Source organism: Eulemur rufifrons, chromosome 8, assembly GCF_041146395.1.
Source record: "Eulemur rufifrons isolate Redbay chromosome 8, OSU_ERuf_1, whole genome shotgun sequence".
NCBI lineage: Eukaryota > Metazoa > Chordata > Mammalia > Primates > Lemuridae > Eulemur > Eulemur rufifrons.
In genome coordinates, this window is record NC_090990.1 from 123,551,757 (window position 1) to 123,684,365 (window position 132,609).

Here is a 132,609-nt window from a genome sequence, read left to right on the forward strand (position 1 = left end):
ACTGAGGCTCAGAGGCCGATCACACCAGGAATAAGAGGTGAAACTTGGATTTTCTAAAAAATAAATGTCTTTTATTGAGATACACTTACAGCAAAGATCACAAATCCTGAGAGTACAGCTTGATAAAATATCGGAAAGAAACACACACAGTAACCACCTCGCAGGTCAAGAAACAGAATCTGACCATCTGAAGCCCCTCTCGGCCCCCAATCCCTCCCCTTCCCTCCTTCCCAAAGTCAACGCCATTCTGACTTCTGACTCCACGGGTTAGTTTGGGCCCCTGGTCCGCGGGAGCCTGCGCCCAGGATTTCAGTGGACACGGAACTGGGAGACGGGCCTCCCCGACCTGACTGGCTCTGCACGGGGTCGCGGAACTGCTTCCCGACCACGTCCCGCGCTGTGCCGTTCTCCTGGCAGTCTCCTCGGTGGCCTGTGGGAGACAAGGGACAGCTCTAAAGAGAGTCTCTGGAAGTGGGAGCCACCGGTGTCCCCCTCCTGTGCTCAGTGACCTGGGTGTACACTAGGCTGCCGGCCAACGAGGCTTCCCATGTCCCCTCTGTAGGAGAATGTGACTTAATGACAAGGGTGTCCTTTTGGAGAGAGCAGATCAATAGCCCTGGGCAGTAACCTTGAATACGTTTAGCCACAGTCTCCAAGTGAAGGGTTTCAATCTGTGGAATGTGAAGGAAACTCTCTAGTCATTACAAAATAAAATAGAAAGATTTCAGTTTGGGGATCCACACCCCCCATGCCCTTGCCCCACCCTCCCACCCCCCGGCCTATGTTCTGATACAAAAACAGAAAATAAGCATCAAGGTTGCTGAGACGTGGTTAGCGTGGGCTCCTGCAAAGCCGTCAGTCACACAGGCCCCGCCCACCTGCTGCCACCTGCCCCCCCCGTGATATTGTGGCCACAGCTTCATGCGGAGCCCGAGGTCCGGCCTCTGCCGTCCACTCTGCTCTCACGAGCCCTGTTTTCCCTCCGTCCTCTCGCTCGGGACAAGAGCAGCCACTGACTGTCTCAGGTGTCCTCCACCCAGGTCCTGCTCCGCTCACCGGCCAGTGCTGACTAGATGCTGCGCTGCTGGGTGGGAACAGCCTAGTGGGCTGCCCCTCTGGGTCGCAGTGCCCTCCTCTCAAAAGCCACTGTGAGTTTAGGGGACTCAGGCCAAGCCACAGTGCCAGCTAAGAGGATGCTCCCACGGTGTGTAAGCCGGAAAAACGCCTTTGAAATGCAGAGATGGATGGTCGAGTCCCACAGGGGTGTCACAAGGGGACACGAGGCCCAAGCGAGGCCAAGGCGATCGTCTGCTGGTCAGGCCAGCAGTGACTTCCAGGGACAAGCTCTGCGGGGGCTGGGCACTCTGAAGGTGGGGGAGGGTGGAGCACAGAACTCAGTCTCTGGGATAAGGTGACACAGAAGAGGAAGCAGGCTGCAAGGGGATAGGGCTCAAGCTTTGCAGCCAGTAAAACGCGGGTTCAAATTCCAGCTTCTCCACATACCGCTGACTTGACGCAATGTACTTAACCCCTCCCAAACCTCAATTGCCTTTATGGCAAGAGGAGTGATACAATCAACCTCATAGGATTCAAATGAGGTTTAAAACCAAACAATGCGTTTCGGTGATGGGCATACAGTAGAAGCTAACTAGGTAAATGGCAGATGAATGACATGAGTGGGAGACGTCGCCATTGCGCCTCCTGGTGGGGTTTTGAAGCCTCGCACATTGAAGAATGAAAAGCATTTAAAGTCAGGAGATGCTGTGATTATTACAGGATGTGTCGTGGCCAACACACACACACACACACACACACACACACACACAGAGTCTACCTCTACCGCTGGTCTACAGCAAACAGAGGTAACCATGCATTAGGCCTTTCTCCCTGGGCTCACACACACACAAATGCAACCAAGAGAGGAAAGCTCTAGATCTGAGTGTGTCCAGAAGCCGTATCCAAGATCTCTGCTATAAAATGTCTGTTAGCAGACCAGATGGTGCTGTTGTTGACTGCATGAGCCTTGCAGGAGCAAATAAATCTCTAACATAAAACAGCAGTCAGAAAACAGATCAAAACCCTCTCAGAGAAAACATTCTTCTAAAATAGCCTTTCCTTTGGTGCCCGTTCCTACCTCAGCAACCCCCAGCACACACACACACACACACACACACACACACGTGCACACATAAACACTAAAGTGTCTATATGGAAATTTCACCTTAACTGACGTTTTAAAAACACTGGTTGTGATCAAATCAATAAACAGGTTGTTTTTGAAATAGAAACTGAAGAAGGGAGACCTGGGAATCCCACTGGGGTGTTCTTTGGTGCAGCAGGACGAGCGTGGTGACATTTCCAGTCTGTCCTCATCTCCCTCCCACGGACCACGGGTAGGCACTTTAAGTCTCCCATCAGCTGGAGAAGGGGCAGGTCTCCTTCCCTCAAGAGTGACAGGGGACGGCAAAGCCCTCCCCACCCTTTCAGCTCCTTTATCACACTGGTCCTAAAAAGTGACAGTAGCTTTCTCAGCTCTGAGGTTTGTCTGAACCAGCCTGGCATGCATCAGCCTGTTGTGGGTCCCTCCATTGTAATCAAGTCAATCAATGCCCATGGTGGACCCAACCTTCCCGGGCCACGAAGGAACTTTAGGGAAACTTCATGTTAACAATTATTTTAATGCCTCATAAATAGATGGCACTTAGGAATTTTCAAAGTGTTTGAATCTTCATTACCTCACTTAAATTTGGCACAACCATGTGAGGTAGTAAGGACTTGGCATTATCATCCCTAAATAAAGAGATTAAAAATTGAAGCGTGGGTAATCTAGGGTCATGCAACTAGTCGATTGCAAAGCTAGGCCTAGGGTCTCCAGTAAGCACTGATAAGACACGCCCATGAAATGGTTGCAGGAGGAGGGTGGCTGAGACCGAGGGGGCGGGTGACACAGGTCCTGTAGGTTTCTTTCTTAGAGACTGACCTGAGTTCGACAGGGAAGATACCAACAGTTTCACCTTCTTGAGACCCCCTAGATCTAGGAGTGGGAAATGTATGTCTTTCTACACATTCCATTCTGCCTTTTATGAGAATTGTGTTTAAATGTGGATGGCTGCTGGCCATTTATGAGGTCTCCGAGGGCAGGGAGGGCTTGGCACAGTGCCTGGCACGTGGTAGGTGTTCTCTAATGTTTTTGCATGGACTGTCCTCCAGCAGTTCTGAAGGTTAAAGCAGGATTGACTGTGCTGTGGCTCACTCTCCCCACCTAGTGGCCAGTTCTAAGAGTACACAGACCGCAGACGGAGCTGTGTTTCCCAAGCCAATCTGAAGGCATAGCCCCCGGTGGGCCAGACCCCACCCATTCTGGTCAGACCCAGATATCCATGAAACTCTTTAAAAACACATGTGCATCTCAGGACAGCACAGTATCTGGCTCTAAAACAAAAGTCAAATAAGGAAGTCAGCCAACTGTTTATCAAACATTGATTTTGTGTGGCCAGGTGCTGTGGCTCACCCCTGTAATCCTAGCACTCTAGGAGGCCGAGGCGGGTGGATCGTTTGAGCTCAGGAGTTCAAGACCAGCCTGAGCAAGAGCGAGACCCCGTCTCTACTAAAATAGAAAGAAATTATATGGACAACTAAAAATATATACAGAAAAAATTAGCCGGGCATGGTGGCGCATGCCTGTAGTCCCAGCTACTCGGGAGGCTGAGACAGGAGGATCGCTTGAGCCCAGGAGTTTGAGGTTGCTGTGAGCTAGGCTGACGCCTCGGCACTCTAGCCCGGGCAACAGAGTGAGACTCTGTCTCAAAAAGAAAAAGAAAAAAAAAAACCCACACACATTGATGGTGTGGACAAATACTTTGCAGGAACACATGCAGATATAGGAAAAGCACATTCCACAGTTCCTGACATTAAAAGTCTACAATTTAATTTGAAGTAACAACACTCCACAGCCCTGTCTTCCCAGTACACTTCACATAACTAGAGCAATGGAAGTTTTAGAATGCCAAGTATCGTCTGACCCTGTGGACAAAACAGAATTTCTCTAGAGAAAAAAATGTTTGAGAAAACCAATGAGACACTTTACTTTTCTTTTTTACTATCATAGCATAGATAACCAGAAAACCCTTCTGCTACAAAATACCTAGAAATTCTAGTTAAAATTTTTTTTTAAGTCTTGCTCAATGCATAGCTGAGGAATACATAAGAAAATTTAAAAATGATATGTGTGCCAAGAATAGAAATTGAAAATAGGCCGGGCGCGGTGGCTCACGCCTGTAATCCTAGCACTCTGGGAGGCCGAGGTGGGCGGATCGTTTGAGCTCAGGAGTTCGAGACCAGCCTGAGCAAGAGCGAGACCCCACCTCTACTAAAAATAGAAAGAAATTATATGGACAGCTAAAAATATATATAGAAAAAATTAGCCGGGCATGGTGGCGCATGCCTGTAGTCCCAGCTACTCGGGAGGCTGAGGCAGTAGGATCGCTTGAGCTCAGGAGTTTGAGGTTGCTGTGAGCTAGGCTAACGCCACGGCACTCACTCTAGCCTGGGCAACAGAGTGAGACTCTGTCTCAAAAAAAAAAAAAAAAAAAGAAAAAGAAAATATAAGACACTGTAGAAAATCAACAAGCACATCTGGAATACAATGAAATAGGGTTTTTTAAGCTGAGCATGTGGCCAATGAAATGAAACCCTCCATGGGTAAGTTTTAAACAGCAAACTAAACACGGCTGAAGAGACAGGAACTGAGTTGGAAATAGATCTCAGGAACTTAGCCACGTGTGTCTTGAGAGGTAAAAAGACGAAACGTGAAATGAGAGAGTAAGAGACTTCGAGAAAAGAACAAAAATTGCTATATACATGGAACCACAGACCTAGAGCTAAAGGGAAAGGATGGAGAGAAAGGTGAGATGGTACCGTTAGAAAAAAACAGCTATGAATTTTCCAGAATAAATGAAATACATAGATCTTGCCAATCAGGAAGCACAAGCCCTGAATAGGATAAGTAAAAATAAATCCACATCGCGACACGTGACAAATTGCAAAACATCAAAGACAGAGAAATCTTACAAAAAAAAAAAAAAGACAGAAGGCAGTAGCAATGTCTGTTCAAAATGTTGAGAGAAACAGCTAACTTTTCGTTCAAGAGTGAGGGTAAAATAAAGACATTTTCCAATAAAGAGTGTCCCTCTAATACCCTCCGTCAAAGAGTCACTTAAAAATATGCTTTAGGAGGAATCCAGAACTAAGATTGACAATGCAAAACGAAATAGTGAGCAAAGTCATCAGCAAAAATCTGGGTTAATCTAAATGCGCACTGACAGCATAAAACAATAATGGTAGCTGTGTAAGGAATACAAAAGCAAGGTGGAATTAACATCCATAGTATCACTGACATGTAGGGTGGACAGAGTGATCAGAGTTTAAGCTTTTTAAAGCTCTCATACTTGTTTGGGAGGAGGGTAGAGAAATTGATAAATTCAGATTTTATCAAGTATACATATTAATTTTAAAAGATAACCACTGAAGTAAGAAAAATATAACGTGTAAGTATCAAACCTGTAAAGAGGGTAAAAGGGAATACAGAAATCTCAAGAACTTCTGGTTAAACATAGTAGATTGAACCAGTGTTTTATTAATATCTCTGCTCCCCCTTGAAGCCCCTCTAAAAACAGTGAGTTTAGCAAGGCTGCAGGACAAAAGACCAATATACAAAAATCTATTGTATTTCTCTATGCTAGCAATGAGCAATGGCAAATTGAAATTTTAAAAGATACTATTTACAATAGCATCATAAAATATAAAACAAAAGATGAAAGATGTACAAGACCTGAACACTGAAAACAAAAAAAAACATTGCTGAGAGAAATTCTAAAAGAACAAAATAAATGGGCAGATATACCCTGTTTATAGGTCAAAAGATACAACACTGTTAAAATATCAATTCTCCCCAAATTGATCTACGGATTAAACACCATTCCAATTAAAGTCCCAGCACTTTCATGTAGAAATTGACAGACTGATTCTTTAAAGTTCACATAGAAATGCAAAGGACTTAGAACAGCCAAAACAATTCCGAAAAAGAATAAATTGGAGGGCTAACATTACCTGATTTCAAGACATTATAAAGCTACAGTAATCAAAACAGTCTGGTATTGACATCAAGGTAGACAAATCAATGGAACAGAGAGCCTAAAATCAGACCTACATATATGGCCAGATGATTTTTTCACAAAGGTGCAAAGGCAATTAAATGGAGAAAGGATAGTCTTTTCAACAATGGTGCTTAGAACATACAGATATCACATGCAAAATAATGAATGTCCATCCTCACACCATTAACAAAAATTAACTCAAAATAGAACATAGACCTAAATTTAAAACCTAAAAATATAAAACTTCTAGAAGACAACATAAGAGAAGATTTTTGTGACATTGTATTATGCAAAGATTTCTTAGATATGACACCAAAAATAGGTTGATAAAAGAAAAAATCGATAAATCAGACTTCATCAAAATTTTCAACATTAGCTCTTTGAAAGACACTGTCAGGAAAATGAAAACAAGTCAGAAAATAAGAGAAAATACTTGCAAAGCATAAATCTGAAAAAGACCTGTATCTAGACTATATAAGGAACTCTCGAACTCAGTAAGAAAACAACTCCTCCCCCCCAAAAAAAAGTCAGCAAAAATTTGATACACACAACATGGATGAATCTCAAAATTATGCTGAGTGCAAAAAAACAGAGAAAAAGAAGAGGAATATATACTGTATGGTTGCACTCACATGATAGTCTGGAAAACACAAAGTAGTCTGTAGTGAGAAGGCAGGTCACTGGTCACCTGGAGTAGGAGGGGAATTACAAAGAGGCGACAGGAAACTTCAGGAGATGAATAGATCATTGTCTTGATTGTGGCAGTGGTTTCACAGGTATACACATATGTCCAAAGTTACCAAGTCGTACACTGTAAGTATGAGTAGTTTATTGTATGTCAATTATGCCTCAATAATTTTTTTTTGAGCAGGGTCTCGCTCGGTCACCCAGGGTAGAGTGCAGTGGCGTCCGACTCCTGGGCTCAAGAGATCCTCCTGCCTCAGCCTCCCTAGTAGCTTGTGACTACAGTCACATGCCACCATGCCCAGCTAATTTTCTTTTTAAATTTTCTTTTTCAGAATTGTTTTGGCCATTCTAAGTCTTTTGCATTTTTATGTGAACTTTAAAGAATCAGCCTGTCAATTTCTACAAGAAAGTGCTGGGACTTTAATTGGAATGGTGTTTTTTTGTTTGTTTGTTTGTTTTGAGACAGAGTCTCACTCAGTCACCCAGTGGTGTCATCATTGCTCACAGCAACCTCAAACTCCTGGGCTCAAGAGATCCTCCTGCCTCAGCCTCCCGAGTAGCAGAGACTATAGGCGCACTACAACGCCTGGCTAATTTTTCTATTTTTAGTAGAGACAGAGTGTTGCTCTTGCTCAGGCTGGTCTTGCACTCCTGAGCTCAAGCGATCCTCCCGCCTCAGCCTCCCAAAGTACTAGTATTACAGGTATAAGAAACCGTGCTGGGCCCTCAATAATTTTTTTAAAAATAAAATTATATTAACAGCTATTATATATTGAGTGCTTGTCATGTTTGCTTTCACTTGTATTATCATTGCACATTTCTTATTTTATTCAGAGTAGGAATGCAGTCAGCTAAAATCCCCCGAGGAGGCGGATGTAGAACTAGACTCAGTTCTGGGCAATGAGAAGTAAGCAGAAGTGTCATGCGGTACTTCTTGAGAGTCTTCCTCAACAAGATTAAGGCATGCCTTTCTTCTCTTCCTCCTGTATGGAATGAAGATCTGTTGGCTGGAGCTCTGGCAGCCTTTTTAAACCATGAAGGAATTTTGCAAATATCAACAAAATGCTGATGATAGAAACATAGGAACCTGAGTCCCCGATGACATGATAAAACCACCCTATTAGCCCTGGGCTATCAAACCCTAGAATTTTTGTTTTGTTTTGTTTTTTGAGATAGGGGGTCTCACTCTGTTGCCTGGCCTAGAGTGCCGTGGCGTCATCATAGTTCATAGCAACCTCAAACTCCTGGGCTCAAGCGATCCTCCTGCCTCAGCCTCCTGAGTAGCTGGGACTACAGGCACATGCCACCACGCCCAGCTAATTTTCTTTTTAAATTTTTTGTCTCGCTATGTTTCTCAGGCTGGTCTCAAACTCCTGGCCTCAAACAATCTTTCTGCCTTGGCCTCCCGAAGTGCTGGGATTATAGGCGTGAGCCACTGCCCCTGGCCGAACTTTAGACTTTTTACGATCAAAACAAAGCTCTACCTTGCTTCAGTCAGTTGTTTCGGGCCTTTGTTTATCTACTCTATGCAGCTGAACCTAATCCTCACTGCATCCCTGGACGGTATCAGGCACGGTGGAACCACTTCTCAGACACTGGGGAGGTTAGATCTAGTGACAAGCTGACACTCTGACCAGAAGTAAAGAGATGAACCTTGTCTTCATGCTCCTTGCTGGCTCACAGACACCACCCCAGCCTGGCTGGCGCGGGCTTCGGTTCCTCGAACCCGCTTTGCCGTGCTCACCTGCCCCAATCTCCTTTCTAGCGTTGTGTGGACGTCTTATTTTCCTCACCCGTACCTCGGTCTGAGCTGAACTTCGTCAATTCTTAACACCCCTTTGGCCTAGCTTCACGTTGTACTGAAAATAAATAACACTTTATGTTTGCAGTATGGTTTTTAGTTTCTAATTCGTATCCATTATTTCAGATGAGCGTCCCCTGAACCACGCGGTTGAGGAGGGCAGGGATCACGCTTCGCTCTCAGATCAGGAGGTCGGACAAACGCGTGACCTGCCCACGGTCCAGGGAAGGGCTGGGAAGCTCAGGCCGGAAGGAGGAGGTTCCTGTGTGTTCAGTAGCATCCCAGAGACTTTGCCTTCCCTTTTCCTTATCAGCGGCTTTGTTTGCACTTCTCCCCGACCCTGGATTTCTCTGGAAAAGATCCACTTTGCCTTCACCCCTTCCTCAACCAGTCTTCACTCTTCCCGCTGGGAGGTGACCCCCGCGCCCCCCACGCTCCACGCCTTCCTCTCCTGAGCTGTTTGGCTATTCTCCCGCACCCCGGCTTTCAGAGAGGGCACCCCCAAAGTCTGGGCTTCTCCTGAGGGCTCAGGCCTTCCTTTGGCCTTACTTGGGGCTGGAAAAATGTAATGTTTATAGAAGGGCAGGGGGATGCCCTGTGCTCTGACCAGCTAGCCTTGACCTCGGGCAAGTCCCCTCTTCTCTGAGCCCAACTGTCCCCTTAAGGAAAAGGACAGCATTCAACCAGGGCCCTAGCACAGCCCTGACATGACACTTTCCAACTCTGCTGGCCTGTGCTGCCCAGTGGGGTGGCCACTAGCCATGTGGCCACCGAGTCCTAGAAACGTGGCTGGTCCAAGCTGAGTGAGACGTGCCGTGAGCACAAAATAGACACCAAAACCTTACACGAAAAGAGACGCAAAATATCTCATGAATAATATTTATATTGATTACATGTTGAAATAATAGTATTTTGGATATATTATATCGATAAAATGTTAAAATGAATTTCACCTGCTTTTTATTCTTTTCAGTGTGGTTCCAAGGACGTTTTAAACTACATTCGTGAAGTTCATTGTGTTTCTGTGAGCCGGAGTCTCACGGGAAGCCCAGCGCCGCGGACCGGACCGAGGCCCAGCTGGTTCAACACACACGGAGTGAAGGGGAAACCTCGGTCTGCCTCAGCCGCCGGGCGACCTGGAAGATGTGGCTCTAGACCAGAGGTTGTTAACCTGCGTATTAAGGGCAAAGCATTGAACAGGATTCAGGTGATCCATGAACTTGAAACATGACCTCTTTCTTTTCCACCAGCTCTGACTGAAATTAGGCATTTCCTTCCATTATGAAGGCGGTGTGTAGGCAACAGACCCTAGGAATACTGGCTGCACTTGTTTGTCACCAACAGAGATCAGTTATCTTCACAACCCACTGTTGCTGCCGATTTTCAAAGTATCCCTTAGGCTGATCTCTACCACACAGTTGTGGTAGTTGTTAGACTTGTCACTGGAGCTTGTGATTTGACGTGTTAATAAAGGCAACACATATTAGTATACACAGCTTTATTTTTATAGTTTGGATAACTACCCTTCCATGTAATTTATTTCCTTTGATGTTTTTTGGGTGTTATTTCATGTTATTTCATTTATGTAAACACATTCTGAGAAGACAAGGTCCTTCTGCAGATGCCCAAGAGTCTGTGGCACCAAAAAAACCCAGAAAAGGTAAAAACCCTCAATGAGAAAGATGCGGCATTTTCATCAGGCAGAGTACCAGCACATCCAAGAGATGGGGGACCCTGGCCCTGAAGGGGGGTCCAGGCATGATGTGGGCCGCCCCACTGAAGACACCAGTGCCCTTCAGCTTGTCTGACCTCCAGGCAGAGCCTTGGGCTGCAGAACCAGAGAACACTACATCTGATCCCTTCGTTTTGATGCCAGGACATGTTGACTATCATTATTGTGAGGTCCTAAAACACACACCGTTCAATTGTAAGATCTACTTTAAATTCCTACATAATTCGTGCAATATCCTTCCTGACTCCATCCACAAAGTCAACTTGCATCTCAGAGTGTCACCCCAGGGTGGGCATCAAGATTGGCAGAGGCTGAGAAATGGGGGCAGGCTAAGAGCTATAAGAGTGGGCTACACCCAGAAACCCACAGAGTATGTCTCTGCATCAACAGTCCTGGCTTTGTTTTGCTAAGCCCCCTCTGCAACAGCTGAGGTTAGCCTGGGGGCAGGGCTTCAGCAGTGGCTGCTGAGAACTCTGGTTGAGAGATTCTGCCCTAAGCCAGCCAGCGGCTCCCAGGTCCCCTAGCAATGCAGCCTCCCACAGCCCGATCACCAGGGACAAACGAGGAGCACAAAAACAGCCCCCACTCACTGGGCAGCTCGTACCCAGGCACAGTCCTGCTGCTCTGCCCACCCGGTAGCATTCGACGCTCTGGGCAAAGTGGGGGCCTGGCCCGAGGTTACAGAGGGAGACTCTGAAGCCAAACAGTCTGCCCAAAACCATACAGCTCCTAAGTGAGGGAGCCAAGTTTTTAATCTGGGTCTATCTAACCGTAGAGCTATTTCCCCAAACAAGCTGCCTCCCCGCTTAGCCGAGGCCAGCCAACACTGAAACTCTTGAGCAGAAGGTGGAATCCCTGTTACAGAACTCAGCTGACACCAACTAACCAAATGTAACGTTCAAAATGTGTTTGATTCTCTCCACGAAGCCCTAATCCAATCCACTGCAGACCTAGAGGCCAACAGTAAGATCTCTGCCCAGTCGCTTTGCCCCTGGGCCCATTTTCTCCTCTATGAAATGAGAAGCCTGGACTTACAGAGTTTCCAAGAGAGCCCTGAGAATTCTCAAGGGGGAGGCTGAGTGGAGGCTCATATCTGCTTCAGCCACGCAGCTTTACTTTTCTCTGATTTCTACCTTGAGACTCCAGGAAAGATTTCCTGAAGGTCTCCACAACTAAAACACGTTTGAAGTCAGCCAATGGACTAGCTGACTTCTAAAAGCTTGCCCAGCTCTGGAAGACATCCTAGGGAACTCTTCCCGGAAACCACAGCCCAGAGCATCCTGGGGTCTGCAGTGCTGGCCCTGAGTGGGCTTGAGGTCAGCCTCACAACCCTCTTTCCAGTCTCCCTGCAGGCAGCGGAGGGCCTTAAGCAACACACAGGACATTCCTAGGAGAAATGGGATCACCAATGAACACCACAGATGTTAATGGTCTACATGGTTAAACACACAGGGCTCCTGGTTTCTGACCCTGCCATTGCAACTGAGTCACCTGTACAGGCTGTTGTAGACCCTGGACCACCAGAATCAGAATTCACGGGAATGGATACCAGCAATGTTTTTAACAAGATCTCACTAACTACAATGACCAGCTGTGGAAGCACTACGATACCTTGTAGCAACAGAGAAACTAAGAGGGTCAGCTTCTATCAGTTCTATGAAGGCTTTAATAAACACTTTCCAGAAAAAAAAAGAGAAATCACATCAGCAGTTACTTCTAGGGGGCACCCTGACAGCTCTTAGAAACCATGGTAGCCACTTAAATAGCATCGCTCCAGCAACCCTCGGCAACGCTCCTGTTGCAATCCGAATCCCACCACTAGATGGCAGGCACGCGTCATCCCTGACTATACAGCTCGTCCCACTTCCTAGCAGTTATTTTGTGTTAAATCTGTTTCCTTGTCAGTAAAACTGGAGCGTGACCACATTCCTTACATACTTTGCAGAACTCTTTCAAGGATAGAATGAAGCAAAGTGAAAGTACCACGAAGGCTGGAAAAGTGGAATGTGAGTATTACAATGCAAGCTGGAAATTTCGAGAACAGAAGAGAAAGTATAGGGCACTGATAAAGGTGAGAACATGCACAACTGTAGTTATCTTGTGGGAGAGAATCCTGGGCTTTTCAGCATAAAATCTGGTCACGACCCCCTGAGCTATTTAGGCAGAGGCCACCTGGTTTCCCCGGGCCCAGGGCAGTCGGAACTCAATACTGCCTGGAACCTCGTGCCATTTTCATTCTGGGCAACAGGTCACGGGCACCACGGGTCTAGTCCAAACAGATGCTCAGGATAAAAAGGCAATGCCAAGCATTGATTCGACTGTACGAAAAATGTGTCTGTATACGGCACAATTTCATGTTCTCCTGCCCCTTGCCTCCATTCACTTAATCAAAAATAAATGTCTTGGGTTTAGTCCTAACTCAAATTGATTCACTTGGTCCTTTTTAGTTCATAGTTATTGAAAAAAATATATAAGCATAGTCTAAAAGTGGCTTTACTTCATTCTGGCTTTAGAAAATGATCTCATTACAACCTGCTTCAAAATAGAAATCTAGACGCCCCCAGCACGAAGTGATAGAAATCCATGTCTCCGGTTCCATCCTCTTGGAGCAGAGATCTTTCTCACATCCCGTCTCCTTCTCCACTTCTCTCACTTAAAATCTCTCAGCAGGTCCTAACAGGTTTCTTTTATTTATTTATTTATTTATTATTTATTTATTTAATTATTTTTTTGAGGCAGAGTCCTGCTCTGTCACCCTGGCTAGAGTGCCGTGGCATCAGCCTAGCTCACAGCAACCTCAAACTCCTGGGCTCAAGCGATCCTCCTGCCTCAGCCTCCTGAGTAGCTGGGACTACAGGCATGCGCCACCATGCCCGGCTAATATTTTCTATACATTTTTAGTTGTCCAGCTAACTTCTTTTCTATTTTTAGTAGAGACGGGGTGTCTCGCTCTTGTTCAGGCTGGTCTCGAACTCCTGGCCTCGAGGGATCCTCCCTCCTCGGCCTCCCAGAGTGCTAGGATTACAGGCGTGAGCCACCGCGACCGGCCAACAGGTTTCTTTTAATCTGCACCGATTAATGGTTTGATTAAAACAGCGCTAGTCAAACAGGTGTCCCCTCCTAAGTGTGGGGCAGGAGATTGGCTCAGAGGGGGCTGTGACTCCAGGTGGGAAGGCAAAGCAAATCCACTCCAGGGCTTCACCGGCCTGCACCTCCCCCACTCCAACAAGAAAGCAGCAAGAACCAAGTTGTGAGGACTGACCCCAGCAAAGCTTCCAAGTCCAGAGGTGGTCTTCGTGGGGTGGGGGAGATGGGCGAGCAGGGCACAAAGAGGGAAAATGGACCACAGCTAGGCACACCCGCTTGTACAACGACTACCTGTGTGACATCAGGCAAGTCACTCATTCTGTGACTCAGTGTCCCCAACTGCCAGAAGATGAGAGTAATGCTTGACAACATCAGCTCTTGTGGAGGTACCTAAGGGTTATTTAAAAACACAGGCCGGGTGCGGTGGCTCACGTCTGTAATCCTAGCACTCTGGGAGGCCGAGGAGGGAGGATCCCTCGAGGCCAGGAGTTCGAGACCAGCCTGAACAAGAGCAAGACTCCGTCTCTACTAAAAATAGAAAGAAATTATATGGACAACTAAAAATATATAGAAAAAATTAGCCGGGCATGGGTGGCGCACCCCTGTAGTCCCAGCTACTCGGGAGGCTGAGGCAGCAGGATCGCTTGAGCCCAGGAGTTTGAGGTTGCTGTGAGCTAGGCTGATGCCACGGCACTCTAGCCCGGGCAACAGAGTGAGACTCTGTCTCAAAAAAAAAATAAATAAATAAAAACACAGCAGCCTTCCAAGGGTGGATTCTGTTTACAAGATCTGCCAAATTCCCGATGGGGTTGCCCAGTGTCTGCCAAAGTGGAACATGCAGCTGGAAGGAAGGAGTAGAAGGCTCTGCTCACCACCGAGGGCCGCCCGGTGCCCCGCAGACAGTGGGTGAAGAGGAAAGGGAAGCTGAGGAGCAGCAGTGAGCTGGTAGGGGCTGGGGTGCGACCAAGAGCACAAAAGCCAATCACTTCTTAATCCCTGGTGGCGGGTGACCTAGGTCTTTGAAACCCAGGGATGGACATACACATACATTCATTCATTCTGAAGTACACACGTGCCCTTACGTATTCAAACTGAAACCACTGGCACGGTTACGACGTGAACCTTCCTCCATCCACCACCCACCCCCATCACAGGTTCACTTTAGAAGGTTTTGTTTGCGGGAGGAAGGGCTGGGAGACTGGCCTGGGAAGGCAGTAGGGGTGGGGACTGCATAAACTGGAGGACATCGGGGGGACACGGAGCCAGAACGTCCACGAACCACAGCCTCTCGGGCGCCTTGGCCTGGGCTTCCCGCTTGACAAGGAGAACCGCAGGTCCACTGGTCTTACCGGCATCCGAGCCCGAGCCCAGCTGAGGTCTGGGATCCGCCCTGCCCACTGCCCGGGACCGCGCCCACGCTCCACAGTCATGGCACTGCCCTCCCCCGTGCCCTCCCCCACCACTCCCCTCCGTTCCGGCACGGAGCGTCCTCGATCGCTCAGGGCCAAACACCACAGAGAAGGCGAGAGTTGGATCTTTTTTGTTCAGTCTTTATTTACAGCAAAATACATGATATGTGGTCATTTGGTAACTACTAACAATAAAGGTAGGGTGGTAAAAAGCAAAGGGGGGACGGCAAGCATCTGAACAGGACAAAAAAGCCTAAGTCTTTATTGAGCTGCTCGCTCTGCACCTGGGCAGTGCTGGGCAGGCACGCCCTGCCTCTGAGAGCCACAGAAAGCTGATGTGGACAGTCCCCTGGCACGGGGAGGGCTGAAGGACAGACACAAGATGAAGGGGGGCTCTGAGTTCCGGATGCACCCCAGGCGTGCCTTTCCCGGACTGCTCTTTTCCTTATTTTATCTGACACCGAGAATTTTATCCCCCACTCTGCCCTGAGAAAGGGCGGGGTGGCAGAGAGCTCCAGTCGGTCCCTCCCAGAAGCCCAGTCCTGTACCCAGAACCCACCCTGGCTTCTCCCACACCAGCCCAGTTCCTTGGCGCTGGAATTGTTAACAGGCACACAGGAGGCTCCAGGGCAGAGAAAGATACTTCCCTGCAGGAGGCTCCTTCCTTCCCACAGCCTTGGTGCTGGCGCCGGCTGAGGCTGCGGGACCAAGGGAGCCGCTGTACAAACCAACCGGGCTCAAGTCCTCCTGCCTCCCAACTGCTCTGGCTGTACGCAAGCCTCCAGCGCGACGGGAAACTGGCAGCCCACCCTGGGTGTGGCCACAAGCATCCGATTCAAAGCCCGGGTGAAGCAGGTGGCCAACGTCCCCAAGATCCCCAAGATCACTGCGTGGCCAAGAGCAGAGGCGGGGTGATTAGGTCAGTCCGAGGAAAGGTAGGCTGGAGACTCTTCCCCTGTCCCCTCCCCTGGCCTGTTCTGCAGCAATCCCGTGGTCTCACCCATGGTCTACCCCTCCACTCCAAATCGAAAGACATCTAAGGGCACAACACATGCATCCTTCTTAGACCCCCACGTCTCTGCTCACGGTGGCCTCAGGCTGCCTGAAGTGAGAACCCTGGGCCAGAAGTCCCGTCAGCCTGGAGGAGCGTGAGGCCGGGCCCTCCCACGACACGACGCTCCGGTGCCCTGCTTCCTGAACACCTGGTCCACAGACAGCACCCGAGCAGGGGGAGAGACGCAGGCACCGCTGGGCGGCTCTGAAGCCAAGAAACCCCGTCACACACGGCCACTCCGCTCATCTGTGCCTCCTCCCCGGACAATGAAGAGTGCCTAGATGACAAATGTCACAGTTCTGGTCTAATTCTACCCCTGACTCTCCATAGAATCAGAGACCCAGAGGCGTTTAAAAAAACGAAGACCACGATTTGCCCTATAGAAGGCTCACATTCAGATACAGGACTGGCTGGACACGGGGCTGGCACAGAGGGGTAGAGCCTCCTACCCCTTCCTTTCCCCAGACGCGGTGTGTCGCAGAGCCCGGCAAGCGCTGCTCCGGTGCCCCTGGACAAGCCACCAAGAATCGGTGATCATTTGACCGGGCGCATGTGACAAAGACTGACAAAGAGCATCAGAGCTGTTTCCAAGTTCGGAGTGGGCTACGCAGAGACCCTGGGGCTTGGTCCCAACACCACAGGTAGATGAGGACGCAGCTAAGTAAAGGCAGAGATGAGAGAGTCCATCTTCCAGGGCAGTGGGACAGACAGCCAAGGCACTAAATGGTTTGGCACCTGGGAGCTTCAAGTAGAGGTGAGCGTGCTACCCACGGAAGGGCCGAGGCTCTGCCAGACAGGGACGGCTTCGCCCGAGCACAGACGGGCCCCGTCGAGGCCGGGCCCTGCGTCCTCAGGCTGCTAACCCAGGCCTGCCATCCACCCTTCATCTCCGAACTGACCGAGGCCTGACTACGAAGGTGACGAAGACTCCAGAATGTGCAGGCCCGGATGAGTACCGGCCTCCAAAGTAGGCACCGCGGGGGCCTCCCTTGCTCCAGGGACAGGGCTGCTGTCCTCGGGGGTCCTTCAGAGCCCCCCGCAGACTCCTCAGTGCCTCGGGGTGGCAAAGCTCTGCTGCGGACTAGGTTGGAGCTTTTTGAAATAGCAACACAGATTTAGAGTCAAGTTGAGGCCACAGAAGGGGAATCAGGCTGGACGGTGCTGACCATGAGGGGAAATTTTGGCGTGACTAGATAGTAACGGAGACAGATCTACCTGAACGGCTCCAACAGGCTCCGAGAGTAACGGACGGAGAAGGTTCTCCAAGATGTTTCCGGCAGCGGCAGCCACAGTGGAACGGCGAAGGGTGTGGCCTGCCACGCACTGGGACGGTTAGCACTGCCACGGAAGCACCGGGCTCTTCCGCAGCGAGAAACTGAGGCTTGGACTCTACCATCACGCCTTCCCCCTGCAGCCTGGTCCGCCCACCCTCTCCACCCCCGCACCCAGCCTGCCCGCAATCTGTGCTTCCTCCAGGGACGTTTCCACCAAGAGGACGCTGTCAGGAAAGCCAGAAACCTCCGCTGCAAACGTCTGCAACCCAAGACTTCAACGTCGGTACCCATGACTCAAATACTCTACTTTTAAATACTTTCTCAGACACGACAGCAGGCACAGTTCCGCTCCCTCCTTCTATGCTCCTGTGTATCAGGAAGTGATCCCACCAAATCCCCGCCAGGGCAGGAGAGAGAGGCAGCTCTGGCTCCGCGGAGAGGCTGAGAAGAGACAGGGCAAGGAAGGCGCACTGCGCCACCGAGGCAGCCAGGGGCGGGGGCAGGGCAGGAAGAAAATGCAGAAGACTTGTTCTCAGCGGGCCTTTTCCCTGAGTTTGGATTTTGAGTTGAGGTCTTACCTAATTGCAACTCAAAAAAAGATAAGAGTATCTCTCATGGACATACCATCAAGCGCCGGCTCCAAGAAGGTGGCGTCTGATACCGATCGAGGGTTTGGAACCCCATCCCCGCGGAGCTCCGTGGGCACTCAAGAGCAGTGGGGCACGAGCCACCCTCCTCCACCCGCCACATGCGCAGACGTCTGAGCCCCCCCCACCCGGAATGCAACAGGCACCTTCCCCGTGGTGACACGCCAGCTCCAGTCCCAAAACACTCAAGTCCAGGCCCTCCTGCAAATACTTACGGCAAACGGCTTTACAGTATTTGTACATTTACACAAAAATAGATCCTTTTTATATATATAGACATACATATGTATTTATAACTGGTTACACGTTGGATTCATAATTAGGCATCACCAGTAGCAGTTGGCACAGTTTCGTCATTTAAGCTCAGGGTCAAGTTCTGTTTCATTTTGCTGTTCCAAAGTACAAAAAGGAAAAAGAAAAAAATCAAAGAGCTGAGCGTGGTGGCTCACACCTGTAACCCCAGCACTTTGGGAGGCCTGAGGTGGGACAATCGCTTGAGCCCAGGAGTTTGAGGTTGCATTGAGCTATGATGATACCACTGCTCTCTAGCCTGGGCAACAGAGCGAGATCCTGTCTCAAAAGAAAAAACAAAAACAAAACAAACCAAAAAGAGAGGCCTTTCTCTTTTCTGAGGATACCAAGAAACAAAGAAAGAAAGAAAAGAAAAAAAAAAATCAAAGGCATTTTATCTTCATGGTGTGTTCTTAAATACAGCCATGTCGTAGGAAACGGTATGTACAGATGAATGCTGCCTCCTGACCTCTCCTCTGTGTCTCGGAGGCAGGGCTGGGGTCTGCGGGAGATGGGGTCAGTGAGGCCGGCTGCTCGACTCCGATGCCTGCCTCTTGCGTGAAGGGGTGTAGCCGTTGAGATAGCCGTTGGTCTGCCGTTTAGAGAGCCCTCCGTTTAGGATGTCCTGGATGTGCTGCACGATGAGGTTGATGGCCACTGCGGGGCAGAGACCAACAGCATTAGGGGTGAGGGCACAAACCGCAAGGCTCCATCACCATGACTTAGCCAGGAGACCCTTCTACCGGGGAACCTGCCAGCTTCCGTCCCGAGACAGAGCAATCCCACGGAAGGTCTCTCCTCTCGCCAAAATGAAAGTGGAGCTATCTTTTATTAACATTAGAAATAAATGACACACACCGACCAAGTGATCAATGTTAACATCACCAAAAATGGAATAAACATCAAGTGCTTTCTGATCTGATACATGACGAGTAATAGCACATGCCAACTCCCCTGTGGCATTATTTCTCCAGATTGTCTGAACTCAATCTATAATCGTGAGGAAGCAAAGGATGAACCCAAACTGAGGGCCATCCCACCCAACAGTGGGGCTGTACTTTTCAAAAATGTCAGGGTCGTGGCAAACAAAGGCAGGCTGAGGAACACCTCTAGGTTAAAGATGATATTAATAGTAAGTTTCCTAAATTTGATGACTGCACTATGGTGATGAATGAGAATGTCCTTGTTCTTAAAAATATACAGTGAAATATTTATTGCTGTGACTGACTCCCAGACAGCTCTTTTAAAGGGAGGGAAAATGACATAAATAATAAAGAGATCAAGAAGACAAGGTCCTGTCTTAGAGATCAACTCTGCCACACTATGCCTAGTCCAGAGATATTCATACTTCCCAGACAAGCAAACAAATAAATATAATACGGAGGCCAACAGCTCCCTTTAGGAAGGGCTACCATGATGGCAGGTGGTTCTAAATTAGATCAAGGAGGAAGTCTGCTTTGGCTAGAAGGTGACTTCAGGTGCACGCTGGGGAGGGGGTGTTCCTCACTCCTCAAGGACGTAGTCTGCAGCCCTCTACCTCTGCCCGAGAAGCCCAAGTTCACACGTGTCCACATACAGGTACGCACACATGCCCAAGGGCCTGTCCCCCAGGTCAGACGTGCAGGTGGAAATGCCTTTCTGGCTCACAGTCACAGAGGACTGGTGCAGCCAGGTCTACAGAGCCCAACTGGTCACCACATGCTGTCCCCCGTTATGAACGACAAAGGGCAGAAGTTACGCACCCCGCAGGATGACACCCCGCCAGGACTCACCTAGATTGTCCGCCCCTCTGGGGATTATCACATCAGCGTATTTCTTTGTCTGCAGAGAAAGATATTTACAGTGCGTTAACAGGAGTTCAGGGACAAGCTGGCCGGGCCCCTCTCCAAGGGAATGTGGGGAAAGGGAGAGCACGAAACTTCTAATGTAATGTTGTTTATAACTTCATAGTGAATGCACCTGGGGAAGCCTCAGACAGGGCCTTGCTTAGGTGAAAGGGGAATGAAAGAAGGGAAGCAGGGAAGGAGGAAGGAAGACTTTATGCGTCCGTGAAGGAAAGTGGACCAGGCTGAGTGGTTAATGCAAAACCAATTTATAATTCAACTACTAATGATCCACCATGGCTTTTTATCTACCTAATAATTTAACTTTTTCTTGAGTTCTGTTACATTGTTTCAGCTTAGGACCTACACAGAGAACATGATCTTTGAAACCAAACACTTAATTGCCTCTACACCATTAGGAAACATATGAATCAGAAAAACCCAAACTTAAATGGGGACTGGCTCACCCTGGACTGTCACACACAGTCTGAAAGGTGTTTATTCACTTCTAGCACAGGGCTAAAATTATGAAAAGTAACTTCACTGATGACCAGTTTCACTGGCTCTGTTATTATACTATTAAAAAAAAAAAAAACAAAGTAAAGCCAGAGACACATTCTTTTCTTCTTTTTTTTGTTTCAAATTTACGGAGCTGGGCACAGTGGCTCACACCTGTAATCCTAGCACTTTGGGAGGCCAAAGCGGGAGGATCACTTGGGGCCAGGAGTCCCAGACCAGCCTGGGCAACATAGTAAGACCCTGTCTCTACATAAAATTAGCCTGGCCTGGTGGTACAAGCCTGTAGTCCCAGCTACTCCGGAAGCAACAGAGCAATACCTTGTCTCTCAAAAAAAAGAAAAAAGAAAAAAAGAAACAAAAAACAAAAAAAATAAAAACTTTCCTGAGATTTTTGTGGACCATTCTACAAATAACTGCATCCTGTCATACAACCTACATTTAGCATAAGACCACAAAAACAATGCCTCGAGTGTGTGGGCACCCTTCCTCTGTGCTTCTTCTATGCTAGAACTGCTGAAATCTGACAGTGTCGGGCCCAAACCCAACCGGAACTAAGCAGGTCTGAGTTCCTGGCTTTCCAGGGGAATGAGCTGGCCTTCCCTGAGTAGAGTGGCCAGACAGTGGGGACAAGCAGAAACAGCCCCGAAGACATTTGTCCAGAATTCTGAGCTCCAGGCCGGGCGCGGTGGCTCACGCCTGTAATCCTAGCTCTCTGGGAGGCCGAGGTGGGCGGATCGTTTGAGCTCAGGAGTTCGAGACCAGCCTGAGCAAGAGCGAGACCCCATCTCTACTAAAAATAGAAAGAAATTATATGGACAGCTAAAAATATATATAGAAAAAATTAGCCGGGCATGGTGGTGCATGCCTGTAGTCCCAGCTACTCGGGAGGCTGAGACAGGAGGATCGCTTAAGCCCAGGAGTTTGAGGTTGCTGTGAGCTAGGCTGACGCCACGGCACTCACTCTAGCCTGGGCAACAGAGTGAGACTCTGTCTCAAAAAAAAAAAAAAAAAAAAAAAAGAATTCTGAGCTCCATTACAACTAGGTTAAACAGCAGAAAACTGGCAGTTTACTCTAATTGATATCCAATAATAAATGCACTTTCTGTTCTTATTATTAAGTTAAAAAGGGCAGGAGAGGTCTTCGGATAGATAATGGGATGGGAAGGATTTTACCGGCCTCTTCCCAGTAACCTAATCTTGTACCCCAGTCGTCTTCCAGGGTGATGATTCGGGCACCAGGGTTACTCAGCAGACTCAGAAAGCCCATCCGTCCCTGATCTGAAACTAAGTCCGGTTTGATGTAAAACCTACCAGCAGACTTAAAGAAACAAAGACAGTTTGGGATCCTATTTTTCCAGGAGAGGAAAAAGAAAGAAGTTACTTATTGGAATAGATGGAGCAAGTCCCATTCCCGGCCTTACTCTAAACCTGTTCTCAATGCCTTCAGATTGCAGCCTTCCCGAAAGACCTCACCCGAGACAGGTGAGACCCCCAGCGCCCCATCCCTCTCTCTCACAGCTTCATTATAAACAATTAAGGAGGCAGATGGTGGTTTCACCAAGCCGGGGAAGACACATACCCGAGGTGTAAGATTCTCCTGAGTTAAATACTTCTTCCGAAACTAGGTTCTCTCTCCCATCTTCCTCCACTGGGACCCCACCAAACCACTCCCCGGCTAGGGTGCCCTTCCCTGTCTTTCCCCAGGAAACAGAGGGCATTTCCCGGGCTGGGAGACGATTTGCTGAAAAGCTGATAATTCGCCCCTTTCCCTCCTTCCTTCTCTGAAAGTCACCTCTCTAGGAATTCCCAGCTGCCATTGGAAGGACTGGCAGGTCTGTGCCGCAGCAGAGGTAAGGAAGCTTATTCCAGCATGGCGCGACACTTCCCAACCGGGCCTTACACAGGGGCCAAAGACACGCTCAAAGCAGGGCTCACCTGTGGCGGTGGGCGGGGTTCAGAAGGGCCCAGGCCGGGGTGCAGCCCCCGGTGCACCAACACTCCAGCCATCTCGGACCTTGGAGGGACCCGAATGGCTGGGCGCGATCCTCAGACAGGAAACGCCCTCAGTACAGGGTCTCATGCCATGACCCCACCAAGCAGGAAGTGTGGAACTTGCTGGGAATTATTAAGGAACCAGCCTAAGGGCTGGCAGGACCCCACAGGACTTCCCCAAGAAAGGACAGCAGGACAGAGCTCCCCGAGAACTTAGCGGCAGGACAAAGGACCACAGGCTGCCCTCTCTTGGGACTTCAGGACCGAGGGTCACTCAGAGAGAGGAGTGAGAGTCAAGCTCCCCGTGACTCCATCAACTCACACACCTGCCTCTGTGTCATTAAACTGTGAGTTCTACGTTCAACAGAAACAAACCAAGAACACAACTCACTGGCAAGCAGAACTCCTCAAAGGCGGGCTTGACGAACGTAATGTACTGAGATAGAATCTGCTCCAGGTCCCTGCCTCTTTCGCTGATGTCCCTCAATACTGGAAGAGAAGGAAAAACAGGAATCAAGAAAACCGTGCAAGATTCTGCAAATATCCGGCCTCGTCATGCGGGGTCCTGGGACGCTGGACGGAGAGCAGATGGGCGGCAGCTTCGGGAAGAAGTGACACGTTGATGGCTTTCGATGGTCAGATTCTGCTGTGACAAATGGTCTCTGAAACAAAAGGCCACCCAGCCAAGGCCCACGGCCTTCTCGCTTCCACAGTATTTGACCCAATCGTAATTTCCGTGGGAACCATAAAAGGCAGGACCGCCTGGAGAGCCCATGACAGCGGGAGGCGGTCTGGGCTTCAGCTGCCCCTTGCCCTCACTTACCTGTGCTCAGGAGCAAGTCCGGGGACGACCACCCAGGCGCCGACCCTGCCCCCAGCTCCCCCACACCACCCACCAGGGGTGGGGGCCGCTCCCGTGCACCTCAAGCTCTGAGTTTGCAAACAAAAAAAATCACTTAGAGAAGCTGAGAAAGGCAATGGTGGGCTGGGGCTGGGGCAGTGACAAAGCCCAGGTTGACACAAACACCATCTTCTGTCTGCTACCTTCTTTCTCCTGCTCAGGGACTTTCAGATGCTTTTTTGTGTTGCTTTTTTCTCTATTTAATAGAATCTTTTGTCAAAAAATAGAAAGGAGACTGATCATCTTGGTCCTGCCTTGTACACTAACCTCCCTGAGCCTCGGTTTCCCCTTTAAGTAGTGAGTTTGCAAGGAGAGTCTCTCGATCAACAGGCCCTCCCTACAAGGTGTCATTTTAAATCCTATCGCCTGAGCTGCCAAAACCTTTCACCCCCACCCCAAAAGGTTATCATCTCCGTCGACAATAACCACAAAGACCCTTCAGCGGCTTCTCAACCATTTCCCAGTAAACAGGCTCAAGCGTGGGGTGAACGCACTGTAAACAGAGATGGGGAATATTTGTGAATGGGACAGCCGGGCCTGTACATAATTCTGTGTTTATACACATCTACACATGCATGTGTTTATACACACACACACACACACACACACACGGGCGGGGACAGGGAAGGAGGGAGGGTGTCTCTCTTATGATCCAGACTGACATGAAATGCAGAATATCAGGACGCTACACAGCTGTCAGGAAGAGCACATTCCAGAAAGCCAGGCACCAGCGCTGCCAATCATCTGACTTTTATACCAGCTCCCAGATTTACAAAGTGTTTTTTCCACAGGAGCCCTGGTAATGTTAATACAATGGCTGGTTTGTCCCTAATGTGTCAGGACTCGCCCGCCCGGCCGGGCAGCGGTGCCATCTCCAGCCAGGAAACGGTTTTCCTGGCACCCGCGCAGGGGCCCTGCTCCCGCGGCCGCCCCGGCAGACCTGCTGCGGGGACTCGGCCAAGGAGCAGCCCGGGGACCCGCCACGTGGCTGGCCCTCAGAAGTCCTCGGCGCTCTGGCACACGGAGCTAACGAGCTCAACACGGCCAAAACACGCAGCGGGTGCGGCCTCCGATTCTTCACACGTCTCCAGATAAAGCCCAAAGAAAAAAGGAAACCAGATCAAAAGAGTACCAGAGCTTGGAAAAAACACACACACACACACACACACCCCGAACTTGAGCAGCTTTTAATTAAAGCCCTACAAACACCGATGCCAGGTTTGTTTCGCAACATGGATTTCACACAACCGACAGCTTTAGCGCTGCAGGAAGCTTTGTCATTCTCCCAGCACACGAGCACACATGTACACACACGTGCACGCTCACACCGTCACCCAGCCCTCCTCCTGCCCCCAGCCGGGGCTCGGCCCCTCGTATCCGCAGACCTCCTGACTTCATCTGTTGTCGCTGGGGAGAGGAAACTGGCCCCGCAGAAAGCAGGTGGAGGAGGGGCGTCAGTGAATCTGCTCTGCAGCCCAAAGCCGCCTATCGGGTAACGCTCACCTGGACCTGAATCCTGACCCCAGTAGCTCCTACCTGTGACCTTGGACAAGCTATGTAACCTCTTGGAATCCCAGTTTCCTTAACTGTGAAATAGGACAATAATGGTATCTTCCTCCTAGATGTTATTTAGGAACACAGGCAGAGTGTGGAAAACTCCTGGGCACAGCAGCTGGCCGCTGGTACAGCACACTGGCGCGTGTTTCTACGATGACGGCAATGCCAGCAGGACCTAAGGAAGCTTCAGGAGCGTGGTGGCTCCCCGACAGGCGGCCCAGCGCGGCAGGAGGGCAGGAACCATGGCCTCGGGCCCAGCTGGCGGGGGCAGCCACGGGAGAGACTCTTGCAGGCAGCTGGAAAGGCAGGGCTGCCGTGCAGGAGCCGATGGCGGGACATAAACACAAGGACAGACATCGGGAAGGGGGAAGAGGGAGAAACGGGGAAGGCAGGGAGGAGTCATACTGCAGCTTCCTCTCTGGAGGAGGAAACAGGAAGCTGGTCAGAACACTGCCCAGGCCCTGGGAACACACAAAATCAAAAGGCACTGCCCACCTCTGCTCCCCAAGAGCCTTTGATAGAGCTAGCGCCCTGAGCAGTCTGGGACCCCTCCTTGAGCCAAGGACGACACGGGGCCAGCCAGGTCACCGCAGGGAAAGGCCCTGCTCCTCAGGCAGTCGGGAGACAGGGTCAGGCAGGCCAAGGATTGAGTCAGAACAAGGTCTTAGCACAGACTGGAAACCCCAGGGACTCAAAAGCAGCACCTACATCATCACCCTGACCCCGGCACATTTGCTGGGCCACGACAGGCCCTGTCAGAGGACGGGCTCAACGGCGGGAAGCCACAGGCCTACCACAGTCCCTGCTGGGCTCTCCACTTCAGCCTTTCCAAATCCAAATAACTCTGTCTGCTTAGCCGAAGCCAAGGACAAAATCTAGAAGGACCCCAAGTAAAAACGACGCCTTAACGGTGAAGTCCACTCACTTTAAAAATTAGATAATAAAGAACAGAATGAACTCGCCGAAGGCCCAGTGCAGCCCATTTCTACACACACAGGCACAGGGACTGGCACGTCAGGGAGACACGGCGTCAGCATCCCAAATCCCCCACCCGCTTCCTCCCTGCCCCGTGTTCAAGGGTGGGTCGGGGCAAAGGGCACAGAGGGCAGGGGAGGTGGGCGTTGCTGGAGACCAATGCCCAGAAGTGCAGGGGGCCGGCAGGAAGGAGGTACGTCTGTCTCTCCAGGGCTGCGTCTCTCACGGGCAGACCCCTCCCACACCAGGGTCAGCTTGGAATGTTGGGGTCCCGTGCCCAGGAGGTGGCGCTACTGTGCTGAGGGGTTTCCCACACTAAATAACGTTTAAGAGGAAGATACCGTTATTGTCCCTATTTCACAGTGACAGAAACTGAGATGCAAAGAAGGTGAGTAGCTTGTCCAAGGTCACAGGTAGGAGTTCCTGGGGTCAGGATTCAGGTCAACTTGGAATGCGGGGGGGGGGGGGGGGGGGGTCCCGTGCCCAGGAGGGTGGGTGTGACAACAGAGGAGTAAATAACAGAACTAACTCAAACCTCCGGGAATGTCCTCAAACCCAGCAACTGCTTCTGACTCACCCTCCCCACCCCACAGCGCCCCTACACTCCACGGTGCACACGCCAGGGATGTTTGTTATTCTACGTGGAGCGAGAGTGAATTTGTAAAAATAGCACATGGGAAAGTCCCAAGCATCCACCAGGAAAGTGACCTGTCCCTGGGTGACGTGTGAAGTCAGCAGACCTGAACGGGGCAAGCAGGTCCTTCCCCGGCAGCACCCACACAGGATCCCGGTACAAGAAAGAGACAGAGAACGCGCTGTCTAACCTACCCACGATGATCTGTTTTAATTGGACACTAAGATTCACTTACTCAAACCTCAGTTTGAATCTCCTGTGCGTCCTCTCATATCCTTTCCCGCGAGGCCCCCCGCAGCACCATGGCCCCCCGAGACTGCGTACCACCTTCTGGGCTAACGATGGCATCAGCCAGGTGTCACCAGCTCCTGAGGACAGGACCACACCTGATGCCCTCAGAGGTCCCGACAGAAAACCCAGAAAGACAGAACGGCACCGCCCACCTCAGCAGCAGATCTGTGACCCACCACAGTGACTCATCCACGAAGGCGCCACCAGGCATTTTCCCTGCATTACCGCTCATCTTCACAACCATCCCAGGAGCACTGATCATTAGACAGCGTTCCAATGGGAAAACGAGGTACAAACAGGTTAAAACACAATTTGCCAAGGTCACACACCAAGTGGAGAAAACCAGGATCTCAGCCTCCAGACTCCAAAATTTAGTCCCGCTGTAGCAAGCTGCCTCCCTAATTTGGCAAGCTGCTATGGACATTTGAGCAGGACAACCAAAGCAGGACCTGGGCGTGTGGATTAAGGTGACAAGCCAGGCCCTGGGACAGAAGCATGGGGAGCTGTCAGGCTCAGGTTCAGGCTTCAATCAGCTGTCCAAATAGACCATACAAGTCTTACTCTGACAGAGTCAGGACACTAAAAGCAGGCCTGTCTGCCCCATGTTACCCATAAAGAAGCTCAAGTCTACTAGAGTGTCACAAGAGTCCAGTCACAAAGCCAGCTGGGACCAAAACACAGGCGCCCTCCAGTCCCGTTGTTTTCCCATCGCACAGTGCTACCTGTCCCCCACCCCACGTGGGAGCGGAAGTGTGGCTCTCACTGACTTAATGGAGCGTGGATCCTGCTGCTACTTAGAAGAGCAAAACCCAGGACTTGTTCTCCATGCTCCACCGGTTCCCTTCACAGATCTTGCAATGACAACACTAAACTGGATAAACATTTGTTTCATGAACCAAGACGAGAAAATTGCCCAGACTTTGAGGTCAGAGGCTCTGGGCTAGAGCTTACAAAATTTTAATCGGCCAGTAATGTGTCCTGTGACTAGAGACTACCTCATCATTTCCTGTGTCCCCCTCCCTCTTTCACGCAAGGAAGCTCAAACCTGACTCATCCTCCACTCCTTTGTTCGGTGGCCCCCACTCACCGCCCCTGCTGGGTCCAGTCCATTCTCACTCCGCCAATACCTTCCTCTTCTCCCCCCACCTGAGGAGGACAGCTCCGCTCTGGTCCAGATCAGCGGCCCCAGCTGCGGCCTTCACTTGCATTTCCTCGTCAGAACCCTCGTCCAACATGGAGCACTGGCCACTTCACCTGTCTTGCTCCAAGCCCTGGGGTAGCTTTCCCTGCCTACCAGGAACCAGATTAGTCTCGGTCCTCACAACCCCAAGCTGCTTTCTAGCATCTCTTGATGCAACCCTCGGGACACTCCCGCCACCTGACACTCTCGGGACAAGCCGCCGTCTGTATCTGTGCCACACACCTTCATGGGTCGCCTACGTCCGTCACCCTGCCCTACCACAGAGACCTGGCCCCCTCCCCTTCCTCCATGAAGCTTCCAGATCTTTCTCTCTAGTAGAAGCAAGCTCTCTGCTCAGTGTCCTACAGGTTCAATTCACATGCTTGGCTCCCCAACCAGTGGCATTTCTGCGCCTTGTACGCAGGGAGCGCAGGGCCTTAGCGCAGGCAGGCGCACGCTCGGGGCCTGCAGAGGGAACCACCACGAGCGAACGAGCCGGCTGGAAGGAGTGACAAAGCCTCCAGAAAGCTTTCTGCAGATTTAGAGCTAGTAAAGCAGGGTAACAGGACGGGGGCCCCCGTGCTGCAGGAACAGGGGCGTCCTGTCCTCAGGCATCCTACAGTTAGTCCCCAAAATCAAGATCTGGATGCTTTATGTGAAAATCACAAGGAGCTTAGCATCTAACCAAACCTTTTCCCAGCAAAACCAGAACGTCAGCTTCTCATTTCATCTCCCTGACCGAAATACTATGTGACTAATCCCTTCTCAAATGTCAGCAAACGTCTGGGCGGCAGGCTGTGCCCTGTGACCACGCAGCCGCCTTGGGGCAGGAAGGCACAGGCGCCAGACTGGAGGGAGGGGCGCCCTGTCATAGGCTGCCAGCTCCCTGTCCCAGAGGCAGCCACCAACAGGATCGCCTGAGGCTTTTAGAACGCACCTCTGCGGGACAGTCGGGTGTCAGCATCCGTATCCACGAACAGCTTCATCTGGAACAGGTCTCGTACCTCCTGGGAGTAGAAGGCCAGGATCCCTTCAAAGAGCACCACGTCTGCGGGGTAGACAGTAACCGTCTCCTCCTTCCTGCAGAGCAAAGCACAGAGCAGGTGACGGGCTGCGCCAGGCGGGGGACAGCGTGGAACAGGTGACCAGGGCCGGAGCATCTGGCTGGGCTGAGTTCTGGGTTCCATCCCCCCTCCGACTTCAAAAGCTCAGCTAACTCAGCCTCCCAGAGCCCCCGGACCACCTCCGAAGAGTCAAAAAAGGGGCCACACAGCGGGGACAAAGGTCTCCTTTGACCGGTGCTTCTGAGCTTTCACCATAAAGCAGACACAGAGGACAGACATCCTTCTCCGAATACAAAAAAAAAAAAAATCCTGCTGTTGAATGAAGAATAAAGGCAGACAAAAGCAGATGTGATTTCTTTTTTTCTCTGAAGGCGTCTCCAAGAATGCTCTCATGCCTGGCATTTATGGAACCTAACACTCTGAACTTTAAAAACAGAAACTCACAGTTCTCTCTCAACCACACCACTCCCTCCTCCCCCAAGACCTGAGGCAACTGCAAGGATGGAGAAAAGGCAGGGGGATGGGGAGAGAAAGCAGGAGAAAAAAGACAAGTCTGGCAGAGCGGATGCAGGGAGCACTTCCGTGGAAGCACAGGATCCCGAGTCCTGTCTGGTCAGGCTCTCGCGGCACGGTGGCCACGCACTCCCTCGGGCCCCCTCCGTATCAGTGAGGCAGGGAGACATGGGACCCCATCCACCTGCCCCACACAGGCTCCCCTCCGTACCAGTAAGGCAGGGAGACACGGGACCCATCCACCTGCCCCACACAGGCTCCCCTCTGTACCAGTAAGGCAGGGAGACACGGGACCCATCCACCTGCCCCACACAGGCTCCCCTCTGTACCAGTAAGGCAGGGAGACATGGGACCCCATCCACCTGCCCCACACAGGCTCCCCTCCGTACCAGTAAGGGAGACACGGGACCCCATCCACCTGCCCCACACAGGCTCCCCTCCGTACCGGTAAGGCAGGGAGACACGGGACCCATCCACCTGCCCCACACAGCTGGGACTTTTCAAATGCCAGAGGGGTTGACGAGTGCTGGCCTCTCCCAGGTGGGCCCTCGGGATCCAGCTCTGCCGTGCCTCGCTTTCCCCGTGTTCTTATCCCCTGACTCTGTCCCGTAACCACCTTACACATGGTGGTTATACCGCCTCTTGCTCAGAATTCACTGACAGGGAAAACATGAGCATCACTGCAAGGTTTACGCTCACTCCAGCCGGCAGACTAGAAAACATTTGTGAATAAAACCCAATATAAAACAATTTTTTTAAAGGTCCTTAAAACAATGGTTCTATCCATGCAAGCACAGGGAGGCCAGCTGCAGCCTCCAACTAAAGAGGAGGCCGTTGGAACGTCCCTCCCATAAACGCTCTCTGGTGCCCTATTCGCTGGGACCCTCAGGTTGGTGGCTGAGTTGTCGGGGTAACTGCCAAGTGGCAGAATGTGGGGCGTGGACAATAGTAGGAAAAGACCACGCACGTTAGGAAGATTAGGAGATTCTCTAGAACCATGCTGTAGTTGGAATGCTTCTCAGAATCATCTGGGGAACTTTTAAAAATATTTATACGTGTACCCTATGCCCCAGAGGCTCTGATTTTCTTGTCTGGGGCGGAGCTAGAGCTTCCTTTTTGTTAGAAGCTCCCCAGGCCAGGGTGCAGAAGCACCAGTCCAGAGGGATGTCGGCTGCCGGATAACAGGGTGCACCCACTGCACATGAGAAAGCAACCCGGGGAGCGTTCAGACGGGGAGAGAAAACAGGACTCATGGGTTAGTGACATGAGGAGCCACTCTAGACAACGGTCTTACACCAAACAAACGGGGAGAGGCCCTGTTGGGGAACAAAGAAAACGTACTTACGGGACTCCTGGGGTTCCATCTGAAAACACACTAACAGAGAAGACCATGACTGTGCTGGGTTCCCCAACACGGGGCCAGCATCCCTCACCCCAAATGCTTGGGACCAGCGTGTTTCAGATGTGTTCGATTCTGAAATACTTGCATTATACTTAGCTTGAGCGTCCCCTACTGCAGACATCTGAAATCTGAAACGATCCAATGAGCATTTCCTTTGATTGTCATGGTAGTGCTCACAAAGTTTCGAGTTCTGGAGCTTTTCAGATTAGGGACACTCACCCTGTACTGACGCTACAAAAAGTGTGTATCAGGATGCCTGATAAATACTAAAAAGGAATAGGTGCTTTTCCAGGAAGGAGAAAATAACTACCTGCTTTGTTGCTGGTGTCCTAAAAAGTTGGAATCAATCATTTCCCAAGTCCAAATGTAGGTTGGGGAGGAGAAACTTTCAAAGCAGCTCAGAGCTTTTAAAAATAAATAATAAAAATTATTGAGCAATAAATGTGCAAGGAGCCAGTTAGGACCCTGCCTGGGAAGTCCCCCAAAGCAGCTAAGACTATTAGATCATTTGAGATAACCTAGTCCAACCACCTCATTTGGCTTAGGAAGAAAAGAAAGACCACAGAAGGGTATTTGCAGAGAATAGGTGTCTTCTTGGTCTTAGTCCGACAAAATGTCCCCCTGTCACCAAATGCCCACAGGCGAGTGGGATCAGGTGACCCTAAACAGCTGGATGCCTGACAAGTAGGCCTTGAGATCTGGGGAGCGGGTAGAGCAGTGGCTGTGGCATAGGGTGGTCAGGGAAGGTTTCTCAGGAGAGATGGGCTCTGGGCCTCTAAAGAATAAGGTTTTAAAGAATATGGTACGAGACAAACCAGGAGGAAAAGAGAAACCTGTCTGTATCGGGAAGTCTGCTAGGATTTTCTTTTGTTCATACATGAACTTGGCGGAACTTCCTGGGAAGCACAAGGCATTCAGCTTCCCGTCCTCTATCCCTGGGCCCTGCACTGGTCGGGCCCCGACTCCGGCCAACCACCCTCACTGCCCCTGCCCTCTCCGTTTCTCACCCGGCTGCTCCAAAGGCTTCTTCAAAAACGGCACTGTGGATCCTCTCTCTTCCTGCCGGCAGAATGATCTTTCTGCTCCGACATTAGAGCCGTGAGGCCCCCTAATGCCAGCACACTTGTGCTCCTGGCCCTGCCCTCTACAGCCCTTCATAATCCGAGCCCCGCTTGCCTCCCCACTGCTCGAATGCCATTTCCTGCCAAGCTTGTCCGAGCCTATCCCTGAAATGCTTCCCCATTCATCACCTCGGAAATCCCTTTCCCCAGCAGCTTCCCATCCTTCCCAATGTCAGGCCTGCCCATCACCTCCTCTGTGCAGCCCGCTCTCAACACTCCAGCTCTCCCCTCCTGTATGCTCCTCTGCAGGCCCTTGCCTGCATCTTAACTTTAGCAGGTGCCTACCCTGAACTTGGGAAGTGGCAGGCTGGACTGTCTCTTGTCAACTTGACATCACCACCACTCCTTCCCAACGGGGAACTACGATTCCCTGAATCCCTCTCCCCTTGTGCTTCCAGGTTATTTTGCCAACGAGAGACTTAGAAAGCGAAAGTGAAGCAAAATCCATAATGTTCAGGAGACTGTGAGAGTGAGACAGGGACACTTCGCAAATACACCACAAGCTCCCACGCTGAGCCTGGGGCCCAAGCACGGCGGTTTCTTAGACTTTTCCACGGGCCCCAGCTCCGGGGCCTCAGGCTGGAGTCACTGGGGGACTTTTCTCTGATTTCTCTACAGCATTTCAGGTCTTCGCTCTGCCAGGCCAATGTTTGCGTGAGCTCCAATTCCTACACTAAACCCCTTCATTCCTGCATGATCCGTAGTGGTTTGGTAGGAAAACAGGGAGGGTGACGCATGGTATCTTCATCTCTGAATCTCCTGCACAGCGGAATCTGGCCCAGAGTAGAGAGTGGGGGAGACAGGTGGGGGTGAAGAGGCCCACTCTGCATCCCAACGCATGCTCTCTCTCATCGCCCAGCTCCAGCCAAATCTTCACCACACTCTCAAGTTCTGGCTCGTGAGAAAGACACGGGATGTGTGTGCTGCATTAAAGGCCGGCAGAGTAGCTCTGCACAGCTCTGAAGGGGCGTGGGGGTCTGGCCAGCAGGAGGACCAGCCTCCGGGGGCCCGATCCCACCACTCAGAGGGAAGGAGGAGGGGACGGAAGCGTGGCCACTCCTCTATTCCTAACCAGGATCATTCAAATCAAGGCTCCAATCGAAGTGACTGGTTTGACTTGCTTGAGAAACTTTCTGGAGGGTCTGGCTGATTCTGAGATCAGCATCTAGTGACTTCAAAACCTCACCCCTCTGCACATGGTCTAATCCCAAGTGAACCAGGAGAGCAGGAAGAACAACAGTTTTCTTTGTTGTTCTTCCTGCCCTTCCTCTAGCCACCCCCTTACGTCTTGTTCCAAGCACAACAGCTCAGGGACGCAGATCAGAACACGCGTGCAGCCCTCGCCCAGGCTCAGTCATGAACCCTCCGAGGTAATGAAGCATGACCGGACTGTCCCGGGAATGTCAGATGAACTGTTGGATGAACTGCCCAAGCCGTGTGCCCGACGGCCTGGGCCGCCACCACTGCTGGCTGCAGGTGGGAAGTGCTGGGGGTGGTGTCGCGGCGCAGACCAGGGAGCCACAGCAACCCCAGCCCAGCACAGCTCACTTACCGGGAATGGGAGACAAAGTCGTACACGGGGATCTGGACTGTTTTCCCCTCGGTGATTTCTTTGAGTGTTTGGAAGATGAGTTCATTGTCAAAGGCATCTGAGGGAAACCAAACCGTTAAAGTGTTTCTTAATTGTAGAATAGCATCTCCTATAATCACGCACATGGCATCCTCACGGTATGCGGGTACGTCACACTCCCTAACGCAGCACGCCACCCTCCCAGACTGGATTTCTGCCCAAAGCAGAACGGAAGTTCCCGGTGGGTCGAAATGGATGCGTGAATGAGTTCTGACAGACTGATTTCTTTTCTTCTTGACATTCCATCCCTGGCTTCGGAAAGCTCTCTCCCCTCTCCCAGTTCAGCTGTCATCCCGGGATCGGCCCATGTTTACCTGGAAACCGTACCCATGACGGGGGGAGTACAACAGGCACCAAGCCAGGAAAGTGTGATTCCAACAACTGTAAGAAACCCACACCAGCTAAAGCAGCAGGGTGCCGATCTGGGGCTACGAGGCAAAAATCGTCCCGGCAGCCGCCCCAACCCCTCCGTCTCTTTTTCTGCCCCTAGTGAGTGAGCTTTGGCCCGTGTGCCCTGCGTGGGGACGAGGAGGGTGTGACACAGACCAGGAGCGGAAGGACCAGCTGTGTACCCTGTCACCTAGGTCTGGCCCACCTCACGTCACAGGCTCATATGGAGTCGCCCCTGTCCAGGTACAGACTCAATCAGTGCTAATATTTAATGAGCCAGGTGTGACACGAAGTGTTTCAAAATTCCTTCTTTTGCGTAAGCCCCACGATAACCCTGCGGGGTGGTTATCAGTCCCCTGTTCTAGAGATGGAAACAAGGCTCAGACAGGTTAAACGGCTTGCTCACAAGTGGAAGAAAAACTCCCCCAACCACGGCACACACACCCCCTCCGACGCCCCGACTCACCCGGGTGATCGAAGTTGAACTGGCCCTTCAGGGCCTTGGCCTTCTGCTCGGAGGTGAGGACGCGGTAGAAGCTGTCCTGGCTCACGATGACCACCTTCTTCTGGCGATAGTCCACCTCATTCTGCCCCAGGAGCTGCACGATCTTGGCGCAGACGGACGACTGCAGGGAGAGAGGGAACAGCGAGGCGTGAGAGGAGGGTCAGCGAGCCGAGGCCCGCTCTCCAGGAAAGGGCTTTGGAGGGAAGAGGCCAGAGGCTGCCGTCGGCTCGATGAATTAAAAGGCTAAGAGGGAAGGATCCGCCTGCTGCAAGGGAGTCCGGGGTCCCTCCTCCCTTCCCAGTATCCGCAGCGATGGCAGGGAAGGAGGGCAGGGAGCTCTCTCTCTTCTTCCACAAAAGCCCTTCCCAGAGTCACTGATCAGAGGTAATGCTGCTTTATTCTGCCTGCTTGTGCTCTGGTACAAACAACTAAGGCAGCAGAAAGTGGAACAAGGGCCTTGGCATCGTGAAGTGACTGGGCTCAGCGGGACATGCCTCCGCCCTGCTCATCTCTTTCTATCAACAGAATCAAAAAACACAGCCAGGGAGCTCAGCTAGTTAGCAGTAGGGCCAAGCTCGTGGCCTTAATCCTGCTTCTGTCGGCTGCTTTTGCTCTGGTCCACAGCCACGGGCTTCTCAGACTTCTTTGCCCTTAGAGTAAACCGGGCAGCGTTTTCACAAACGCGCGCCACAGCTTACATAAGCACAACGAGGGACACAAACATCACCAACACCTAAACAGCTTCCAGGTATCCGAACTAAGAGTGGGGAAGCCAGTTCCAAACACACTCAAACCCACATGCCTTGTGCTGTGTTGTGTTGTTAGCAATAATACATACATATCTCCCCCCTTTTTCTCCCCAATAACATATACTCTTTGTGAAAGGAATATTATAAAAACAAGCGAGTTCAAAAGAATGAGGTAGCAAAGGATTGTGTTTATCAAACAACTGATTTCATTTTTTTGTTTGATACAAAGATTAATTTAAAAATAAGAATGTCTATGGTATAAAAGACATAACCTAACCCTCCTTATGGAACTGGTTAATCTAATTATGAGATTTAAAAAATAGCATATTTAGAGGTTTGGGGGCCCAACCTTAGAAGCCTTACTATTGAACTTATTTTACCAAATGATTTTAACAAAGAAAAACCATGAAATCTTTTAAAAGTCACAATTCTTACAAAGTTGTGTATTTGATTTGTCTGAGCATGAGGAAAACTGGCCATTCCAGTTGTAGTAGTCAATATAAATTAAACCGTGTTACACAATATGTCCTGTTGTGCAAGTTGTGACACACAACCAAATAAGGATCTTTGGAGGAACAATATTTTTACTCTGATGTTAATTATTTGAAAACAATTTCTTTTATTCTCATGACAATTTTGCATACTAACACAGAAAAGCATTTAAAGGTTCTCTGGAGTTTTGGGCTACAAATTCCTCCCCACCTCCCACCTAAAAAAGCCACAGGAAGGTAAAACTTGCACATGACAAACCACATTCAAAAATGAAAATGAAATCAAATTTCAAAAATGAAAATCAAAGCCTATATACAATAATAAACTATAAGTTTTTAAACAACTTGTAGACCCACAATTTCCTCTTCCTAACTGACATCTGTTTCTTACATCCTAAGGTTGCAGAGAGGTAAAGTTTATAACTGTAGCCTTTACTTGTAGACAAAATTTCCTTTTACAAGTCCGAAGAACAAAATGAAAAGAGGGATTCATGGAACCAGATGTATATCCTCTACCTGGTTATTCAAATTATGTTATTATTTTATTTATAGTTAAAACCCATTAAATATTTTTAACATGAATGGTAATCCTATCACCACCAAAAAATATGTGTGTGTATTAAAAAGTTACACGATCTCATTTTGCTGATGAACAATCATTTCCTTTAACCAGGGCATAACCTAGGACAGAATCTGCACAATGGCCAACAAAACTGAGTCAATGAACATAGACTTGGTTCAGTTCTACAAAGTTAGCACTCATCACAATTCTCGATCAACAATAAAGTATGGCTGGGCATGGTGGCTCACACCTCTAATCCCGGCACTTTGGGAGGCTGAGGAAGGAGGATGGCATGAGCCCAGGAGTTGAGGCTGCAGTGAACTAGGCTGAGGCCACTGCACTCTAGCCCAGGTAACAGAGCAAGACCACGTCTCAAAAAAGAAAACAAGTACGGCCTTTATTTATTTATTTATTTTTTTTTGAGACAGAGTCTCACTTTGTTGCCCAGGCTAGAGTGAGTGCCGTGGCGTCAGCCTAGCTCACAGCAACCTCAAACTCCTGGGCTCAAGCGATCCTACTGCCTCAGCCTCCCGAGTAGCTGGGACTACAGGCATGCGCCACCATGCCCGGCTAATTTTTTCTATATATATTTTAGTTGGCCAGATAATTTCTTTCTATTTTTAGTAGAGACGGGGTCTCACTCTTGCTCAGGCTGGTCTCGAACTCCTGACCTTGAGCGATCCACCCACCTCGGCCTCCCAGAGTGCTAGGATTACAGGCGTGAGCCACCTCGCACGGCCCGGCCTTTATTTTTGACCCACAGCTGCATATCTGTCCCGTGTTTTCAAGAAGGACCCGGCTGGTGATCCTTCCCTTCCACAAACACACCACCACCAACTGCTGACGCTGTAACCAATGACTTACTAGGTGGCAGGCCCTGCGTCAAACACTCCCTTCCAACCTCCCTTAGAAGTCACATGTGCTCTCCTTCACGGATGAGGAAACAGAGCTAAACGACTTGCCCACAATCATACATTCCTGGCTCTTTACCTCAGCCTAGAGGTAGTAAGATGCCCCAAGGCAGAAGAAACCCTTTATCACTTAGGAGATAAATGATAAATACTACTGCATGAACAAGCAAATGCCTGCCTCTGGGTTAATCTAGATTTTTCAGGTATTTTCTTCCTCCTGGACTATGTCAGAAATGAGCCCTAAAAAAATCTAGATAACTGTTAGATCTGGGTGAAACGTACATAGAGGTTGGTGATACCATTCTCTGTACTTTTGCATAGGTCTGAATTTTCACACGGTAGAGAGGAAGGAGGAACCCTACAGGGGCTCCACTCTGCCCCAGTGGATGATGGTCTTTTCCTTACTTAATGCCCACCTCTTGGCATCTCTCCACTTTAATTTCAGTGTTCCCCTTTTCCCCAACTCCGGTCCCCTCTTCAAAAAGATGAAATGGAGTTTTGAGGTGTCATCTTCTTCCCTTAAAGAAAGGAAACAATTCCCTAATGACTGGGGTTTGAGAAGGCAGGCAATCATGAGCCAACAGAAACCTAAAAATGGTTCCCAAGAGGTAGAAACGATAAATACTCCAGGTGATGGGCACCCCAAATACCCCGACTTGATCATTACACATTCTATGCATGTAGCAAGGTTATCACAAGCACCCCATCAGTATGTACAAATATTGTGTCAATAAAAGTAACTTTTAAGAAGAAACTTCAGGCCGGGCGTGGTGGCTCACGCCTGTAATCCTAGCACTCTGGGAGGCCGAGGTGGGTGGATCGCTCGAGGTCAGGAGTTCGAGACCAGCCTGAGCAAGAGCGAGACCCCGTCTCTACTAAAAATAGAAAGAAATTATATGGACAACTAAAATATATATATACAAAAAATTAGCCGGGCATGGTGGTGCATGCCTGTAGTCCCACCTACTCGGGGGGCTGAGACAGGAGGATCGCTTGAGCCCAGGAGTTTGAGGTTGCTGTGAGCTAGGCTGACGCCACGGCACTCACTCTAGCCCGGGCAACAGAGTGAGACTCTGTCTCAAAAAAAAAAAAAAAAAAAAAAAAAAAGAAGAAGAAACTTCAAATGCGAGAGGTTGCGATTATTAGGGTGGGTTAAGACTTAAAATAAGTACAGTCACAAAAACAAATATCGTACAATTCCACTTATAGGATGTATGTAGAGTAGTGAAATTCACAGAAAGTTAAATGGTAGCTGCCAAGGGCTGCGGGGAGGGGGAAATGGGGAGTCGCTGTTTCAGTTTTACAGGGTGAAAAGGTTCTGGAGATTGGTCATCCAACAATGTGAATGTACTCAGCACTACTAAAATGTACACTTAAAATGCTTATTATGGTAAATTTTGTTGTGTGTATTTTACCACAGTCAAAAATAATTATTATAACAAGAGGCCATTTTCTTCCTACGTGTTAGGTACTAGGCTCAGCACTTTAAAATGATCTCATTTGCATATTACAACCTCATAGTCATATGATGGGAATTATTATACTCAGTCTACCTGATGGCAAACACTGAGGCAGGCAAAGGTCAAATGGCTTGCCCAAGGCCGGGCGTGGTGGCTCATGCCTGTAGTCCCAGCTACTCGGGAGACCCAGGCAGGAGGATCACTTAAGCCCAGGAGTTTGAGGTTGCTGTGAGCTACTAGCCCAGGCAACAGAGCAAGACGCTGTCTCCAAAAAAAAAAAAAAGGAAAAATAAAAGGGGGCTTGCCTAAGGCACTGGGCAGTAAGTCAGCATTCCAACCCTGGCAGTCCATCTCCAGAGCCTACTCTCTTAGAGGCTGCACTGCACCATCTCACAGGCAAACTAACACTGCCCTCTGGAGCTCAAGGTCAGCTTTGTTTTGCATAATTTATTTCCATATTTAATGGTATGCATCCAGAATAATATATTCTGTCCTTGCTACTTCTAGCACATTATTGAACAAAGGTGGGGGGGGCGGGTGATAGGACTGTGGGTTGCTGTCCAAATACAAAGTTGAGAAGCGGTCAATACAAAGTATCTTTAGAAAAAGAAGGAAAAAAATCTTACGGAAGAATCAGAGAAAGTGATTTACAACTTCCTCACTTACACAGCATGCTGAAGACATTATCTCATTTAATTCCATTACAAAAAGACGTTACTTTATCTTTTATTTTCCTAATGAGAAAATTGAAGCTTAGAGAATCTACCGAGTTAAATGATTTGCTCGCAGCCCCAGAGCTCAGTCTCAAAACCATAGATCTAACTCCAAATGCACAATTCTTTCCACTATTCCAGAACTGCAGCAGCTCTGGCATTGGCCCCAGTGTTCTCCCTAAATTTACTTCACTTCTGCAGAACAATGATAGGGGAGAGAAGTGATTAGAAACAGAACACTGTTTTGTCCCACTGCACCGTTACCGTCAGTATTTATGTTAAATTTCATAGAACTTCATATAACTATAAAGGCAGGCAAGTAATGTGTATATTAAAAGGAAGCCAGAAGTCTACCCAAAAAACTGTTCTAGTAATTTTTATGTTCTAAAGGATCCAGCTGTTGGGAGCTAGTAACCATAGGGCCCAGAGCCCACCAGATGTGTTGAACAATGACCTCCTTTCACAGAGACTTCCCCCTCAGGAAGCCCCAGAAACAGTCCTAAGAGTCCACCAACAAGCTACTCCAGCTGGCAGTTTCCAAAAGGGTGCCTGCTGCACCTGCCCAGGTTCCTGAATTGCTACAGAAAGGATATTTCCCTAAAATCATTTTCACATGGGAGGTGGCTCGGATAGCCCAGACACCCTCCTACTATGCCATTTCCAGTGTGTGTCTTCTGGGATGTAATCCTTAAGATCCTTGTGTCCAGTTCCAGTGTTGCTGGATGAGTAAATCAAAACAAACAGCAATGGAGCTCTCATCGTCTCTCTGCCACGCACCCTCCACCCCCAATCATTAACTGCTCAGAACTGGACGGGGCCCAGGGCTGGACAGCTCAGAGCAGCTCAGCCCGCAGAGGGCTCCAGGCTGGGTCTGTGCGTCCCTAGCGGGGGTGGCTGGTGTTTCTCACGGGCAACGTTACGGAACGTAGGACAAGAGCCATGCCGCCCAGCGTGTCAGAATCTCATTCAGCTGTCACACTCTGCGTGGGCTGCTTCGGCATCAGAGAGAAGGATGTTCGGGGGTAGGAAAACCTGGCACCCACAGCCCGGGGCTTAAAAGGGCCAATCAGCCCCAGGTGAGGAGCATGGATTGGTCACTTCCTCCCTGCTCTTGCTAATGGGAAGGTCAACACCGCAGCTAACAGTGCCCGAAGGCCGGACGCTTGGCCTTCTCAGGCAGCAAGACCCCATCCAGCTCCTCGGCTCTGGGACCACGTGCAGGTCTGTAGGGGAAAATCCATTTGTACAGGCAATAGGCTTCTTAGGCCAAACAAAATGATTCCCATTCTACCCGCCTCCCAGTAAGGCATGAGTCAGCATGGTTATGTAACCATGATGTCACCTCCTATGTGAAACCCATGTGATCACGCCGTGTCTTGGCATGTTGCCACTATTGTGCTGAGCTGTATATAAGTGCTCGCCATACTCTCGCCATGGCTGCATCACCCCGACATAAAGAGCATGTCTCATCTGCCCGCTGCTGCTCGCCTCTTCCTTCCATTCCGGGAACCTGCTCCAGTACCTCGCTGGCCAGAGATCCCTCCCCACAACGTCACATCAGTTACTCTTGACAGAGGCTCTCCCTGTCACTGTCATTAAGTAAGAAGCACACCACCAACTTACATGGTGTCCACCTCAAGGGAAACCATCACAGCCCCCAGACATTACGTCATTCCCTTGGGGGCAGCGGCTGCTCCCCACGCAGCTCAGAAGCTCTAATTTACAGGCATGAGAAAACCAAAGCACCAGTGATTTGCCCCGGGTAGAACTGAGAACAAAGTTCAAACCTGCTGACTCAACTTCCGAGCAAACCGACCTGGCTGCGGCAATAGGGAGGTGTCACTCGAAGGCTTCCCTGGAAAACCTGCGGGGCCATCTAGTCTTGGAGTCTCACACGGCCCCAGAACCCGACCATTGCCGAGTAGGGTCTCTACAATAAAATTACCACCATCACCACACACACAAGACCTAAATTAAAAATTTTCTAAATTGCTATTTAATATAAGAGTCCCTGGTACCAAAAAGCAGCCACGTGTCAACACAATAATATTACTAAGAATTCCTGGAGCACACAGACCAATATTGTGATTCAGCTTCTACTCCCAGGGCCTGGCAGGACTTGACACCTGGACGGGGCAGGAAGGTGTCACCCAAATGTAACAGAAATGTCTCGATTCACCATAAGTCCTCTTTTTCCCTCAGACCTGGAATTTCAAAAATATGGCTTGCCCTGCTCCTTCTTCGAGTCAGACTTGATTTAGGTTACTCTCCCAAGGTCTCCATCCTAAAGCACGTGAGTTACCGGGCAGAGACGGTTCATTGCGTGCCCTGAGTTTCAGCTGAGCACATGGCTCCATTGCCGGCCTCCCTTGCAGCTCCTCGTGACTATGCTAAGTTCTGGCCAATTAGATGAGAAGTGTCAATGGCAGTTTCCTGGTGGAATCTCCTTCAAGAATTAACTGTCCCCTCTTTTGACCCTCCTTCCTCTTGGCCGGAATGAGGACGTGACAGCTGGAGCTTAAGCAGCCAAGGTTTACAGCACTGATGTCGTGCTAAGGATGGGAAAGCAGCTGAGTAAAGGAAGCCCAAGGTTTAAATGACCACAGGGTTGAAAGAGGAATGAAAGTGAGAGAGAAGGTCTGAAAGTGTCCCCAGATTCGTATGTTGAAACGTAATCCCCAATGTGATGATGTTAGGAGGTGGAGCCTTTAGGAAGTGATTAAGCCATGAGGTCTGAGCCCTCCTGGCTGGGATCAGAGTCCTTATAAAAGGGCCTGAGAAAGTGGATTCATTCTCTTCTGCTCTTCCACCACATAAGAACATGGCATCCAACCCTTTTTGCCCTTCTATCCCTTTGCTGTGTAGGATGCGCCAACAAGGCGCCACCTTGGAAGCAGACAGTGACCCTCACCAGAGACCAACTCTGCCAGTGCCTTGATCTTGGACTTCCCAGCCTACGGACTGTGAGAAGTAAATTTCTGTTCTTTCCAAATTAACAGTATCAAGTAACTTGTTACAGCAGCACAGTCTGAGACAGACTACCCTAGTTAAACTGTGTCATTAGAGGTTTCCTGTCACATTCAACAGAAGTGATCCTAATCCTGATGTCAGCACCCACATACCCAGGCTCCCGGTGTAAATGTTTTCTTGAAAGCTGAGGAAATCCTCTTGTTCTGGTCCAGGAGGCTGCCTGAATCATCACAGGAGCCACAAGTAATTCATTAGCCAAGTCCCTTCCGTGTGAGTTTTAAAGGGTGGGGTGAGGAGCATTTGCTTGGACCAATGTCCCCAGAGACCACTGGGCACAGTTCTGTCACCTGCCAGCCTGTAAGTATGTATTTACCCAAAGTTGTCAGCACAGAGTTAAACATCCTGCCCGTTTCAGCACAGCTGGTGCTACAGACCGAGCTCTCCATAGAGAAAGCAATACCTACCAGAGGGAAATTTAGAAGATTACCAACAACATTAGACAAAACATTCCTCGCAATAGAAGCGGCCAGTTTTAATTCCTGACCCTAACTCTGCTGGTGCTGCAAAGGCAGTCCAGCCCAGCAAGACCCAGACGCTAGACTGCATCTGAGAAAAACTGGAGCTGATCAACAGTCACCAACGTAAACATGTTCCCAGGACTTTTCAGTGAATTGCCAAGCTCATTAAGCTCTACGGCTAGGAGAGACGTTTAAAAATTCATTTCTGGGTTCATAAAATTACATGTTTGTCTCTGCTCTCTTTAGAGTCACTAACACTTAGCAAGTAATTGGTTCAAAATCAACTGAAGGAGATAATAGTTAACACACAGAAAATATGATACGAACTGTTCTAAGGACTTTATGTATACTAGGTTATTTAATCCTTAAACCAACCCTATTAAATGAGTATTCTTATTATCCCTATTTCATATAACAGGACACTGAGTCACAAGGATGCAGATTAAGTGACTTGGCCCAACATCATACATCTGGAAAACAGCTGAGCCCGCCTTCAAATTCAGGCGCTGGCTTCAGGACACACCCTCTTAACCCCTACCCATGCCGTCTTGCCTTGCCTTGCTACACCATCAGAAGGGCATGGAAACCCCTTCTCTTCCCAGGAGCCACAGTGACCCTACCAACAGGGCTGTAAGTGCCAACACGGTCAGACTGAATACACAGGAACTGCCAGGAGCAAAGCATCTTCAGCAAGACTCTATCATTTACTTCCTAGGGGCCTGCAAAGGATGCTTGTTGGGCTTCCTTAGAAGTTAATTTTTCTGATAAATACTTTACCAGGAAAAGAGAAAGATAAGTCACTTCTGATCCCCTACAATTCATTCTTGGTAGAAAATGGTCCGTAAGAACATGTCTCGGGGGACTGGGATTGATATTCCGGGAAAGAGGTGAGCCGATGCAGGTGTCTGGCCGCAGAAATGAGCAGACGGACTGTTCAAAACCTCACCGCATCAAAACTGGCACACTCATGCTAGCTGCTGTACTGTGAACTAGCAAGCCCCTTTTAGAAAGTAATACACAGTAAGAATCATAACAACGTTCCTACCCTCTTCCCAAATAACAATGAAATTGATGGGAAAAAAAAAAAAAGAAAGAAAGAAAAGATGCCTTCTCTTCCCAGAGTCAGGAAAAGCTGGGTTGAAAAGGAGAAAGGAAGCAAGGAAAGAAAGGGAAGGAAAAGGAAACGAAAGGAAAAGGAAAAGGAGTGGAAAGGAAAGGAAAGGAGTAAAGGTGTGAGAGGAAAGGGGAGGATACAGCGCAAACACTATGACTATAACCATTAAAAGATATGGCTAACCATGAGGGGGGAAATCTAAAAGGCAAGTTGGACAAAAATGAAAACTGTTGTAGTTCTTCTATATAATCTTAAACAAAGAAAAGGCAGGGAGGTGTCCGCACTATTCACATTAAACCAGTTCTACACTCACCCATAGCCTGGTTAACAGCTCCCTCCAAGCAAGAGCAAAACATCAGGCAGGACAGGGCTGGGCTTGGTATTCAGGGGGCGATAGAGCCCTCACAACTGAGTTTAAATCATTCCGTATAGAACAATGATTCACTTCAGCTTCCTCTTGCTTATTCTAAGCCAGAATATGGAATCGATGGGTACTACTTTGTATTTGTCCCCATGGGACAAACACAGAAGACATCTCTTTCTCTCTCTCACACACACACAAATTTGAATGGATCCAGACACAAATTTGAATGGATCCAGGCCTGTTGCTAGCTTTGGTGGATTTGCTGCTAGCGAAGCCCTCTCCAAGGAGTATAAGCAAAAAGCAGCCCTGCTGGAGGAGCAGCTGTTCCTGCCTTGTGGGTACAGTAAGGCTGGGTCTATTCCCCTCCTTTGACTTGAGGGTTAGGAGGAGTTGGGATAGTAAACCCAACACACTGAGCCCCTCGTCCTGGGAGGGGCACCAAAACCCACCCACTTGCTACAGACTGGCTTGCTGAGCAAAGATAATATGCCTATTACAGAAATTATGGACCAAAAGAAAGAAACTGAAGTCCTTCTATGTAAGAGACACAAAAAGCTGACTTTCCCCCATTTAAAAAAAAAAAATGAATGGATAAAAGAGAGCACGAAGTACCAGTAGGATCCTCTGCTGAATCTTTCCAAATTGAAGGCCACACATGGGTAGACATTTAATGTGGACCTAACTCCACAACAGTGTTTTGTTGTACAAAATATATTTTAGTTAATCCTTCCATTCCAGTAATCCTTATCTAAACTATGGAAAACCAGAAATCAGACTATCCGGTTATCAAGATTTTTTTTTTAATTTCCTCCTTAGTTCTCCTCCAGCACCCGCATCTAATACCAACTCCAGAGCAGCGAGGGAAGAAACAGAAAGTGTGTGCCAAGTACCTACCTCCCTTCCTTTTTGAGAGTCTCTGCTACTATCTTCGAAGACTCAACTTATTATTTACTGCTCGTGGCATCTGAAGAAAGGCGGGTTCAATTTCTCCACTGGCAGTCTCAATTCCCTCCAGTGTTTCCTTCTAAATTTTGCTGAATCCATCATTCACCATCACCATCTCTAGGACCCCAAAACTCCTTCTAGAATTAAAAAAAAAAACGAATACTCCCAAACCCGTCCGGACCTTGTTACTGCATAAAGAATTGTTGACAGCATTGGAAGTCACCCTAAATAATCAGCGCTAATCTACTACTGGGGAGGAAAAAAAGGGAAAGAGTGAGAGAGAAGTTAAAGCACATAGCTTTGAATATAATGAAACTGAAGCAACTCTCAGTACATACAGGGCAAATTTTTGTTTTAGGCCCATACAAATACATTCGACTGATACAACAAAGGTGCAAATGCAATCTGATGGAGGAGGACAGCCTTTCAAGAAAAGGTGCTGAAGAGATTGGACATCCATAAACCAAAAAAAAAAAAAAAATCCTTAATCTAAACCTTATGCCTTACATAAAAATGAACTCAAAAAGGATCATGAATTTAAGCTTAAAACTATAAAACTTAATAGAAAAAAAAAAACTTAAGTCTTCAGTATCCAGTCCTAGGCATGGTTTTTAGACTTGACACCAAAAGCATGATCCATAAAAGGAAAAGTTGATGAAATAAATTTCATCAAAATTAAAGCTTGCAATGCAAACCCCCTCTTCAGAGGATGAAAATACAAGCTATAGACTGGGAAAAGATACTTACAAACTGCATATCCAACAAAGAACTAGTACCTAGAATATATAAAGAATTCTCAAAACTCAACAGTAAGAAAACAATCCAATTATAACATGGTCAAAAGATATGAAGAGGCATTTCATACAGGAGAGGATACAGATGGCCAATAAGCTCATGAAAAGATGTTCAACATCATTAGCCATTAGGGAAATGGAAATTAAAACCAGGATGAGATATCACCACATACCTATCGCAATGGCTAAAATAAAAAAGTGACACCCAATGCTGGTGATGACGGGGGGAAACTGGATAAATCCTACGTTGCCAGTAGAAATGTAAAATGTTCATCTACTTAGCAAATAGTCTGGCATTTTCTTTAAAAACTAAACATGTCAGGAACAAGGTAAGGATGTCCCCTCTCACCACCCCTTTCCTTCAACATCATACTGGAAGTCTTAGCTAATGTGGTTAAGACAAGAAAAGGAAATAAAAGGTATATTGATTGGAATGAAAGAAATAAAATTGTTAGTTTGCAGATGACATGATTATTTACATAGAAAATCCAAAAGGATCAACAAAATATACTGGAATAAGTGATTACAGCAAGGATATGAGATAACAAAGTCAAAATACAAAACTCAATCACCTTATACAGCAACAATGAACAAGAGGAATCTAAAATTAAAAACACGATACCACCCACTGGTATTTAAGTATGAAGGACATCCAGGAGGTTTCTAATTTTTAGCTATTACAAATAAAACTTTATGAATATGTGTGTGCATATTTCTGTGTGAACATGTTTTCATTTCTGTGGGATGAATGCTGAGGAATACAGTTGCTAGTTGCATCCTTAGTTTTTTTGTTTGTTTGTTTGTTTGTTTTAATAAAGCAGTTTTGGGCTGGGCGCGATGGCTCACACCTGTAACCATAGTACTCTGGGAGGCCGAGGTAGGAGGATTGCTTGAGGTCAGGAATTAAAGACCAGCCTCAGCAAAAGCAAGACCCCATCTCTACTAAAAAAATAGAAAGAAATTAGCTGAGCATCAAAAAAATAGAAAAATTAACCAGGCGTGGTGGTACACACCTGTAGTCCCAGCTACTCAGGAGGCTGAGGCAGGAAGATCACATGAGCCAGGAGTTTGAGGTTACTGTGAGCTAGGCTGACGCCATGGCACCCTAGCCCGGGCAACAGAGCAAGATTTTGTCTAATTAAAAAAAAAAAAAGTAGTTTTAGGTTCCCAGCAACATTGAACGAAAGGTACAGGGATTTCCCCTATACCCCCGGCCCCACACATGTATAACTTACCCCATTATGAACATCCCCACCAGAGAGACACATTTGTTATAGTCACAAACCTACGCTGGCACAGCCTCACCGAAGTCATAGTTTACATTAATGCTCACTCTCGGTGTTGTGCATTCTATGTTTGGACAGATGTGTAATGACATGTATCCACCATCAGAGTATCATACAGAACAGTTTCACTACCCTAAAAAGCCTCTATGTTCCACTTATTCATCTCTTCCTCACCCCTAACTCTTGGTAACCATTGACATTTTTACTGATGCACAGTTTTTCCTTTGCTAGAATGTCATATACTGTTGTTGGAACAATACCGTATGCGGCCTTTTCGGATGACTTCTTTCACTTAGTGTTTATTATGCATTTAAGGTTTCTCCATGTCTTTGCATGGCTGGCTAGCTCATTTCTTTTTAGCACCGAATCATATTCCATTGTCTGGATGTACCACAGTTTATCCATTTACCTACTCTAGCGTATCTTGGCTGCTTCCAAGTTTTGACAATTATGAATAAAACTTAATCAAGTATCCTGGTTAATAATTATCAAGCATACTAAATAGTCTCAACTTAAAAGTAAAACTAGGTTGAGCACCAGGACTTAATCTAGCGTTTTCTTGGTGACTAAGAAGTCACTTCCAGATCCAACAGTGTGCTTCAAGGTCTTCAAAATGTGTAGCAATTATTAGGCTGCAAGTGTGTGACAAGTGCCATTTAAGAAAGCTTTTGTGTTTTCATAGAAATGCCCAATAAACTCCTGGGAAGGATGGGTAGCAAAAAAGATGGATGAAAACTACTCACCTACCACAATGTTCTAAAAGCAAAATACAGGTCTTTTAGAATCCAGTTGGGCAACAGGACCTGGCTTGATTCCTGACTCCACCACACTAGTGACATATCTCGGGCAATTCAACCTCTTAGAACGCCGGCATCCTTGTTGTAAACTGTGGCGAAGGATGTCCACTCCACAGATGGGCTGTGTTAATGGGCCGATGTGCGTAAGATAATGGCTAGCACAAAATACATGTTCAATAAAAATTATTCCCTTCCCTAAGACCCCTCAAATTTTCATTTAGACAACTCTTTCCAGGAAAAGTCCATTAAGAAGGTTTTTTGGGGGGAGGGCGGATAACTTAGTTAAAAACTTTATCATTGATTCATGCCTGTCAGATTTATTTTCCTTGGGTCTATAAAATTGTACAAAAATACACTATCATACTGTTAAACCACACTTCACAATTAAAACAACACACCAGTGATTATATACTATGTTGCAGGAAAGAAAAGGCATCCGCTTCCTTGTAGTCAGTGTTCCTGCCACAGCCACCCGAGCCAACGCTGGGTCAGAGGCAGCACCCTCTCCTGGGATGTCCTTTCTCCAGTGGCTCTTCTAGCAACTGCAACGCCTTTTAGACGAGGAACTCTTACGCAAAGATCTTTCTGTACAGTACCAAATCACGAGCATTCTCTCCAGAGCAGGCTGGGGTCCCAGGAAGAGGCCCCAGGTGACTGTGAACCACTGCTTAAGAGGGCAGAATTCATGTTCCCACCCACCCCCACCTTTGTTTGTTTTTAAACTAAAGGTAGTAGAGAAGAAACTTGATAAAATAGAAGGTAGTCCTCAAAGAATGGAATGCACGATATTAAGATTAGGGAGGACTGCAGTTTGGGGTAATGAATGATAAGGTCTAGGGTACAGAGAGTTAATGACTAAAGATCACCTTATGTTTACACTGAAATGCCGAGAACTAAAGGGAGGAGTGACACTGGAAAGAAAAAGATAATAAAATAAGGTAGGAGATAAAATCACAGACAAAGGGCTCAGGAGCAGTGAGTGGTGAGTGGGTGTGATGGTGTGCATCCAACCTGGGGGTTTTAGGCAGGAGGGAGGATGGTCTGAAAGTATTAAAAACCAAGGAGGAGGCACTACCCTACCTGTGGACACCAAGGCTCGAGGCAAAAAGGGCGAGGAGAGCTTCTCCTAAGGCCTGGCTGTAGGGGAAGCAGGGAAAACAGGAGGGAGCAGGCTTTTGGGAGAGGAGGTGAAGGACACGAAAAGCAAGGGGTCGAGAATATGGGGGTTTTACTGACGATGAACCAAGAGCCAATGGGAGGAAGGGCTTCCACCTGGGAGGGGTGAAAGAAGGAGGTCGGGAAATACAAAGAATTCCACAGAAGTGGGTAACTTTTCCTCGTTACAAAAAATGATACATAATAACTATAAAAAAAAAAAAAAACAGTACAAGTAAAACAAAGAAAGAAACAACTGCTTAATCCTACCACTAGAGAGAAACATGGTTGCCATGTTGGCAGGCACCTTCCCAGACATCTTTATATGCCTGTGCGGTAGCTTGTCTCCAGGATCAAGCTGCCCAGTTCCTCCCCTCCCTGCGTGTGCAAGCCATTCCTCCCCGAGGGGCGAAGTCTATCCAGTCCATTGTATACTGACTTCTTTTAAGATAACCAAGCTTTATTCTTCTCTATCCCAGAATTCTATAATCCGTCCCTGCTTCATTATTAAATCTAGGCAATCTAAAACCAGGCATGAAATTCTGGGTTTGCAGGGTTTTTTTGTTTTGTTAGTAGTTCTTACCCTGGTCTTTCTACTTATTTCTTATTCTACTTCTATTATCCTTTTGAAGGCCGTTAATTTTTTATAAAGTATCTCCAACATGATATAAAATTCACAAGGTACACAATGGCACAGGGTACAAAGTCTGTCTCCTTCCCACCCTATCTCCCCGCCAGACTGACCGCTTTGCTGACAGCCGCTGTTTACAGTCTCGAGCACATCCTCTCAGAGGCAGTCCCTGCATACAAAACCATGTGTGTATAAACTTTTCAAATATAGACACCAAAATATGCTGTCTGTACCTTTGTTCACTCATTTATCTCAAAGATTATCCCACCAATACTGTTAAGAATGCCTCCTTTTTTAAGGGCTTCATGGTATGCATTATATAAAAGAATCATAGCTAGTCCTCCATGGATGGATATTTAAATTACATCCAATTTTTCTAAAATGAATTTAATATATGGGCCTATGTATATATTTGTAGGACACATTTCCAGCAGCAGACCTGCTAGGGCAAAGAATCTGCATTTTTTTACTTCCATACATAAGCCCAGATCGCCCTCACCAGTTACATACACTATACTACTTATACTGTTAGTGATATCTAACTTTTGATCTGTTTTAACTTGCCTATTTTAAGTGAGGGCAAACATCTCTTACACGCCTAAAACCCTTTTGTTTTTCTGAAACTAATCTGTTGATACCCTATTCTCACTATCCTGTGGGTTGTTCATCTTTTATTTCTTATTGATTCATAAAAGCGCTTTATATATTAAAACTAGCCATTTCACATTGGTATCACACATTCTTTCCAGTTAACTGTCTTTTTACTTTAAGTAATGTTGCCTAAAGAAAAGTTTTATTAACACGGTTACATTGATTAATCTTACGTTTATCGTGTTATACTTAGAAGTGACTTCCACCCAGAGATTTTTCAGTTTCTGTAAGTTTTCTTCTCAATTTCATGCCGTCTTTACTCCTTATTGCTCTCTCATCCTTTCTTTACCTTCACCTCCAGAGATCCTGAACAGATCAAAGGAAGACCACGGGAGGGCACCACTCCAGCAGCTCCTTGAACCCTAAAAAGGCAGGCCAGACACCTGGGGAGCACAGAGGACAAACAGCTGAAAGGAAATGAGATCTAACAGACTGCATGGTAAGGAACTTCCTGTGCACATACCCAGAGTTACAGACAGACCCGCAGCTGCATCCCTCTGGAGTTCACCAGGAAAGAGACGCAGGATCCACTTTCAACCCCGGAGCCCACAGCTGCACACCTGCTAAGGGATCAGGCAGGCTCTGTGGCACAGTGTGACCAACAGAAATCTGCAGGGAATTTGAAATACATCATAGTTCATGAAGGCCACTTGTAAAGCTATCTTTCTTTAAAACACCAGGTATATTTTCCCACCCCATGCAGGGTATTCTGTTAAGAGGATGAAATTCTGTTTCTCCCTACCGTGAAAAATAGCTAATAAGTATGCACGCACACACACAGAACTCACCCTCAAAAAAAAAACAAAAAACAAAACAAAACAAAAAAAACAAAACCACGCCCTAAAGACTAACAGGTAACTTCTGCCCAACCAAGCCTTCCGTAAAATATTAATAGCAATACATATATAACTGAAGGCAGGAAATTAAGAAGCACAATAAATACCATGTGTTTCTAATCCTACCTTATCTCCTTCACCTTCCCCTTCTCACTTGAAATGGTTCTGGCATGTTAACGTGACACAGAAAGTCCTCTAAGGGAAGCTCCCTGTGGTGTGCTAAGCACTCTACCCACCATGCAGTGAGGCCTGAATCTCTTCCTCCTGTATCCTGATTGAATCAGCACCTCTCTAGCCAGACACCGCGGCTCACTGACTCCCGGGAGCAGCAGCTCAGCATCTTCTTTCACATACTAAAATTAGTTTCCAACAAATGGTACTGGGAAAACTAGATATTCATATGCAAAAACTGAAGTTGAATCCTTCCTTATCTTATAGCGTATATAAAATTTAACTCAAAATGGATCAAAGATCTAAACTTAGGAGCTAAAACTATAACCCTTAAAGAAAACGTACGGGGTAAAGCACTGGATTTGGCAATGAGTTTCTTAGCTATGATTAAAGCACAGGCAACCACAACAAGAAAAAGGTAAGTTGGACTTCATCAAAATTAAAATCTTTTGTCTATCAAGGGGCACTATCCACAGAGCAAACTGTGAGCCCACAAAATGGGAGACAATATTTGCCAGTCACATATCCGTGAAGGGGTTAATATCCTGAATAAAGGGTTAATATCCCTACATAAAGAACTCCTACAACTGTACAACAAAAAAAAAACAAACAACCTGATTAGAAAACGGGCAAAATAACTGATCAGACATCTCACCAAAAAAGATACATAAACAGCCAATAAGCACATAAAAAGATGTTCAACATCACTAACCATTATAGAAATGCAAATCAAAAGCACAATGAGATACCCTTTTATACCCATTAAAATGGTGATTATTAAAAAAAAATAAGAAATAACAACTTTTAACAAGGATGTGGAGGAACTAGAACTCTTGTTGCGCGTTGTTGGGGGAATGTCAACTGGTGAAGCCACTGTCGAAACAGTATGGCAAGTTCTCAAAACATTAAATGTAGAAGTACCATATGACCCAGTAATACCATTTCTGGGTATGTACTCAAAAGACCTGAAAGCAGAGACTCAAACAGATACAGCACACCTTGTTTTACCAGGCTTTGCAGATACTGTGTTTCTTACAGTAGCGAGCAAGGCTACCTGTGCCATTTTTGCAACAGTGTGCCCACTTTGTGTCTACGTTACACATCAGTAATTCTCATAACATTTCAAACTTTTTCATCGTTGTCCTGTTATGGTTATCAGTGATCTCTGGTGTTACTATTGCAATCGTTTTGGGGCGCCACGAACTGCACCCATGAGATCGTGAAATTAACTGATAAATGATGTGTGTGTTCTGACCGCTCCACCAACGGCTGCTTCCCCACCTCGCTCGCTCCCTCCCTCCCTGCTCCGAGACACATTATTCACATTAGGCCAGTTTATAAACCTAAATGGGCCCCCTCCAAGTGTTCAAGAGAAAGTAAGAGTCACCATCTTATCACTTGACATCAAAAGTAGAAACCAGGCCAGGTGTGGTGGCTCACACTCTTAATCCCAGTACTTTTGGAGGCCAACGGGGTGGGGGGGGGGGGATCACTTGAGGCCAGGAGTTCAAGATGAGCCTGAGCAACAAAGCAAGACCTCATCTCTCAAAAAATATATATAGATTATATTTTATTTATTTATTTATTTATTTTTAATTAGCCAGGCGTGGTGGTGTGTGCCTATACTCCCAGGCAGGAAGATCACTTCAGCCCAGGAGTTCAAGGCTGCAGTGAGCTACACATACCACTGCCGGGGCAACAGAGCAAGACACTGTCTCAAAGAAAAAAAAAAAAAAGCTAGAAATCATTAAACATAGTGAGGAAGGCATGTCAAAAGCTGAGACACACCAAAAGCTAGGCCTCTTGTGCCAAACAGCCAGGTTGTGAAAACAAGGGGAAAGTTCTTGTAGGAAATTAAAAGTGCTACTCCAGTGGACACACAAATGAGGTTTTTTTTGTTTGGTTTCGTTTTTTAATAGCCTGATTGTTGATATGGAGAAAGTTTTAGCAGTCTGGATAGAAAAATCAAACCAGCCACAATATTCCCTTAAACCAAAGCCTAATTCGGAGTAAGGCCCTAACTCTCTTCAATTCTATGAAGGCTGAGAGGTGAGGAGGCTACAGAAAAGTTGCAAGTAATACACTGGTGCACAGGGTTTAAGGAAAGAAGCCATTGCCATAACATAGAAGTGCACGGTGATGCAACAGTGCTCATGTAGAAGCTGCAGCAAGAAGATATCGAGATCTAGCTAAGATAACTGATTAAGGTGACTATACTAAAGAACAGGTTTTCAATATAGATAAAAACAGCCTACTGTTGGAAAATGATGCCCTCTGACTTTCATAGCGAGAGAGGAGAAGTCAACGCCTGGCTTGAAAGCTCCAAAGGACAGGCTGACTATCTTGACAGGGGCCAACACAGCTGGTGACTTTAAGTTAAAGTCAATGCTCATCACTCTGGGAGGCCGAGGTGAGCGGATCATTTGAGCTCAGGAGTTCGAGACCAGCCTGAGCAAGAGCAAGACCCCGTCTCTACTAAAAAAAAAAAAAAGAAAAGAAAGAAAGAAAGAAATTAGCTAGACAACTAAAAATATATATAGAAAAAATTAGCCGGGCATGGTGGCACATGCCTGTAGTCCCAGCTACTTGGGAGGCTGAGGCAGGAGGATCGCTTGAGCCCAGGAGTTTGAGGTTGCTGTGAGCTAGGCTGACGCCATGGCACTCTAGCCTGGGCAACAGAGTGAGACTGTCTCAAAAAAAAAAAAAAAAAAAAAAAAAGTCAATGCAATGCTCATTTACCGTTCTGAAAATCCTAAGGCCCTTAAGAAGTGTGCTACATCTACTGACTCTGCCTGTGTTCTATAAATGGAGGAATAAAGCCAGGATGACAGCACAGCTGTTTATAGCATGGGTTACTGAATATTTTAAGCCTGCTGTTGAGACCCACTGCTCAGGAAAAAAGATTCCTTTCAACACATTATTGCTCACTGACAATGCACCTGGTCATCCAGAGCTCTGAGGGAGGTGTATTAATACAAGGAGATGAAATGTTGTTTTCATGCCTGCTAAAACAACAGCCAGACTGCAGCCCCTGAATCAAAGAGCAATTTTAACTTTCAGGTCTTATTTTAAGAAATATATTTCATAAGGTTATGGCTGTCAACGATAGTGATTCCTCTGATGGATCTGGGCGAAGTAAATTGAAAACCTTCTGGAAAGGATTCACCATTCTAGATGTCATTTGTGATGCACGGGAGGAGGTCAAAATGTCAATATTAACAGGAGTTTGTAAGAAGTTGATTCCAGCCCTCACAGATGACTGAGGGATTCAAGGCTTCAGTAGAGGAAGCCACTGTGGATGTAGTTATAGTAAGAGAATTAGAAGTGGAGCCTGAAGATGGGACTGAATTGCAGCAACCTCATGATAAAACTTGAAAGGAGTTTCTTCTTATGGATGAGCAAAGAAAGTGGTTTCTTGAGAAGGAAGATAATATAGTCCTAGTGAAGATGCTGTGAACACTGTTGAAATGACAACCGAGGATTTAGAATATTACATAAACTTAGCTGATAAAGCAGCAGCAGGGTTGGAGAGGACTGACTCCAATTTGGAAAGAAGCTCTACTGTGGGTAAAATGCTATCAAACAGCATTGCATGCTACAGAGAAATCTTTTGTGAGAGGAAGAGTTAACTGATACAGCAAACTTCATTATTGTCTTACTTTAAGATATTGCCCTGGGCAGGGCGCGGTGGCTCACGCCTGTAATCCTAGCACTCTGGGAGGCCGAGGTGGGCGGATCGTTTGAGCTCAGGAGTTCAAGACCAGCCTGAGCAAGAGCGAGACCCCATCTCTACTAAAAAATAGAAAGAAATTATATGGACAGCTAAAAATATATATAGAAAAAATTAGCCGGGCATGGTGGTGCATGCCTGTAGTCCCAGCTACTCGGGAGGCTGAGGCAGTAGGATCGCTTAAGCCCAGGAGTTTGAGGTTGCTGTGAGCTAAACTGACGCCACGGCACTCACTCTAGCCCAGGCAACAGAGCGAGACTCTGTCTCAAAAAAAAAAAAAAAAAAAAGATATTGCCCTGGCCACCATAGCTGCCAGCAACCACTAACCAGCAAAAAGATTATGACTCATTGGAGGCTCATATAATCATTAGCATTTTTTTGCAATACAGCTTTTTTTTGAAACAGAATCTCGCTCTGTCGCCCAGGCTAGAGTGCCATGGTGTCAGCCTAGCTCACAGCAACCTCCAACTCCTGGACTCAAGCGATCCTCCTGCCTCAGCCTCCTTAGTAGCTGGGACTACAGGCTTGTGCCACCACGCCTGGCTATTTTTTTCTATTTTTAGTAGAGAGGAGGTCTAGCTCTTGCTCAAGCTGGTCTCTCAAACTCCTGACCTCAAGTGATCTTCCTGCCTCAGCCTCCCAGAGTGCTAGGATTATAGGCATGAGCCACAGCTACCAGCTGAAACCATTTTTTAATTAAGGCATGTACATTTTTTTAGAAATGATGTGACTGCACACTTAATAGTATAAAAATAACTTTTATATGCACTGAGAAACCAAAAAATTTGTGTGACTTGCTTTATTGTGATACCCACTTTATTACAGTGGGGTCTGGAATGAAACCCACGATATCTCCAAGGAATATTTGTACATTCATTTACATAGCAGCATTATTCATAATGGCCAAAAAGTGAAAACAACCCAGTGTCACCAAATGTGATATATATATACAACGGAATGTAGCTTTAAAAAGGTAGGAAATTCTGGCTGGGAGAGGCCTAGAGCTCTGGGAGGCCAAGGGGGAGTATTGCTTGAGGCCAAGAGTTGGAGACTAGCCTGGGCAAGAGTGAGATCCCGTCTCCACTAAAACTAGAAAAGTCAGCTGGGCGTGGTGGTGCGCACCTGTAGTCCCAACGACACGGGAGCCTGAGGCAGGAGGATCGCTCGAGCCCAGGAGATTGAGGTTGCTGTGAGCTAGGATGACACCACTGTACCCTGGCTGGGGCTACAGAGCAAGACTCCATCTAAAAGGCGGGGTGGGGGGGGCGGGCACGGAATTCTGACACACAATACACTATGATGAATACTTGAGGAATTATGCTAAGTAAAATAAGCCTATCATAAAAAGACAAATATTGTATAATTCCACTTATTGTATGATTCCACTTTCATGAGGCACCTAGAGCAGTCAAAGTCAGAGTCAGGAAGTAGAATAGAGCTTGCCAGGAGCTGGGGAGAGAGGGACATGAGGAGTCATTGTCTAATAGAATTTAAGTTAGAGAAGATAAAGAGTTCTGGAGCTGGATGGTGATGATGGCTACACAACAATGTGAAAATAATTAATGCCACAAAATTGTAAAACTTTAAAGTGGTAAATTTTATGTTATGTATATTTTACCACAATAAAAAAAAATTACCAATTTGTATTTGTCAATGGAAAAAAAAGCCAAACTCTGTAAAATAATTTTAAAGAGATTTATTCTGAGCCAAATGTGAGAACCATGACCCGGAGCCACGGCCAAGAAGCCTTGAGCAAGTGGACTCGCTGTGGCTGGGTTAGTTTGGTTTTATACCTTTCAGGGAGTCAGGGGTTACAGGTAAAGTTATAAATCAATATGTGGGAGGCATATATTGGTTTGTCCTGAAAAGGTGGGCCATCTCGAAGGGGGGTGGGGGGGGCATTTTACAGGTTATAGGTGGGTTTAAAGATTCTTTGGCTTGTAATTGGTTAAAGACATGAAGCTTTGTCTAAAGGCCTGGTATGTTTTAACATAGCTCCTGTTTATCAGAGATGAGCCACAGGACATAGATTTGTTGTGTAAATTGAGGACCTGCAGGTCTGTCTTGCATACCCTTAGGCCTGTTAATGGGTTACAAAGGATGCCCCCAAGAAGGGAGGGGGCATGATGAGGCATGTCTGACCTCCCTCCTCCTGGCAGGCAATTTAGTTTTAGGATATTCCTTTGGCCACAAGGGGGTCCATTTAGTCAGCCGGTGTGGGGGTGAGTCTTAAAATTTATTTTAGTTCACATATTAATACTCCTCTCTCCATCACTAAAGTAAATAAGTCAAGGGCAGGGATCTTGTTGTTAATCAATCTTTGTCCACCTATCCCAGTGCCAAGCCTCAGTAAAAGTACACTGAACGTAAGTCACATTTCTCAGGTAGAGTCTCTAAAACTAAGACATCTTCCAGGTGCAGCGTGCTGCAAAATAGCACCTGAAACCACGAGTGGATGGGGGAGACCTTGTCCTATAGGCCTTCTTTCAGTTATAGAAATCAATTCACTCATTAACAAATACTTACATTTAAAAAAAAAAAAAACAACTTGCATTACTAATTGTCAACTTCAAGCCAGGTTCTTCCTGGTATCTGCTAAGAGCACAGCAGATACTCCAATCTCGAGCTAACTTCCTCTTCCAGGAACATTTAAAAGATTTCTCCTTGAAAGTACTTGGCGCCCTACTCCTCTTCTTCCATATCCTGCTCCCCACACTAGCTTATCACTCAGTTCTAAGCAGCCCTTCCTCGGGTTCCAGCCACACACCTAGTAACTGTTTACAAAGCCCAGGTACAGGAAGGGGAATTAAATCTTTCAGCTAAGCAGGTAGTAGGCATTAGGGCTGGGCTCATACTTTAGAGAATCAAAAGTCCTGGCCTGAGTTCTGTCACTGTTGATGGAAGTCTGGTTGAGCGTTCTGTAACTGGTCATTATGAGCATGGTTATCCTAGTTATCCTCCCCTAGCCCCGACCCTAGCCGCCTTTTCCAAGCTCTCTCATCAGGGTGCTGGGACAGTGATCAGGGGCGTGCTCATTTCTGATCCTCTCCACTGTCTTCTAGTGGCACAGGCTTTGTGTGAAGAGCTTGCTAATGAAAAGGAATGGATAGTCCCTCAGTGGCTCCCTATTTTTACATAGGAAAGACGTTTAAAAAGGCAATGTATTACAGGAGGTCTATTTTCTTTCTTTACATGAAAAAAAAAAAAAAAAAAGCCAGGGTAAAAGGAGAAGTTGGGAACGACAGTTCTAGTTTCTACTGCTCTGGCTCATGCTGCTGCACCGGCAGGAAGCACCTTGCACCTGGGAGGCTGGTCACAATGCTGCCCACGGCAAGCACCAAGAATATTGCCACCAATTTGGCAAGAACATAAAAAATGTCTGTTCTTTTAACTCATAAATGTCACTTAATTTATCCTAAGGAAATAATTAAAGAAGAATGAAAAATGTATTTAAGAAGATGTCCATCATTGCACAAAAGTTGCTCAACAAACTACATGGTCACCAATGGTGAGGGTTGTTAAATAAATCTGGGCACATCACAAACACAATGCAACATATACAACTACCAAAAGTCATGTTTGCAAAGGATACTGGTAATGTGGAAAATGTTCAGGATACATTAAGTTACCAAAACTATATATAAAATCTCAGTTTTGTCCAAGACCAAAAATAAGGTCCATACATATATTATATAGGTACACATACATACATAAAAATATGTAAGTTCAGAAAGAAATAAGAGTGTTAGCAATAGTTAGGTCTGGAGGATGGAAGGATAAACTGTTCTTTTCTTCATTATACTATTCTAATTACTTTTTATATACCCAGTAAGGCCCCCAAGAGGGCCAACTCTAAGCCCCATACACAAGATGCTGATACCCACAAAAATGATAAAACATTTGTTTCCAAAATGTCATTTTTAAAAATCTATTCTTCACTTGGCACCCTGGGTGTGACCCCCACAAAAGCCAAAAGAGGCAGCAGATCCAGGCTCCTGCTATGTGGTCACTTACCTGGACATTGAAAAATAAGGCAGGAACTACTAAAAACTAGATGACTTTTTATAAAACCTGTAAGGTGATTGCCGTATTTAACAAACAGATGATGTAACTGACATATACCATACATGCTTTCTATATAAATGTCAGAAACTTATCTTCATCACAGATCAAACCAGTCTGCAAAGCGGCAATCAGACACCACCAGATGACTCTGTAACTCTGTTACTAATACTCTGTATTGGTAGAAAACCCTGCTGGGGGTTATTCAGGCTCAGCTGTTCTATGGTCAAAAGTTTGAACACGCTTTTTTAGCATCTGGTTCCAATGACAAACTCCCCTTACCCCACAGAAGACCTTGGCTTGAAAAGAATGTTCCTTTTTTTTTTTTTTTTTTTTTTTTCAAAATACCCTACAGGCAGTCTTCAACTTACAAACACATTGCCATTGGAAAGTTCACTGGCCGGGCAAAACTGGGAACACATTTTCCCATACAAATGAGTGAGGATCAGATTCCTAGCATAGTTTCTAACGCCAATTTAACCCATACTGCTGATGAAATACTGAAGATCTGTTTAACAAAATAGAGAAAAAAATACTTCAGCAAATCTAAAACTTAAGTAAAAAAAAAAAAAAAAAAAAAAATCCCAAATGCTGGTGCTTGCAAGATACAGAAAAGCCTATGTTTCTGAAGCTTTTTTATCCGTGCCATTCTCAGCAAGTGGCCTAAGTGGCTTGTTCCCCAACAGAACCCGCCGCCTCTTACAGAATTCTCTACTTCAAACGTCTCTGTCCTGCTAATTTTCTGCGTCTCCGGAGATGAGCCCTCAAGTGCATGAATCCCTCTCAGGGTCAACCTGCAGAGCAGACCTGTAGCGCACCTGGACAGCTGGCACTGGGGAGGCCGGGGCCCTCTGACGACAGCTCTTTCCTCTGGACCCACAGTCACACACAAAGACATTTTTTCTACGCTCCCCACCAGGCTGAGGGCAGTTGAGAACCAGACGGCAAAAAAGATTTCTAAGTAGCCAAATGCCCATCGAAATCCCCAATTTAAATAAAGTTTTGCTTTTTCTACACAGGAAGGTCCTATGATTTATTTCCACACACAAATCTAACAAGCTTCTCTTTTCTAGATTTCAAAAGCCTGGAAAAGGGAAGTGAAAGGGAAGATGCCTAACGCTGGTTGGGAGCCTCTCTGTGTCGGGCACCTTTTTGCTCTCGTTCACAAGAGGAAACTAAGGGTTTCAGTGCCTTGTCCAGGACCTCTGGCAACAGCCTAAGACCTGTGAGCTGAAACTGGAGCCTCCCTGGCTGGTCTAAAGTCAGTGGAGGCAGGTCACAGCCAGTGGCCACCTGACTAACTACATAAGGGACTCAAAGGAGCCCACGTCAGACTTCTGCAGCAGTTCCATTCACTAACTGCTCCTGAGGACACAGAGCAGTGCTTGAAATACTGTTCTGACATCTCTCTCTAAAATTAAGTATTCCCAAGTGCAGACACTTCAAAGGGGCTGTCTGAAACACCGCTAACCTCGAGGTTCCAGGAGATGAGGTTTTTATGCACCCGCGGGCCCAGTCATGTCCGCTTGCCTCTGCCTGTCACACGACACCCTCTGGATGTTTTCTGATCCAGATGCGCGCTGCCTTGACCCTGGCTGCCTTAGCAAGAGCAACTGTTCTCTTCAATTGTTTGTAATGCAGCATGGAGAGACGCTCCAGAGCATGGGTAAAGGAATTAGCTTCAGAGAAGTTTATCATCTGAGACTACAGTGCTTAAAAGGAAGGGGAAACAGAGATTAAAAGACTATGCAAATGAACAAAGATCGATGAGAGCCAAACCAGGTGACTTAATGTTTCCAGTCAAGAATTGATCAAGGATTTCTACCATGGCTGATAAGAGGCCTTATGACTTTCTTTTCAATAAGCAAGGACCAGCCAGGAGGAGGGGCTCGTGCCTGTAATCCCAGCACCTTGCTTGGGAGGACAACCAGGGAGACTGCTTGAGGCCAGGAGTTCGAGGCTGCAGTGAGCTCTGATTAGGCCACTGCACCCCAGTCTGGGAAACAGCGAGAGACCCTGCCTCTAAAAAAAAAAAAAAGGTGGCGGGGTGGAAAGTGGGGGGCAAGGACCTTCAAGTGGGAGTCATGAAAGAATAAAAAATAATGAGGGCCTCCACCAGAACCCCTTTTATCTTATATGGACTGCCCATTAATTATCAATCAGTTAACTGAAAATGATAAAAATAACTTAATGAGATTATGAAAGTGGTATCACAAAATTGTCATATTTTACTAGAGGCAGGACTGGCATGGTGAAGAGAAAAATAGGCTTAAATCGCACAACCTGATGTTTGCATCCAGATATGCTGTCTGACCTTGGACAAAGTAGTTAATCTCCCTTCCCCCAAGCTCCTTCATCTGTAAGATGGCCAGCTTGGGACCCCCATCCTATATAGTAGGCATGTAGTAAACAATCAACAAACTGATTACTTTCACCACTTTTAAGACACAAAGTATATTTGACAAGTCGCTGTGGTCCGCATGTTTGTATCCCCCCTAAAATTCTAAGCCCAAAGCAATCGCATCAAGATGTGGCCCTCTGGGAAGTCGTTAGATCACAGGGGCTGTGCTCTCCTGAATGGCGTGGGGAACCCTTTTGCCCTTCTACACATAAGTCGCCCCCCATGAAACAGAAAACAAGCCCTCACCAGACACTGAATCTGTTGGCGCCTTGATCTTGGGCCTCCCAGCCTCCAAAATTGTGAGTAATAAATTTCTGTTGTTTCTTAATCACCTAATCTAAGGTATTTTATTATAAAGGTCCAAACAGACTAAGACAGTTGCTTTTTTTTTTTTTTTTTTTTTACTTCTTTTCAACAAAGATCAGTTTCATGCACTTACTTACTCCTGGTAAAGTAACAAGCATTTTAGGCAAATCATGCAGACTTGGTCCCTTCTCTCTCGGAGCTTATCATCACAGCTGCAAGGATACTAACAGAACCAGGGAGTAAAAATCAGTGAATGGATATAAAATTAAGAGTTTACTCTGGCCTGGGAGCGGTGGCTCACACCTGTAATCCTAGCACTTTGGGAGGTGGAGGTGGGAGGATCGCTTGAGCTCAGGAGTTTGAGACCAGCCTGAACAAGAGTGAGACCCCATCTCTACTAAAAATAGTAAAAAAAGAAAAAAAAAAATTAGCTGGTTGTGGTGGTGTGCGCCTGCAGTCCCAGCTACTCGGGAGGCTGAGGCAGTAGGATTGCTTAAGCCCAGGAGTTTGAGGTTGCTGTGAGCTAGGCTGACGCCACGGCACTCTAGCCCGGCAACAGAACGAGACTCTGTCTCAAAAAAAAAAAAAAAAAAAGAGTTTACTTTGTACAAATATCATGCACAGCTCCATGGAGGTTAGAGTCCTACAGTCACAGGCCTCTCTCCTTCTATGAATAGTGGAAGGCAAAGGAAGGCTTCAACAAAGAAAAAGCCCCCTTCGAAGGGGTGACATGTGGCCTTAGACACAAGGCTGAGGAAGAGGGGGACAAAGGTGGCCAAAAAGAGCAACTAAGAAGGTGATCCTGAAAGGTACAGGCAGGCAGTCAACACAGCCTGAAGATGCAGCAGACACAAGCTGAGCATCTCCAATCCGCCCTGCAGGGCAACAGGCAGGCACGGAGTTACGGCAGGAGTGGGGTGCTGATCAGAGTCCAGCCGTCTGGACTGCGCAAAATATGCTTGTGATCTGAGCCTGCTTTACAGCTGTGAGCTCAGGCCCATGCAGCAACCCAAACAAGATTAAGAAGTGGTCACCCACAAGGAGACTGGGGGCCAGGGGGGTGGGCTGCAGCAGAAGGCAGCAGTGTCCAAAAGAGAAGGCACAGGCTTCTTTGCCAGAGCTGGGTTTGGGAAGGGACTTTCGCTTTCAACCCATTGATCTTGTTGGCAGGGTCCTACTTGGGCTTGAAATGCAGGGGAAGGTACAGGGATCCAGGCCCAGAGGGCAGAAAGTCACTTCGCTGAGAGCTGCAATACTTATAACAAGGAAGAGTTCAGTAAGGAGGTTCCGTTAAGGTTAAGCAACTCGGCAGCCAAGGACAGGCAGCGAGTCTCCAACACAAGAAGAAGACGGCAGCTCTGGACTAGAGGGGCTCCCTCTCTGGACATCCAGAAAATGCAGGGGTAGCAACTGGTGTCAGCCTCCACTCTCAGGCTGCCAGCAGCCTCCTCGGCAGGGGAAAATGGCACGCTGGCACTCATTCGGAACACCTGCCCCAGGAAGTTCAAAGTACACATAGAAAACGTGGCCTTTCATGTAGATTTAATTACAATCCTCCCTTCCCTGTGCCATAAATGTTCCAACTCAGTGAGCTGTCTTATCTTTCTCATTCTTCCAAACACAGTTATTAAACACGTTGTAGCAACAAAAAAAGCAATCCCAGCAGAGGATTTATCCAACAGATGCCAATCTAGAGAATCTGACTCATGATTTACCCAGCCCTTTCAACATTCACGTTGCTAACAAAACAGTCCCTGAAGGCCTCAGAATGACGACTACGTAAAACAGAACTTGCTCCCACAGTAATCCTCACTGCTTTGACACAGCTGGAATGCCTGGCTTCCCAGGCACCCTTTCCTCATCAGCAACTCGTCTTTGTTCTTGCAAGAAGGGTCCCTGGCCAGGCCACTGTGGAGATCCTCTGGGAGATAAGGAAAGTTCCCAGGGTACAAGGTACGTAAGCCCCGGCAACTCTCCCCCCTCCAACTGAACCTCTCCTAGGCCGAGAGACGAGTATCACACAGGAGTCAGCACAGGGCCCTACAGAACTGGACAACAAAGCAGGTACTGCTGACTCAGCAGAGTCTGTGACATGTCCAGACACTTCTGCTGCAAGACCCGGCATGACCTTCCTGGACTTCGCCACCCTCTCCAGGGACAAGTTCCCAGGCCTATCGGAGCGGCTGGCTGCTTGCTTGTTCACCTGTCTGCAAACTGAGCTAATGTAGGCAAGGCTGCCAAGCGGGCAGACTGGGAACCACAGCCACTGTGTGTGACACCCAGGGCAGAACCGACAGACCCACCTGCACAGGTAGGAGGCATGAGGCACGGAGGAAGAGCTAGACAGGCCCCCGTGGGAACCCCTGGTTCCACCCCTTACTGGTGGGGCAAACTTAGGTCGCTTAACCTCCGAGCCTCCACGCTCCCCTGTAACACAGGACCAGTGGCCCACACCTCAGGACAGGAGCACACGGGCTAGCACAGCCATCTATACGTGCACCTTGTACAGCAGTTGGAACACAGTACACGCTAGTGAGGCCTCACGCGCCCACGTCATGCACACACCCAATACACCCGGAACCCGTGAGTTTCTGCAACGGTCTAGACAAGGAAAAGCCTTCCTCCAATCCTCCTACCACACTCACCGCCCCCCGGTACACTTTTTCCGAGTGCTAATTCTAGATGCCATGATCTGCAAAACTCCTCCTGTGCCTCTCTCTCAACCCCTCCAGCACACACAGACACGGGGAAATCTCTCCTAAGAGGCAGATTAGGTCTGGTGGGGGCATCGAACCGTTCAAGGGTGGGGTCGGTGGGATGGACAACGACTGCCTAAGGCAACGGCTGTGAGGGGTGACAAGGAGAAAGTAAGGCAACAGGAGGGGGCCAGAATGACAGCCCGATGCCAGCCAGAGCTGCAGGGGAGGGACGTGTGGTGTACAGTGGTAATGGGACATCATTCAAATGCCTTACTTGGCACACAGGGCTGTCAAGCTGGCCTCCAGCTGCTGTTCCTGCCTCTTCCTCCTGCTCCGTACCAGGTGTGGCACACTCTCCTGCTCTGAGCCCTCCGATGCAGCCTGGAATGCCACCCCGCGCATGCCCGCGCCCCTCTCCCATCTGGCCGACTCCTGCTCATCCTTCCAGCTCCAGCTCAGTCATCACCCCTGTCGTCTGTCTTCTCCAGCTCCCCACCCCAAGCAACTACGTCTCCCTGGTGGGTGTCCCCGCAGCACTCTGCCACTTGCTCAACTGCACGGTCACGGGTTACACATATCAGGTATCTGTCTGCTGCCTTCCTCATCTTCACGTGCTGGCTACCAGGGACACAACAGGCTGAATACATGAAAGACTCGGGGGTCACTTAGTACCTTAGACTGCCCACTGCCTTGGTGGACCCTGATCGGAGAGGATGGGGTTCAAGCACTGGCTGTGCCACGGACTAGCTGCACGCATGTAGGGAAGACACTTTTTCCTTCCTGAGCTTGAGTTTCATCATGCATTAAAAGAAGGAGGGGCCGGGCGCGGTGGCTCACGCCTGTAATCCTAGCACTCTGGGAGGCCGAGGCAGGTGGATCGCTCAAGGTCAGGAGTTCGAGACCAGCCTGAGCAAGAGCGAGACCCCGTCTCTACTAAAAATAGAAAGAAATTATATGGACAACTAAAATATATATATACAAAAAATTAGCCGGGCATGGTGGTGCATGCCTGTAGTCCCAGCTACTCGGGAGGCTGAGGCAGTAGGATCACTTAAGCCCAGGAGTTTGAGGTTGCTGTGAGCTAGACTGACGCCACGGCACTCACTCTAGCCCGGGCAACAAAGCGAGACTCTGTCTCAAAAAAAAAAAAAAAAAAAAGAAGGAGGGATGAAAAATCATCCCCTACCCCACAGACTGTGGGTGACTCAGGATCACTTGAGAAAGCAGGTGTGAGAATTCCAGTAACGGTGGGTGCTCCTGTAGAGTCCAAATGTTTTCCCAAACTCCTTAAAATGTTCTATCTCCAGAAAACAAAGCCACGGCACATGTACGACTGCCTTATGAGCTTCATCTGTGTCAACACGTTAGCAAAAGTTAAAAAGAAAACCCCTATGAGGGCCGTATTTAACACTTACCCCCTTAATTCTCAAGCTCTGACTACTTGCCCAGTTGACCTCGGCAGCTGCCAAAGAAGTGACATTTGACTCTGGAAGTGTGTTCCAATTAATTTACTATTGAAGCTTTCCAGCTGCCCCTAGATAAGCCCAAGGCTGAAGACTTAGGAAGGTTAACAGTTAAATCACCTCTTGGCAAAACACACATAAGCAATTTGACACGATCATGTGTCATAACTCATAGTTCACTTACTGAAATCATTCTAAGTCTCTTTTCCTGATACATACGCCTCTGGCCAATTACAAGATAAATATACACAAGAATGTCAACTAAGAATTTACAACTAAGAACACCAAGGATAGAATAGTTAAAAAGAGGGAAATTTTTTTTAAAAAGGTCTATGTCTTTGAAGCTCATTACAAGTGACTTAGGGGAAAACACTTTACAAACACAAACAAAACTCTCCTAACACCTGAAAAGCCAGGAACTAGGGATATAACAGGCACTTAATGTTTGCTGAATAAATTAATGTGTCAGATGGTACTTAGTACCATATGGTGCCTATTGCTTCAAAGGACCCTGGATCAACTTAGTAGAAACCAGGATTCAAAGAGAAGATTCGAGTACTGGCTATGCCATTGACTAGCCGTGTGAGCTTAGGGATGACTTTCATTTCTGAGCCTTAGCTTTATCATTTTTTATAACTCGGTATGTGTGTGTATTTACATATATATTATATAAGATACATATCTTATATGATATGCAATATATAACATGTAATATATTTTATATATAATGTTTTATATAAAGATCTAAAAAACATAATACATAAAACCCTCTACAATGGAAGATACACATCACTTTATCATGGAGAGTTCTTTATGGTTTACGAACATGTTCATATCTATTTTCACATTTTACTCTCACAACACCTAGATCCCATGGAGGGAACAGATTCCCATTCACTTGACAGAGATGATCAAAAAACCACGAAGGTATGGCCAGGCGTGGTGGCTCACGCCTATAATCCCAGCACCCTGGGAGGCCAAGGCGGGAGGATTACTTGAGGCCAGGAGTTCGAGATCATCCTGAAGGAGAGCGAGACCCGGTCTCTACAAGAAAATAGAAAAATTAGCCAGGCGTAGTGACACACGACTGTAGTCCCAGCTACTCGGGAGGCTGAGTGAGGCAGGAGGATCACTTGAGCCCAGGAGTTGGAGGTTGCTGTGAGCTATGATGATGCCACAGCACTCTAGCCCCAGGAGACAGAGCGAAACTCTATCTCAAAATAAAAAAAACATGTCTTGCACCACGATATACAGAGACTGAGCAGAGCACAGATTCACAGGATTTTGACTTCCCTCCACTCTGCAACTCTTCCCAAGGTTCCACATTGGCCAGGACAAGGAAACAGGGTTCCAAGTCTCCGCCCAGGCAGGCTGGCTCGGCAACGCTGCACAAGCTGTCCCCACCCCATACCCACCCGCACGGCTGGAATATGCATCATGCTCTCCCTCATAGATCGCCCCGGCCTCTACACACTGCGGTCTCAGACGCAGCAGCCCCGGCAGACTGCCCAAAGCAAGGTTCAAGCAGCGCATTTCTACTGCTCCGAACGTATTCAGATGGCAGAAACCCTGGAATGTGCAACTCAGCTGACAGAGGTTATATGGGTCCTGGTTAGGCAGCACAGAAGGAGTTTGCAAGGAAAAAAAACACTGGGAAATGACTGACTCTGTATGTAAGAACAGTTTTACTTCCTACCGTGGTAGATTCCGTGCCCAGTGAAATGTGTTAAACTGCGTGAGCTGTTCTCAAACAAGGAGTAGGATTGGTTGCTATATATAAGCACCATATCTGAGGACATCTTTGCTGCAAAATAAATGGAGATTCAGACAGGAACTAGGCATAGGTGTTTATGGAATGAATTCAGAAAGCCTGACACGTTGCAACTCTTCTTCACATACCAAGAGCTAGTTGGACCCTGTCAATTACCATCTGTCATTCCGGAGATAAAGTAGGTCCTTTTCATCTATTTTATGAGTCCATTCCTCCAGGGTAGGACAGTTTAAAACAGGGAGGAAAAAAAAACACAGGCTGGCAAACAATCTGTGCTACTTATGACTTAAGGCTGAAAAGGAGCAATGGCAACTTCCCCAGGGGGCTACTTCATAGATTCTGTCCCTTCTCTTTTCAGAGTTCATTTGTACAAGGTATCTGGCAAATTATTAATTACTCCTTCATAAGGAACTTAATTAATATTTCAAACCCAGTTGAAATCTTCTCAATTCTGTTTTCCTACAGTAGGGTTCTGAACATGATGGGGATATGAAGGAAAAACAGGAGTACGAGGGAGAGAGTGAGGACAGGAATAAAGCATGTAAGTTATTTATAGCCTAGAAAAGATAATGTTGAAGTAGGAGCTGAGTGGGGAGCAGAGAGGAGCTGCTTCAGACGGAAGGGCTGAACAAAATCAGGACAAACACAGGAAAAGTACAGATTTTTTTTTAAACTAAAGAGATTCAAAAGATACTTTGTTTTATTTTTCCCAATCTTTAGAATCTTTGAAAAAAAAAAGATACTTTTTTTTTTTGAAGGAGGCAGAGTTGGCAGTGCCCAGTCTAAGAGACAGGGCTGGGGAGGGGGTCTCGGTTCCCTGCTATGGTGGTCAGGTGGGCGATGGGGCTTTACACTACCTGTCAGTTCTCTGTGTGGCTTAAGCGATGATGTCTCACAGGGAAATCAGTTTACTTCCCCACGGGACACCTGGGCATCGCAGAATGCAGTTTGCTGGTATCTAAGGACCACACTCCATCCTTCCCTGCCGTAGCAGCACCAAACACCGCACGCACCTCCAGCAACAGGAGACAACACAGCACACAGGCAGGGACGGCCTCCAAGGCCTGGCCACGTCTTTCTGGGAGGGATCACGCAGACATTCTCAGGGCTGCCACCGTGCTTCCAAGCGCCGGGCGAAGCCATTCCAGAAGGCACTGTCAGACTGCTTCCCACTCTCTCCCTCAGGAACCCTCAATGGGCATTCTGACCCAATTACCCTGATTTGGTTAGTCCACACGGTATGCCTGTATCAAAACATCACACGTACCCTATAAAGATAGATGACAATTATGTATCCATAATAATTAAAAATATTTTTTTTTTAAAAAATAGGCATTCTGCCTCACAGAATTTTGAAACTTTGTCTCAGAAACTTTGCAAGATGAGACCTTTCTATTCCAGTAACTAAACGCAGCTGTTCCCATGCGTAGCCGTTCCAAGAGCCCTTGAGTTTACCCAGAGCCGCACGCTCAGCGCAAGGCAAGAGTTCCCAAGAAGATCACTCGCTTGTCTCCAGTTGTGAAATACTCAAGAAGGGAGGTACAATTACAGCGTGGAGATAAGAATAAAACTGTTCCAGGGTATCGCTAGTACCTAAACCTGGTCATACTAGGGGCCCCAAACAAATACATTGTTTTCATGCCTTCATAAGCCATCAGGTGGGGGGAAGAGGGAGCAGAGAAGAAAAGAAACACTCCATGAAATATCTTCTGGCTGAGGAGGACATTCAAGAAGGGAGGCACTGAGGGTAAACAAAGGAACTTCACTCTCAGGTTTGACATTCCTTTTGGATAAGGATCCTTTCTGTAAATAGCTACTTGGAGAGGCGGAAAGGGGAGAGAGAACCTACTGGATTTAGCAGGCAAACATCATACTTTGGCCTACTTTTTAAAAAGTAAATATTTGATACGTTTGGCTTTTTTTTTAATTTGTCATAAAGACAAAAAATTCTAAAATATGCCTGACAAGTTAAAGGCAGGAGATACAATAGGGGAATATCTTTCTCCTTTCATTTTGCAAATACAAGTGGGCATTAAAATCACCGAGATGATCTGCTCTACACTCGCTTGCTCCCCAGCACCCAGATTTTCCCCCAACTCTGATTATAGATCCAGGAGAGAGACATCATCAGTAGTCCAGCTCTCCCTGGGGCCTCTCGGCACTACCCTGGAAGCCTGACAGCAAGCAGTCCAGTTTTAACGCCTGTTCTCTACAACACACTTGGTTCTGCAAAACGCTGCTGGAAGACAGCCCGTCGGAGCCCCCACGCAGGCAGGACTGGAATCCTGATATTCACATGACAAGGAACCAAAGGGACCACTTAGAAGAAAAGGAACTGGAGCCAGGGCACTGGGAGAGGAAGGGGAAGGCCACACTTTGATATTTGAGGATGTCTGACTATGCATTAATCATACACAATATCCCAGGAGCTTCCACAGAGCTGTGCTAACACTCCCCATGCCATCTATTCTCCATCTACCCGTCCACACATCCATCCACTTCTCCTTTCCATCCACGTAACAAGCCACCCCTGGCCCGAATCCAGGAGAAAGGACTTCAGAGGACAGATGAGATGCTAAGAGGTAGGTAAAGGAATCTGGGACCTAGTAGAACTTAATTATGGGGGTCCCCTGCCTTAGGAGCCTTTACACATCCACAAGCAGCGTCAAGCACTGAGCCCTAAAGAGCGTCACATTTTAATAAATGTGGGGGTGGCGGTACCCAAAGCAGCAACAGCAGCTTAACCAGCTGACCTTGAGTCTCATCACTCGATAACGGGGCCTTTCGGATGTTCAAATCAAGCCAGACTATACGCCAGGTATTGGCTGGGCTCTGAGGTCACGCCAAAGAAGCACACCTAGAGGCAGGAAAAAGAGCAGGGGACAAAATGAGGGCTTCCAAAATGTTCAGAAAGAAACTAAGACAAGGGCAAGAGCCTGAGAATCTGCCCTTGCGGGTGAAGCCAGGAGATAAGGATAAACCACAGAGAAAAACCATGATGGCAAAGGGCCTTTCACCTTTCACATACCGCCTTTGTCACTCCTGCAGCCTTTGTCACTCCGGCAGCCCCGGGGGACTGCATGATCTCTGAGATACCCAGGCGCACTGGGCCAGCTCCAAAGAGGAGACTCAGATAACAGGGGGCAGAGAATCTCGGGTTTGCCTTCCCAAAGACTCAGACTGTGTGACCTGGAGGGGACTTTAGAGGCTGTGTGATCCAGTCCCCTTAATTTACTCCCAAAGCAGGTAACCACCCTGGGACACGTCATGATCTCAGCTTCTTCTCGCTATTTCATAGCATTTCTGGGTCATTCCAGTCAAATCTCTTACCTGTTAATACAGTCACTCTCTGAGTAGCAATGTTATTAATTATAACTACTTTATATAGACGATGACTTGCCAGTAGCTACTCAGCACAATCTGGTAAAAGCAGATTAAAAATGTGGAGTCAGGGCCGGGCCCGGTGGCTCACGCCTGTAATCCTAGCACTCTGGGAGGCCGAGGTGGGTGGATCGTTTGAGCTCAGGAGTTCGAGACCAGCCTGAGCAAGAGCGAGACCCCATCTCTACTAAAAATAGAAAGAAATTATATGGACAGCTAAAAATATATATAGAAAAAATTAGCCGGGCATGGTGGCGCATGCCTGTAGTCCCAGCTACTCGGGAGGCTGAGACAGGAGGATCGCTTGAGCTCAGGAGTTTGAGGTTGCTGTGAGCTAGGCTGACGCCACAGCACTCACTCTAGCCTGGGCAACAGAGTGAGACTCTGTCTCAGAAATAAATAAATAAATAAAATAAAATAAAATAAAAAATGTGGAGTCAGGCACCATCCTAAGAACAGAAAGGGAAGCAAAACTACCTCTGGGAAGCAGGAAGGGAAGAAAACTCTCTCTCTGCTACTCAATCCAAGAGACCAGTTTCCCTGCCTAAAACTAGCTTTTCCATTTTTACAGATTTTCCAGATTCCCTTCCTAAAAAAAAAAAAAAAAAAAAAAATCACTCTCCAAAATCAGTCACTAACTCCGAACACCAAAAGCGGAGCGCCAAAAATGGAAAAAGGAATTCTGTTTTAGGCAGAAATTAACTTCATGTTTCTCTATGCCTGCTGGAAGTTGTCATTTGGTGTAAAACTATAATTAGGACCCAAGCACCGGCTTCCTGAGGAGAAACAGGCCAGGCCTTCCTCGTCTCACTTCTGCACCTCCCACTCTGCCCTGCCCCCTTCTCTCCCCATCCCAGAGGCCAGAAAGCCCCCAGCCAGGCTTGAGAGGGACTATTCCATTACCTGCATCCCCAGAGAGAAATCTGTTTTGGCCCTGGGTCCCCCACCCCACTCCCAGCTCGAAGCCCACAGCTTTGCCACCTTCTACACAAAGACAGCGGTTTGCCTCTTGCTCGGGGTCCAAGTGCACAGGTTCTCCGCCACCGGACCGCTCCGCCTGGCTGTTCAACCCTTGAGAGCCACAGAACCACGAAGCTCCCTCTGCCCCTCCCCCACCCTGAGTAAACTGTACCAAGTAAAAGTGAATCAATATTGACACTCCAGCCGTGAGATCAGCCTAATCCTTTTGTTCAGTGCACTTTTCAAACACCCCTGTTCCTCCCTATCATTCTTATTTACTTTTCATAATCACATTAATTTGCCTGGTCCCACTCTGGGCTCATTTTGTACCACATCCACTGAGGCAGTCCCGCTTGTGAACCACCGTGTTTTCTGAAAGGAGTTCAGGCTTCCTGCCCACAGAGGACCAGCAGCCTAAAAACAAGAGCGTGAAGCTGCCAGACTGCAGATCACCCATTTCTACCCCACACTCGTCGATCTAAAGCCCAACGTTTCTTCACAGAAGTCTACCCTTCACCAATGCTTCGTAAGATTTCAGACTTGCTTGTCTAAACCCATGAGGCTAAACTGAGCATCTGAGGAGAAAAACGAGCCAGTCTCAAAATAACCCTAAACAGACTGCAACCACACGACAACCTTTAATTTCACTCATAATTACAGGCCAATCGACAATATTCCATGCTGTTTTTCCAATTCAGATTAGCAGTTAAAATGCCCATATGATCATGATGTTAACACGAAATGTCAATTTGGCCAAAACGTGATATAATTACATCAGACAAAGGGAGGAGTGTGGGGCAGGAGGAAGTGTCACTTAAAACCTCATCTTCTACAACGGCAAGCCAATCAAGAATGCCTACACGGGGCGGGGGGGGGGGGGGGGTTGGGAAACAGCAGTGTAAATGGAATTGTTTTTTCACTATGAAGATAGAAGGGAAATCGCCAGAAGAGTTACAAGTGGTTGTCTCTGGGGAATGGGCAGGGGTGGAGAAGGGAGGACTCCTGATTTTTGGTTACAGGCCTTGCCGCAGGGGTAGTTGTCATTATTTTTATCACCACCACCATCATGAGAGCTAACACTTACCGTCTGTTTCCCAAATACCAGGCAGCATGTCACCTGCCTTTTCTGTATTATTGTATGTCACCTTTACCACCCTCACAAGGGCAGGCACCGTTCTGGTTCCCATTAGTACCCATTTTACGGATGAGGAAAGTGAGGCACAGCAAGTAACTGCCCAAGATCACTGCACTAGGAAGTGGCTGAGCTGAGAATATGATTTGTCTTTTTATACCATACACTTTTTTTTAACTTTTACCAAAGTATACTCTACAGGTTACATTTTTAAGGATGTACAAGCACACACACTCTGCAGCAGCAATATTTGAAAATACGAGGGTGTAAGCTAGGTAAGGCTCAGAAGGGGACAAAAGCAGACACTTGACACTCCCGTCATACCGCAATATGGTTACTTACTTTGAACAGGTGGCCCCTGGACACAGGCGGATCCCACACACCCACCCGGTGAGTGAGAACCCCTGAGCTTTAATGAGGAACAGTTCGAACTGCCCTCTCTCATTTTATTCCCACTCATCTCATTTTCTGGGACTGGACAAAAAACAAAACAAAACAAAACAAAAACTTCTGATTCCTAAATCAAGTCAGCTTCCAGGATCCTTGTTGCCAAGGTGACTGAGAGTATGCTGATACCCACACCCAAAAGCGCTCTGGCCTGTCCTCATACTGGAATCTGGGAGGCAGCACTCTTCTCTCCAGCAAAACGTGCACACTTAACAAAACTACATGCAGTTTCAGAAGATGGATGGCCCTTCGGAAGCCCATCCCTGGACCCCAGGCTGATCTAAAAGCCCTGCCCTACGGGGTACTGTCTGTTCCCACTAGAGGAGAAGAGAAGGAAAGATAAAACTTAACCACCTTGCAGACAAAAAAAAAAAGGCAGTCTCTTTTTCCTTATTAGCACAGTTAGAGACTAAGAAAAGACCACAGTCAGTCCAGATTCCAAAGAAAGCGTATCCTTAGGAATTCAGGAACTTTCTCTACAGGGGATGCCATCTTCTCGTAAGAACCAACAGCATGGAAGGCAGAAGCCATACGCAGGAGTGCCGCCCCCTCCGAATACTGCTGTGAGACTAAAACGTTTCCCAAGTCTCAAAGAGACTGACATTTAGCTAATGTAAAACAACCTCGGATCCAGTTCATTGTTATACAGCTAAGATAATGTCACCGCTCAAGGGACATGATCCCCAAGGAGTTGTGAAGGGAAAAAATGGGTTGCCCAAGAGGAATAACACTTATGTAGTAAGTACTGTATCTGCGCACCAATGTGTATTTGTAATTGAAAAGAAAAGGCTTTATGGGGAAAACGATCAAATTGTAGCAAATAATCTCTGAGGAAGGATGGTCCAAGAAGTTACAGGAAAAAAACCAACGGACCTTTCCTACTCTCTACTCTCCACAGAATATTTCACCTCCGGTCACTAAACCACGTGGGGATTTCTCCCCACCAGCAACCAATCAATTCTCCAGCAGACAACCAGGTGTCCTGTCATTCAAGTCTGACACTACCTGGAGTCACTGTCAGATCCCACAGGTAGAGGGCTCAGTCCCAAAAGAATGCCCCCTCTTCAAAGGCCAGTCGTAAAGTTCCAGGTTGTGACCTGTTCTCCTGACCAACCAGCCTCTAATGAGGGTGTCAGGACCCCTTCACAGGTTCAAGTAATTTGCCAGAGCAACTCACAGAACTCAGGGCAACACTTTACTTGCATTTGCCCACTTACTAGAAAGGATACAGATGAAGAGCCGGATGGCAGAGATGCAGGGGCAAGGCACGCGGGGTGGGGTGCGGGGCTTCCACGCCCTCCCTGCGAGAGCCTCTCTCTAGGAACCGCCACAGGTTCCGCTACTACATGCTCATCTGCACCCTTTCTGTCCTTTTGGGTCTTTATGGAAACCTCATTATGTGGACACGACTGATTACATATTGGCCACTGGTGATCGACTCCATCTTTAGCCCCCTTCCTTCCCTGGAGATAGGGGAGTAGGGCTGAAAGTTCTAACCCTCTCGTCAACGGTTGGCTCCCCCTCCTCCCCTTCCCCACCAACCAGGCCCAGCATTCGGCTCTCCAGGAGCCCACCAAGAGTTGTCTCATTAGAGCAAAAGATGCTCCTAGCACCTGGGAAATTCCAAGGGATTCAGGAGCTCTGTTATCATTGGGGAAATTGCAAAGGTCTTAGGGGTTCTTCCACAGGAACCAGGGATAGAAGACCAAATATTAGAACAAGAGATTCTCTAGTGCCCCGATCCACAGGGTTTTAGGAAGACCAAGAGGCAGAGACCAAATATGCCTTTCTTAGTATATCACAGTATCGCAGCTGCTGAAGGACCTAATTTTTACCTTTCACTTGGAATACCCCATGTTCACTCCATGCTGAGCACCAACTGCAAGGAGGGTGCTGTTCTAGGTGCAGACGCTGCAGGAGCAGGCACACCTGCCCTCTCACCTGCACGGAGACCCAGCAGGGCAGGTGGGTTCTCTGGACTTGGAGCCAGGCTGCCTGGATTTAAATTCCAGCCCCACCGCTCACTGGCTATGGCACGCGGGATACTCATTTAACTTCTCTGTGCTGCAGCCTCCTCATGTTGAAATTGGGGATAATTACAGGGACATACCTCATGGAGCTCTTGGAGGGAATACAGGAGTTAACACACACAAGCATATAGTCAGTGCTCAGGAAATATTAGCCATTAATAGATGTACACTGAAAGGAAATAGACGATAAACCCATGATAAATAATTTCAGATAATATTAAGGGATATAAGGACTATAAAACAAGGCACTCTAACAGGATTATGTCAACATTTTACAAGAGTATGTATTGCTTTTGATTAAGGAAAAAAAAGGTGGCAAAATGTAATAAAAGTTGTTCTTTCTAATAAAAGCCTGTTCCACCCCTCAAAAACCTATGGCCTAACTTCGTGAAACTCAATCATCTGCCAAAGAGCTCAAGAGAAAAGCAATAATTTTGGCTATAAATACAGGGTTCATTTATAGCTGACTTCTCCAAAAACCATACATGTGAGATTAACTTTTCGGATCTCAAATTCTGATGTTCTCATGAGAAACAAAAAACGACCAGATGAACCCTTACAAAACCCAATCCCACATTCATGGCAAAGATATTTCAATACATTCACTCAGGCACTTCTGAGAAATTAATATATTTTAGGCACGATGGAGAGAGATAAAGACAGTCTACTGGGAAACTGGGAAGACCAAACAAATGGACAGCGCACAGGGAGTCAGAGGAAGAAAAACACAGGGTGGAAACCTTGATTCAGACTGTAGTGAACTGACAAAGAACATTTCCGGGGGGAGGTGACAGCTGAGGAAGGCTTTGAAGGATAAGCAAAAGTGACCAGACAGCAGGGGAGGGGACAGCAGAAACAGCTGCAACTCATGCAGAGGTGCGGAGGGAGGGGAGCCCTCTGAGAGCTGGGACCTGGGAGTAGCTGGCAATTCGGGAGGACAGGTAGGTACCGCGGATGGGGAGTGACAGGAAGCAAGGCTGGAGGGACCAAGCCTCGTGCGGCTCTAGCTGGGAGGAAAGGATGACGATGACAGCCAAGACCAAAGGCAAAGACGAGCCACTAAAGAATCCCAGGGGAGAGACAGGCATGATCAGAGCTGCATTTCCTAACAGATCACTCCAGCAGCAATGTGGAGAGCGTCTTGGAGGAGGTCCAGACTGGCAGCTGGGAGCTCGGTCTCTGGAGAGTTACCCAGGCAAGAAATAATGGATACTGACTGGGAGGGGAAGTAATTTCAAGACAAATTCGGAAAGAACTGACTGCACCGGGAGACTGGATGGAGGTGGGAGGATGTGGGGGCGCAGGAGTGACAGGGACGACTGTGAGGTTCCTGTCCTGCGCATCTGTGTGGAGAGAAAACACAGGCAGTGCAGCAGGTCTGTGGCTGGGAGCAGGAGAAAGCTGAGTATTATTACGAGTCTAGCTCTGGATAAATTTAGTTCCAGAACATCAAGTGGAAGTGCTTGGTAACAGATGAATGAGAAAGACGCCCAGGAAAGGACTCAAGGCAGGAAACAGCCAACCTGAGAACGACTGACAAAGGGAGAATTTAGAGTTGGAGAGGGAGAAAACCAGTGAACCAAGAAGGGGACTCAGGCATGACAGGTCCACAGGCAGCAAAGAACCCACGGAGATGCCTGAGAAAGAATGGTGAGAGGCAGAAAGCAAACCAACCAAGAGTGGTGAAACCAAGAGTTTCCCAGAGGACGTGACCACTGTCAAATGTCACAGGAAAAATAAGGAATCACTAGCTTTAAAGGGATTTAGAGGCCGGGCGCGGTGGCTCACGCCTGCAATCCTAGCACTCTGGGAGGCTGAGGCGGGAGGATCGCTCAAGGTCAGGAGTTCGAGACCAGCCTGAGCAAGAGCGAGATCCCATCTCTACTTAAAACAGAAAGAAATTATATGGACATCTAAAAATATATATAGAAAAAAATTAGCCGGGCATGGTGGCACATGCCTGTGGTCCCAGCTACTTGGGAGGCTGAGGCAGGAGGATCGCTTGAGCCCAAGAGTTTGAGGTTGCTGTGAGCTAGGCTGATGCCATGGCACTCTAGCCTGGGCAACAAAGTGAGACTCTGTCTCAAAAAATAAATAAATAAATAAATAAATAAAGGGATTTAGAGACTGGGTAATTATTGGTGACTTTAGCGAGAAAAGCTTTACCATAGCCATTAACACTTTCCAACTCCTCTTGACCCAGGACAGCACTTCCTGACTACCCCACGTACTGGGCACTTGTCACGTCTTCAACACTCAGACTAAAGACCGCTCTACGCTCTACGTAAGAGGCTGGGGCCACTGGCGGGGGGCAGCCTGCATTCCAGGATCCTGGAATCTAGAAGTCTGAGGTACAAACAGCAGACCACAGTACGAGAAAATTAATGTTGCAGGGGACCTGTAAAGGGAGTATTATTTTGTTCAGTTTGACAGACACTTATTAAACACCTACCATGTGGTCAGGTACTATGCTGGGCACCGGGTTAACAGAGTTAGAGCTAGACATGTAAGCTCCCTGCGGTCAGAGGCTTTCTCCAGTCAAGGAGGTAATTTGTGATCTGGATTAAAGAAGGACTGTCTAGGCATATGGAGACTTTATTTTCATATTTATGTATCTCCTACACAAGGCTAAGTTCCTACAGTCACACAGGTCTTGTAAACTACAGCTGTAGAACACTGCCTTGTCTCCAGCAGGTAATCAAGAAAGAGTTGACAGGAGAGGTTGTGATGGGTGCGAGCTTTCCGTGGTGCAGGCAATAACCTATGTCCACTTCGTGATAATCCATTGAACCATACGCTTATAATCTGTATCCTGGTATGTGTTCTACTGCTATTAAAAGGTTTTTTAAAAAGAGAATGTTAAAAAAAAAAAAGCTTTTTCTTACCCTAACTACCCGTTATAAAACAAGTCGCATTCACTCTTTTAAAGAAAAGGTCCAACTTGATTAAATGCAGAAAAAGATAGCGAAGGCCTAAAGCAAGCTGGTAACAAGAAATTAGGAAAACTGAAAGGTCACTCCTAGAAAAGGGTGCCCAATATCTGACTAGTTGTGGGCCTTTCGGCAAAGAAGAAATTACAAAGGGTCTTAAGTAATGAGCCCCACATTAGTCAGAGGGAATCAAACCATTAACTAGTGGGTCCTCACTGCTATCAATGCCACCGTTCATGGACACCATCAGACTCAGGTGCCAGGGAGCTGTGCTCGTCAGAACTGGACACCAAGACTGGGCAGAGACAGGCAGGAGGAACAAGCTCAAGAGATACATAGTATCATATGATGACTACAGTCAACGGCAAAGTATCCTGTACTTGAAAATGGCTAGGAGAGTAGGCTTTAAGTGTTCTCACCACCAAAAAAGTGGGTGAAGTAATGGATATGCTAATTAGCCTAATTTAGCCATTCCACAATGTATATATACATCAAAAATTAATGTGCACACAACAAATATATACAATTTTTTCAAGTAAAAAAATTATGAAAATTTTTTTAAAAGACTGGCTAGAGAGCCTATTCCAACAGCACATCTGTGCTGAACATGAATCGTGGCACAGGCGATTGACCTTTGCCCACAGCAGCAATGTTACTATGTATGCACTTCACACATTTTATCATTTAATCCTAACAGCTCTCCAGACTAGAGATACAGGAATCGGTTCAGAAGAAACAGATTAAAGTGGCCAGGCTCGGATGCTAATATGAGCCTAGCCGACTCCAAAGCCTGTGTTTTTTCCACTCCATCAAGCTGTCTGGGCTTATTTCCAAACCAACCAGGGGTTCTCGATCCTAACTCGAAGTGAACACATAAAAATCTTAAAAGCCAACTAGGCCGAGGGCAGTGGCTCACACCTGTAATCCTAGCACTCTGGGAGGCCGAAGCAGGAGGACTGCTTGAGGCCAGAAGTTCAAGACCAGCCTGAGCAAGAACCAGACCCCATTTCTACAAAAAAATAGAAAAATCAGCTGCGCATAGTGGTGCATGCCTATTTAAGTCCCTGCTGCTCAAGATTGCTTGAGCCCAGGAGCTTGAGGTTGCAGTGAGCTATGATGACGACACTACACTCTATCCCAGACAACAGAGTGGATATAGTCTCAAAAAAAAAAAAAAAAAAAAAAAAAAAAAGCTTCAATTCTAACACACCAAAAAAAACCTTAAACCCCACCAAGACCCAGCAAGCAGAGCCTGGAGGCAGGCCTGGGAGTTCTTCCCAAAGGACATGTCTGAGACACACGCTTTGCCACCTCCAGCTTGGATGTCTCCTGACCTTGTCTTCCAGGAACCAAATGGTCGATCAGGTGCCCACTGTAATTTGTGCTTACATTTCCCTCCAGAAGAGTATTCACCACCTCTTGTTCAAACACCATGTACCACTCAATATTCTGCTCCTGCTCTCAAATGTTTATTTTCACCATAAAGGTGGCAGAGAAAAATGCAGTCACTGACTAACCAAAAAAGCATGTCTTACCTCAATTAAAAAAATCAAAATCAAGAGGTCACCACGAGATGTGCCTCACCCCGAAAGACAGTCTGTGCACCAAACTCAGACTTCTGGAGAAATTCCAGACAAAGTCCCCCCAGACAAGCAATATGCCATATGTTAGGCACAACTCAGAAACCCCCTACTGAGATGGAGCAGTCACACCACAGCTGCTTCAATAAATGTCACCCCGATCCCAACGCATCTGCTGGTGGAGATGCCAACCAGTGAGCCGCACAGGTGGGGCCGGCTACCTGCGGCCCTCACTAGTTGCCCTGGGCTCTGAGTTCTAAACCCGCTCAGAACTACTCCTTATCATTCCCATCATGAATTTACTAGAATAGAAAAGCAAGCACCCTAACTGCTTCACAATTTACAGGGTGTTTGCATTTCTTTTGTCAAAAAAAGAATGTTTTTAATAGCAATGTCTCAAATCTTAACACTACTATTTCACAGCAAAAACTATGAAGTTGGTAACACATATAATTATGTATCATCTGTGTTGACAAAAGGAAGAACACTGATCATCCAAATGGGACAATACAAAAATCACACATACAGCTTTGCAAAGTGTTTTTGTCAGGTCTTTTTAAAGTCTCTCTGATTCAGCGAGGACATGCCCCGCTCCCAACAAGCACACTAACGTAGCAGAAAAAAAGCTACCAGGCTTCCCCGCCTTAGGACTCCGCTCAGCAGTCTAATTCCAATCCATACTAAAAACAGGCCTGTACTGAGACTACTGCAAGCTGCCCAAAGCAGAGATGGGTTTTTTCCTAATGTTGGATCCATCTTTCCCTAATATAGGGAAGATAATCATTTTGCTTTAAAAGAGCTGCTCTTATAGTATTTCTTGAGTTAAAGATCCAGTTCATACCAATAAGCCTTCAGTTAAACAAAATAGGTGACAACCCTGAAAGAACTTGACAGCAAAGAGGTGTTGAAGTCACTCTCTGGCTGACTTTGTATTTTTTTTTAAATGCACCATTGGACAGGTACCTAAGCCATCTAGCATGCACCCTTACCCCAAGCTGTAACTGACAACCTGCCAGCAATGCTATCCGGGTGAAGGGATACAAGAGGAAGTACAAATGTGTACAGCAAAGGGAAAACCATCCATGTCACTCCCAGCAACAGGTTTAAATGCTGAAAACTAACATTAGAAGAGGTAACCGAGCAAAGCAGTATCACATTCATTTAATACATATTTGAGTGTCTACGGTGTGCAATTTTAAATAGGGTGGTCATGAGAAGACACATGAGCAAGCTCTTGAAGGAGGCAAAAAGGAAGACCACACTGGTACCCAATGGGAGAGATGTCCTGCAGGACTGGTCCACCAGTGCAAAGGACCCATTTGCAGGGCCTTGTTCCTTTTTAAGGAATTCGGGAGTAAAATGGGAAGCCACTGCAGGGTTCTATGCAGAGCGGGGAATTATCCGAGTTTAACAGGGTCACTCCAACTGCTGTGAAGAGAACAGTGCGCACAGGGACAAGGGCAGAAGAGGGAGATGATGAGTCAGGAGACGACTGCAATGGCCCAACTGAGAGGCGATGGCGGCCTGGGCCAGGTGGAAGCAGAGGAGGTGAGGGCGGCCAGGCTATCGGGATGCCGGGAAGGCAGGGCCAACAAGAGGCCTCGAGGGACTCCGCCATCAAGGATGCAAACATGCTTGAAGACCATCGTCCAAACCCAGCACTCCTACCAGCCCATCCCACCACAAGCTCTCTCTGGACAGCCTGAGAGACTACAAGAGAGGAAGAGAGTAGTCAAGGACGACCCCAAGGTTGTAGGCCTAAAAGGATAGGGAAGATAATCATTTTGGTTTAAAAGATCTGCTCTTACGGTATTTCTTGAGAAATGCTAAAAGGATGAAGCTGTCACCAACTGAGATGGTAAAGGCTGCAGATTGAGCTACGATGAGGAGTTAAATATTGCACATGTTGAGATTCCTATCATACATGGGGTTTCAGAAAGAGGTCCTGAATATTTGGTTATTCAGCAAACATTTGAGAATCTACCCTGTCTTTGGACCATACGTTAACCTCAGGCAATAGAGGAAGAACACAGTCTCTGATCCTGAGAGCTTGGTCTGAAGGCAGACTAAACAAACGAGGACCACACAGGGTGGAGAGGGGATTCTCTAACTGAGGTCTGTTTAGCATGCTTTAGCAACGCCAAAGAAGAGCAGCCAAAAGGAGCAACAACGTTTTACAAAGGCTTGGAGGCTTGGAAGTGAGAATGAGCACACAGGGTCCCGGGACCTACGGGAAATCTAGCGGGTATCCAGTTGACGTGGACGTTGGCAAGTGGCAGGGGATGTCAGGCTTCCAGAACTCCAAAGGAAGTTTACAAATAGCTACCACTTGACACAAGCTCAGATCAACAAGCATTAATACTTGGTCTGTGTGACCAGCGGTAAGAAAACAACTACAGGATACTCAAGGACAGTCATAGAACTGCGAGATTTTAAGGGCTGTAAGAACCCTCTTCTGCAGATGAATACACAGATACTCAGTGAAGTGACAACGGTGGGCTGGAACCCAAGTGCTATGCTTTGACTGTGTTCCCCAGGGGTCACGTGTCGGACACTTGATCCCCAGTGCAGCAGTGCTGGGAGGTGGGGCCTACAGGGAGGGGTGTGGGTCACGGGGCACCACCTCATGAATGGGTTATGCTGTTGTCATGGGAGTGGGTTCCTTATAAAAGGAGAGTTTGGACCCCTTGTGCACAAGCCTGCAGGGGCACAAACTCTCTCTCCCACCCCCACACCCCCCACCCTGCCCTTCGACCTTCTACCATGGGATGACCACAAGACAGCAAAAGTCCCTTGCCAGATGCCGGCCCCTCAATCTTGGGCCCCCTGAACTGCGAGAAATAAATCTCTGTTCATGATAAATTACCCCAGTCTCAGGCATTGTCATAGCTCAACAAAACAAACCAAGACACTTCAAACTAGGGTATGTGGAGACTTCCCACGGCCTGAGAAGGCAAGGATAGTTTTAAGGGAATCAGTTAATTCAGTCCCAAATTTTCAACTCTTCCACAAGGAGTCTTTCCCAAGATCACAAATGGGAGATGTCCCCTTTCCCACTTACCCCTTCACAGCCAGCCTCCCACACACCACTCCTCCACCCAGGCAAGGGGTGATCTGCAACACTAGTGCAATGCTAGAAAATGAACGGACTTAAAGGCAGGATAACAAATCCCTTTACAAGTCGAAGGTTCCAGTTTTCTGCTTTCAACGAAATTAGGAGGCAAGCAGGTTGATTCACAAAAATCCATTGTGTTCTGACATATATATAATATGAAAGGTTAAAAACTGAGTGACCCTTGTTACTGTAGACCTGTGGGGAGGGGGGGGGGGACTGAGTGACCTTGACCTTGATACAACAAAACTTCTTCCACTCTCATCTACTTATTTATGTCAACAGAGTCCTCAAAAGTTTAGATCTATACAAATGAAAAATCTCCTCCTAGCATTAAGTAGTAATCATCCACAAAATCATGAAACAATTGGGGGTGAGGGGCTCCCTCTGCCTCATCAAGATGCTTTCCTCAAAATGTCAAATGTATCTATTTGTTTTGATCAATGTTATACTAGTAAGTAGAGTAGAAATGCAATATGAAAGACATTAATACTTAAGAGACTTACGAGAATGTGAAGTAAAATCTCAATGTACATACGTACTTTTGTCGCATGAGTATGACAGAATAACCAAGAAAAGATTTCCAAGCAGAAAAATAAACGAAATTGGCTGGGCACCTGTAATTCCAGCACTTTGGGAGGCTGAGACAGAAGAATTGCTTAAGGCCAGGAGTTCCAGAAGAGCCTGAGCAAAAGCAAGATTCCATCTCTACAAAAAATAGAAAAACTAGCCAGGCATGGTAACAGCGCCTGTAGTCTCAGCTACTTGGGAGGCTGAGGCAGGAGGATCGCTTGAGCCCAGGAGTTTGAGTTTGAGGTTGCAGTGAGCTATGCCGATTTCACTGCACTCTAGCCGGGGCGACAAAGTGAGACCCTGTCTCAAGAAAACAAATAGATGAAATGAAATTAACATCTGTAGGAGAATTGGAATTGAAATGTGATTTCAAGGAAAAAAGAAAAACATGGACATTTCTGACTCAAATAAGAGCTTTTTCATGATTTTTAAACGTATGACAACAGGTCAAATTATTACAGTTTTAGAGCCCACTGGATACACTTACAAGAAAAGTGAAACAATTATTTTTAAATGTCAGTATTTACAATATATCAGAAGTTACTTCCTTGGCAACTTTTTATACCTATGATGAAAACTGATACCAAAATATTCGACGGTTAGAAAGAAAAAAAAAGAAATAGAAAAAAATGTTAAAGAAAAAAATTAATATTAAAAAGAAAAATTCGATGGGATAAGGATGCTAACATGTTTGAAGACCATCGTCCACAATCAGCACTCTTACCAGCCCATTCTATCCCAAGCTCTCTCTGGACAGCCTGAGAGACTGTCTGTCCGCAAAGGCCAAAGACAGGGCTCATCTTCACTGCTAAGGAGGAAATCCCAGACACATGAGCAGAACTCTGGACTTCTAGGGCCCAAGAAGCAAGGGAAAACATAGCATGTTTGCTGAGATTACAAAATGGCCCTTGTCCCCCACTAGTCAACCACAGAAACAAAAATAGCCAAACCAGAAAGCACACTCGTGGACTGATTAAAGCAACAAAGAAGCACAACTCTACAAAATTCTCACCACAGACCACACGCAACTGGAACAAAAGGTGCCTGCCCAGTGGGGTACTGAGGGGTAAGTGTGGGGGTTCAGAGAAATACTCACTTTTCTTGTAGTTTCACAGGGTGTAACCAAATGAAAAGTACTGCTTAAAAACAGCAACAACAACAAAAAAAAACCCAATGCTATGAAAACAGCATCTTTAATAGCCAGTTGGCAGAGCAAACTGATTTTTTCAGAATATCCCGTTTTTCCATTTTTCAAAATCCTCAAAGCATACATTTAGAAACATTGCCCCCATATCTAATCAAATTACCGCTTTTGAGAGGCCTGAAAACCCAATGCTAGAGGTTTATATAGTTCTTTATATTTTTCAGGTCATTATATTAAGTTTGGACTTGATATAGGATTATATTTCAAAATTAATATAACCAAAATATGATTATAATTCAGATCCAATTTGGATTATGTTAAATGACAGTACTTTTATGATTGTAAATACTTTGGGTTTCTCAATGTGAATTCTCGTTAGACTTTTACTCTTGCATCAATGTGAACTGAATGCTAATTAGTATTTTTTGTTAACCTCTGACAACTATTACACCTTTCATTTCGTCTTTTAAGAAATCCTGTCTTTTCCTTTTTATTTTCACGTAAATTTTGCAGTTATTTGTTCATAATATTTCATTTTTTTAAAAGTTTGACTTGCTATTTAAAGTTTTATGTAGGATCAAAAGAAAATTAAAACATTAAAAATTATGTTAAAAAATAGTTGAAAATGTTTCCATCATTAAGCAACTTTGTGGCCAAAACTGTGTGTACCTATAAAACTCATAAATAGAGACTTGTAGGCCAGGCGTGGTAGCTCACGCCTGTAATCCCAGCACTCTGGGAGGGCAAGGCGGGAGGATCGCTCAAGGTCAGGAGTTTAAGACCAGCCTGAGCAAGAGCGAGACCCCATCTCTACTAAAAATAGAAAGAAATTAGCTGGACAACTAAAAATATATAGAAAAAAATTAGCTGGGCATGGTGGCACATGCCTGCAGTCCCAGCTACTCAGGAGGCTGAGACAGAAGGATTGCTTGAGCCCAGGAGTTTGAGGTTGCTGTGAGCTATGCTAATGCTACAGCACTTCAGCCCAAACAGAGCAAGAGACTCTGTCTCAAAAAAAAAAAAATAAAGAAAGAAAGAAAGAAAAGAAACTTGTAAAAACTTATAAATAGAAATTTTTTAACTATTTTAAAATACTCCAAATGAGGCTTTTCAATGGGTTTTTAATCTACTAGTTAAACTTAAAATGTAGCACCCTGGTTTGTAAAAATAATGGATGGACAACAGGAGATAAAAATTTCCTAGCTGGTTTTTAACAAAAGCCACTGCATAATTGGGGGATGGGAATATTATGATTTAGTAAGTCCTGCAAATGATGACCTTCTTCTACTTGGATCTTTTTATGGAGTAACTTTTTCAAACATGACAGTCATCAAATCAAAATTCAGATGACCAAACTTAGAACAAAACCTTTGGCCTTGTATTATCACCAAAACTAATACCACCAAGGTCATCCAAGATTCTCCAAGTATTACACAAGACTTTTAAAAATAAAACATTCTTTCATCACAAATAAATATTTTAGTTAAGAATCAAAAGACTTTATTCCATTAAAGATATCATGTGTTCTAAATGTTTCATTTTTCTTATTCTTTTATAATTCCTATTTTTGTAGGAATTTCCTAAATTCATAATTACAAATATAGGGTTATACCTATATTTTTATATATATGATACATATATGAAAAGACGATCAAATGCTTTCATGATAAATCAGCTTAATGACAAAATAGTATAATGGACAAGAAGCATATATACATACATACACACACATAGAGAGGGAGTACACTCTCAAACGTTCTCTACTGATTTGAAAAACTGAGACAGAACGTTTAAAAGATTTAAAGACCTTGAGTAGTTCCAACAGTACCATCACAGAGCCCATTAGCAAAAAAGATCAGGTCTTCAGCAGTGATTTTCCCAAATACAATCTGTCCCCATCACAGAACCTCATAAAGAGCAAAGACAAAGAAATGACATCAAAGCAAATGCTATGCAGTGAGCGGGACTTAGGTGACCACAGACAGAGCATCAGAAACCACACTTCAAAGACACCCAAGGATTAAAGAAGGAACACAGGCTGGGAAAAGGAACATGGCAGCAGGAAAGGAACCCTGGAGGCCGCAGGGCCTGCCGTTCCTTCTTCATTCCACCAGGCACCGTGCTAGGCACCACACAATGAACAAGACAGGAGAGTTTCAGGCGGAGCAAACTACAAATGCGTACATGCTTGGATGGAGGGCACATGGCCTGCCAAGCAGCGGGTGTGCCAGGCCTACTCAGAGCAAGGAGACAGGACATCGGAAGGGCCAGATCACACCAGGCCTTCCCAGCCACAGCAGCAGTTTAGCGTGATAGAAAACACACAAAGCCAGCTCTGAGAAAAACAGGGCAGATGGACCAAACCAGTCCCACAGTTCTGGGAACACCTAGCAGAGGGACGGTGTGGAGTAAGTGATCGAGCCGGATGGCAATGGCAGCTGAGGTTCCAGGAACAGGGCAGTGGGCGCCAAGGTGACACAGGTCCAAGCACAGGCTGAAGCTCTCCAAAAGCAGATGCTGACTCATGGTCAAGCTGCACTGAGGTGACAGTCCACACCTCTGAGGGGACTGCAATTTCCTCTCTTGTCCTTTATCATTCACTCACAGACCAACCTCCCTAAAAATACTTACAAGGAGTGGTCGCTGCCTGTGGACAACGTTCAAAACACAAATAGATTTAGCATAGGAAGAATCTGGATCCTAATCCCAGTTCTATTACTAAGTCAAAAGTTCTCCTAACGCAATCTTCCATGGTCATCTACCAGTGGGGAAGAAAGACACTTGCCTGACTTCAAAGGGAAGAAATAATCAAATGCTTTAATGATAAATTGGCTTGAGGAGTTTAAGCAGCTTAAAAACAGCAAAACACTAAGGACAGAGACCTTTTCCTTAAATTCTGATTTCCCCCTACTCCCCAGCACTCAATACAGTAGTCTCTCATACTCTGGTGGCGGCAGCAGTCATCAAATAAGCATAGTATAAGGCAGAATGTGGCAGGTCTACGGAAGCAGAAGAGGAAAAAAAATTCTTATTAAGGAAATGGACAACAAAGCTCCCTGGAGGATGTAGCAACAGAGCTGAGGCTTAAAAGGACTAAAGGCCATTCCAAAGGGAAGACTATAAGCAAAAGCCTAAGCGAAGACAGTTCAGTAAGGTAAGTCTGTGTGCATTTGGATGAGTAGAAAAATAAACAGCCTGGGGCTGCATTTGGGGGCTGAGGGGCTTTGCACTGTGCTCAAGTACTTGACCTGCACGCTGAGCAATCAGGAGTCATTCAAGGTTTGCAAAAAGAAGAATGGCACAACCAGAGCTATGCCTAAGGCAGACCATTCCGATGGCAGAGTAAAGGAGCAGATTTAGAGGCTATTTTCACTGGCCGAGGAAGCAGTCACAAGAACAGCAAAAATGAAAAAGAAACGGCCCATAAAAAGTCACGGTTTTCTTGCAGGCAAAAAAAAGTTGAAACATTTTTTTTCCTTCCAGTGTTACTTCTTGCTATCTCTGGACTCACCCTTTAGGAGGAAATATGAGAAACTGGTTTTTTAACATAGGTCAGAATAACCTTCTCAACCCACCACAATTTTAAGATGACCTTTAAACAATAATTTGCCATGTCAGCCTAGCGAAGTCTAAAGTTCTATCTAATTCGTCTTCATTTATAAAACAAACTAAAAAATGCGATCCACGGAGCTGCAATCACTAGTCTTGCCTTCTACAACCAAAGTAATTTAGTCTGAGATAAAATACTTATACTCTGGGCAGCCACAACACTGAGACGAATTAGAGCCCACACAGGAAAATGCCTCCTCTCCCTCAAGAAAATCTGTTTTTATAAAGGAGGGATCAGGAAGGGAGAAAACAATCAAGATCGACACAGGACTGCCGGGCTACAGGGTACAACGCAGTCTGCGATTCCACTTCCTTTGGGGTAAGTACCTCTGAAAACCAACGTTCATTCCTAGCCATTTCCAAGTAGCCCCTTTCCAAGGTGCCGGCATAAATATGTGCTGGCTCCTTTCTGCACATCTTCCTCAATTCGTAAATGAGGTAACAGCAGGAACTGAGCAGCACTGGTCTAGTCCTAGCTCTGCCATTAAATACACAATTTGAAACCGTATTAACTCAGGCCTCATTTTCCTTGTTGGGACTCCAGAGCCTCTGAGGTTCCTTCTGGGCTCTGAAACTGTTCTTTTTGAAGATGCTCTAAAGCCTTTTGCCTTCTCCCAAATCCCTTTAACCAGCACCAAGTATGGACCTGCCTCGCTTCCAAACCCTCCTGCAATGCGCTCAGGTCTGAGACTTCTCTCCCTCCCAAAAAGAAAAAGAAAAAACTTTGAATTTCTTAGAAAGGCACTAAGGACTGGAATAATATGAAATGTTAAGAAATCCAAGGCTCTTTTGAACTTTTTTTATACAAAAATCATAAAAATAATCCTAAACGATGACAAACTGTCATATGTCAAAAACGTACAACATGCTTTGAAAAGTGAATGAAAACAGGCCCTTCCTTGCCTGGGAATTTCTACACTCTTCCTCCTGGGCGAAAAACAGGGACAACAGACAACTGCTGACTCTCATACTGTCTCACTACTCTCTCCCATTCCACACATTACCTAAGCAACACGTAACAGCTTATACTGATTATCATCTGCAAACAAGTTACCGCTGAGAAACACAAGAATAAGGAGAACGAAGTTATTTCACCTTTCAGGGTCTCAGTGTTCACCTCTGTGGTGCTTAAATTATTTAGATGATTACCAAGATCATTTTGTTTCTCAATATTCCACCCATCTGCAAGTTTAAGCAGATCCCTCCCCCGGCCCCAGGAAGACTGGACTTCGGGTTAAAATTTGGGCCCCACTATATGCCAGGCATTGTGCTAGGAGCGCTGGAAATACAGCCACGAACAAAACAAAGGTCCCAGTGCAACAGGACTATGCTACGGAAACAAAGAGAGCAAGAATAATTCTAAAGGAACAGGGAATGGTTCCTGAAAGGGCTGGCATCCTGGTTTTGCTTTGAATTACTGCTGGTAAAGGACACATTAAAAAATGACATTTTAAAAAAGCATTCAACCAGGGAGCACACAGAATACAAACTTAAGGGACCTAACGCAGGCAGATACCCAGCCCCACGAACTAGGTACGAAATCAACTTAATAAATAAGTTCCACAGGACCCGCCGCCGCGCCCAAGTAGTCCAGACCTGGAGAGAAAAATGCAAAGCCACCATGGAGGAGGGGCTAGGGGCAGGCGGCCCGGGAGCGACAACCTCGTGGCGCTCTCCTCATGGCGCCAACCAGCCTCCCTGCTCCGCTCTGCCCTCCCAGCCCTGGCAGGCAGCACCGCGCCTCGCCAAACCCGCGCGCAGCCCCCAGCTCTCGCAGGCTCCCCTTGCGGAGCCCGTGCTCCAAGGAAGTTGGGAGCTGTTTGTTAAACGGTGGGGGAAACAAGTAGCCACGTCTTAAAAGCAGTTAGGGGAGCAAAGAAAGAACCATCTGGGAGGACTCCACCCTTCTCCACCTGCAGAAAAAGCCCCGGTAAAGCTAGGAAGTCATTTCCCTTGTCTCTGCTTGCCTTGCAGATAAGACAAAGGAAACAGGCTCCTAGGAGAGTCAGAAACCCACAGGATGACCCCTTTCCGTGGATCCAAGACGCGTACGCCCCGGACACCAAGGAGCACGGAGCCAGTACAACTTTCTCATTGAAGCCGACCACGTTTCCTCTTACAACCAGGAAAAACGGAAGCCCCTACTATTATCGTTTCATTGATGCGCCGCACCTATTGGACTCCCGGGCTTCGACCCGAAAAGCCCTGTAAGCCCCAGCCCTTGCGCCCAGCCCCGAAGGATGCTCCCCTTCCCCGGGACGCCGCCTCGCGCGCTCCCGCCACCCGCGCAACCCTCCCAGTCGGGCTTCCCGGCTCGCTCCGCCCTTGGCACCCAGGCTGCGCCGCAGGACGAGCACGTCAGTGCAAGGCCGGGGGGAAGGGGTGCATCAGCAGCTCGTGGGGGTCCCGCTTTAAAGCCCTCGCCCCCAACACTGGACTTGCAAAACAATAAGCATCCGCTTTCTTTGCCCCTCCCCCATAGGACCCCGGCCACGAGTTACCGCGGCACAGGGGGAAAAAACCGACCGAGAGCGCGCCAGCCCTGTGACCGTGGCGGGTGCCCCTGGAACCTCGATGGCCCGAGTCTCCGCCCGCCCCTCACGCGGAGCCCTGAGCCCGCGCGGGGAACTCTCGGCGCCGGAGCGCGGCCGGGAGCGGAGACGCGCGGGCCACGCGGCGGCTGCAGCAACTGACACGGCCCGCAGCCGCCGGCCACATGCGCCGCCCGCGGGCCCGGGCCGGCCGGGAGCGCAGCTGCGCGGCCCCGCAGTACCTTGCCGCTGGCCGTACCGCCGCTGACGCCGATCAGGAAGGGCTCGCCGCTGTCGGGCTGCTGGTGGTCCTGCAGGGTCTGCTCGCTGTCCCCGGCCATGGCTCGCGCCGCCCCTCCTCCCGCTGCCTGTGCGCACGGGCGCACGCTTCCCGCCCGCGCCCGCGTCCGACTCCTGCGCTCCCCGCAGTCGCGGCCGGGCGCCGCCGGGGCCGAGGTTGCCGCCGCTCGTCTCAAGCCGCTCGGAGCCCGGTGGTGCGGCCGGGTTTCCCGGAGGAGCCGACGCCGTGCTCTGCCCGCAGCGGCCGGCCCGGTTTACATCCCAGGCAGAGGTCAGCGTGATGCTGCTGCTCCAATCCGGGCGGGCAGCGCGCTGCTATTCGCCGCGGCGGAGGCGGCGGGCCCAGCCCCAGCCCCCGCCCCCGCCCCCGCCCCGCCGGGCCCCGCCGCCGCCCGAGGTCTGGGAAAGGTGTGAGCCCGGCCCGCCCGGTTAACCCTTTCCCCGCCGCTCCCTGGCGCACCCGGAGGACGGAAACAGGCTTTTCTGGGTTGTCCTTTGGTATGCTCCCACTCATGTCAAAAGAAATCAAAAGCTTGACGGGATTAGCAGGCGGATTAAATAGCGGATGGAATGACCCAGGTTTGGGAAGCAAAATTTGAACACGCTTGGAAGATTAAGATGGAATGAAGAGTGAATGTCATTTACCCCTTGGCCAGCCTCAAAACTTGTTTCCAGAAAATAAGATTTTTTTTCCCCCTCCCGTTTGCCAAAATAATATGTCAGCCGCTGGCTTTGGATACTTCCTATCTTGGAAATCCCCAAGCGCCGTCCTCCGTAGCAGGCCTGTCCTCAGGCAAGTCCCCAAAGGATGATTTGAGGGGCCTATGCGAAGGGTGCCCTCCCTAGAAAAATCAATGCCCTTCCAAACAGTGTCTCCAATCCCGCATACGGAGGTTCCTGTAGAGGTAGGGTTCGTGGAAACATTGAAATAACACTGAAGGCCATTTTTATCTATTAATATCTTTAATTGAACTGGTTTTTTAGAGACTGGTAGTTAGTCACTTGGTCGGAAAGGCAGTACCAGATGGTGACTAAGAACAGCCTGCAAGGCCGGGTGCGGTGGCTCACGCCTGTAATCCTAGCACTTTGGGAGACCAAGACAGGAGGATCACTTGTGGCCAAGAATTCAAGACCAGCCTGAGCAACATAGGGAGACACCGTCTCTACAAAAAGGTAGAAAAATTAGCCAGACATGGCAGTGTGAGGCTGTGGTCCCAGCTACTCAAGAGGCTGAGGCAGGCAGATCACTTGAGCTCAGGAGTTTGAGGTTGCAGTGAGCTATGATGATGCCACTGAACTCTATCTAGCCTGAGCAATAAAGTGAGTACTTGTCTCAAAAACAACCAACCAACCAAAAAAAAAAAAAAAAAAACCGCATTGTACTATACTTGCTTTTACAACTAGTGATCTACCCATCCCTCTATCCATCGAGATATTGTTATCATAGTACTTCTTTCCTTTTGATTTGATAGTTTTAATTGGCTTACTCTAAACTAGTTTATATATATTTCTTGCTCTTTTTTTATAATTACTATACACTCAACACCTAGAACAATTTCTGGCACGTAGTAGGACCTCAATAAATGAAGAGACAATGTGTCTCACTTCTACATTCCCCAGGCCCACTGAGCAGAACGACAGGCAAGAGGGAGGCATTCAATAAATGACAATTGATGAATGAATGAACGGATGAACATGGAAAAGGTAAGGAGGCATTAACAAGCAAACTTTTTTTCCCCACCACTTTGGAGGGAAAGGCAGCGTTCCTTAAATAGTATTTATGTAATTACTGCTCTTATTTCTAAATGTTTTGTTTTCCTGGCATTCCAGAGTAACTGTCTACATCTAGTCCTAATTCGTCTATTGCCTAGTTGAGCTAACTCATTAACTGAACTATTCACTGCACTTCTCTACACCTTGTTTAATATTAATAATATTTGCCCTCTGTGCATGAGTTATAATATACACGAAAATGCTCTGAAAAAAATCAAAAGCATTCTATATAAAGGTAAGGCCTAATTAGCAGAGGACAGCCAGCTGCACTCCGCACGCCCTGTCTTCCTTTCTCTCTCCTATCCCTAGGGCTGGCCTGCCTACATATAAGGAAGTTACCCATGTCCATTTAAATTATGAAGCGTCCTCTCAGCACCCGTGCCCTCAACAAGGACTTTCGCATCTCTGCTCCCTACAAAACAAGGCAAGCTGCCCGTGCTGTTCCCTGTGCTGTGTCATCCTCTCTCGGGAGCCTGATCACCAAATCCCATAGCTGGGGATGTTCAAATCACTTTGGAACCTACCATAGCAATTACACTGCAGATTCTGAATTAAGTGATTTCAAGCTGTCCTCCTTCCCCTCCCATTAAGAAAAAAATCAAATGTTTTTAATAAAATTCAGAGTTAGAACAGATTGAAGGAAATACATTTTCTTGGTATCTATGATTTATTTTTTTTCTTTATACAGATTTTAGTCTGATCGAGTTCTGGCCTAGTTAACATTTGGGGATGAAATCAGCATGAGTATGCAACTGCAGCTATAGCCAAAGAACAATAAGTGACATTGCTGTTGACAGTCCTTTGTCTGCCTGCCTTTTCTCCTTAAGTAGCCATAGTTCTGAACGAGACCAGGAACATTACATTTTGCATCCAATTGAAATGTTCTACCTCCAGGTGCTTCATGCACCATGATCAACTCTCTATTTGCTTATCTCGTTCCCCAACCAGAAAAATAAATGTTATCACACTTCAGCATCCAAAGCATTTTAGTTGTTGGTATTGCCTTTCTAACTGCTTTTCACCTTTTATCAATTTGCAATTGCTTTGACAGATCATAAGTTCTGTTCTGAAAGATGACTAGATGATATTAAAGCTACTTCAGCATCTAGCTCTGTGACCTTAATCAATCACGACCCCAGACAGTGTTAGGCAGCTCAGTACAGTCTCAGACCAGCAGTAGCAGCAACAGCAGCATCTGGGAATGCAGTTGCTTGGTCCCCACCCCAGAACTAGCGAATCAGAGCTCTGTGGGTAGAGCTCTGCAATCCATGTTTTATAAGCCTTCCAGGTGATTCTCATGCCCACCAAAGTTTAAGAACTACTGATCTGGTGCAAAGATGAATAAGCTCTAGTTCGAAAACCAAGGTTTACAAACTCGCTTTGTTACTTTGTAACCTTTGACAAGTTACTTAATTTCTCTAAACCTGAGCTTCTTAAACTGTTAAATGATCCCTGGCTCTTAGGATGGTTGTGAAAATAATGATATACATTAGTACATAGTAGTTATTAAATGTCATTTCCTTTCCCCTCCTATTTCTGTCACAGCTCTCTGATTTATCACAAAAGTCTACCATTTAGGGATCAGGAGTTCCAAAGTAAGAATTTCTAATGCCCAAGGCACTGTCAAATAAAAATTAAAAGGTAATATCCAAAATGGGCAAATCTATAGGGTCAGAAGTAGATTAGTGGTTGCTTACAGCTAGAGAGGTTATCAGGAAGAAATGGGGAGTGATTGCTAAAGGGTCCAGGATTTCTTTTGGGGTGAGGGAAATGTTCTAAAATTAGATTTTTGGCCAGGCCCGGTGGCTCATGCCTGTAATCCTAGCACTCTTGGGAGGCCGAGGCGGGTGGATCGTTTGAGCTCAGGAGTTTGAGGCCAGCCTGAGCAAGAGCGAGACCCCCGTCTCTACTAAAAGTAGAAAGAAATTATATGGACAACTAAAAATATATACAGAAAAAATTAGCCGGACATGGTGGTGCATGCCTGTAGTCCCAGCTACTCGGGAGGCTGAGGCAGGAGGATCGCTTGAGCCCAGGAGTTTGAGGTTGCTGTGAGCTAGGCTGATGCCACGGCACTCTATCCTGGGCAACAGAGTGAGACTCTGTCTCAAAATAAATAAATAAATAAATAGAACTAGATTTTTGTGATGGTTGCACAACTTTGAATGTAGTAAAAACCATTGAATTGTACAATTTAAATTGGCAAATTGTATGGTATGTGAATTATATCTCAACAAAGCTATTTTAAAAATAGGTGTCAACCAGGAGACTAGGAGAAGAAAGAAATTTTTAGGAATTGGGAACAGAAATGGGCAAAAGCATAGAGAAAAGACTGAGAATTATGAAGAATGTCAGGGAACTTCGTAACCTATAAAACATTATGCAAATGTAAGTTATTGATTTTGTTGAGTTCAACATACACCCTCCCTCAAAAAAGGTAATTGTCATTCAAGGGCCCTTAAATTTTAGTTGACCCAACTTCAGAAATCCCATATGCTCCAAGAACCCTTCCCAGACATTGACAAGTTAACATCCAGATTTTTAGTTCTGTAGAGATTTTCTGATTTTCTCTCCTCTCTCCATACCAGGGTATCCTTTCTAATGTGATTCTGTGAAAATAGGCTAAGGTGAAGTCAAGGGTTCAGTTGTCTTGTCCAGCTAGCTACCAGCACCCGATAAGAGCAGGCTGCAGAATCCATGTTTTGTTCACTATGTTCTAAGCTGTTTAACTTCATCCTATTCCCAAGTCTTCACCTAGACCCGTATCTGACTCTTTGCTTCTTTTCCTATCTCTAGACTATCACAATTCTGTGCAATGATATCCTTCACCTTCCCCAGTTAGCTCCTAGGGTTACCTTCTCAGCAAACAATCTACTTCTACCTCTTCCCTTCTCCTGGGGCTGATGCTCTTTCCATCACACCATAATGGATGCATTATAGTTGACGATGCAGGGCTGGGATCAGGGCGAGGCAAGGGAGATGCCTACGGTGCACAAAGTGAGGAGCACTAACTCTCGGGTTGAGCAAGTACCAGGTCAGGGTGAGCCTTAAAAAGGAAAGTCTCCTTCAATGTTATACCCTCGGCGCCTCCCTTGCCTCGCCCTAGCCCCAGCTCTGGTGATTGTCAACAAGAGGAGAAGCAGAGGGTGGTACCACTGATGGCATCAACCTCAGAGGAGTAGTTACATTTAGTCTGGTGGCTTGTATGTGGACTGGTGACCAAGGATGGCAGGCTTGACTGTCCTTGAGATGATGGGCTGAGGTGCCAATTGGTGTTAGAGGCCAAATGAGATTAGCAGAAGTTGCAGATTAGGTTTTGCTCAGTGTTCTTTTTTTTTTTTTTTAAATTTCAGCTTATTATGGGGGTACAAAAGTTCAGGTTATGTATATTGCCCATGCCCCCCCATCCCCCCGAGTCAGAGCTTCAAGCATGTCCATTCCCCAGACAGTGCACATCATACTCATCATGCAGGTATACACCCATCCCCTCCCCCCAGCCCCCACTTCTGTCCGATACCCAGTTGGTGTTATTCCCAAATGTGCACTTAGGTGATGATCAGGGAAACCAGTTTGCTGGTGAGTACATGTGGTGTTTATTTTACCATTCTTGGGCTCAGTATTCATGATATGTTGCTGAACAGTTATTTTGGTGTCTTAAAGCAAACTCTAAGGATCATTAGGAGAGAAAATTAGTTCAGTTCTGCTTCATGATAAAATTACAGCTGTTCCTGGTGGCAAGGAGGCCTCAGGCTTCAAGTGATGGAAACTAGTGTTTCAGAAATATTTTTAGTCTCAGACACTTTGAAAAACCAATAAAAGCAACAGACTCCTCACACACACAGGCCATACACACAAAAGTAGAATTTTGAGTATAATTTAAAAGGGTCTGGGGGCCTCAAGAAGCCTATTCATGCAGAGCTCTAGAAATCCTGGATTAAAAACCCTCATGTACCTGGAAAGACCTAGAACCGTAGGGAGAGGGAACAGTTAAGCAAGTTCTCCTTTCAGGGTGGTGGGGGAGACTGGTTTGACCCCTGGGTGCCTCTCCTGAGAGAGTTTGCAGGATCTTCAGTTGGTGAGGTCATCAGAGCTGGAGAAACAAGAAGATACTCTCCCCACCCTCAAAATTATGTGTGTGTATGTGTGTGTGTGTACACAGATGTATATATTTGTATTATAGATATACCTTATTTTGTATCTTAAGACAGAAAAGAAGTTAAAGGTATAAAAATTTTTAAAAGACGTAGCATCATAAATGTTAAGGTATTAGTGTTTGTTTGGGTTCTTGGTAGGGCACAAATGCTTTGTCCTGGGAAAGTGCCCCCACAACACTGAAGTCTTTTTTATCCAGACTTCCATTCTGGTGCCCTGATTAAGCACCCTTGAACACTTACCTCAAGGAGCATGATGGGCTTGATTAACTTCTGAATAAAAGCTCTAAGACATCATTTCTACAGCATTTTTCCTAGCCGCAGGCTGGAAGTTCATAAAGTGCACTACAAGAGAGGACAAATTCCATATGACATTAAATTATAACAAGGATACAATAGAATAATAGAATCTCAGTTTTTAAATAAATAATAACATAATCAGCTCTAGTCAAAAGTTAAACATCTTTTCTAGAGACTATTTCTATTTTTCTCTCCAGATTTTCTTCTTTTACTTCAGCTTTCAAAATATATAACAAACTACCTGATTTAATGATATCTTTTTTTTTTTTAAATCTTTTTTTTTTTTTTTTTTTTGAGACAGAGTCTCACTCTGTTGCCCAGGCTAGAGTGAGTGCCGTGGCGTCAGCCTAGCTCACAGCAACCTCAAACTCCTGGGCTCAAAGGATCCTCCTGTCTCAGCCTCCCGAGTTGCTGGGACTACAGGCATGCGCCACCATGCCCGGCTAATTTTTTCTATATATATTTTTAGCTGTCCATATAATTTCTTTCTATTTTTAGTAGAGATGGGGTCTCGCTCTTGCTCAGGCTGGTCTCGAACTCCTGAGCTCAAACGATCCGCCCACCTCAGCCTCCCAGAGTGCTAGGATTACAGGCGTGAGCCACCGCGCCCGGCTGATATCATTTTTTAAAAGCCTGATTCCTTCATTCCATTCCACAGAGCACATGCCTCTGCTGCTTTGGAGCCCCTCCTTCCCATGAATGCTAATGAGCCCTGTCTGTGACATCCTCTCCTACCACCAGCCCTGGCTTGCAAAGGAAAGCCATCACCACATTTCTTAGGGCTACTGGGGTCTCTCTTGCCAACTCATTCCTGATGGCCTTGGCGATGCTGTGTCCTCGAGGCCTTCCAGTGGAACAGAATTCTCTGGTGGGTCTTCCTGCTTGACGTGACGTATCCATTTCAGCACGCTCACCTCCCTCTGCTATGTGTCCGGGCAAGTTTGCTCCATCCCGTGGAGTTCTTGGTAGGGCATTAAATCTTTTGTCCAGAGAAATGGCCCCCACATCAGTGAAATCTTTTTCATCCAGTCTTCCGTTCTGGCACCCTTGATTAAGCACCGTTAAACACTAATCTCAAAAATACTCCCCTGGCTCCTGCGAAGTCTTGCAATTCCTTAAGTATGTAGTCTCTTTCTTTCCCCTCTTATCAGGCCCAGCACAGTCCTGTTACCAGTGTGGCGGCCAGAAAAGGAGGTAGGGGTGAGGGCAGCTTCAGAGGAGAGCACTTGTCACCAGCACAGTGGAAGTGATAGCTCTTACCAGGAAAGATGGGCCCCCTCTTCAGTAAGCCCAGAGGGTCCAGAGGCACATAGTTGCAGAAGCCAATGTCTTCAAAGCCATCTATCCAGATGGACCATCCATATTTTAGGGTCCCAGGTTTTTATCACCTGATCTTCACCTAACACTCTTGCTTTGGCTGAGCAATGCAAACAGTTATCAAGCTCTAGGACTCTAGCAATTAGGTCTTCAGTCTGCGGCTCAAATGTGCCTGCCCTTCTGCTGGAAGAGATCAGGGTCTCTTTGGAAGCTACCACTGAGGTTCTGAATCTCACATCTAACCATTAGCTGCTTGTTAAAAGTCCTCAGTCTCTCATTATCCTCTGTAAAGTATCACTACAACTTAGCAGCAACAAGCCAACTCCACTGTCTTTGTAAGCATTATTCCCCCATTTTTTTTTTTTTTTTTCTTTTTCTTTGGAGACAATGTCTCGCTCTATCACCAAGGCTAGAGTGTGGTACAATCAAAGCTCACTGCAACCTTGAACTCCTGGTCTCAAGAGGTCCTCCTGCTTCAGCCTCTCAAGTAGCCAGGACTACAGGTGTGTGCCACTATGCCTGGCTAATTTTTTTTTTTTTGAGAGACAAGTTCTCACTCTGTTTCCCAGGCTGATCTCAAACTCCTGCCCTCAAGCAATCCTCCCAGCTCCGCATCCCAAAGCGCTAGGATTACAAGCGTGAGCTACCACGGATGGCCTGATTCCCTCGTATTTTTCAAAGGCCTAAACTGTTGCACCTGCCATAGCTTTGCCCTCTATCAGCATTCCCCTCCGGTGATGACATTTTTCCCAGGTTACCACTAGTGAAATCTCTAGCAACTGAACCTCCACCTTACGCCATGTCCCACTTCCCAACCAGGACAGCATCCTCTTCATCTGCTGGGCAGTGGGTGAGCCAGTCCCAAATGAGCCAAGTCCCCATCTTGTCACCTATTTCCTTGGATCATTCCTGGTACCATTTGTGTTAGTCTGGGCCTTCCAAGAAGCAGATACCAAGATGAGATTAAAGATATCACACAAAATGGGACTGTGTTAGGGGAAATGACTGTGAGAGGAAATAGGAAGGGAACAAGGGAACTGGAGAAGCCACCAGACAGCAATACAAGCCTAAACCTGAGTGAAGGAGAGAGACAAGGTTAGGCAGAAGCATCCTAGACTGCTACTGCGCAGTGTAAGAAAGGTTCAGCAAGACTTTGGGAGTCGTCAAGTCAAAGCTGTTGACAATCAGGAGTCCCCTATCTCCCAGAAATGAGCCTGTGTTAGTGTTCTGGCCACGTACAGTCATTTATGTTCCTTGTAGGTAGAGGTCTTTGAGGCACTTCTCCTGGCCACCACATATGGAGAATGAAATACTGAAATCTCCAACTTGAATTGTTGAATTTTTCTCTTCAATTATGTCAGTTTTTTGCTTGATGTATTTTGGAGCTCTTTTGTTAGGTGCTTATACGATTGTTATATTTTTTTGATATATTGATCCTTAAGTATGTAGTCTGTTAAGTATGTAGTCCTTTTGATATATCGATCCTATGACATGTCCCTATTTGTCTCTAGCAATATTCTATGCCCTAAAGCCTATTTTGGTCTGATACTAAAATAGCCAGTGCAGCTCTCTAATGATTACTGTGTGCTGAAGAAATGGTATATCATTTTCTGTCTTTTAATTTTAACCTATTTGTGCCTATGAATCTAAAGTGTGCCTCTTGTGGGTAGTATATAATTGGATCTTGCTTCTTTTTACAGTCTGACAACTTATGGTAAATCTGCTAGCAGTACAGTGGTCTGCCAGCAACGTGTTCTCTCAGTATTTGTTTATCTGGTAATGTCTTTATTTCAATTTCCTTTCTAAAAATTGTTTTACTTGGTTGGAGAGGTTATTTATTTATTTATTTATTTTTTTGAGACAGAGTCTCCCTCTGTCACCTGGGCTAGAGTGCCGTGGCATCAGCCTAGCTCACAGCAACCTCAAACTCCTGGGCTCAAGTGATCCTCCTGCCTCAGCCTCCCGAGTAGCTGGGACTACAGGCATGTGCCACCGTGCCCGGCTAACTTTTTCTATTTTTATTAAATAGTAGAGACAGGGTCTCGCTCTTGCTCAGCTGGTCTCAGAACTCCTGAGCTCAAGTGATCCTCTTGCCTCAGCCTTCTGGAGTGCTGGGATTACAGGCGTGAGCCACTGCCAGCCAAGAGGTTTTTTTGTTTGTTTTTTTTTTTTCAGCACTTTGGTTGTGTCTTTCTGGCTTCCATTGTTTCTAATGAGAAGTTAGCTATTAATTGTATTGTTCTCTAAATGTGATGAGTCATTTTTCTCTTGCTGCTTTTAAGATTTTTTTCTTTGTCTCTGGCTTTCAGAAATTTGACTATGATATGTCTAGGTGGGTGTGGTTCTCTTTTTGTTCATCCTACTCAAGTTTCATTGAGCTTTTTGGATCTGTAAAGTAAGATTTTTCATTAAATTTGAGAAATTTTCAGCCATTATTTCTTCAGATATTTTTTTCTACCCTTTTCCCTCTTTTCTTCTTTTGAGACTCCCATTACATATTAGCTGAAATACTTGACTCCAAGTTTTTCAAGGCTCTATTTTTTCTTCAATTTTTTTTTTGTTTTGTTTTGGTCTATTCTTTGGATTGGATAATTTTTATTAGCCTATCTTCAAATTCAGTGATTATTTTTTCTGTCAACTCAAGTTTGCTGTTGAGCTCATCTTGTGAATTTTTCCTTTGAGTTATTATATTTTTCAACTCTAGAATTTCGATTTGTTTCTTTTTTTATATGATTTCCCTATTTAGATTCCCTTTTTGTTGATTCATTGTTAGCGTTCTAAGAAGTATTTGAACATACATATATGGTAGCCGCTTTGAAGTATTTGCCTGTAAAAACTAAAATCTAGGCTTTTCTACTAAGTGTCAGTTTCTACTAAGTGCTTTTTCCCCCTGTATGTGGATTATGCTTTCCTGTTTTTTGTATGTCCAGTAATTTATGGTAAAAAAAAACTGGACATTTTAGATGATATATTACAGTAATTCTTGAGTTCTGTTTTCTGTTTTAAATAGTTGTTGGTTTTTCTTTTCCCCAATATCATGTCTGGATTTAAACTGCAGAATCTGTATCCCTGGCGTGCAGCCATTGGTGTCTCTACAGCGCTGTGCTACACCGCTTGCTTTGAGCCAGAACCTCATTCTCAAGTTGCTAGAGCTGTGCATTTTCCCTATTTGTGCTGAACTAAGTGCCCCACTTATTGCTGGCAAGGCTGTGGACATTTTTTTTTTTTTAAAGGCATGTGCCACCATGCCCGGCTAATTTTTTCTATACATTTTTAGTTGTCCAGATAATTTCTTTCTATTTTTTAGTAGAGATGGAGTCTCACTCTTACTCAGGCTGGTCTCAAACTCCTGACCTTGAGCGATCCTCCCGCCTCGGCCTCCCAGAGTGCTACGATTACAGGCGTGAGCCACCGCGCCCGGCCGGCTGCGGACTTTTGCCCCCCATGCAGACTGGAGTCTGCCTCCTTTCACAGAAATTAAATCCAAAATGAAAACTTCCCAATGAGATAAAACACAACAAAATAAAATTCCAGGCCCTGACAGCTTTGCCAGTGAGTTCTGTCAAACATTCAAAGAAGAGTTAATGCCAAGATTACACAAACTCTACAAGAGAGAAGAAAAGATGAAATACTTTAGAACTCATTTTATGAGACCAATATAACTTTAATACCAAAATATGACAACCATATTATAAGAATGGAAAATTAAAGGCCAATCTCACTTATGTGCATAAAATGTAAAAATTCTGAACACAATTTTAACAAACCAAATCCAGCAATACATAAAAAAGGATAATACATCACAACTAAGTTTTGTTTATTGAATAAATATAAGGTTAGTTTAATATTTGAGAAACCCATACTTTAAATAATTTAGATCTGGCTTATAAACTATGTGCAATTCGCAATGTACCATGAGATATGGATAAATCTCGTGATAAATAAGAAAGGGTAGAACCCTTCTTTACCCCTCACTATGAAAAAAAGTCTTTCTTGAACTTCCTAAAGCAGTGTTTCCTAAAACGTGTTCCTTGGAACAGTGGTCCTAGGAGGGAAAAGGATGCTAGGAACAAATGACTTTGGAAAAACCTGCATACTACACTCCATTCCTACTTTAACTTCTTGGAGAGAGTTACAGTGTGTGTTAGCATATTAAATAGCCTGAGAAATACTGTAGTAAAAACACATTTATCTTTGCTTAAGCCAGTGTTTTACCAAAGTTACCAAGCCACAGAATCTTTTTTCCTGGTGTACATATTACCAAGCAGGAAAACTAATGTTTTGTGGAACCCATCCTAAGAAATGCTTCTGTGTGGTAACCAAGTGTTCATGCAGCAAATTATCTATTACAAAGAAATAAACAGCATTCTGCTATCTTGGGTGAGATCCCAAGAGACTTATTTACACTGAGAACATATTTATTGATGTTACCTTTCTATTCGATAAACAGCTCATGTTTAATATTCAGTTATTTAATAATTATTTATTATAATTGTTTTCTGGCTTAAAAAGTTAGAGATGTTTAGTGCAAAAAAATAAAATAACACAGAAAAATTTTATATAGACTGTGAAAGTCCCCTTTAATACTCTGCCTTACAGATAATTATTATTAGCAGTTTAGGGTTATTATTCAGCTTCTAATATTTCATATTTGCCACATTGTTTTAGAATAACTGCTCACTAGTAGAAAAGTTGCATCCATTAATAATATAAAAACATTTAAGCTTGAAAATAAATGTGAAAATAAATATTAGTATGTAAAAAATATGTGGGAGAAGAGAATATCAAAAGTTAAACACAAAAGAGAAGATTAAAGAAAAAACAAACCTCAGGAAAAGAAAGCTAAAAACTGTTAAATCTGATTACTTTCAACAAGAAAGAGAACACACCAAAGATGTGAAACAAAGTGATGATTTGTTTATTTTAGCATGCACAAAACACCCTTTGAATGCTCTGACAGTATTATAAAAAGCAGTTTCCTCTATGGCCATTATAAGTCAAGATATAAACTTACGCAGGAAAATATTCACAAGCATAAAACTATCATTTATGCCAAAAAAAGAAAATGAATAAAAGACATCACTAGTTGATAGTTATGACTGAGGGGGAGATGTATCTCATCCGTACCAATTCAAGATTTGGAATGAAATGATCAACAGAAGAAGGTCTCTAGATAACTGTCACCCTGGTGACACCTGGAGCACCATGAATGGTCAACTGAGAAAACAACAAAGCATTAATTTCCTTCCTTTTAGTGGTATTTCTGGGGACAAAGTAGAGTTTGAAATTATAAGACAAAGAGTTTTGTAGATAAGGCCATGTGAATTATGATACTGGGTCAGTCTTACAGGTCATTTAATTCATAAGAGAACATCTGACAATGTTCCCAGGACTACTTTGTGGAATGGTCTGAATTTATCTAGGTGACAACTTCCAAAGGTAGGGCTGCAGACCCAACAACGGGATTTTCATTTAATATCTCTAGCTAAAACATCAGAATGCTTTTATTCTATTCTCAGTCCTTCCAATTCTCAGATCAATTTCACTTCCCCTGTGGCCCTTCTCTAGCTTTAGCATAGGTTTTGTCAGGTGAGGACACAGAACCATATACAGTGTTCAGATGTGGCTATTTTCTGTTTCCATTGCAATACCTCTTCTAATGATCCCAAATTTTTGTGGGTCTTTGTGGCTGAAGAAGCAATCAGATTGCTTTTTTCCTGGATTGAGGGAATAGCCAATCCTTTCTTAAGTCTAGTGGAAAGAGAACTAGCTCTACAAGGCAGGAGAACTGGTTCAAGGTCTAATTCTGCAGTACCTAGCTGTGTGAACTTACAAGTTATTTAAATCAGATTGCCTTCAATTTATTCATCTCTGACATGAAGGGGTTGATCTTTATTTTTTTTCCTTACTTAAAAGATGTGTTAGCAAGGGGTTGACTTTGAGATGTTCTGAGATCCCTCCTAGCTCTCAATTTTTATGATTATGACATTGTAGCTTCTCTGCCACTTATCCCTGCATTCTTACACCTCACAGGAACTTTTAGTAATATATCCTTAGTTTGGCATTTCATTTTTGGGAACCGATCAGTGTCAACTACAAATTTAAATATTCCACCTTAAAATCTCAAGTCTTAAATGTAGTCTACACTTCTCCATCAGTGTGTAATATGCACCTCTCTATTGTGCTTTTTGAAACCCTTACCCTAGGGGCTGGGCACTGGCACACAATGGGAACTTCACGTTTAATGTTAAGAATGTACAAACAAAGAGATACGAAATAAAGGATAAGGGATAAGAGTTTTTGTTTTTTTCTTTAGATTGGATCTTGCTCTGCTCACGGACTAGAGTGCAGTGGCATGATCATAGTTCACTGTAACCTCAAACTCCTGGGCTCAAGTGATCCTCCTACTTCAGCCTCCCAAATAGCTGGGACTACAGGCCTGCATCACCATGCCCAGATTTTTCTATTTTTAATAGAGATGGGGGCTGGGTGAGGTGGCTCACGCCTGTAATCCTAGCACTCTGGGAGGCCAAGGCGGGTGGATCGTTTGAGCTCAAGAGTTCGAGACCAGCCTGAGCAAGAGCTAGACCCCACCTCTACTAAAAATAGAAAGAAATTATATGGACAACTAAAAATATATACAGAAAAAATTAGCCGGGCATGGTGGCACATGTCTGTAATCCCAGTTACTGGGGAGGGTGAGGCAGGAGGATCACTTGAGCTCAGGAGTTTGAGGTTGCTGTGAGCTAGGCTGACGCCACGGCACTCTAGCCCGGGCAACAGAGTGAGACTCTGTCTCAAAAAAAAAAAAGTAAAAAGAAAAGAAATTCTCCTTTCCCTTAAAAGTTGGCACGAACACCTCTGTGTATAAATAACACCTTATAACTAAGGAGAATCTTTACCAAGTGCCTTAATATTTCCTAGTAGCTGGGGGAACTGCTTCCTTTCTTTTGTATGATAGTTGATAAACAACCTGGCATTTTCTCATGTGCTGTGCAAGAGTGGCCTGGCATAGGTGAAATGAGTCAAACCCAATATAATTTATCCATTGTTCACAGAAATGTTTTGGCTGTATTCTACACAGAATCAGTGCAATGCACTACAAAGGAACATAATTTGCCAGCATATACAATAGTCTTTTGTGCATTTAAGAGAGTAAGTCCTCACTGTTGTAGTTTTTGAGTATTTTTTACCTTAAATTTTATGATTTTGACTTTTATTATTTCCCCGTTATATGTATAAAATTGTTTTTTTAAATTTTTTAAATGGACTTCAATCATACAGATTTGAGCTAATCATAACCCTTATTTTGTAACTCATTCTTATCATCGACTCTCTTTACTTATTATTTTGTAGTCTAATAAACATCTGCCATCCTATGCAAGATGTAAAATATTGATAATAAATTACAAGTTGTCAATAGTCTAGATGTTTTTCATTGTATAATGTATATAATTTTTTAAAAAGAAATCTTTTTTTGAGAGCTGAGAAATAAACCCTCATATACATGATCAATTGGGTTTTTTCTCTTTATCATGGCAAAAAAGTTTTAGCTTTAAATTTATCAGCTTAACCATTTTTAACTGTACAGTTGAGTAATGATAAGTATTTTCACATTGTTGTAAAACAGATCTCCAGAACTTTTTCATCTCACAACTCTGAAACTCCTCACCCATTAGGCAACAACTCCCCTCTCCCCTTTCCCCCAGCACCGGTACCCACCATTCTACTTTCTGTTTCTATAAATTTGATTACTTTAGATATATAAGTGAAATCATACAGTATTTGCCTTTTTGTGAGTGGCTTATTTACTTAGCATAATCTATTTAAGGTTTATCCATGTTATAGCATGTGATAAGATTTTCCTCCTTTTTAAAGACGGATATTTCATCGTGTGTGTATATATGTATGCACATTTTATTAATATTTATCCACTTATCTGTCAATGGGCATTTGGTTTGCTTCCACCTCTTGCTGTTGTGAATAGTGCTGCTAGGAGCACAGGTGTGCAAATGTCTCTTTGAGACCCTTCTTTCAATCTCTTTGAATATATACCCAGAAGTGGAATTGCTGAATCATATGGTAGTTCTATCTTTAAATTTTTGAAGAACTTCCATACTGTTTTTCATAGCAGTTACATCAATTTACAGTCCCACTAACAGTGTATGAGGTTTCCAATTTCTACACATCCTCACTAACACTTACTATTTTCTGTTTTTCTAATAGTAGTTATACTAATGGGTAAAAAGTAATATCTCACCGTGCTTTTCATTTACATTTCTTTATTGATTAGCGATGTTGAGCATTTTTTATATGCTTATTGGCCATTTGTATATCATCTTCGGAGAAATGTCTATTCAAGTCTTTTGCCCATTTTTGATGTGGTAATTTGATTTTTTTCTTTGTTTTGTGTAATACATGTTATGAATAATTTGATTTTTCTTGTTGAGTTGTAGGAGTTCTTTATATATTCTGGATATTAACTACTTATCAGGTATATGATTTGCAAATATTTTCTCCCTATAGGTTGCCTTTTCACTTTGTGTCCTTTGATACATAAAAGTTTTAAGTTTGATGTAGTCCCATCTGTCTGTTTTTGCTTTTGTTGCCTGTGCTTTTGGTGTCATATCCCAGAAATCATTGCCAAATCCAATGTCATGAAGCTTTCCCCCTACATTTTCTTCTAGAAGTTTACCAGTTTCAGGTCTTATGTTTAGGTCTTTAATCCATTTTGAGTTATTTTTGGTATATGGTATGAGATAAAGGTCCAAATTAATTCTTTTGCATGTGAATATTCAAGTTTCCCAATAACATTTGTTGAAGGCACTATCTTTTCCCCATTCAGTCGTCTTGTCACCCTTGTTGAATATTATTTGACCTGCTATAGGAAGCTTTATTTCTGGGTTCTCTACTTTATTCCATTGGTCTAATTTGTCTGTCTTTATGTCAGCACCACACTGCTTTGATGACTGTAGCTTTGAAATATGTTTTGAAATTAGGAAGTGTGAGTCCTCTGACTTGTTCTTTGTCAAAATTGTTTTGGCTGTTCAGGATCCCTTGAGATTCTGTATGAATTTTAGGATACATTTTCTGTTTCTGCAAAAAATGTCATTGGGACTTTGATAGAGATTGCATTGAAAATGTAGATCAGTTTGAGTTAACAGAGGTCTCTGTTGGCCAAAGTGTCATTAACTAAGTTCCCAAAATTAAGAGATTGCATTAAGAAGCAAAGGTTTTCCTAACACATATTTACCAATGAATTACATTTAACAATGAACCAAGATTATGCAACGTATGGTGAACTTTTAATGCAATCAATATACATTTATATCATTCCTAATACTGAACAGTATCCCATTGTGTAGATTTACTGCAATTTACTTGATCAATCCTTTTTTAAAACATTTAGATATTCTGCCTTTTTAAGTAGGTGAGAATGTGAAAACACTCTTAAATATGCTTCTTGGCCCATGTGTCTGGTGGTTTGTTTGTTTGTTTTTTTGATCAAAGGGCATGCATGTTTTTAAGGCCTTGGGTATGTCTTGCTAAATTGCTTGTAAAAGTTTAAACCAATTTTGGCTTCCAACAGTAGTGTGTGAGTATCTACAGTTCTTTATCTTGTCTATAGTGAGTGCTATTATTTTAAAAATATTTTTAAAAGTTTGTCATTATTTTTTTAGAAATGGAGGGCTGAGCATGGTGGCTCATGCTTATAATCCCAGCACTTTGGGAGGCTGAGGCAGGAGGATCACTTGAGACCAGGAGTTGAAGAAATGGGGTCTCAGTATGTTGCCCAGGCTGGGCTTGAACTCCTGGGCTCAAGTGATTCTCCCTCTTCAGCCTCCCAAGTAGCAAGGACTACAGGCAAGTGCCAACATGCCCGGCTCATTTTTTAAATCTTTGCCTTGGTTATTTTTTCACTTCTGTAAGCACACTTAGTTACATATCCCAAAATCCAGATTTGCACAGAAGAATATTAGAAGATATTTATTCAAATTAAGGAGTGTTCACCAAGTTATTTCAATTACTTGGGAGAGAGCAGAGAATTTCAGGTCCATAGACACTCAGTTTTTCTTCTGTTATTTTCAAAACTTCTAACTAGTCTCTACAAGCTGGTTCCTTCTTCTATTCTACCAGGCACTCTAATACCTTTTTTCGAAGTAAATGCTGATGGCCTTCAACACCCAGTAAATTAAGACCAAACTCTTTAGTCTGGTATTCAAGCTTTTCTAGGGTTTTTTTTTTTTTTTTGAGACAGAGTCTCACTCTGTTGCTCAGGCTAGAGTGCCGTGGCGTCAGCCTAGCTCACAGCAACCTCAAACTCCTGGGCTTAAGCGATCCTCCTGCCTCAGCCTCCAGAGTAGCTGGGACTACAGGCATGTGCCACCATGCCCGGCTAATATTTTTCTATATATAGTTTTAGTTGGCCAGATAATTTCTTTCTATTTTTAGTAGAGACGGGGTCTCATTCTTGCTCAGGCTGGTCTCAAACTCCTGACCTCGAGCCATCCACCCGCCTCAGCCTCCCAGTGTACTAGGATTACAGGCGTGAGCCACCGCGCCCGGCCTAGCTTTTCTAGTTTTATCTTTCACTTCTTCCGTGAAAGAAGTGAAAGTTCTGTCTTTCACACCCCAGCCAATGGGGCTACTCTTACCATTTGCTAAACACAGATAGTGTTTTCCTGCATCTGTGTTCATGCTGCTTCCCTGTTCAAAAGGGCCTTCTTCTCATCATGGCCTACTGAAATTAAAATTTATATGCCACCTCCTTCATGATTCTCCCTAACTGATTAGAATTTTTTCCTCCTTAGGACACCTACAACATTTTGTATGCACCTCTGAGTCTTCTGCTTTGCAGAATTTTTTTTTATTTTTATTTTTTTACCAACACTAGCCTATGAATGCCTTCAGGACAAGAGGTGACCTTACTAATCTCTGTATCCATTCTAAAGCCTAACGGGACACCCTATGGATTATAGTTGTTCCACACTTATATGTATTTGTTGAATTAATGGCTGAAGACAAAATGTTACTTATCCTATTACAATGTAAGTCCACTATAGAAATAAGCATCTGCTCATAAACATTCAGTTTACAAACATCCCTTTATGAACAACATGGTTTCATTAGAATAAACAACATTTAAGGCCTCCTCCATTTCTGATATTTTATAGCTCCAAAAACACCTGGGAATCTGTAGTACACCTGATTTCAGTCACTGTCTTAGTTCAGATTCCCAGATTCCCCCCAAACAGACCTTGAGATAAGGATTTCAGTGCAAATAGTTTATTTGGGTGGTGATTCCAGAAAATACCGGTAGGAGAGTAGAACAGTGATAAAACGAAGGAAAAGCCACAAGTTTTGAAGCCGGCTGTCACTGTGGGAGTCAGTGGAGATATGTATTTTACTGGACAGCAAACATGGAAAGAATTAGGAAAGCTCAAGTCCTAAGAGACACCTCGACGATGGGTTACATGGCAGCGAAGAAACACCTGGAGATAAACCCTGACCATTGCATTACGGAGACCTAAAGGCAAAAGGCAGAGGCTGACAAGAACGACAAGTCTGTGAAGGATCTGGTCATCTTGCCTTACGATACTGCACTCCTGTCTTCTGGCTTCAGTCTGGAAGATCCCAGACCCTTGCTAACAGGATCTACAGGAGGATCAAACTTGGTCTGGGTATTGATGAAGATGACCCTGCTGCTGACGAGATGCCACCTCTTGAAGGAGACGATGACACATCACGCGTGGAAGAAGTAGACTAAGCTCTCCCTGAAGGATGACTTGCACACGTGTTCAATACTTCATTCCCTCCGCTAATACATTTTCAAGGATTTTTTTTCTTTATTTTTAACATTTAAAAAATCTATATGGCACAACAATAACTACTTTAAGGGGAAGATAAGATTTCTTTCTACTTCTGAGTGTGATACTGTGATACTTCAGGCACTAAAGCAGAACTAGGAATGCTTTTCTGGTTTCACATTGGCTTATTTTAACAGATCGAGGTAAAAAGTGTTGTAAGATGTATCTAACCTCTGTTAACTTTGGGGCCTAGAGTGTTTAGCTATCAAGCCGGATTCCGTAGTAGACCAAATCTTTTGTCCCTGAGTATTCCAAGCTATATCTTGATGGTTAGAAGAAAAGTATTTGTTAAAATGACTTGAGTTCATCTTCTAGAATATACTTTTTAAATTTTTCATCCCCTTGTAGTTTCTGCATGTACTACTGGTCCTCTAGAAATAAATATGTTTAAAGTGAAGCAACTTGATGAAACTCTACACAGGGCTTGTTTTCCAAAGAAAAAGTATTGCTTTTTTTTTTTTTTTCTTTTTCTTTCTATCTTTTTTTTTTTTTTTTCTGAGACAGAGTCTCGCTTTGTTGCCCGGGCTAGAGTGAGTGCCGTGGCATCAGCCTAGCTCACAGCAACCTCAAACTCCTGGGCTTAAGCGATCCTACCGCCTCAGCCTCCCGGGTAGCTGGGACTACAGGCATGCGCCACCATGCCCGGCTAATTTTTTCTATATATATTTTAGTTGTCCATATAATTTCTTTCTATTTTTTTTTAGTAGAGACGGGGTCTCGCTCTTGCTCAGGCTGGTCTCGAACTCCTGACCTTGAGCGATCCACCCGCCTCGGCCTCCCAGAGTGCCAGGATTACAGGCGTGAGCCACCGCGCCCGGCCTTCTTTCTATCTTTTTTATTTATTTTTATTTATTTTTTTTCCGCAGCCGCCCCTTATTTATTTATTTATTTTATTTTTTTTTTTATTTTATTTTTTTTTTTTTTGAGACAGAGTCTCACTCTGTTGCCCAGGCTAGAGTGAGTGCCGTGGCATCAGCCTAGCTCACAGCAACCTCAAACTCCTGAGCTCAAGCGATCCTCCTGTCTCAGCCTCCCGAGTAGCTGGGACTACAGGCATGCGCCACCATGCCCGGCTAATTTTTTCTATATATATTTTTAGCTGTCCATATAAATTCTTTCTATTTTTAGTAGAGATGGGGTCTCGCCTTGCTCAGGCTGGTCTCGAACTCCTGAGCTCAAACGATCCGCCCACCTCGGCCTCCCAGAGTGCTAGGATTACAGGCGTGAGCCACCGCGCCTGGCCTATTTATTTATTTTTTTAAAGTATTGTTTAGAAGAGCAAAATTATAAGCCCTGCCCATACGTGTTGTAAAGCTGTTTTGAAAAGTGAGACTTGAGAATGGAAATGCAGTGCCTGAGTCACAAATACAGGTAAGTTAAAAAGTAAAACAACAACAACAACAACAAAAAACGTATTTTAGAGGTATTCCACCCGGGAAGGGAGCTGGGGTATTTCTAAGCCAACTCTGTCAGTCATTGGTTCAGAGCTCTCCCAAGAGGCCTTAATTCTCTGCATTTCCTGATAGAAGGGCAGAGGCTTCTGTTGCCAGAAGACCTCAGGCAGCTGCAAGTTGGTGAGGTAGATACAATAGTCAGACCCTGAGGGTGGGCAGGAAACTGATAAGGTCTACTGTGCTTCAGGAAGAAATCTTAAATTATATACAGTTTTTAAGATGTGAGGATATTTCAGAATATTTTTAGGTTATATATGCATGAGTAACAGCAAAACTCATGTTGGAATGAAAAGTCCCAGAAACAAAACTCAGGATAGCCAGAGGTGCAAGATTCTAATAGAAAAACCAAATTATATGATGAAGAGTGTGGAAATCATTTAGAAAAATAATAAATGTAACTATTAAATCCAATATAATTTTTTTCGCTGTAACCCTTAGGCCTATTTGAAATGTGCAATATGTAAGCCTTTAGGTAGGTAGTTTTAAACTCTCACATTTCTATATGTGCATGTAACCAACCCATACCCAGGTCTCCCGTTTACCAGTGATTTTAGGTTTCAAGAATGGTAAAAAAAATAAAAAATAAATAAATAAATTTAAGTAAAATTTAAAAATATACACCTACATAGCGAGAGAATAGGTAATATGTGCACAAGGTAAGACAAACTAAACAGTACTAAAGAATATACAGCAAAAAAGTAGATCTTTCCCATGTGTTTCCAATATTCCTCCCCAAAGGCAGTCACTCTTACTGGTTTCCCACGTATCCTTAAAATAGTGATGCATAGAACACACACGCAGACACACACACACACACACACACACACACACAGAGTATGTGTGTTCTCCTCCTACTTTTTAAAAAAAGTAGCATACGCTATAGACTATTGTTTATTTTTTAAAATCACGCTATGTTGGAGGATATTCCATATCAGTACAGAGTTATTTGCCTCATTAAAAAATAACTCTTGGCCGGTCGCAGTGGCTCACGCCTGTAATCCTAGCACTCTGGGAGGCCGAGGTGGGCGGATCGTTTGAGCTCAGGAGTTCGAGACCAGCCTGAGCAAGAGCGAGACCCCATCTCTACTAAAAATAGAAAGGAATTATATGGACAGCTAAAAATATATATAGAAAAAATTAGCCTGGCATGGTGGTGCATGCCTGTAGTCCCAGCTACTTGGGAGGCTGAGACAGGAGGATGGCTTGAGCTCAGGAGTTTGAGGTTGCTGTGAGCTAGGCTGACGCCATGGCACTCACTCTAGCCCGGGGAACAGAGTGAGACTCTGTCTCAAAAAAAAAAAATAAATAAAAATAACCCTTAAATTAAAAGCACAAAACAACAGGGTTTCAAGGCCTAGAAGAAATTACTTCTGAGGAAGATTAAGTAGATATTCTGAGAGACATTACTGTAATAAAAAAAAGATGAGGGCAGTATCTATTCATTCAGTCCTTCACGTATTCCTTGACGTGTTTCGAATGTTTAGCATATACGAGGCACTGTATAGGTGTTAGGAATAACAAAGATTAATTAGAAACCATTTCTACCTTTTAGGAGTCACAGACTCTTAGGAAATGCAGTCGTAAGCAATTGAGCATTTGTAACACTGCATGCTGTGGTATTATGGTGCACAGCAGCCACACAAAGGATTGAGTCATCAACTGTACCTGTGCTAGGCACAAATGCTGAGCAAATCATGAGCACCAGCTCGGGTAACACTCAACACAGCCCTATTAAGTGCCTGTAGGGGGTCCCTATTAGTCAAGATCTCATTAGGCAAGTCCCCACAGCGAAGAGATTGCACAAAGAAGCAAAAGTTGTGCTAATATGTTTGCTAGTGAGCCAATCATTTATAAAAATTAGCTCTCAAACATCCCTCCTCATTTAACGTGTCTTTTTGTCTCCATTCACCTATTTGTGAATTCATTCCAAATCTCTCACAAAAGATGTAGGACCTTCATAGAAAGTCATGGAAAACAGTAGCAGAGAGCTGCTCAAATCACAAGCAAAGCCACTGACCAAAATAAGGATGTCGTGGAAGTAGACTAGTTAATAATTGAAGAAGAGAAAATTAACAAGGGTGTTGGCATAAACTGATACTTCACAAGAAAATGATTTGAAAGGAAAAGGATTCAAAAGTAAAATATTAACATCTTTCAGAGACAACCCTTTGGATACAAGATGGCAAACTAACGTCTTTCTCCTTCAACTCAACCGTGAAGATGCCACAGAAGCAAGAAGGATGTTGATAGATACCCAAACTTAACATAATTACTGTAAGAAATCTCTGGGAGTGAAAAAGACTATATTAGTGTCTGAACCTGAAGGAAATGGCAGTCTGGATAAGAAAGAGAGCTAATATGAAAAGAGATATTCTGGATGAGAACTTAGTTGTGTCTTTTTCTTTCTCTCCCACATTGGACTGGGCACATCATTGCTTTCTCCTTTTCTACTGTGGGTGCAAACCATCAACAACACAGCATCAGGCCAGTGCCAGAGCAATACTGGGGCAGTGTTAGAACCTGGAGGAGGTAATTTCAGGTGCAGGCAGACTACTTGGTTCCAACTGTTTCCTTTAGATCCCTCCCCACCTCCCCTCACCTCTAGTGGCTCCAAGAAAGCAGCTCTGTGCACAGAGGGAAGTACAACTCCATGGAAATCAAGCAGGGGGTCGGGGGCGCAAGGAGGAGGGGAGAGGCAAACACGGACCTAATGGGTACAGTGAACACTATTTGGGTGCCGGGTACACCTACAGCCGTGACTCAAGCATCACAAAAGCTAACCATGTAACCAAAAAGATTTGCACCCCCTTAATATTTTGAATTTTTTTTTTTTTTTAAAGCAGCTCTTAGGAAAGAGCAGAGCAGAGATACAAGCTCCATGAGGGGCAGAGTTCCCTGATTGGAAGTGAAGTGGGAGTGACGGGCAGATAAAAGGAGATGGTCCAATCCAGACATCCGAGGGTCACAGGCACTGTGTAGGAAAGACAAAATGGAACATCTTACTCCACAGAATTAATAGATCAACCAGAACAAGAATTTAAAATAAACATATTAGGCCGGGCGCGGTGGCTCACGCCTGTAATCCTAGCACTCTGGGAAGCCGAGGTGAGCGGATCGTTTGAGCTCAGGAGTTCGAGACCAGCCTGAGCAAGAGCGAGACCCCATCTCTACTAAAAATAGAAAGAAATTATATGGACAGCTAAAAATATATATAGAAAAAATTAGCCGGGCATGGTGGCGCATGCCTGTAGTCCCAGCTACTCGGGAGGCTGAGACAGGAGGATCCCTTGAGTTCAGGAGTTTGAGGTTGCTGTGAGCTAGGCTGACGCCACGGCACTCACTCTAGCCTGGGCAACAGAGTGAGACTCTGTCTCAAAAAAAAATAAAATAAAAAAAAATAATAAAATAAAATAAACATATTAAATATCCTAAAAGAGATAAGAGAGGATATTGGAAAAAGGAAGCAAGAGCAAGAAAATTATGCTAGGAATCAAAAATATAATAACTGAAAGAAAAAAACTCCATGAAAGGATTAATGTGCAGAGTGAGTAAACCCAAAGAATAACGTAGTGAGCTAGAAGATGAGTTCAGGAACTCGCTAAGAAGACATCTTTGAGAAAGTTAAAAAAAAAAAATTTAAAAAGGGAAAATATAAGAACATTTAAACCATATGGAGACAAGAAATTGCAATGTTGAAATCCATATATAGTAACATGAATCCAAAAGGAAAAAAAAATGGAGGGGAGGAAATATCTGTCGAAGTGACAACAAGAATATCACAGAACTGACGGCAAGTGAAAGTCCTCAGTTTGAAAGGGCTCACAAACTACCCATAGGGTAGAGAAGGAAAAAACCTCTACTTGGACAAATTATAGTGGAAATTTTTCAATATTCTTACAAAAACATTCAAACAAATAGAGAAATTGAGAGAGCAGTACAATGACCTGTATATTACTGGCTTCCACAAGTATTACCATTTTTTTGCAATATCTGCTTTTTCTCACTTTTGGGGAATCATTTTAAAATAAATTGCAGACATCAAACTTTACCCCAAATACTATAATATGCATGTTCCAAGGATAAGGACATCCTCCTCCATAACCATATTAACAGTATCATTCGTGAAAAATTAAGATTCTCTAATATCATCTAATTTTCAGTGTGTATTCAAATTTCCCCAACTGTCCCCAAAATGTCTTTATATCTGCTTAATATAAACAAGACCTAATGAAGTTTCTCCAGTTGCATTTTGCTGCCTTTTCAGACTTTTAAAATCTAGAATATATCTCCACACTTTTTCATCATAATATTGACTTTTCCAAGAGAGTAGGCCTATTTTCTTAAGTATATACCACATTCTGGATTTGTCTAATTATTTCTTCATGGTGTCATTAATTAATTAGTTCCTATATCTTCTCTATTTCCTGAACACTAGAAGTTAAGCATAAAGTCTTGATTAAATTCAGATGAAAAGAAGCTTGACAAGAATTCTTTTTTTTTTTTTTTTTTTTTTTGAGACAGAGTCTCACTCTGTTGCCCAGGCTAGAGTGCTGTGGCGTCAGCCTCGCTCACAGCAACCTCAAACTCCTGGGCTCAAGCGATCCTCCTGCCTCAGCCTCTGGCGTAGCTGGGATTACAGACATGCACCACCATGCCTGGCTAATTTTTTCTATATATATTTTTGGTTGTCCACATAATTTCTTTCTATTTTTAGTAGAGACGGGGTCTCGCTCTTGCTCAGGCTGGTCTCGAACTCCTGACCTGGAGCAATCCACCCGCCTCGGCCTCCCAGAGTGCTAGGATTACAGGCATGAGCCACTGCGCCCGGCCAAGAATTTTTTTATAGGTAATGCTATCCATTTCATAATACATCTTATCAGAACCACATAATGTCAGGTTTAGTGGTGCTAAATTCAAGCTCTTAATTAAATAGTGGCTATCATAGTTTATTCAATAATCCCTTACAGATTGACATTTAGGTGGTTTCTAATCTATTGCTGTTCCAAATTATGTTGCAATGAATTACCTTTGAAGTATATTTTTATATGTGGAAATGTCTCTTCAAAGTAGTTTCCTGAAAGTTGATTTGCATATTTAATTTAGATAATGCTGAATTCCCTTGTGTGGAGCTGTACAATTTTGCATTGTCACTAGTGGTATATGAGAGTGTCTAATAATTCACAACCACGCTAACAGAGTGTGTTCTCGAATTTTTGGACTTCTGACAATTTGATAGTTGAGATAAAAAGACAGCTGAGAAATGGTGTCTTAATGGTTTTTTTTTTCTTATTTATTTTTTAGTTTATTTGCCACAAGAAAATTCAGAAGAGAATTCGTGTTGTTTTAAATGGACTTCGTCTTACTATGTGTGAGCTCAGTTATTTTTTTCATATGTTTAAGAAACATTTTACTCTTTTTTTTGTGAACTATTTGCAAATTTTGTCCATTGTCCTTTCATGCTTTTGGTCTCATCTTCTCAGTTTTTAAGGCAAATCAGCTTTTGTCTGTGGTACAAGCTCCAATTATTTTCTCTCGATTTTTCATTTGTCTTTTGCTGTGCCTATGGTTTTGTTTTCCATGCAAGTATTTTTTACTTTAATCTTTAAGTACTTAAAATTGTCAGTCTTTATTATCACTTCTTCTGATTTTGAGTAATAAGAAAAGATTTTCCCTCTCCTAGTTCCAAAGGAATTCATTCCTTTTTTATTTCTGGGGCTTGGATGGTTTCATTTTTTTTACATTTAGATCTCAAATCTATTTTACTAATAAAGATTTTCAAGTCTTTCACATCCTTACTTATTTTTTGTCTACTTGTAACCTAACTATAACTGTAAATTTATCTATTTTTCCTTCAGATATGTCAGTTTTTACTTCATGTATTTTGAAACTCTCAGCTGGGTGCATATACATTTAATATTGTCATGTCTTTATATTGAGCTAACAGTTTTATTGTTTTGAAATCTCCTCTTTATTCTTTTTTTTTTTTTTTCTTTTTGAATTTCTTAGTGGTACTTTGTTAGTATCCTCTTTATTCTTTTTTTTTTTTTTTTTTAATTTTCGTGTCATCCTTGCGCAGGGGCCATGCTAATCTTCTCTGTATCGTTCCAATTTTAGTATATGTGCTGCCGAAGCTAGCACTCCTCTTTATTCTTGATGACATATTTGTCTTAAAGTTTATTTTGTCTGATACCAATATAGTCTTCCAGCTTTCTTATACCTATTGTTTGTATGGTGGATCTTTTGACTTATCTGTGTCTTAATATTTAAGAATATATTTTATTATTGCATAAATTTACATTTGTGTATTTATATAATATATAATTGGGTTTCTTACTCAGTATAAAAGTTCTGCCTTTTAATTGTAGTGTAGACCATTTGCATTTAATGTATTAATCTATATGGTTGAGTTTACAACTACTATCTTGCTGGAGTACAATGACATGCTCATAGCTCACTGCAGCCTCCAACTCGTGGGCTCAAGTGATCCTTCTGCCTGAGCCTCCCAAGTAGCTGGGACTGCAGGCGTGTGCCACCATGCCCGGCTAATTTTTTTTTTTGCCTATTTCTACAGAGACTGTATCTCACTATGTTGCTCAGGCTAGTTTCAATCTTCTGGACTCAAGCGAGGGATCCTCCTGCCTCAGCCTCCCAAAGTGCTAGGATTACAGCCATGAGCCACCATGCCTGGACCATACTTTGTCATTATCAAACAAATGCTATAGTCATACATTTCACTTCAACATATGTTAAAAACCTATGTATAAATATTAACAATACACTACTGTTATTTTTCTTTAGTTACTTTTGAAAGAAATTATAGTTTTTTATGAGGACAATTATATTTACTATATTTATTATTTCTGGGATCTTCATTCCTTCCCGTAAGTCCGAGTTTTTACCATATATCATTTTCTTTCAGTCTGGAGAAATTCCTTTAATGTTTCTTGTAGTATAGCACAAATCTTTTAGCAACAAACTCTCTCAGATTTGGCTGAAAATATATTTATTTGCCTTAATTTCAAATATTTTTACTGCATTAAGAATTCAGACTTTTTTTCAGAACATTAAAGATGTGGTTCTGCTATCTCCTCTGACTTGCTTAAGTTCTAATGAGAAAGCTGCTGCCATATTAATCTTTATGTCTTCTGATTGCTGTTCAATTTTCTCTTTATTAGTGGTTTCCAGCACGTGATTATAATGTGACTTGATGTGGTTTTCTTTTTACATTTATCCTGCTTGCAGTTAGTTGAGATTCTTGGATCGATGGAGGTAGTTAAAAACAGTATAAAACATTATAATAACTGTATTCCATATGGTCAAAAAGCTAGAGGAAAGACTGCATATGTTAAGTAGAGACATGGAAGATATAAAAATGTCCCAAATTGAACTCCCAGAAATGAAAACTAAAATGTCTTAGGTGACAAAAAAAAAAAAACTGGATAGAACAATATGTTAGTGAATTTGTGAATTACTGAAGACAAAGCACTAGAAACCATCCAGAATAAAACACAAAGGGAAGAGAGAAAATTTGCCACAGAGTAGCTTACATTGCTGAGAAGAAAGAGGTGAGGTTACTGAATAAAAATGAATTAAGAGCCGGGCGCGGTGGCTCACGCCTGTAATCCTAGCACTCTGGGAGGCCGAGGCGGGTGGATCGCTCGAGGTCAGGAGTTCGAGACCAGCCTGAGCGAGACCCCGTCTCTACTAAAAATAGAAAGACATTATATGGACAACTAAAAATCTATATAGAAAAAATTAGCCGGGCATAGTGGCGCATGCCTGTAGTCCCAGCTACTCGGGAGGCTGAGGCAGTAGGATCGCTTAAGCCGAGGAGTCTGAGGTTGCTGTGAGCTAGGCTGACGCTACGGCACTCACTCTAGCCTGGGCAACAAAGTGAGACTCTGTCTCAACAAAAAAAAAAAAAAAAAAATGAGTTAAGCTCCAATGTGGTAAAAGATGCAAGAGAAGTGGGAAATGTTCCACAAGGGGAATGGGAAAGAGACTTAACAAAGGGGATAAATGAAAAGATTGGCACAGAGAATACAAAACCAAGGCGAGTATATGTACATTTTTTTTTTTTTTTAGACAGAGTCTCACTCTGTTGCCTGGACTAGAGTGCCATGGCGTCAGCCCAGCTCACAGCAACCTCAAATTCCTGGGCTCAAGCGATCCTCCTGCCTCACCCTCCCGAGTAGCTGGAACTACAGGCGCCCACCACAATGCCTGGCTGATTTTTCTATTTTTAGTAGAGAAGGTGTCTCATTCTTGCTCAGACTGGTCTCGAACTCCTGAGCTCAAACTATCTTCCTGCTTCAGCCTTCCGGAATGCTAGGATTACAGGCGTGAACCACCGTGCGCGGCCTATAATATGGTTTTTGTTATGGATACATTCTCCTATCCACCACTCTAGAAACATCAGAATTATTATATTCTCATAATATTTCTCCTTTTTCTATTCTCCAAACCATGTCAAATTAGTCCTGTGAGTTACTCTCCTGGCTTCTCATAGTTGTCCTTCTTTTCAATAATAACACTCAGTTCCGGCTCTTTTTTCTGTATACCTATACTTAAAAATACTCTGCAGGCCGGGCGCGGTGGCTCACGCCTGTAATCCTAGCACTCTGGGAGGCTGAGGTGGGCGGATCGTTTGAGCTCAGGAGTTCGAGACCAGCCTGAGCAAGAGCGAGACCCCATCTCTACTAAAAATAGAAAGAAATTATATGGACAGCTAAAAATATATATAGAAAAAATTAGCCGGGCATGGTGGTGCATGCCTGTAGTCCCAGCTACTCGGGAGGCTGAGACAGGAGGATTGCTTGAGCCCAGGAGTTTGAGGTTGCTGTGAGCTAGGCTGACGCCACGGCACTCACTCTAGCCTGGGCAACAGAGTGAGACTCAGTCTCAAAAAAAAAAAAAAAAAAAAAAATACTCTGCTAACCTGCCAGCCTTCCTGAATTGTAATGCTAAATTAATTTTCCTAAGTTACCGCTTTGATCATTTTGCTCTTTTTGGCTCTAAAATCTTCAAAGACTCCACTTCCACTGTCTTCTGAATAAAGTGTGGATTTCTGTTTATCTGTGATGCAAAGTTTGACCTATTTTTCTAGCTTTTCAAAAGTCCTATATCTATACTAAATTATCCGTTACCTCCAACTAAGTTTCATTTAATCGCCTCTTACTTTAGTCATTAACTTAACAAATACTTAACTGAGCACCTACAATGTAATATTAGTCGAAATGCCAGTGATAAAGTCACTGTCTTTCAATCAGATTTCATGGAGGTTGATCACTGTCATATGAACCCATGTAAATCAATTTTCTAAACTTTCCAAGTTGAAATTCAGCCCTCAGGTAGATGTAAGAGCATCATGGTATAGTCACTTCAGGAGGTTTTACCTGAAATAGCCAATTGGCATCTCTTCATGTTCAAAACCCACGGAATGAATTACTTCCAGGGGGTTCGAGAGAGTACACTGAGAATAGACTCCAGAGAAATCAGAAAATCTTATTGAAGTGAATGAAGTCAGTCCGGCTAGCCCTGTAGAGAGCAATTTCCCCCTGCCTGGGAAAGCATAAGCAATCTGTACCACACTAATGGAAAAGGAAAAATTCCCTGTGCTTTTGGCTGTAAAACATGCATTGCATCTTTTCACAAATATTGCTGAGTATCTGCCATAGAACAGGCCTATGCTAGACGAGTGAGTCAATCTGAGACTGAGATTCTGAAAAGGCCTAGAATCAGGGCCCTGAAGCTGCGGACGTTCCACAGTTTTGCTTATGGTATTTGTGTCTCTGCGTGAGTAAGATCAGTGTTTGTTAGGCGGCACAGTGGATCACTAAGGTGAAGGGTAAGAGTCTAAATCATGAGTAAAAGTGGGTTACTGGCCAAAAATGTAACATAGGAATACTAAGTAAGCATGACAATTTATGTTTGCAATGGGCAAAGTCACATCAGATTTTAAGCTTTTATTAAAACAGCTCAGACTCACACAAGGAGAAAGGAATGTGAATTTGTTTAGGTATTTAAAGTATTTTCTAAGGCCTCTTCTAAGTCTAACATCATAAAAGTTTACTGTCAAACTGAAGTTTTTATATTTTCCTCTCCTGATAAAAAGGGCCTCCTCAACTCTCTGTGGAAGGCTTGTCACTGTATCAGGTTAAAATCCAAAGACACCAGCCTGAGCAACAGCGAGACCCTGTCTCTACTAAAAATAGAAAAAAATTAGCGGGGTGTGGTGGCACGCACCTGTAGTCCCAGCTCCTCGGGAGGCTGAGGCAGAAGGATCGCTTGAGCCCAGGAGTTTGAGGTTGCTGTGAGCCAAGCTCACGTTACGGCACTCCAGCCGGGCAACAGGGCAACAGAGTGAGACTCTGTCTCAAAAAAAAAAAAAAAAAAAAAAAAAAAAAAAAAAAAAAAAAAAAAAAAATCTAGAGACAAATTTACCAGAAAGTTAACAAAACTTCGATTTCTGGGCTCCTCATTTATACTGGTCCCTTTTAAATGAATCTTCACACTTTTACCAAATTGACTTATAATTTTGTATTCTTTTTCTTAAAGAGGATTGTATAAGCTTCAGGTCACATAAGACTTTGCAATACCCCTGATAGAAGTCTTAGAATTGTTGATGTATTCTTATTCACCTCATCTTACTTCTTTTTAAAATTTGTTTATAATTGATACACACATCTTATTCGATTCTAAGAACTACTATTTCCGGGGGCCAGGAGTGGTAGCTCACACCTGTAATGCCAGCACTTTGGGGAGGATTGATTGCTTGAGGCCAGGAGTTCTAGACTAGCCTGGGAAACATAGGGGGACCTTGTCTCTACAAAAAAAATTTTTTTTTTTAAATTAGCCCAAGCATGGTGGCGTGTGTCAGTAGTCTAGCTACTCAGAAGGCTGCAGCAAGAGGATCGCTTGAGCCTAGGAGTTTGAGGTTGCAGTCAGCTATGATCATTCCACCGCTCTCCAGCCCAGGTGACAGAGGGAAACACTGTCTCTAAAAGAAAAACCCTACTATTTCATCCTTGAAAATGTTCTCTTGCATTTGCTTTCCTCTTAATTTCTGCTAATACCACTTACTTATGTGGTGACAGCCCGATAGTTGGTTCTCCTGATAGCAATCGTGCTCCCAAATGAATCTATCTGATATGAGGTTTCCAGACTAATTTTTTTCTAAAGAAACACTGCTTATTTTGAAAATTCCCATCCAAGCTCAAAATGTTTTAATGACTTTCTGCTATCACTGATCTTCTAACATTGGGATGCTTCAGAACCATTTGATAGCATATAGCAATAAAATATATTTTATTTTTTTGAGACAGAGTCTCTCTCTGTTGCCCAGGCTAGAGTGAGTGCCGTGGCGTCAGCCTAGCTCACAGCAACCTCAAACTCCTGAGCTCAAGCGATCCTCCTGTCTCAGCCTCCCGAGTAGCTGGGACTACAGGCATGCGCCACCATGCCCGGCTAATTTTTTCTATATATATTTTTAGCTGTCCATATAATTTCTTTCTATTTTTAGTAGAGATGGGGTCTCGCTCTTGCTCAGGCTGGTCTCAAACTCCTGAGCTCAAACGATCCGCCCACCTCGGCCTCCCAGAGTGCTAGGATTACAGGCGTGAGCCACCGCGCCCGGCCAGCAATAAAATGTAAAATAAAATACGGATGCTTAAATGCCCATGCAAAAAGTGGCAATCAATCTGAGGGTACTTGAAGCCACAGGAGAAATGTGATACATTTTTGCGAAATATTAATTTTGCTTTATTGTGAGTAATTTAAAATATAACTTCCTCGCAACTTTCCCCTTACTTATATCAAACAGATGTAGAGTTCAATGTAAAAAGAAATTTTTTTTGAGCTCAGATGCATAGAAATAGATACATTATTATTCTTGGATTATGACACATTCTCATCATTGGTGATTCAAGGCCCTCAAGCATTCATTCATTCAAAATAATACAACATATACCTACGAAATCACCGCCAACATGAAAACGAGAACATGAATTCCCATTTACATTTCTCTCCTTGATCTTCCGTTGCATCACCCAGCCTCTTCCCAATCAAAGTAACACTGTTGAAGTCATCATTCTCTTTCTTTTCCTTTTAATATCACATGTAAATATATTGAAAATACTGTTTATTAGGGGATTAGATGCTATTAACTTTATAAAAAGTCTACCACATGCTTTATGTAATCCTTAAGCACTTTTCACTTAATATTATATTGCTAGATTTAATCCAGATTGTGGCATATAATTGCAGTACATTCATTTAGACTGCTGTATAAATTTTTCCTAATTTATCTATTCCCTTGCCTGTTCGTGGGCATTCGGGTTGTTTTTAGGTTTTGGTATTAAATAGCATGCTTACATGAAGCACTCTTATATGCATGCCCCAGTACTTGTTTCAAAAGTTTTTTGAGTATATACCTAGTAGCAAAATGTCAGGTTAAAGGGTGTGCAAGTGTTTATCTTTAAAGGATGATGCCAAACTATTCCACAGGGGCTGTACTAATTTATACTCCCACCAGGAATGATTAAGAGATTCTGCTGGTCTAAATCCTTTAGCTATGGTTCAACTTTAAATTTTTTTTAAAAAAATTGTGATAGTATGTACATAACCTCAGGTTTACCATTTTAAACATTTTTAAGTGTACAGTTCAGTGGCATTAAGGACATGCACATTCTTGTACAACCTTTACCACTATTCATCTCCAGAACTTGTTTTTCTTCTGAAACTGAAATTCTGTACCCATTAAACAAAAATAACTCTTCATTTTCCCCTCCCCCAGCCCTTAGCAACCACCATTCTACTTTTTGTCTCTATGGATATGACTACCCTAGATACCTGACGTAAGTGAAATCATACAATATTTGTCCTTTTGTGATTGGCCAATTTCACTTTGCATAATGTCTTCATGGTTCAGCCATGTTGTAGCATGTGCCAGAATTTCCTCCTTTTTTAAGGCTGAATAATATTCTGTTGTATGTATATACCATATTTTGCTTATCCATTCATCCATCAATGGACATTTGGAATACTTCCATCTTTTGGCCACTGTGCATAATGCTGCTATGAATATGGGTATACAAATATCTGTTAGAGGCCCCGCTTTCAATTCTTTCAGGTATACACCTAGAACTGGAATTGCTGGATCATATGGTAATTCTATCTTTACTTTTTTGAGGAACAATCATACTGTTTTCCATAGTGGCTGCACCATTTTATATTCACCCCAGCAATGCACAATGCACAAGGGTTTCAGTTTTTCAACCTCCTTACCAATACTTGTTTTCTATTTTTTTTTAAATAATTGCTATATTGACAGGTGTGAAGTTGTACCTCCTTGTGGTTTTGATTTGCATTTCCCTAATAATTAGTTATGTTGTCCATCTTTTCATGTGCTTCATGTGCCAGTAGATTTGTATATCTTCTTCGGAGAAATGTTATTCAAGTCCATTGCCCATTTTTGAAATCGGGTTTTTTGTTGTTGTTGAGTTGCGAGAGTTTTTGTTTTTGTTTTTTGTTTGTTTTAGAGATGGTCTCACTCTGTTGTCCAGGCTGGAGTACAGTGTCATGATCATAGCTCACTGCAGCCTCAAACTCCTGGGCTCAAGTGATCCTCCCGAGTAGCTGGGGCTATGGGTGTGTGCCACCACACCAGCTAGTTTTCTTTTTTAAATTTTTTGTAGAGACAGGAGTCTCACTGTGTTACCTAGGCTGGTCTCAAACTCCTGGCCTCAGGCAATCCTCCCGTCTCAGCCTCCCAAAATGCTGGGATTACAGGCGTGAGCCACCCAGGGTGGCTGAGTTGTTTTGTTTTTTTTTTAAGTATGTATTTTGGATTGTAATCTCTTATCAGATATACGCTTTGTAAATATTCTTCCCATTCCATAGGTTGCCTTTTCTGCTTGTTGTATCCTTTGATGAATAAAAATTTTTAATTTCGGTGAAGTCCAATTTATTTTTTGTTGCCTGTGCTTTTGGTGTCATATTCAATGTCATTGCCAAATCCATGATGCTTTTCTCCTGTTTTCATCTAAGAGTTTTATAGTTTTAGTATTAAATACTTCCATTCAAGTCTTTGATCCATTTTGAATTAATTTTTGCCTGTGGATATTCAGTTTTCCATTTATTGAAAAGATTATCCTTTCTGGCCGGGTGTGGTGGCTCACGCCTGTAATCCTAGCACTCTGGGAGGCCGAGGCGGGCGGATCACTCAAGGTCAGGAGTTCAAGACCAGCCTAAGCAAGAGCAAGACCCCTGTCTCTACTAAAAAATACAAAGAAATGATCTGGACAGCTATAAATATATATAGAAAAAATTAGCCAGGCATGGTGGCACATGCCTGTAGTCCCAGCTACTCAGGAGGTTGAGGCAGTAGGATTGCTTAAGCTCAGGAGTTTGAGGTTGCTGTGAGCTAGGCTGATGCCACGGCACTCTAGCCAGGGCACCACAGTGAGACTCTGTCTCAAAAAAAAAAGAAAAAAAAAGATTGTCCTTTCTCCATTGATTGGTCTTGACATGCTTGTTGAAAAACATTTGACCATATATATGAGGTTTTACGGTTTATTTCTGGATTTTCTATTCTATGTCTGTCTATATGCCAGTACTATACTGTATCTTTTTTTTTTTTTTTTTTGAGACAGAGTCTCACTCTGTTGCCTGGGCTAGAGTGCTGTGGCGTTAGTCTAGCTCACAGCAACCTCAAATTCTTGGCTCAAGCAATCCTTCTGCCTCAGCCTCCCGAGTAGCTGGGACTACAGGCATGCGCCACCATGCCCGGCTAATTTTTTCTATATATTTTTAGTTGTCCAGCTAACTTCTTTCTATTTTTAGTAGAGATGGGGTCTCGCTCTTGCTCAGGCTGGTCTCGAACTCCTGAGCTCAAATGATCCTCCCGCCTCGGCCTCCCAGAGTGCTAGGATTACAGGCGTGAGCCACCGCGCCCGCCTATACTGTATCTTTATAGTTAGGTTTTGAAATCAGAAAGTTTGAGACCTTAAGTTTTATTTCTTTTCTTTTCTTTTTTTTCTTTTTTGAGATAGGGTCTCACTCTGTTGTTTGGGCTAGAGTGCAGTGGTGTCATCATAGCTCACTGCAACCTCAAACTCCTGGGCTCAAGTGATCCTCCTGCCTCAGTCTTCTGAGTAGCTGGGACTACAGGCATGTGCCACCACACCTGGCTAATTTTTCTATTTTTTGTAGCGACAGGATCTTGTTCTTGCACAGGCTGGTCTTGAATTCCTGGCCTCAAGTGATCTTCCCGCCTCCGCCTCCCAGGGTGCTAGGATTACTGGCGTGAGCCACCACGCCCAGCCGTCATTGAGATTTTGATAGGGATTACAGATTGAATCTGTAGATCACTTTGGGTAGTATTAGTATCTTAAGTAGTTTAATCCGTAAAGACAGGATGTCTTTCCATTTGTGTATTTTCTAATTTCCTTCAGCAACATTTTGTAGTTTTTAGTGTACAAGTCTTTTGCCTCCTTGGTTAAATTCATTCAGAAGTATTTTATTTTTGATGCTATTGTAAATGGAATTTTAAAAATTTCCTTGTTGTGTTTTTCACTGAAATGCAACTACTTTTTTTTGTGTTGATTTTGCATCCTGTAACTTTACTGAAATTTTTTTTTTTAGTTCTAACAGAGTTGGTTTTTTTTTTTTAGATGGAATCCTTAGGGTTTTCTGCATAAATGAGCATGTCATCTGCAAACAGATAATTTTATTTCTTCCTTTCCAATTTGATGGCCCAACTTGTAATTTTTGCCAACTGAACAGATTGGTCCTGAATACAGTTCCCTCATCACTAATGAGACTGAGCATCTTTTTATATGGAAGCATTAATACCAGTTTCTTACTATAAAATTCAGATATAATGTTAGGATGAACATAAAGTGCTAAGCTTCAGGCTCTATCTCCAGATCTTAGGCTTTCATTCTCTCTCTGCACTCCTAATGAGTGTTATAGTCAGAAAATTTTGAGGACCAACTAGCTACAGCACCAAGCTTAAGCCTTTGTATCAGTTGTTCAAATGAACAACCTTCATTGGTTTATAAATACCTTTGAGAATTTGATGAAAACTATGAGTCCCCAGAAATAAATGCACATAAGAAGTTTTGCATACAGTATCAGATTTATGATCTCCTGAAGTTCAACCATGGACCTCTTGCAGATATAATCCAGATTCACCTTACTTAATCAATCCTATTTCTACTGAATATGTATCCTCTTTCAACACTGTAGTTGTTTCTACTACACACTAGCTCCCTTATCTTGCCACTTTCTTGTTTCCAACTTGATTCTTCTGATCACTCTTTCTCTTGTGCCCTAATTTTATTCTTTTTTTAAGGTCCACCTAGAATTTCCTATCCTTCCAAGATATTTCTCCAACCCATTGTCCTCTCTGCCACAAATATTTGTTCATTCAATAAATACATATCAAACAGCTTCTCTGTCCCAAGCCACGTTCCAAAAGCTGGGGATATTACAATGAACAAGATAGTCTCTGTCTTTAAGAAGTGCTGGAGGCCGGGCGCGGTGGCTCACGCCTGTAATCCTAGCACTCTGGGAGGCCGAGGTGGGTGGATCGCTCGAGGTCAGGAGTTCGAGACCAGCCTGAGCAAGAGTGAGACCCCGTCTCTACTAAAAATAGAAAGAAATTATATGGACAACTAAAATATATATATACAAAAAATTAGCCGGGCATGGTGGCACATGCCTGTAGTCCCAGCTACTCGGGAGGCTGAGGCAGTAGGATCGCTTAAGCCCAGGAGTTTGAGGTTGCTGTGAGCTAGACTGACGCCACGGCACTCACTCCAGCCTGGGCAACAGAGTGAGACTCTGTCTCAAAAAAAAAAAAAAAAAAAAAAAAAAAGAAGTGCTGGATTATCCAACAAGGAGATTAAACATGTACTTAGGGCATACACAAACACACATGTACATACATACACAGACTCACAGAGAGAAGATTATTTGAAAAAAATATTTCAGTCCAGGCATGGTGGCTCACACATATAATCCTAGCACTCTGGGAGGCCCAGACAGAAGGATCACTTAAGGTCAGGAGTTCAAGACCAGCCTAAGCAAGAGCGAGATCCTGTCTCTATAAAAAATAGAAAAATTAGCCAGGTGAGGTAGCACATGCCTGCAGTCCCAGCTACTCAGGAGGCTGAGGCAGGAGGACCACTTGAGCCCAGGAGTTTGAGGTTGCAGTGAGGTTGCAACCTGATGCCATTGTACTCTAGCTAGGGTGACACAGAAAGACTCTGTTTCAAAAAAAAAAAAAAAAAAAAGAAGAAAGAAAAAGAAAAAAAGATTCAAAATAACAATTAAGATCGTATTTTACTTTGAATTATATTTGGGAAGAGATCTCATGATCTTTTCAGTGCCCAGGGTTTCTGAAGGTCTTCATCTAGTCCTGCTAGCCTAGTGGGAAAATCATCTTTTCCTAAAAAGTTGATTCCTCTCCTGTCTTCTCTGTTGTGTATCTATTTAGGTGCCCGCCCTCCCCCCCAAAAAAAAGAAAAAGAAAAAAATCTGGGAGCTGCCCTCAATTCCTTCCCCTTCCTAATTCTCCACATCTAGTCATCTCCGTATTTGAGAAAGATCACTATTGCCTACATGAGAAGAATGGCCTGGGGAGGACAAACTTGGTTATGAAACTGGAGAACAGTTAGAGGCTGTAATATAAATGAAGGCAATAGTGACTTCAACTAAAGTGTAGTAGAGGACATTGAAAGATGTGGGAAAAGAGATACGAAGAAGGGAGAATTTATCAAACTTGGTAGGTAGACATGTGGGGTAAAGAGGGAGTTATTGAGGATAGTTCCCCTAATTTTGGCTTGAAAAATACGTTAGATGGTGGGGCTACTCATTAAGAGAATAAGGGAAGAGAAGATTGGAGTTTGGGGAAAAGAGCATGATGGGCTCAGTTTGGGATATCCAAATCGAAATGTCTAGTGGGCAGTTAAGTACTAGGTCTGAAACCCAGGAAAGAAACTTGGGCTACAGATATCATTTTATGAATCATCAGTGGATAGACTGAAGAGAACACGATCACAGGGAAGATGAATAGAGTAAGAAAATTAGTTCAAGGATTATGTGCTCAGGGGTTGAATAGAGCCAATAACCATAATACTAACATTTATTTTCCGTTACTATGGACTAGGTACATTTCTAAACACTTTACTCACATATTCTTAAAAAAAAAAAACCTTTAAACTTAGGTACTATTATTCTTAATCATTTTACATTCAAAGAACCAAGACACAATGTGAAGTAATTTGCCTAAAACTGCACACATAGTTGAGTGGTGACGCCATGATTTGAGGACAGGTAGTCTGACTACAGAACTTTGGTCTCTACCCTATATAAACCTCACAGTAATGTTGAATAGTAGGTATTTTTACGTTTACTTTACAGATTTAAAAAAAATGAGGCTCAGAGAAATTAACTAACTTGCTAACATAATATAGCTTACCTATGATGGGACTAGGATTCAAACCTAAAGCTCATATTGTTTCATACCTCAGAGGTAGGCAGGGATTTGTAATTCCCTCATAATCTTTTATAACGTCTAGCCTCGTACTACGTGTTCATTTAAAGGACAGTATTGTTATTACTAATTCTACTACTAACATTAGAACACTGAAGGCTTAGCTCCCATTCACCTTTCACAGGAAGTTACTTGAAGATGTACCACAACATGAAGTATAAACTACGAGGAAAACATAGGTCCAAGAAATAGTGAATCCCACCCAAGAGATAGTAAAAGGAAAACCCATGACAGAAGCCTTGGCTGTAATCCTAGAGATTGGAGTAGGACAGTGGGCTTTAGGAGAGTGGTCTTCACAGGGAAAACTTTGAAATCTAAAAATTAGTACAATTGAGAACTTAGAGAATTTGGGACCATTATAGAAAACTGGTATGTAGGAAAGATGTTACTTGAACTTGTCTTTAGCACTGTTCTTCAATCAGGGGCATAGTGTCATAATATCATGGCCCTAGAAAAGGAAGTGTTATCCTAGCAGTCCATGACTGTATAGTAAACATTTACATGGGAATAATTGAAATGCTTACTAATGTACTTCATTGATTCTGAGACTTATTTTTTTCACATCTTAACATCTCTGAATGGGATTCACCTTACAATCAATGGTGTGTCATGGTTTAGTTAACAGGCTTTTCTTTTTTAGTAATATATAAAATGGTCACATCTTCAAATGGACTGTTTGATTTGATAAACTGTGTATGCCAAGCACAGCTTGAAATGCTTTAAATATACTCTTCCTCATTCAATCTTCTTTAACAGTTTTATGCAGCTGGTATTATCATCATCGTTTTACAAATGAGGAAACTGAGCTCAAAGATGTTAAACAGTATGTTCTAAGACTGCTGTCAAGTAAGTGGCAGAGATAGAATTGAAAATTCTGACTTCAAAGGTCATGCTTTTGGCCAGGCACGGTGGCTCATGTCTGTAATCCTAGCACTCTGGGAGGCTGAGACTAGAGGATTGCTTGAGGTCAGGAGTTCAAGACCAGCCTAAGCAACAGCGAGACCCTATCTCTACTTAAAATAGAAAAAATTAAAAATAGGAAAAACAAAACAAACAAAAACAAAGGTCATGCTTTTATTGTATCTTAACATTTACCTCGGGTGATACAAAGTTGAGTAAAAGCCTACTTGTCTGAACAATTAGCTCAAATGCGATCTTTATTATTATTATTATTATTTCAGCATATTGTAGGGATACAAAAGTTTAGGTTATATATATTGCCCTTGCCCCCCCGCGCCCCACCACCATCAAATGCGATCTTTCTGAAGCCTTTCC

At 44.8% G+C, this 132,609-nt stretch overlaps 1 protein-coding gene and 1 non-coding gene across 3 annotated transcripts; both read right to left on the minus strand.

Moving 5' to 3' along the window:
- Positions 1 to 15,583: 15,583 nt before the first annotated feature.
- Positions 15,584 to 92,207, minus strand: UCK2 (uridine-cytidine kinase 2). 2 transcript variants are annotated; one of them, XM_069480906.1, is made up of 7 exons: positions 91,856 to 92,207; positions 34,596 to 34,755; positions 33,662 to 33,758; positions 28,947 to 29,089; positions 22,863 to 22,960; positions 19,910 to 19,958; positions 15,584 to 18,794 (listed from the first exon to the last, which is right to left on the minus strand). In XM_069480906.1, exons 1-7 carry the CDS (start codon positions 91,952 to 91,954, stop codon positions 18,655 to 18,657), a joined length of 786 nt encoding a protein of 261 aa, XP_069337007.1. In that variant the 5' UTR covers positions 91,955 to 92,207; the 3' UTR covers positions 15,584 to 18,654. The 2 variants fall into 2 exon arrangements, with proteins under 2 accessions (XP_069337007.1, XP_069337008.1); XM_069480907.1 differs by lacking the exon at positions 91,856 to 92,207 and adding an exon at positions 39,474 to 39,509.
- Positions 92,208 to 118,805: 26,598 nt separating this feature from the next.
- On the minus strand, positions 118,806 to 118,913 carry LOC138391035 (U6 spliceosomal RNA). Its single transcript, XR_011234678.1, has one exon. It is a non-coding gene; the product is annotated as a U6 spliceosomal RNA (small nuclear RNA).
- Positions 118,914 to 132,609: the final 13,696 nt, after the last annotated feature.

Coding starts and splice junctions, on each gene's coding strand:
- UCK2 (XM_069480906.1), bottom strand. CDS start 91,954: ATGGCCGGGGACAGCGAGCAGACCCTGCAGGACCACCAGCAGCCCGAC. Junction 29,090..33,661: donor GACTTTGTCTCCCATTCCCG/GTAAGTGAGCTG, acceptor TTTGCTCTGCAG/GAAGGAGGAGACGGTTACTG. Junction 18,795..19,909: donor CAGAGGGGCGGACAATCTAG/GTGAGTCCTGGC, acceptor TCTGCCCCGCAG/TGGCCATCAACCTCATCGTG.